This window comes from Diplotaxodon limnothrissa, linkage group LG19, assembly GCF_057381915.1.
Source record: "Diplotaxodon limnothrissa isolate DT_005_m linkage group LG19, D_limnothrissa_male_GT1.1, whole genome shotgun sequence".
NCBI lineage: Eukaryota > Metazoa > Chordata > Actinopteri > Cichliformes > Cichlidae > Diplotaxodon > Diplotaxodon limnothrissa.
In genome coordinates, this window is record NC_140614.1 from 9,245,539 (window position 1) to 9,353,645 (window position 108,107).

At 40.9% G+C, this 108,107-nt stretch overlaps 6 protein-coding genes and 1 pseudogene across 7 annotated transcripts; 4 read left to right on the forward strand and 3 right to left on the reverse strand.

Annotated features, from left to right (window-relative positions):
• Positions 1-2,043: 2,043 nt before the first annotated feature.
• On the forward strand, positions 2,044-3,198 carry LOC146611670 (G protein-coupled receptor 151). The gene has a single exon (XM_085379229.1). The coding sequence runs from the start codon at positions 2,065-2,067 to the stop codon at positions 3,196-3,198; it is 1,134 nt and encodes a 377-aa protein (XP_085235355.1). The 5' UTR covers positions 2,044-2,064.
• Positions 3,199-21,529: 18,331 nt separating this feature from the next.
• mavs (mitochondrial antiviral signaling protein) lies at positions 21,530-30,385 on the forward strand. Its single transcript, XM_085342392.1, has 5 exons — positions 21,530-21,607; positions 24,207-24,329; positions 24,857-25,037; positions 26,109-26,842; positions 27,836-30,385. The coding sequence occupies exons 2-5, from the start codon at positions 24,207-24,209 to the stop codon at positions 28,454-28,456; spliced, it is 1,659 nt and encodes a 552-aa protein (XP_085198518.1). The 5' UTR covers positions 21,530-21,607; the 3' UTR covers positions 28,457-30,385.
• A 1,105-nt stretch (positions 30,386-31,490) lies between these two features.
• Positions 31,491-37,441, forward strand: pank2 (pantothenate kinase 2). Its single transcript, XM_085342579.1, has 7 exons — positions 31,491-31,847; positions 32,377-32,729; positions 33,272-33,525; positions 34,322-34,498; positions 34,852-34,975; positions 35,555-35,680; positions 35,776-37,441. Exons 1-7 carry the CDS (start codon positions 31,631-31,633, stop codon positions 35,824-35,826), a joined length of 1,302 nt encoding a protein of 433 aa, XP_085198705.1. The 5' UTR covers positions 31,491-31,630; the 3' UTR covers positions 35,827-37,441.
• Positions 37,442-39,184: 1,743 nt separating this feature from the next.
• Positions 39,185-71,415, forward strand: loxl3b (lysyl oxidase-like 3b). Of its 2 annotated transcripts, XM_085342455.1 has the most exons (15): positions 39,185-39,358; positions 45,550-45,900; positions 46,653-46,816; positions 47,990-48,207; positions 53,312-53,377; positions 56,924-57,131; positions 57,211-57,391; positions 63,810-63,964; positions 64,707-64,877; positions 67,252-67,411; positions 67,655-67,898; positions 68,934-69,049; positions 69,187-69,323; positions 70,444-70,555; positions 70,662-71,415. In XM_085342455.1, exons 2-15 carry the CDS (start codon positions 45,558-45,560, stop codon positions 70,733-70,735), a joined length of 2,349 nt encoding a protein of 782 aa, XP_085198581.1. In that variant the 5' UTR covers positions 39,185-39,358; positions 45,550-45,557; the 3' UTR covers positions 70,736-71,415. The 2 variants fall into 2 exon arrangements, with proteins under 2 accessions (XP_085198581.1, XP_085198582.1); XM_085342456.1 differs by lacking the exon at positions 53,312-53,377.
• Positions 71,416-74,064: 2,649 nt separating this feature from the next.
• Positions 74,065-75,743, reverse strand: mrps26 (mitochondrial ribosomal protein S26). The gene is made up of 4 exons (XM_085343214.1): positions 75,388-75,743; positions 74,969-75,115; positions 74,732-74,855; positions 74,065-74,646 (listed from the first exon to the last, which is right to left on the reverse strand). The coding sequence occupies exons 1-4, from the start codon at positions 75,606-75,608 to the stop codon at positions 74,515-74,517; spliced, it is 624 nt and encodes a 207-aa protein (XP_085199340.1). The 5' UTR covers positions 75,609-75,743; the 3' UTR covers positions 74,065-74,514.
• Positions 75,744-78,362: 2,619 nt separating this feature from the next.
• On the reverse strand, positions 78,363-80,179 carry neff2 (neuronal intermediate filament family member 2). Its single transcript, XM_085343536.1, has 3 exons — positions 79,172-80,179; positions 78,579-78,703; positions 78,363-78,423 (listed from the first exon to the last, which is right to left on the reverse strand). The coding sequence occupies exons 1-3, from the start codon at positions 80,177-80,179 to the stop codon at positions 78,363-78,365; spliced, it is 1,194 nt and encodes a 397-aa protein (XP_085199662.1).
• A 5,266-nt stretch (positions 80,180-85,445) lies between these two features.
• On the reverse strand, positions 85,446-86,169 carry LOC146611676 (nanos homolog 1 pseudogene; annotated as a pseudogene).
• Positions 86,170-108,107: the final 21,938 nt, after the last annotated feature.

Here is a 108,107-nt window from a genome sequence, read left to right on the forward strand (position 1 = left end):
CAGAGGAGGTGACAGCATTTGAGTGGGCACCCTCACCTCTACACATTCACCCCCCGCTCCTCCCCTCCAACACCTCCAACACCCTCTCCCTTCTCTCCACCAACCGGATGCTCTTCAAGTCAAGTAAACAGACCTCACTCTGTGGCGCAGTGTGCCGAGTGCACTTGTGCATGAAGTTCACCGTATTAGAATGATAACATCACTGAATAATGAGTTCAATGCTACACTTCCATTCATAGTTGGATCATTGAACCACCACATGGGTGCCTCTGGTTAAACAGGACATAATATATTTGACTCTATTTGCTTTAAAGGCGGTTGTGTTTTTATCTATATATACAGTAGACTGCTACTTAATAACTTATTAATACTTCTTGAATGATTTATTAACACTTGAATGGGTTACAAAAAAATAAATCAGGTGTGATGTTTACCCTTTCTTTTAGGGATGCTTAAATATCACAGGCTAGACTATAAGTGGGCCTGACACTAACCTTATCTAATGAGTTAGGCAAGCGTATGGGCCATGATGATCATTAAATACAGTAAATGTCACACAGTCACTGATAGGAGTTTTTAGCATAACTAAGGACATCAATAAAACTGCTCAGTTATAAGGAGGGATTTAAGTTAGAAAGAGTGACATGTGATTGGTTTCAGGAACAGCTAATTAAATAAGAGATTCTTACTGGATTCTTACTTTCAAATGATTCACCAAGCAAATGTACAAATGTTCAAACTCTACTGTGTTAAAAGTTGATGTTATGGACTTTGCATGTAGAAACAGCTGATTGGAGAACGCTGCGTTTATGTGAACTAAACAGATCTAAAGTGACAATAATGCAGATGGACTTTCCATGATGTGCCAGCTACACCGCAGAGATTTAGACAATTATTGATATTTTAAAGTTTGAACAGTGTGATGACAATAAAACTAGCCATCTTTTAGGTTGGCAAAATCTTTTACCTAAAGGTGGATTTATTATGCTGTGAGGGACGACAGTGAAGTGGGTATTTGATGGGTATGAGAACAATATGAGCCAAAACTCAGTTGGATCCGCACAAGAGCTTTTGGGCTGTTATGTTAGACAGTGAACTCTGCTACCATCATGAATCACCATGAACCAAGATGGGTTGGTGGATTCACAGAGCCCTGGCGTTCATTTGGATAGTGTCCATGATGTTTCCCATCTCTCAGATGCTGTTTGCCTCCAAGCTGTTGTGATGGGATGTCAGAATGTAAAAACTTTCTTTCTTTGATTTCATGCTGTTTTTCTTAAATACTTCTTAGATAGATAGATAGATAGATAGATAGATAGATAGATAGATAGATAGATAGATAGATAGATAGATAGATAGATAGATAGGGTTCATACATTATAAATGCATTAGTGGAAGAAGAATTTACAATTTTAAAGTTGGCATTTTTGGTCACTATGAGCAACGGTTCACAGATGCCTTAGCCCTGCCTTCACTATGTGATTTGATGTCAAAAGTCACACAATCTTGCTTTTACTTATTTTTATTATTATTGTAATCTTACCTTTACACTAAATAAACTATAACATTAAAATGTGACACTATATATAATTTTAAAGTCCTAAAATTGCGAATTTGGTCCCCACGTTGACCCAAGTTTCCCTCCCCTAAAACTGAACTATATTTATATCACTTGGCAAAATTCGAAAATTTGAGGCATATATTGGTGGATTTACGGTAGCGCAGGCTTATTATGGCACGATTACTCTTGCATGACTACGTTTGTGAGGTTGTGGATGTAAACCATGTCCCGCTGCGCTCACATTTTGGGTTGGCTGCAGCCTGGAGCGACACTGTTAAAGTGACGTGAGTGCTTGACGATACCAAATGGAAGCATTTGGTATCTGCCTGCCCGCTCACCCACTCGCTGATGCGCTCACGACCCCGTCAGAAGCGCTTCAGCACTGCGTTGCCCCGGACAGCTCCTCCGACTGCTCTGCTTCCAGGATTTGCGTCTGCGGGACAGTTTGCTGAATACGTTTTGTTACTTTAACGAAGGCAAACTTTCAAGTCACGGTGGGAGAGATGAATACTGAAAGACCATCAAATGTCTCCTTTTTTGATTTCATTGGAGGAGTCCAACTTCTTCAAGGCGAGAACACCCGGACAGCCATGCCTGTCCTCTTGATCGGTGTCTGCGTGTCCGGAGCGGTTGGGAATTTGCTCGTTTTGCTCATTTTCATCCGTGACTTCAGGAACGGAAAGGGCTCTGAGGTAAAAGCACTTCTCGCTTCTTTAGCTTCTACGGATTTGGTGATCCTGTTATTGTGCGCGCCCGTGCGCGCCATCACCTACTATAAGCAGACCTGGACCTTGGGGAGTTTTGTGTGCAGCACCACAGACTGGTTCCAGCACTCGTGTGTGGTTGCAAAAACTTTAATCCTCGCATTCACCACCAGAGCCAAACACACTTTGATTCCCAGCAACGCCACGGGGGGTCTGCACAACCCGACGTGGATTCACGGAGCCCTGGCGTTCATTTGGATAGTGTCCATGATGTTTCCCATCCCTCAGATGCTGTTTGCCTCCATGCTGCCGTATGGCCGCGACAATATTTGCGTCTCCGAAATGCCAGCGTGCGCGTCTGACTTCATGAGTTTGTTCTACAAAATTTATCCGACTGCAACCTTTGTTGTGCCAGTCATCTACACAGTGGCCTACTACACTAAAACGCTGCACACTGCGGTGAACCACGCACCGAGACCGCAGCACCAGAGCAAAGTTATCCTGGTTTTGTTGTGTCTGAGCGGCGCCCTCGGGCTCATGCTGCTGCCGGAGTGGGGGACATTCACCTGGATCAGACTCGGCTACTCCAGGCCTCCCATGGGTTTAATGATGTTCGCGCAAGTCCTCCTTTACGCATGCAGCTCTTTGTCCCCGGTCATCTTGATGACCATGTACGACGATGTGCGTCAGGGACTGATCAGCATCTGGTTCATCGGGACCTGCAGAAGCAAGAAGCGCGTGCCCCGAAAAAAATGTCCAAAAACGGAGGGGAACGGAGCAGAGGTCGCGGCAAACGCCGTCACCAACGCGATCTCGCCAGGGAACGAGAAGACGTTCCCAGATGTGGAGCACTTTTGGACAGGGCGCAGAAACACACACGTGGAAGAGGACCAGGACCCGGTTCCATGGGAGAGAGAAGAGAAAATGTTGTAATCAGAAGTATCTTTTTTTTCCTTTTAGCAGAATATTTCTGCTTGTTCTGGACTGGTTGCTAGTTTTTTGACCCACAACGCAGACCCTGGCTGAAAGTCTGTAGTGGCCTGTTTGCTATCGTAAGCTTGACTAGATGTAAAATAAACTCAAACAGTATGTTTCGGTGTTACGCATATTTCTGTTCTTTTGATCTGAATATTTATTTTATTTGCCCGCAGTTTTGATACGCTGTCACTTAGGACATGTTTACAGTTTTTCTCAAATGTTAAAACACAAAAGCCAATCCTGTAACCCAAATGACCAGTAGTCTAAACACATTTACTAAATGTAGCCACCATATTCCAGTACCATAAACACATGTCACATGAAGACACAATTCACAAAACACAACCCTCTGTACTCATAAATCTAAACACATTTTTCCTTGCTAAAACACATGTTGCAAAACAACTCTGCTCATATCCTCAAATGAAAGCCCATGTGATGCAAAATGCTTGCCACAGTCACCAATCTTTGAACACAGGGAACACACCTGGCGTCATTCACTACACACAATGACTCAAAATTGAAGACACTTGTTGCTAATGCTGTACCCACATGTAAAAGCAAGTTCAGAGTGCACAGTATGCTGAAGGTTCCAAACAAACACAATGGATGAAGGCAGAGTCAGGGGAAGAGGAATCTGATGCAGAGGAGGGAGAAGAGCTGGCCCTGGAAGAAGAGGAGCAGGCCAATGAGGAAGAGGAGTTCAAATGAGAGGAGGAAGAGGAGCGACCAACGAGGAAGAGGAGAAGGCCAACATGGGAGAGGAGAAGGTCCAGGAGGGAGAGCAAGACAACCTCGCACCATCATTACGGACGAGATGCGAGCAACAGCTCAGCGACATGATGCCGCACAGTGATTGTGGTGTGTGTGTGGTGTGAATACAGTTTTTCTCAAATGCTAAAACACATGTCACAAACGTTACCACCAGGTCCCCCAATGTCCAAACACAACACCCTTCTCTAAAGCTACATAAACACAACCACACCTTCCCACTGCAAAACTCAAACTCCCACACCAAGAGAGCAGCTCGAAGCTGTCAAAACTGTAAACACTATACACAGCATTACACACTACAGCAAAACAATTGAAAACACAATGCTCAATTTGTGAGAAGGTTCTTTGTTTCATAACTGCCAATGCATATTTTAGAAACTATACAGTAACGGATCGTCGTAGATCTCTGCAGAGGATTAGGCATTTAGATTTGTGAGTTTCATATGAGTAGTATAAATCTATAGAAAATCCTGCATGTATGTACACTACTGTAACACAACTCAATGCAAAAACAGAATCTATTGCACACAACAGTAATCTTGAAAACATGAACAGGGTGTGAAGTTTTTTTATTTACGTTATTCACACCACACACACACCACAATCACTGTGCGGCATCATGTCGCTGAGCTGTTGCTCGCATCTCGTCCGTAATGATGGTGCGAGGTTGTCTTGCTCTCCCTCCTGGACCTTCTCCTCTCCCATGTTGGCCTTCTCCTCTTCCTCGTTGGTCGCTCCTCTTCCTCCTCTCATTTGAACTCCTCTTCCTCATTGGCCTGCTCCTCTTCTTCCAGGGCCAGCTCTTCTCCCTCCTCTGCATCAAATTCCTCTTCCCCTGACTCTGCCTTCATCCATTGTGTTTGTTTGGAACCTTCAGCATACTGTGCACTCTGAACTTGCTTTTACATGTGGGTACAGCATTAGCAACAAGTGTCTTCAATTTTGAGTCATTGTGTGTAGTGAATGACGCCAGGTGTGTTCCCTGTGTTCAAAGATTGGTGACTGTGGCAAGCATTTTGCATCACATGGGCTTTCATTTGAGGATATGAGCAGAGTTGTTTTGCAACATGTGTTTTAGCAAGGAAAAATGTGTTTAGATTTATGAGTACAGAGGGTTGTGTTTTGTGAATTGTGTCTTCATGTGACATGTGTTTATGGTACTGGAATATGGTGGCTACATTTAGTAAATGTGTTTAGACTACTGGTCATTTGGGTTACAGGATTGGCTTTTGTGTTTTAACATTTGAGAAAAACTGTATACTACTCATATGAAACTCACAAATCTAAATGCCTAATCCTCTGCAGAGATCTACGACGATCCGTTACTGTATAGCTTCTAAAATATGCATTGGCAGTTATGAAACAAAGAACCTTCTCACAAATTGAGCATTGTGTTTTCAATTGTTTTGCTGTAGTGTGTAATGCTGTGTATAGTGTTTACAGTTTTGACAGCTTCGAGCTGCTCTCTTGGTGTGGGAGTTTGAGTTTTGCAGTGGGAAGGTGTGGTTGTGTTTATGTAGCTTTAGAGAAGGGTGTTGTGTTTGGACATTGGGGGACCTGGTGGTAACGTTTGTGAAATGTGTTTTAGCATTTGAGAAAAACTGTCATATGTAGCAGATATTTGTACAGACATGAAGCCAGTGTAAATACTCAGAACATTCAAATTGTGATTGTGTACATGTGATGCATATCATCGATATTAAAACCTTCTCAAATACGAATCACTCTGTTTCGTTTTTCCCCCTGAAACACCCACCCGACCTTAATCACTGATAAAATACAATTCGACCATCAAATCGCTCCATTTAATTCAAAAGGTTTTGACATGCCATGCTCTGTACAAATAGATCATTCCTCCATATTAAATTCACAACTAATCCAGCTGCATAATTTGGGTCAAGTGAATAATGATATTTCACTGAAAGCAGCATTCACTTTTAGAAAGTAGTAGTGCATAAGCTGGACACTCAATGACCCTTTTTTCATCTTTATGAATCAACAAAGTGATAAAGAAAAAATGCAATAATCCCCCGTTTGAGTGTAAAGTAGCTAAAAATGGCTGATCACATAAATAAATATATGTCAAAATTATACCCAACTCTTTTTTTTTTTTTTTTACATTTATTCTAAAAGGGAAAAAAAATCAAACAAGCACATTTTAAATGAAAGGAAAGCCAACATGAAGCATCGCTGTAAGGTCTTCTGGCACTACATACCAGAACAGGTTCAGTGTACTTTGGTAGTGATACTCCAAGTCTCTGGAACTCTACAGTGGGAACGAAGCACCATTCTTACAAAATATGTTCCCTCATTTTGTGTTTTGATGAGCCTGTTAAAGTTGAACTTTTTGTAAGGTGTGTTTGAAAGTACCACAGCATTTTAGGAAAGGAGCATCATACTAACAGTAAAATATGATGGTGGTAGTGTGATACTCTTTGTTTGTTTTACTGCCTCAGGACCTGATAGACTTGCTGTGGCACATGGAACCATGAATTCTGCATCTACTAAAACATGAAGGAGAATTTGCGCGGCCTCAAGCTAAAGCACACTTGGGTTCTGCAGCAGGACAATGATCCAAAACATACGAGCAAGTCCACCTCTGAATGGCTTAAGAAAAACAAAATGAAGACTTTGGAGTGGCTTAGTCAAAGGCTCCTGACCTGAATCTGATTGAGATGCTGTGGCATGACCTCAATACAGCAGTACTCTCCGATGTGGATGAATTACAACAATTCTGCAAAGATGAGGGTGACAAAATTCCTCCACACAGTTGAAAAAACTTCATTGCCAGTTATCACAAAAGCTTGATTGCAGTTGTTGCAGCTAAGTGTGGACCAACATGTTATTAGGTTTAGGGACAATCACTTTTTCACACAGGGCCATGTATTTTCCCCCTTGATAATAAACATCTACATGTAGAAACTGCATTTTATGTTTACTTGTGTTATTTAAATTTGTTTGATCATTTGAAACATTCTAGTGTGACAAACATACAAAAAAAACCCAGGAAATCAGAAACACTTTTTCACACTGATTTCTACTCCATTTTTGCAGCTCTGATTCTTGGTTATCACAAAGAAACTACCACACATAGTCATTACACTTCTTGAATCCTGCTTTAATAAGTCATTTACAGGTTATGTGTTTACATCTAAAAGGTGACTAAATAAATATTGGTAGGTTGATTATTATCAGATTTTTTTTAACCTCTGAAATACGATTCCTGACATCGGTCACTATGGACCTATTTAATTCTTTTGTTCTAATTTGCAACCTTTTGCATAAGTGGCCTGAAAATATTGTAAAAGTACTGACAAGTGTGACACATGCATAGGATGAATAATTCACCTGCAGCTCCGGGGCCATTGTGCATGTTTTATTTTTTCCCTGTGGCTCAGTGAACTAGCCAATCTGTCACAGGAAAGCATGGATGTCAGCACCCGTGCCTGATACGCTATTCATATGTCCAATTCTATTTGGTTGAAAATTATAGGCTTGAACAGCAAACGTAACAATCTGGGAGTAAACAGCAATGACACAGACAGTGTCATTAGTGTCATTAACAATTATTTTCAACCCAGTTTAAAATACAATTGGGTGCATTATTTGTCATTTTGCCTCTGCACTTCAATCCCATCTTCAATGATTTTATATTATTCAAGATGGGATTGAAGGGCAGACTTTGTGCTTTTATTTAAGGGGTTTAACCACAGTATTGCATTTGGAATTGATACATAGTGCCCCATTTTCAGATGTTAAAAAATAACTGGACAAAGTAACACAGTATCTTGAGATGCTCTGCTAGGTCTTAACTGCAGACACCATCAGTTGCTGCTTGTTTGAACACCTAGAACAGGATAACCTGAGTGGAGTGCCCACTCAAGATGAGACTAAACAAACCAACATCAAACCTTTTTCCTGCCCTCTGATCTAGATATCTTTGCCTCTGCTGAATTATTTTTATATCCCCAGTGGGGGGGAAATTATTCGCTCCACTAAATGTTTTTTTAGCATCATGCTTCAGAGTTGTGATGCTGTGAGAAAGCATGGTTATGCAGGACATCTCAGGAAAAAAATGTTATTGTTTTTGTGCTATTGGCTTGCAACTGATGGCACAGCTGCTATGATGGGCTGATACAGAGGACCAAGCACACTCAGTGATGCAGCAGGTGAACACTGCACAGAGAAGCAATAGTAAGAGGGAGCAGTCTAACACAAAACAGACTATTTTCTTAGTATAACAAGTTGGAATATCCCTTTAAAGCAGGGGTGGGCAATTCCAGGTCTCGAGGGCCGGTGTCCTGCAGGTTTTAGAGCTCACCTTGGGTCAACACACCTGAATCACATGATTAGTTCTTTACCAGGCCTCTGGTGAACTTCAGGACATGTTGAGGAGCTAATTTAGCCATTTAAATCAGCTGTGTTGGTTCAAGGACACATCTAAAACCTGCAGGGACACCGGCTCTCGAGGCCTGGAGTTGCCCACCCCTGCTTTAAAGCCTGAACTATGAAATAATTGAAATACATTTGTTTTAAAGTGTAGTATTTATTGAAACTTCTGACAAATTACAAAAAGTAAAAAATAAGAATTTGTATATAAGAGACTGAATGAGTTTTATAAAAGAAGGATTAATTGACATAATAATAAAGTAATAATAAAGTGTTGCTTGCTACTTTGCTAAATATTCTTAAGGTAATGTAGCTTTAGTGACATTTGAAATGTACATTAATTCCAAAAATACCAAACTAGACCTGATGTGATGTGTTTTGAATGTGCACACTGTTTAGCAGCATCTTGGCAAAATGCATCTAAATGACTGAAGTCTAATTTTCCTTTTGTACAGGATCATGTCCAGAAATTTGTTTACAGAGTTGCTGCCTGGCACCTGTTGTGAAAGTTCCAGTTATGCTGGAAGCACTGCTGTGTGTGGCTTTATAGTATCATCCAGAGGCACACGATGTTTCTGCAGCAACTGTGTCGACATGACTGTCATGAGAGAGCGTTACTTGAGGCCCCGCTCTGATGACCTGTTGGCTAAGATCTGTGGCAGAATTTCACGGTTAGACAGCAACTACAGTCTCAGCTGCAGAGCACCTGTCCATCTGTCTCTGGCAAGTGTCAGTTTCATAATTGTTGTGTCAAGTGTGATCAGGGTGCCTGTCACAAACAGACACATCCGTAAAAATCCTCTTGGTAACAAGATGATGAAATGTTCAACAATGTTATGTGTCTCAAAGAAAATTTGTCATATTTAATTATTTAAAAAACTGTCATTTTATTGTATTTATGCTTTTTGCTTTACTTTTTTTTTTCATTATCTGAGAGCTCAAATGCTCTGCCACCTAAGAAAACACCAGCAAATAAAAAAGAAAAAAACAGTGCAAAAGCACACAAAACACAAGAGAAGTTGAATAAAACACAAAGGATGTAGAAAGTACACAATACAAATTTCCTAATGACTGGTGTTTTGACCTCTCAAGGCGACTGTAGGATAGTCCATGGATAGTACACATATTGTTCTCAAAGCTCCTATACTCTGGTTTCCACAGTGATTCTACATTAACAAGGACTTTTTCACTTTAGTTCTCCTGGTAATGATGGTCAAATCCAGAATAGCAATTCAGCTTTTAGCCTTTCAGTCAACCTCAGTACAATTGCTTGCTCATCTTCCATACCATGAGCTTCTTCTAACTACCAAGGAACCTAGCTTAACATCTTTGTTTCTGATGGAGCATTTCCACTTTGGAAAGACACACAACAAGGTGTAGATTTCCCTTTGCTGTTATGCCCAGGGAATGGCTTCCTGGGTGGAAAGTCTCCATTTGTAACAGGTGACCCTGAGACATCAAGTGCACTGCAACTTTGGAAATGCTAGCAAATAGACAAATGCTTCAACAGCACACAAAACACAGTGGAAGTTTAATAACAATAGAACAGAAAAATAAAAAAACTGCAAAAGCTCAAAAAATGCCTCATAAAACACAATAACATGACGAACCACCAGCAAAGCAACAAGCTAACTGTAAATGGCTAATAGCTAACACAAATCTACAGTTTTATAAGAGTCATTGGATTAAAACACACATTACCTTGCATCTTTTTTTCTCTTAGATGAATCCTTCGCTTCTTTTGAGCGTGCCTCATAGCAATTCTTCGCAGGCTTTGGTTTCTGTCACTACTGCAGTGGCTCCATAGTCAATTGACTTGAACATTTGGCTCCATATTGTAGTGGTTTACACATGCAAAAGGTCCCTGGATAGAGATCAGGAGGAGATATAAATCCCTGTGTGCTTGTATCAGGAAGGTCAAGATAACCTGCTAAATCAAATATGCAGCGCTACCAGCAATGGCAACCCTTTGTGAGTAAAGGAGGATCTGGAAGTAGCTTCTATATACCTGATGTAACATCAAGGTTAACTGGGAAGTTTTACCTTTGAAGTAAAACCCACTCATTCTCAGTTTAGGTGGGTTTAGGAATCAGTTTGAAGCAAATTCTTTACATATGGTGGTTTGTTCCGGGCTAGAATATACTTTGTTTGCATTTCTCCTCTATCCTTATTGTTTGGAGAAAAAATATGTGTACAGCCTTGTATAATGATATGATTGTATTTTTAATTTGTTGTCTGAACACATTTTAATGAGATAAATTCATTAAAGAGTCCACAAGCTGATTTTCACTTTCTGCCTGAGATCAGAAAGCAGATGGATATTCCTGTCTTCCAGCTGTGCAGTGTCCTTCTGAGCTTTGTCCAACTCTGCTTCCACAGCCAAGACACGAGCTCCCAGCCAACACAGAACAGCCACCAATTAACTACCTGCTATGAGCGCCACGACACCATGGCGACCATAGATCTATCATTAAGTTCTGTTTGTCCTGTTTATTTCTTTAAAGGGCAAAGCCTTCCTCCTCTTGTTTCCCACTCATCTGCCGCTTCCTGCTGCAGACTCACAGCATAAGCAGAATGTTAGACATTTTTCTCTGAAAGTGTCCCATTTTTATCCAACAGCTGCTTCTAAATGAGTTCAATCAGAGAAACGCTGCAGACACAATAACATGCCATCATATTTTGTGCATTTAAAAAAAAATAAAAATGGAAGTCTTGGAAATGGCTGTACAGGTCTGCCAACCTTGGATACCAGGCTTTGGTATTTCGTAAATGAAAGCCTTGAGTAAGGTGAAGATACAGATTAAATCCTCCAGTACAGAAAAGGCATGGTTCCAGCCCTCCAGCTGGGAACATAAAGGACACCTCCTGAAGAAGACACTTGTATTGAGCTTCCTCTCTTATCTTTTGAGTATAAACTGAAGATAAAAAGCCCCTCTATAAAAAAATAAGTTGGTTAGAGCAGCTGTTTCTTAGCATTTGCCACTTCTTCTAAAGTGCATTAACCAAAAATTTCCATTTTACTCGTCCTAAATGGTTTCCTCTGGAACTGTTTGGCATAGATGACTAACCACAGGTTTGTCTTGTTTAGGAGCAGGTGGGCAAACAGCTAATGGATATTTTTATTTTCTTTACAAAACCTGGTCAACCACCAGTGGTCACGACAACACTTTTCTTACCTTCTTCATTGAAGATGCATTATGAGTAATCAGCTTTTAAATGGTGAAGTAAACCAAAGGGTGAAACCACGTCTCAAAATGGGGCTAAGTGTTACAGGCCACTGATTTATTTATAGATAGCTTAATTGTTCTTGATGGAAATTAATTCTAGTGTCATAGTAAGTTGTGTGAGGCAAGCAGAGTGAGGACCCAAGGTGCAGGACTCTGAGACAAGACTAACCTTAAAACACAAAGAACTGAAATACAAAGACTGTACTGAGAAGATTGTTGGAAACACTAACCAAGAAAATAAAGCAGAAACTTCCAAACCAACAGGAGACACAGAGGGAGATCACGACAATGGACAATAGGAGACTGAGACATATATACACTGTAGGGTGATAAGAGTGGAAACAGCTGGGGAACACAGAAGGAACAAATTAGGCTTGACAAGAAAGACGAAGCAAAATTGAGCTTAATGCAGACGAGACTGAGACTAACAAAACAGAAGCGACAAACACGAACACTACAACATACACACATAGACACAGATGAGACAGGGACAGACTGGACATGAAAGGGAACTAACTAAATCAGACAAAGAACTAAGAGCTAGAGACATGGATAACTAAACTAAGGCGCACAGGGAAATAATACCAGGTTAAAATGTCAGAAATACATCATAAACCCATACAAACTCAATGCACTGGGTTAATGACCCAGGCACCATGACATCTAGACCATATGACCGACGTCAGATTTAGACTCATCATCAAATACTACATTATGTCTTAAAAAACAGCAAACCATGTGCTTACCTAATACTATCATCTCAGGATCATGCAGAAAGTCTTAGGCAAAGCATCTGTAAACAACGATGCAGCGAACAGCGATGCAGGAATGACATTTTCTTCTCTCATCCCAAAAAGCTGTACAAATATACTGTAAACTCATGTGTTACAGTTCTGTCACCATTAAGGAATTTTAAGAAGTAGGTTAATATTTCTCACAAGAATGAACTGGCAGTGTTTTGAGTTTTGTATCATTATTGAATTTGATTTTGTCACAGTTTATCTTTTCTAGTCTTTTGGTTTCTGTTTCTGTTCCATGGTCGCTGTCTCCCCTGTCAGCTGTATCCCCTAGTCAAGTCTGCCTCTGTTCTGTTTCCTGTTTTACTTTGAAAGTCTGTGTCCTATCAGTAGTAAAAAATTGTAAGTTTTGCTTCCTCTTGGTCTTGTCAGATTACTCTCAGGTGTGCTCTCCTTCTGTCTCATTCCCCCCGTTATCCCTCAGTGTATTTAAGTCCCGTGTTTCTCTTTGTCAGTGTTGCGTCGTCTGTGTTCCACCCTTCATGTAATGTCAGGTTTCAAGACTATGCAGGTCATGTTCATGTTGCTTGTTCTTGTATGTGTTTCATAGTTCTTTCATGTTCTAGCACAGTCTTGTTCATAGTCGTCACAGTTTTTAGTTTCCCCAGTTTAGGTTCCAGTTTAAGTTTCGCCCCTGTCCTTACTGCCTTGCTTTCTTTTCTGTTATTCAGCCATAATAAAAGGCTCGCCCTTGTTTAAAGTTATTTCCGTCTCCTTGCCTGTGTCCACGCCTGGGTCCACACACACCTTCACTCGGTCTCCGCAGACCGTGACACTCCCTCATGGACTGCAGGTCAGCTCTGCTATGTTGTATTAAAGGTTTACATTTTCAGTCAGACAAAGTTTAATGGCCTCTTTGCAAATCAAGCGGGAATGAAGCATTTTGCTATTTTTTGGGTACAATTGTCTTGTGCTTTATTTCATGTGCATACATGCTGAGAACTGTGTGATGTTCCTAATGTGTTTTGTAGTACAGAAGTATCAGAGAAAGACTCGAGCAATAAACACCTGCTTCAAAGAACCGACCTGTATCTGTGCTGTTGTGGAGAGAGCTGTAGAACACATTTAGAATGGATTATAGTGGAGACTGTGAATCACGTCTTCTCATCCAATATCAGTCTCTGTCCTCACAAATGCATTTCTGGAAGAACGGTCAAACATAAACGCTCCTTAGCCTTGTGGAAAGCCTTTCCAAAAGAGCTGAAGCCTTTATAGCTGCAAATGTTTGACCAACATCACATTAAACCCTATGGATTAAAAACGGAGGGTCGGTCAAGTTCATTAGGGTGTAAATCCTTTTGGCTACAAAGTAGTTTCTGGTTATTCAATGAAATGGTGACTATTAGGGGGTATGAGAAGAGATCTAAATGTAGAGGCACAAATTACTCAGCAATCGTCAGGCCAGAGAAATAATCAGACGGAACTTCTGTCACATCTTTTGAGGTCTCTGCTCTTCTCCTGTAGTATCCCCTGAAGCAGTAATTATGGTAGCGGAGGAGTATCATGGACCTGAGCTGTATCAGTTCAAGCTCTTAGACCAAGAGTTGGTACTGCCTGATGCCAGAGCTCCCTCTCTCTCCCCATTTTGCTACCATCCTACCATCTGCCACTGATGCTGAGCCATATGAGCATCTGAAGGGAAAGAAGACAGTCTGGGCTTGCAGCTGTCCAACACAAAAATTTAAACCCTTGTGCCAAAACTAAATAAGACTAAATAGAGAATTGCAAAAGATAAAGAACAAATAAATAAAAATGTGGCACAATAAAAACAGTTTCAAAACTCAAATGCAAGGATGTATATATATGCTTTTTATATTTAAATAATAATTAGAATTTCTTGACAGATTATTACAGCTTAGTAGAGATGGATGTGGATAGTCAGGTGGTCACCAGCACCACCATTAACCCACATCAGTTGCGTCAACAGTCTAACCTTTGAGTGGTTGTGAAAAGAAACCTGCTTTTAGTCATCTGTGTGTTTACCAGTAAAGCAGAGGCCGCCTGTGGCTCCAACACCCCGGCAAATTTGACATTTTAGTCTGCCTGAGTGAAAAGAAAGGTTACAGGTTGAAGAGGAAAAAAATGAGCCTCTAAAGCTCTTCAGTATGCTTGTGCTCTTGCACATAATTTATTCATTGGCAGTAGACCATGTCTCCTAATGTCTGCCCCTGGGTCATTTGGTTTTATATTCACTTTATTTTTAGGGGTTTTCAACATCCTAGGATACTAAACCAAATAACAGACCTTTTTTGTCAGTCAGTCAGTTTTGATAGAGATATGTGCAGCATTATTCCCTCATTTTATGTAAATTCTTTTTTCTCCTGTGTTAATTAAAGGGTGTATGTTTTATAAGATTTTACTAATTAACTACTGCTTAAACCTATGTAAACTACTTAATCTAATGCACTCAAAGTAATCATTATTGTAAAATATGGGACCTTTTCATAGAGTAAATGTTGTTCATGCTTGAGTGTTACAAATGAGATGTAAGTCTGGGCTCTGGCAGGGCGCTCACAGAGTGCTCCCCAAACCACTCTTTTGTTATCTTGACTGTGTGCTTGGGGTTGTTGTCCCGTTGAAGTCCTGGAGCACGTTATCATATAGGATGTCTCTGTACATTGCTGCATTACTTTTCCCCCCAGTATAATGCTGCCCTCACCATGCTTCACTGTAGTGATGCCAGGTTATGAGCACTGGCTGGTTTACTCCAGATGTGACACTTGGCATTCAAGCAAAAAAACGTAAATCTTTGTTTCATCACCCCAGAGAATTTTGTTTCCCGTAGTCTCAGAGGCTTTCAGGTGTCCTTTGCCCACCCGCTTCAGATGTTATCAATCCATACAAAGGGCATTATTAGCAGAAATTCAAAGCGGGTTCCTTTGTCAAACATGTGGCTGGCTGTCGTATGCCTTTTATTGAGGACTGGCCACTATACCAAACAAGCCCGATTGGTGGATTGATTGAAGCCTGATTCTACCCTGATTCCTCAGGTTGCCCAGGCTGCCACGTAAGAGTCCAGGTGGTTGTAAATGTCTTCCATTTGCAGATCATGGAGGCCAACGAGGTCATTATTGGGATCCTCAGTGCAGCAGAAGTTTTCCCCCAGATCTGTTTCTCAGTGCATTCCTGTCTCTGAGGTCTAAAGAGCATTCCTTGGACCTCATGGCTGGGTTTGTGCTCTAACACGCATTGTCAACTATGGTGCCTTATATAGACATGTGAGTGCTTTTGCAAATCATGTCCAATCACTCTAGTCAGTTTAATTTTAATACATTTTTGAGAATTTCAAGTAAACATTTTGCACTTTGTTATTATGGGGTACTGTGTATAGAATGTTTAGGTGAAAAATGAATTTAATACAAAAAGGCTGTGACATGACAAAATATGGAACAAGTACAATGCTGTGAATAGTTACAGGATGCACTGTTCATTACAGTTTTCCTACATGATAAAGAATTGAAATTGTAAGTAATAAATGTGTATGATTACAGAAAAACATGTGATTTCTTACTGGCCAGAAACTTCTTTTCTAATTCACAGAAAGTTTCTTGCTTGCTTTCCTTCTTTTCTTTTTCCTTTTTTTTTTTTGACCTATGTTTTTTTTATCATTTAACCAATTATTTATTACTAAATTCATATGAATATGATTGGACAGGTCTTTTTTAGTAGGAAAAGCTGCAAAACCTATGAAAATACAGTTGAAAGTCCAAAGTCCCCTTATCATATTTTGAACCAGTTGGGCTGGATTGGAGTATTTGCCGAACCAGTTCCGGCCCCCGGGCCTTAGGTTTGACACCCTTGATTTATCTATCAATCTGAAAAAGAGAAGGAGAGAGAGCCTTATCAGCCTTATCAGTGGCTTTACAGAACTTTTTTAAAACGAGGCTAGTGTTGCATCACATCTGGCAGGCAGTTCCAACATCTCTGAGGGTAATAGCAGATTTTCATTTAATCCTAGAATAAAAACACTGCCCAGGACATTTATATTTTAGTAAACAAGCAGCAGGGTGGTAAAGTTCACTGTAATGCTCCCCAGACCCTAAGAAATGAAAAAACAACAACAATTTTTTTCATTACAGCTACGATTTATGGCTCATTATTTGGGCCAACAGGAGTAATTTAGAAAACAGTTTGTAAAGGGACAAAAAAGAAGAACATGAAAATTAGAGTTTATTTGACAGTTTTTACATTTACTTTTATATTCCTTCATGCTTGTTTGATTAAACATTTCAGTTGTGATTGCAGCGCTCCCTACAGTCAGCAGAACTCAACCTAACGATCCAGGTAATGACGATTTTAGTCCGCTGACTCATAGCCAATCATTTCATGCAGGGCTACAGTTTGGCCTTTACAACATTACATTTATCTAATGCTTACAAATCTGCTGATCGCATTATGCTCCTTTTTTTTTCCTATTGTTGATTTGGCTAGGATTTAATGTCCATGTGGCTTTATTAAGGGGGATCAGTTTTTCACCGGGGCATTTTCTGCCCCAACTAACTGCATAACCATTTTTGTTTATGTAACAATTTGCCTTTATGTCTCTCTTTTATAGCAGAGATCCAACTTATGACCCTGGTGATGTAAGTGCATGTCTGAGCTTTTCAGGATGCAGATCAGAAGCACATACGGTTAAGGCATTCATAATCTCTAACCACTTAGTGGATAATCAGGTTGGAGTTCTCAGCAAAAAGCCACGTCTGCCTCCTTCCTGTTTCCTTGTCCCCTCTGAAGGATGCAGCTGTATTTGAACAAAAAAGAAACCGTAGTCATTAACCTGGTTCACAGATTTCTTGGCTCTTTTCCATGTGGGGCTAATCCTGCAGTTGTCTAATTATGGCTCCACAGAGCCACAAGGGTTCACCCCAGGTTCATCATCTCCAAGGCTTAGGAAGTCAGGAATGGTCCTTAAAGGTTAATTCTGTGAAACCTTTAACGTTATGACTTGAATTTTTGTCTTCTTGGGCTTTTTTGTGGGGGGTATATTGCCCCCATTTTTTTTTTTTTTTTTTTTTTTTACATGGAATCATATATTTCATGTAAAATGGACAGAGCCACTGTGATTTCACCCTCTGGTCTCTGATGACACATTTTGAACCTTCATTGTTGACATGCTGGAGCAGTAAGTTGTCATTTGCAGCTTCATTCGCTTTAGCTTCATTTTTCAGTCTCAATGACTGAAGTCTGACATAGCCATTCTTTTCAACATGCCTGTCATGCAAGATGCTGTACTTTGTGTTTGTTTTTTTTTAACAGCCAAGGGGCTGTGACAAGAGTACAGTCCTTCTCTTTTATTTAGATGTACATGTTGCCCCCCCTATTCAACTGTGATGGGCTGGTGATGTTGCCTTGGGCTCATACTGTGGCTTTATTTACCTTTCTGTGTCCTCCTCCTGCTACGGAGGGTTTGTCCAATAAAACAGTAAATTTCTTACAGTAAATACCAGATTTTTCACAATTATAATCCTACATGTTACCAAACAGTTAGGCTTTTAAGGAGGTGATTTTCACTACTTTAGATTATTTGTGAGTCATTAACAGAGGATTAAAAGGATTACAAAGGAATGAAACATCCAATTTGCTTTCATAGATATTTTTCATGCTAAACCATGCTCTCTAGGCCCAAAGTGAGGAGGAGTATTGTCTAATTATAATAATAACCTGTCTCAATTTCATACAACACATCTGGATTTCTTCATGCTCCAGCTGATTGAACACAACTGTGTTTCAGCCTCTCTTTGTCTCTCCTGGGATTGCCTGGCTGTGACCTGTTTTTTCATTCACAGTCCAGTAGTTCAAAACGAACACTTTAAATAGCGATGAACAGACAAAGAACGCCACCACATTTGCAGAAACATCTAAAAGGAATGTACTGAAAGACATCACAGGCTGGCTCCACCCACTGATGCTACACAAATCATACAGTGATTAGTACAAAGTAAGAATCTCATCTTCTGGAGTCAAATGTGAGGCCATGCAACAGGACAGTGATCCCACGAACATCTGCAAATGTTTCTGCAAAAGAAAAATAATAATTGCTTTCTCAGCTGGACTTTCCAAAACTGTAATTTTATATTTTCTGCTTGGAATGAATGATCTGTACATTTGACTTGGATTTGACTTATTGAATATTTCCACCCATAACCCTGGGTTATATATAGTGTAAATGAGGAGGAAGAAACAACAGAAGGAAATCCATTTTCTAATGATAATGTGAAATGTGTCATTGCAGCTTCAAGGTTCTTTATACACACATTTCTCATTCTTCTGATTGTAACAAGCAGATATTTTCAGTCTTTTTCTTGTCTCGTGTTCACAGTTTATTTCGACTGCCCCCGAGTGGATACAAAAACAACAACAAAAAACTGTTATTCCAGGTTTTAAAATAAATGTGTGACCTCCGACCCCATGCTGAGAGAAATTACATTTGTGACTCCAGACTTGACAAAGTTCCCCTGAGAGTAGTGGAAGACAATAGAATAGTGTTTCACTGGCAGAGTAATGATTCCCCCTGTGGAGAGAAAACTAATCGTAATGTGTGAAATTAGAAAGCTGGAGTTCCTGTAGTTGCAGTTTAATAAGGAAAACTGAAAAAAAGTTAATATATATTTGCAGGAAATGAATGTGCCAAGACAACGAAACGTTTTTTTTCCTCACGTACTTTGAGAGATATCAACTCAAAGCTGCGAGCACAGTTACAATGAAGCATCATCTGTGGAATGTACTTTCACTTACTGCAGTTTTAAAACATTTATACTATAAAACCTTTGTTGTAGTGCAGTAAGTGTCTTATAAACTAGTTAATGTTACAAATGTTCAAATTCCTCCGGTAATTTGTATCACTTTTAATGTTTTTAACACAGAGAAACATGTTCATGACACGATACTGTCACGCTAAGGGCGACCTTATCTTTATACACATCCCTCGGGACCTTAAATAAGCAGTAAGCCTCTGAGAGTGAGCAACTAGCTCCACCTTCTGGTTTAAAATAAGCATATGCCAAGATTTAAGTTTGACTTGCTTTGATTTTGCTTCTTCTGTGCTAAAACTGTTTTATTTTTTATGACTCTAACAAACCTGTTTGCTGCTTTCACTTTCTTATTATCCTTTGACAAACTTAAGTTTGGTGTGAAAATAGTGTGAGAACTACAGTTTATTTAGCTGAGATATAACTATAAAAGTGCAGGTATAGGTGCAACAATGGACTTCAAACTCACTCAAGAAAATGGATTATTGCAACTGCAGCTCTTTCAGCAGTTCATTGCCCTGCATGTAGCAAAACAAGTGAAAGCTTTCTCTCCGCTTTAGCTTTAGCCTCTAGAAAAATAGGACAAAAGCAGAGTTTGTGCAATTCTAACGAGCTTGAGTGTTTAGAAATGTTTCTCCGGGCTTCTTAAAGGGCATTCAAAGCTCTTCATTGGATTTTGGCTGCTTTTGTTCTGTTCTCTATCAAGAGGATCCTACACTGCTTCAGTAATGCTGAGGTTCATGCTCTTGTGTTTTTATTGTATCGTATGCTTTTATTAAATTGTTGCCAGTTGGATGTTTTCAAGATAGTATTGTATGTGGATCCAAATCCAGTGGTAATTAAATGCCATTAATTTTGGCAAGATCCCCAACACCACTGACTAAAATACCGCCCCAAACTATAACAGAGTCGCCAGCATGTTTTACATGGTATAACGCTGACTGTTGTACCACTCTCCAACCTCCTGCATACACACTGACAATGATTTGAATTTTAAAAAATCCAATATTGATTCATTCCATAAATCTGTTGCCACTGAATTTCAGTCCAGTTCTTGTGTAATTTGTAATAACTCTGCCTCTCCCTGTTTTCTTACCTTAAAATGGCTTTTTGAAGGCCACCCTTCCACTGAGACCATTTCTGATATGTACAGTGGCTTGCAAAAGTATTCGGCCCCCTTGAGCTTTTCCACATTTTGTCACATTACAGCCACAAACATGAATCAATGTTATTGGAATTCCACGTGAAAGACCAACACAAAGTGGTGCACACGTGAGAAGTGGAACGAAAATCATACATGATCCCAAACTTTTTTTTTACAAATAAATAACTGCAAAGTGGAGTGTGCGTAATTATTCAGCCCCCTTAGTCAATACTTTGTAGAACCACCTTTTGCTGCAGTTACAGCTGCCAGTCTTTTAGTGTATGTCTCTACCAGCTTTGCACATCTACAGACTGAAATCTTTGCCCATTCTTCTTTGCAAAACAGCTCCAGCTCAGTCAGATTAGATGGACAGCGTTTGTGAACAGCAGTTTTCAGATCTTGCCACAGATTCTCGATTGGATTTAGATCTGGACTTTGACTGGGCCAGTCTAACACATGGATATGTTTTGTTTTAAACCATTCCATTGTTGCCCTGGCTTTATGTTTAGGGTCGTTGTCCTGCTGGAAGGTGAACCTCCGCCCCAGTCTCAAGTCTTTTGCAGACTCCAAGAGGTTTTCTTCCAAGACTGCCCTGTATTTGGCTCCATCCATCTTCCCATCAACTCTGACCAGCTTCCCTGTCCCTGCTGAAGAGAAGCACCCCGAGAGCATGATGCTGCCACCACCATATTTGACAGTGGGGATGGTGTGTTCAGAGTGATGTGCAGTGTTAGTTTTCTGCCACACATAGCATTTGCATTATGGCCAAAAAGTTCCATTTTGGTCTCGTCTGACCAGAGCAGCTTCTTCCACATGGCTTATGGCATACTGCAAACGGGGCTTCTTATGGTTTTCTGTTAACAATGGCTTTCTCCTTGCCACACGCTGGACCCTATTCAGCAGCAGCTTTAAAATGCTATTGAAAACAGCAGCGTGTGTGTGTGAGTGAGTGCACAGATTAGGATCAAGGATTAGGGACAGATGTAAACCAGAAATCGAGATCCAATGTAATACGGCTGCCGTCCATCACAGCAGAAGAAAGGTCAGGGTTAGGGTCAAGTATAAGCAAGCCACGCCTTCATTACATCTTCATTGCAGTTTCTATTGGCCCAATATTTGATTGATGGCGCTGTTTTCCAATAGGAGAGCAGGAGGGAGCCCTCGTGGGGGGGAACCGCTGAGCAGATGTGTGTGTGAGAAGACGAAGAGGACGCAGGTTTTTACTGAGTGCAGGAATCGCTGTAGAAAGGGAGTGACGAGCTGCAGGGACACGAAAAAGTAAAGGTGAGCACTACATTATGTAACATTACGATTTATGAAGCTAAATTAATCGTGCTGCTCAACACGATGTTTTAGCTCTAATGTTAGCAATTCATTTTAGCTGGAGAGTGTCGTGTCTATCTAATTTCTTGTTGGCAGCAGTTGACTGTTATTTCCATTTAGTTAGCACATACTCGGTTATTTCAGACAGGTTTCGATCATTTACAGGCAGGTGTCAGTCCTTTCTGTGTGATGTGGCTGTGTAGCCTTTTTAGATTTATTTGCAAACTTCGTGTCGCGAATTGTTTGACCCCCAAAGTAGATTTGAAAGTGTAACGTGATATTGCAGTAGCTGACACGCGGTCGTACGTGTAGTTTGTGTGCACCCTATTTCCTCCTTCCTGACCTTCTTTGGGTGTTTTCCTCCAAAACGGGTTGGAGCAGTTATTACCCAACAAACGTCTCAATGTCTTTCTTTCTTTCTTGTGACCTCTTTTTGTCTTGAGAGTTTTTATTGGACTAAAATAGCTGCGGTGGTAATATCTTACTGGACCAGAACTGTCTATGAAACTTGATCCTGAGACTTGGATATTGGCAAGAAATGACCTGCCACATTAGAGGTCATTCATTGGGCTCAGCTGTTCAGAATCTGTCCTTGTGTCAAGGTGCATTTTTGTGTCCTTCCTTGTCTTGTTAATCTACAATCTTTCCTCGCTTTATACTTAGACGCCAGCTTGGAAATAATGCACACTCTCAAAACTTCTTCCTGTTTAATCTTAAGGTTCAACACTTTGTCTACCTGTCAGGTAAACTATGTCCTCTGTGGGCTATTAAGACAGCCAGGAAGACTTTGCTCTTTGTTTGCTCCCCCTGACATCACTTCCGTTTTGAGCCACAGGCAGACTGCTTTTGCTGATGTCCCACATTTATTCAGAACTTTAGAGTCCCATATCTTTTTTTTTTTTTTTTTAAAGCTAGCAGTGACCAGTGTTGGTCAAGTTACTTGAAAAAAGTAATCAGTAACTAATTACTGATTACTTCCACAAAAAGTAATCCCGTTACTTTACTGATTACTTATTTTCAAAAGTAATTAATTACTTAGTTACTTCTTAAAAACACGATTTACAACCTGAATAGGTGATAAAGCGATAGATCTTTCAGCCCAATTCTACTTTTTCTACATAATCCATCATACAAAATGTAATCAAATAGAAAAATCTCTTTTTAAAACTTGTTTTATCAGTTTTAATCTTTTAACTTTATGCATCAAGCAAAAATTTAATTATATGCAACATTCTCTGACTTGAATAAATTAGTTTAACATATAAACCTATTTTCTGCACATTCCAGCACATAAAATAAAATATTTCTTGTGTTTACACTCAGTCTTTCAAATAGATGCAAGTAAAACACAGCAGAAAATAAATAAAGTCAAAGACTCAGTGGTCCTGTTGCTCTATTTTCACCTGCAAAGCAGGACTGCTGTAGGCGGAGGTTTACCCTGGTGCAGGTGTGCCGCGGTCAGTTGAAGAATCCGCGAGTTTCTCTGTGAGTTTCCCATTACGTCGTTGCGCACTCGGTGCCTGCTTGGAAGTTTAGGGTTTTTTTTCGCTGTAAAAAGAAGTTTTCTTCTCACGCACTATGGACACTAATGTTTTTGTCACTTTTTATGGAATCAAACTCAAAGTAAGGTCAGTACTTCCACGCTTTAAACGCTGCACGCTCATACTCTCTCCCACAATCGATATGTGATCCATTGTTGATCTGCACACAGCTGCTGTCACTAACGGTGCACTCGCTTACGTCACTGTCATGAGACATTCTCGCAAAAAATCACGGTTTTAGTAACGCAGTAACGCAGCGTTCCTACGGGAAAGTAACGGTAATCTAATTACCGTTTTTGCAATAGTAATCCCTTACTTTACTCGTTACTCGAAAAAAGTAATCAGATTACAGTAACGCGTTACTGCCCATCTCTGGCAGTGACACTGATATTCTGTGAAAATGACTCCCCCCTCATAGCAGATGCTAATCTAGCTGTTTAGGTAAAAACAAATGAAAGGGCTTAAAGTGTATTCAACACAAATAAGTGATCCCAAGCCTTCATTTGACCCTAAAAATATGCAACCGTGTTTTAGAACAGGGGCTTAATACTGCACATTGGAAAGTCAGGTATTAAATCCTGCAGATGATTAATCAGTGATTAGTGGAGCCTGCTTTCTTTCTTCTTACTCCAGGCGGCTGCAACCTTGATACTACGAGTGTATTATTCCCTTTGGGAGGTGATTTTTGGCTTTGTCAAGACTAAAAGGAAAAAAGAGGTTTCTAAATGAAAGAAAAGCAATTTCCCTCCTTTGCTGCCCTTTGCTTGCATTTTCTCTTTCACTTTCACTTTCATTGGAAAAGAATCCCCTCACTGTGCTTTTCAATCCGGTTTCATGGTTTCACTTTTAGGGTACTTTCACACATCATTTGTAGTGAGGCTAAAAAAATAAAATATAAAATGGTGTTATCTGACATTTTGAAATGTAGTAAAGTGTTTATCTGGGTGTGCAGCTGTAGAATCTGAGAGTTGATAACAAAAGTAAACATTTGTAATATTTTTGCCCTTTGACTTTTCCAGATGTCGTTCGCCAGTGACAAACTGTACGATGGATACATACGGCGGAATATGGCAATCATCGTTTCCAAGGTGAAACCGAGAGAAATAATGATGCATCTGCCTTGCCTGACTGCTTACGACAGGGTATGTTTCAGAAAGCTCTCAGACTAAGAATTTTGTTGTTCTGTTTAGATGCACCCCAAGTATACTCAGTCTGATACCTTCTTTTCTGTATATTACCATGTTGTATAGCTACATGTGAACTGTGTTTAAATACAGTAGCCTGCATTTCTTTATTTAAATCAGAAAGTGTTCATTTAAACCAACCTATTATTTGCTGTCTTTAATGACTATTTAATGCTCCTATGGAAACACATCGAGCAGTACAAGCCTTGTTAGTTAGGCAACCCCAAAAAAGGCCTCAAACTATTTTGCTATTCCTTGCACGACTCTCACTGTAAAAATTACATTTGTTGTTTTGGTAAACACACTAGTGTCACTGATTAAATTAGCTTTGTGGTTGATTGGTTGGTTGTTTATTGATAACCGAACAGTAAAGGGCATTAGCACTGGTAAAGGCATATTTTAAAGACTAAACTACTGATGATTTGTCTGTTATCTATTAAACTGAGTTTGTTTTCTCACTTGATCTATTTTTTAACAAATCTTAGGACGTCATTGAGGCAAAAACTGAGACAAGTGGGAATTATCAAGGCATGATGCTTCTTTTGGACTGCCTGAAAAGAAGAGAAAACTGGCCCGAGCAGTTCATTGAGGCGCTTGAGGCATGTGAGAAGAGAACCATTGCAGCGGACATCAGAGCAGAATACAACGCTCTAACAGATGTTAACAGTAAGTTGCCAAATAATTTACCCAGCACCGTACATGATAGTGTTGAAGTTTATGCAAGCAGTAACGGATACAGTCTTGGTACACACTTTTGACATGACAAAGCACACTTGTCAGTATTTATATAACAAAAACTAAGCTATAGAGCAGAGGTAATGTGTGAATTACTAAGTAGCAAGTGTGAAAACCTCTACAAAAGCAGTTGATAAAGGCCATTTTTAAATCTGAAGCATTCAGGTATGTAACCAGTTCCCCAGAGGAAAGACATCAGCAATGATCCTGTTCCTGTCCAACAGTATGGGAACGGTTCAAAGTCATTTCTGAAGTTCTTCAGTGAAAACACCTATTGACAAGTAGAAAACTGAAAAGTTGAATGCCTGCAAACCGCAGTAAACTGAAGTGACGCTGTGAAGAAGGGTGGAAGAACAATGTGAGAGACTGATAGTCATACAGAAAGTAATAGAAGTTATTTCTGCAAAATGTTTTCACAAGCAATTTCTCCATTGTTGGCACCATTTTTATCAAATAAGTAATGACATGCTGTAATACATCCTGTGTTTTTGCTAATCTAGACCAGATTATTATTATTTTTATGTCCTGGTTTGTTGGATTACTCAGCGTACTGGAAATGACAGTTTGAACTCAACCTTCTCCGAAACATAAACAGCTTGTGCAGATAATGCAAATATGTTTCAACCCAAACATGTTTACAGTCGCTCAGAAAAGTGATTATATATACATTATTATACAACAAACATTACTCTGTTTGTTTAGATCCAAGACTAAAGTATATTGGATTCATCATTTGTAAACACTGCTTGGAAAACTGTTACAATTTAAATGGATTCCTTTTTGAAGAACACTATGCAGAGCGTGTTGCATATAGAATAAATATATACATTTTCATTTTTAAAATGAAAATGTATATATATGTGTATATGCAGCATCGCAGAGTTCATGACAAATTCATTTCTGTATAGTTTCACATTTAGGTAGTCCTTCAGGATTTCACAGAGATTTACTGATAGGATGTCATGAGAGATTTAAATAGCAGAACTGTTTCCTTTGCCCTAGATTCCAACCCCAGCTCCTCTCCAACGTCTGTTGTCACGGCACACGTCCACCCGGCACCATCTGCCGGTCATCTGCCCATTCCAGAGAGTGGTGATAACAGTCGGGATGCTCTAGCTCTGCCAGCTGTAGCTCCTGCAGCTCCTTCAGCTCCTCCAGCTCCCCCAGAGCCAGCTATCCAGGCCCCACCCTCTCCGAAAATTCCAACACTGCCACAAACCCCCCAGAGTGCTGCAGACCCAGGTCCCAAAGTTGTTTCCCCACCTGAGCCTGTCCCTGAGCCTCCAAAGTCAACACAGATTGAAGTGGCACATCCTCCATCAACACCTCCTGCTTCCCCCAAGACCACACACATTCGGGTGACATCCACAGAGAGAGGAATTAATTTTCGCAAGGAGCCAGAGGAAAACTCTGAATCAGATATCCAAAATATTGCTGCTGGAGCTCAGGTGGGCTCTGGAGATGGTGCCATTACTGTCAACAGGGAAACCACTCCTCCACCACCACATCCAACTGAACACCATGAAGCCGATCCTCTCAGAAGCAGGATTACCAAAAAGAACAAGGAGCCAGAGAGTCCACCTGAAGCCCAGATCAACTCTGATGTGACTGATGGACCCTCTTTCTACACAAGGACCCCAGAGAAGCCTCCGGTCCAGGACAGCACTCCTCCATTGAACAAAAATCCTGATGCTGTCTCACAGCCTGAAGAGATTTCTGGGCCTCCTTCTACACAGGTGAATACTAAAATATGATCATTTTAAGACTTGAATAATGGCACCTCCTGCAACAGTGCTGTCTGATATTCACTTAACTTAGCTTGGTGCTTAAACCACCTTAGGCAGCATTTCGTTCAAAATGAGAAGCTTTACCTCTGTGGTTTCTTTGGGTGGTATACTCGGCATTTTTTTTCTCTCTTTTCTAGAGAAATTTCATTTCTATAAATATAAAGTTACATTAAATTAATTATACTAAGAACAGTAATCTGTGGACAGAGAACATGCAAAGGGTTGCTACAATTGTTTCCAAATATATACAAAAATAACCTTTGCTAATAGTATTGCAGTACGATTGTAGCCTTTTCTTCTTTTTGTAAGTAAGTAACTTTTTTTAATGATCCAACTACTGTATATTGTGTATATCCTTGAACCCTAAAAAGTATGTTGAAAAATGTGTAATTTTTTAAAGGGCCTTGCTAGTTCGACCTTTGTTGGGACATTACTGTATTTTCTGGCGAGTAAAAGTCTCCAGCTGACAGTCACTGGAAGGGCATAACACCACTGGACGTGTGCCATTAAGCCACATGCTCACATTACTGCAGGGTATACAAAAAAACTGGAAGGCACACACACAAAAACAATTTCTAGCAGTCTTATAGGCCTAATCTTTCACAAGGCATCTTTTCATAAAACCCATCCTGCACATTTATTTGTAAACTTTTGGTAATGATGAGTTCATTCAAAATGTCAGAGAGGAAAATATTCTAGAATACAATTAAACGTGTACAAGTGAGAAAATCCGGTATAAAAGTTCTCCTGTATGACATGTAATATATTTAATGGAAACTTAAGTTAGCATTTTTGACAGTAGTATGTATTAGTGTTATTACCAGACCTCCATATAGGTGCTTTTAACGAACCTATAAGCTTTTACACATACCTGAAAGTTAGGACATTGAAAAATTGCAGTTTGGCAATAAAATTGACCTCTGTTATGAATTTCCCCCCCAGATTGTTGAAACTGCAGCTGAAGCCTCCCCCAGGCCTGGTACTCCAGTGATGGAGGCCTCTCTTAATGATGATGTTTGTCTGAGCAAGCCAGGGCAACTCGTCAGCATCCAACCGCAAAATCAACCCAGTCCTACCATCCTCGCGTCCAGCTCAGAGCCGCAGCCCTACTCGGGCAACACTGAGCGTCTGGAAATAAGTGAAGCTCCACCGGATGACGTGTCCTCTTTCGACTCCACAGTTACTACAGTCACGCCACTGCCATGCCAGGAGACCGGCTTCGCTAATCTCAACCATAACGAACCTGAGGAGAACCAGTTTGAGTCGCCGTGTCAAAGCTTTGAAACACAGGAGCTGGTGATACATGTGTCCGGTGAGCCATCTATCCCTAACCTAGACGTCAATGGTGAAACGGCCAAAGAAATCTCCTCGGCACCACCGTCATTCCCACATGCTGCTGCTGATTCTGGGAGTTTAAACACCACCTTCAAAGCAGGAGAAGAGCTAGCAGATACTTCAGCTCCGTGGACCTGTCTCAGCCAATCACCTAACGCAAAGTACATTCTGGCCGCTGCAGGAGTGGGTGCCTGTGCAATGCTGATGGTGTGGAGGTTTAACAAATAAGGGGATATAATACCTGGAATGAAAGAGAAGATTAGACTTTAAGGCTTTTGAAAAGGATTTTAGGTGCCTTAATGAAATCACTGCCATGGGTTGGCATGAGGCAGCAGTTTAATAATTACCTACAGTAATTACAGCTGGCTCTGCAGACCTTTGATCACGTCACTAATGACCATTCTGCTCTTAAGTTTGACATTTTATGTCTTTATTATTGAGTGAGGTTGACTATAGGGAACAAAAACTAAGTCTACCCTTACTATTCTAGTCGGGTCACTTCATAGAACTGGGTTACAATCTCAGGTTATTTATGCACTTGTGCGATGCAAATGTGTGTTTTTTTAAAGGCGTGTATTAATCATTGTTTGCATGTTCTCTGACAAGCTAGATAAGACTGTTGGCTGTCATCCAGCATGAGTTAATGAATCAAGGACCTGAGTTTGGCTTGCTGGGGACTGTGGAGGCAGGAGTACCAGTAGTTCACCACAGTGTAAATTCTTTGTTTTCCCCTATTCATAGTGGGGAAATATGGCTTTAAATGTATTTATTTGTAAATATTTATATATATATATATGTGCTATATAGATACCATCCATCTTCATCCGCTTTATCCGAGGCCGGGTCGCGGGGGCAGCAGCCTAAGCAGAGAGGCCCAGACCTCCCTCTCCCCAGCCACCTCCTCCAGTTTATCCGGGGGAACACCAAGGCGTTCCCAGGCCAGCCGAGAGATATAATCTCTCCAGTGTGTCCTGGGTCTGCCCCGGGGCCTCCTCCCAGTGGGACATGCCTGGAACACCTCACCCAGGAGGCATCCTTGTCAGATGCCCGAACCACCTCAGCTGGCTCCTTTCGATGTGGAGGAGCAGCGGCTCTACTCTGAGCCCCTCCTGGATGGCCGAACTTCTCACCCTATCTCTAAGGGAGAGGCCAGCCACCCTTCGGAGGAAGCTCATTTCTGCCGCTTGTATCCGCGATCTCGTTCTTTCGGTCACTACCCACAGCTCGTGGCCATAGGTGAGGGTAGGGACGTAGATTGACCGGTAAATTGAGAGCTTCGCTTTTACACTCAGCTCCCTCTTCACCACGACGGACCGGTGCAGCGCCCGCATCACTGCAGCCGCAGCACCAATCCGTCTGTCGATCTCCGGCTCCCTTCTCCCATCACTCGCGAACAAGACCCCGAGATACTTGAACTCCTCCACTTGGGGCAGGAACTCGTCCCCGACCCGGAGTGGGCACTCCACCCTTTTCCGGCTGAGAACCATGGCCTCAGATTTGGCGGTGCTGATCCTCATTCCCGCTGCTTCACACTCGGCTGCGAACCGTTCCAGTGCGAGCTGTAGGCCCTCACCCGATGAAGCCAACAGAACCACATCATCTGCGAAGAGCAGAGATGAGATTCTGAGGCCACCAAAGTGAAAGCCCTCCGCCACTTGGCTGCGCCTAGAAATCCTGTCCATAAAAATGATGAACAAAATCGGTGACAAAGGGCAGCCCTGGCGGAGCCCATCACCCACCGGGAACGAGTCAGACTTACTGCTGGCATTGCGAACCAAGCTCCTGCAACGGTTGTACAGGGATCGAATGGCCCGTAGCAATGGGCCAGACACCCCATACTCCCGCAGTACCTCCCACAGGACACCCCGAGGGACACGGTCGAATGCCTTCTCCAAGTCCTATATAGATACCTAATTACTTATTTTAAGAAAGATTGATGTGCTGTTAACATAAAAAAAACAAACACTCAGCAATCAAGCAGTCAGTCAGCTAATCCCTGCATAATTTTTTTTTTTTTTTTTTTTAAACAGCAGGTAAGTGTTTTCGTATCATGGCAGTGATAGTTGTATCATAACCTGGGTGTTTGTCTATGGCGTTTGACACGTGTCCTCTTCTGCTTTCATGTATCTAAATGTGTTTAAATTTAATCAATGTTATTTTACGGTTAGAAAATGTCAATAACTATATTTTGCAACTGGCACCTACTTTTGCAACAATTGGCACAATTTAAGCCTAAGGTTGTCTTATATGGTGCAAATGTTTGATTCAACATTTAAGTCGTCAATAGATGATTTTTCTCCTTTAAATAAAAACCTGTTTAGGTTTGTTCTGTAAGTTGAGAGGTTTTATTGTACATAGTTATGTCAATAATGAAATTTTAAGGAAAATCTTTTGCACTTTTTAAGAGCCTTTTTGAGCTGCTGAGGTGATGACATAATTACAGTTCATGTGGTTATGTAATCTGTAAAAATGTAAAAGTTCCTAAAAATTTATATGCACTGATTTGGCTTTGCACTTCATCATTCACATCAATAAACTTGAATTTCTGAAAAGATGTATGTTTTTGTTTTGTTTTATTTTTTGTTTTTTAAACTGTAACCACTGAATTCCTTTAGGAAATAGTTGCATATAATCAGGCATAATAGGCCATGAAATAAAATTCAGATTGTCTCATTATATTTACTGTATTTCATGAAATTGTGTTACTAGTAATGCCTCTAAAACTATGCTTCTGTCTATCTGTCAATGTGTCTGTAATATAAGATAGTTATGTAATTTGTAATTTTTTCCCTTTCGTTTTGACTTTGTTTTTATTTCATCTTAGTTTCAGTTGGTTTGCTTTTTTCAGTCTGTTGTTTAAATGTTTTAGTTTATTTTTTTATTAGTTTCGTCTTAGTTTTATATTTTATATTTTAGAATATAACTGAATACTAAAACTACGGTTATTTGTTCTATATATTACTTTAGTTTTCAAAGTTCAAGTTTATTTTTTCCTATTTTTTTTTATTTGCGCTATTTAAATAAGAGTTTTGAATAAGAGACAACAGAACAATACAAAGTTTGACTTGTGTATATTTAACCTATTTTCTACTCCCAGACATCACGTTTTTCATACTATGAAGAAAAAAAGTGACATCAGCCTCTTTTTATAAACCGTTTTCCCGACTGTCAATGTCGCCGTTTGATTGGTCGTTGCGTCCTTCACTAACACGTTAGCCCCGCCCACCTCTGTCTTGACAGCGAACACAAAAAGGACATGTAGCCCAGCCTTTTCAAAGGACTGTTAGCTACTTAGCTACCTAATTAGCTACCTCGTTGAGCTTCAAAATTCATTGTCCTCATAAATCATTTGGTTTCATTTGACCGAGCAGTCAGCCTATATGTAGCTAATTAGTCATTTCAATGGCGTTCAATGGCCACCAGCGAGACGACGATGATATTATTGACGAAAACGAAACGCCCTCGAAGCAGCCGCGGTCCGACAAGGAGATGCCCGTTCATTTCAGAAACGAGCCCAACAGTGAGAGTGCCACTACCGCAGGAAGGGCCACATCCGACCGGCGGACTTCCCAGTCGGCGACGAGGCATCGACACGACTCTGTGAAGAAAACGAGGCCGCGTATGTGTTAATGTTGGCAGCGTGGGCTTCGTGTATTTACTGGGAAAAGGGGGCTGCTGTATGTCTACAATAATAAATAAAAAAAAATCAGAGGCGTTCCCCATTAAAGACAGTCGCTGTTGATAATATAGGTTTGGCAAGAAAACCCCGCAGTTGGTCACATAAATTAAAAAAATGTATATTTGCACTGGCCTTCCACTGTACTTGGTTTATAGCAAATGTGTGACTAATTTGGCATCCGATGTATTTATTATTGGTGGGCTGTAGTGGCAGCACATAGCCAGAATCTTTTTTTTTTCCTTTTTGCAACAAGATGGCGTTAGCGGTACACACTGTGCTGTTGCATCTATGGATGAAGCAGCTTTGCCATCATCTGGGTGAACGCTGAAAACTCAGCTTTATATGTGCCATTTACCATAAATATTTTATATTTGTAGATGTATGTATTTTTCATCAATGTGCAAAATATTTTTATTTACAAAAACGAGGGTGAACATCAGTTTTGCATGTGTTATCTCACATAATGTAGCATTCCCCTGGTTTGGGATGGACATCGGAGGCACTCTGGTGAAGCTCGTTTACTTTGAGCCCAAAGACATCACAGCGGAAGAGGAGCAAGAAGAGGTGGAGAATCTGAAGAGCATCCGGCGCTACCTGACCTCCAACACCGCCTATGGCAAGACTGGCATCAGGGACGTTCACCTGGAGCTGCAGGACCTGACGCTGTGCGGCAGGAAGGGCAACCTGCACTTTATTCGCTTTCCCACGCACGACCTCCCAGCCTTCCTGCAGATGGGCCGCGACAAGCACTTCTCCAGCCTTCACACCACCCTGTGCGCCACCGGAGGGGGGGCGTACAAGTTTGAGTCTGATTTCCGTATGGTGGGTCTGCTGTTGTGCTCTGTTTTGGGGGGTGGGGGGTTATCTTGTAGGGCGTTGGGTATAGATTGGAATAAAAGCTATTTGCCTTGGTCGATCAGGAGGGGTGGGGGGCAGGCAAATGAGATGAGCATAGAGACGGCGCAAACAATATCCATTGGAAACACTGGAGAGATTGGTGAGACCGAGAACATGCTACTTCTGCTGGGTGGGGCTGGCAGTCTAGGGTCAGTAAAGATCATGAGATGAGCCATGAATTGTAGCACTGTTTTTGGCTTCATCTAAGCACAAATGTGTTGGAAGTTGAGCAAACATGTACACACACACATACTCACTTTCCAATGAACTGATTTAATTGGACAAATTAAATTATTTTTATTATATTATAATAAAAATGCCTGCTCACTGATCTTTGTCCCTATCCCCTCCCCATCATCCACTTTCCTGCTTCTGTATTCTCCAGACCACATCACTTTTCTGATGTTATCTCTGCTCCTTCTCCCACTTCTTTTTTTTCCCTCTCTCCTTTCGGGGGAAAAACAAAGATGGCTGACCTGGAGCTTCACAAGCTGGATGAGCTGGACTGTTTGATTCGGGGGGTGCTGTACCTCGACTCGGTGATGTCTAGCGGTCCCTCAGAGTGTTACTACTTTGAAAATCCTGCAGACCCAGACCACTGTGTCCAGAAGCCATGTACACTGGAGAATCCTTATCCTCTGCTGCTGGTCAATATAGGGTCTGGGGTCAGTATCCTGGCAGTCTACTCTGAGAACAACTACAAACGAGTCACTGGGACCAGGTAATGATGAGCTGGATGGCAGATGAGATGCTTAACAGGTTCTGTGCTATTGGGAAGTGAGTAGGAGTGAAGTGGAAAATAGCATTCGCCTACATTTAGTAACCTTAAAGCGAACTTGTGTATTAAATGTAATTTGATAATCTTGGGTTACGTTTGGATATTACAGGTTAGGTGAAGTGCAACTTTTGAGGTCTAAAAGGCCATGACTAGCATGGGCACCGGCTGGGTTTTCCTACGTTTCATCCTTCTTTTTTTTTTAGTTTCAGCCCTTGGTCCTAAGAGAGGAAGATGAATTAGAGAAGAGCATTGTGACACTAGCAAAGGGTAAACTACGTGACACCAGACTAATGTGATTCAGGAAGGTGCAGTCCAGTCGAGTCGGTGCCTTTGTGTGACGTTCCCGTTACCTTCCACTTTCATTACAAACTGCTTTCTTGACAAAAAATAATTCATTCGTTCTGGATTTAGTCCGTACATTTAAAATGGTCAATTATAGTCTTTTTTTTTTTCTTTAGGTAGAGGGAGAAAAAAATCCTTTGTAGTCTGCCCTCTAGTTTGTTTTCACATGTGGTTTTTCTGTCTGCTGGCTTTGAAAGGGACTCATGAATGCTTGTTTCTTTCTCCACATAATGGCCCTCTGTCCTCTGTACTGGGAAAGAACTCATGTATTTGAATGAGCAGTCTCTAATGCATAGACGTGTCTTTCCCCTGTAATTTCAGAACCTAAACACTTTATTTTACTCTAAGATGTCTTGATTTACATACGCCTTACATGTCACTTTGCATGTGTTCACAGCCTTGGTGGTGGGACCTTCCTTGGCCTGTGTTGCCTGCTGACCGGCTGCTCTACATTTGAGGAAGCCTTAGAAATGGCTTCTCAGGGGGAGAGCACGCGTGTGGACAAGCTGGTGCGAGACATCTATGGAGGGGACTATGAGAGGTTTGGGCTGCCAGGCTGGGCTGTGGCCTCAAGGTGCGTTTTAAAGCTGCTGCCTTTGTTCATTCTTTATATCACAACCCTGTTTGTGATATGTTCCAGCATAAGTAGATGATTCAAGGAACCAGGACTGTGCTAAGTTTACTTAATTTTGAATCTCACAATTGAAATTTAGTAAAAAAGTAAGCTCTAAATTACAGATCCATCACTGCAGCTTTCAATGTTTAGCTATATCTGTCTTAAAAACGAATGTACTTTGACGTATTCTGTCCGCTTTGGTGTTGTTTATAAGATGTTCAGTATTGCTGTACGTCAAAGGCAGAATTATAATTGCTCAGCTTCTAAAATTGAGCGACCTTCCAAACATAAATCTTGCCTTGCTTTGGCAGTTTCGGCAACATGATGTCTAAAGATAAGAGGGAGTCTGTTTCTAAAGAGGACCTGGCCAGGGCAACACTGGTCACCATCACCAATAACATCGGCTCCATCACCAGAATGTGTGCTCTGAATGAGGTTAGTAGTGATGACAATGTAACAGCCACACCTTAAGTGTGCATTTGTTGCACTGTGAGTCTTAATGCCGCGATTGCAGATATATATGATGTAAAACTGTCAGGTGAGCCACCTAGATGGATGGAGGATGCTGTGTAGCCTCTAAATGATCAAATCAGCTACACTTACAGAGTATATATGCTACCATCTACCTCATTGTTCATTCAGAGACTGCAAGGAATTAGGATTTGTGTTCCCAGTTGCACAACTATAAAAAGGTTTGAGGAGGTTTTTTTGTCTTCCTCTGTTGAACAGTCTGCCCCCTGCAGTTCCTACTGTCTGTTTCCTCTTTGCGTTCAGCCTCTTTACGGTGCTGCCTTGTGCCGTCTTGATCAAGCAGCATTGTACAGGGCTATGAAGGCGTAGAGGAGGTAAACTGCATTGTGGATCTTCTTTCCTTGAGCTATGAATGAGTTACATTATTTCCCTTGTTTTTCTAGTGTGATATCAGTTATTCTAAAACTCTGGTGTCTCTCATCAGTTGTTTAGGCACTAATAGTTTACATTCCTATTCTTGTTTTTTTTTTTTTTTTTGTAAAGAACATCGAGACTGTGTTGTTTGTTGGGAACTTCCTAAGAGTGAACACCCTCTCTATGAAGCTGTTGGCTTATGCCATGGACTACTGGTCTAAAGGTCAGCTCAAGGCACTCTTCCTTCGCCATGAGGTTAGTAAGTTTACCCCTTACTCCCATCAAAGACCACATGTATAGTATCTTCTAACTTCTAACTGCCACCTTGTGCCATTTGTTGCTGTTTTTAGGGTTACTTTGGTGCAGTTGGAGCCCTGTTAGAGCTTCTGCATCCGTCCTAATCCACCCAAAGAAGTACCTGTCAATCTGCTGCAAAGACCATTAGCACTTTAGACTGTTACCAGTTAGTTCCAGTGTGAGATGTTATTCCAGCCACCAACCAGTTGGTGGTAAATCTTGTAAAGTTTGTTAAGTGGTGAAATTCACTTCTAGGTTTTTCTACACATCTGCTATTTTGGTCAGTAGATGAAATAAACCGGTTTCCTGCCATGAAGTTGTACACAGCAAAGCTGACAGTTATTGTATGCAGGACTCTGCAGAAATGAGCCACGTTTAGTCTGAAGCACCTCAAAGAAATTCACCGGGGTTGCCTGAAACACTTCATTTAAAAAGTACTTTTCAGCAGGCAGTCCTGTCATGTTGACTTTCTTTACCCCTCAGTGGGTATCAGGTTCTTGTCCAAATATTTGCTATCATTTTTAACTGTATGTTACCCAAGGTGGGACCAGGTGGATGGAAGAAGTAATGAAAGTATAATTCGTCAGTGTGATGTGGCTTAAATTTTAGAAAATGACTATAAAATCACCAACTTAATTTCAGACACAATGTATTTTAAATGCTTTCTCTGGCATTAGAAAAATTGAGCTTTTTTACAGTTTTGAATGGAAACAACTGCTGGTTATTCTTAGAAAAAGAAAGTATCAGCTTTACCTTAGGAGTTAGTAACTGCTCTCTAAAACTGTAATGTAATAAATGATGAATTCATAATGAATTGAGTTTAGTGTTTCTGTTATTAACCTGATGGAACTCCCATCCACCTGGTGGCCTTGATAAGCTTTAACACTGCAAAAAATTACAACCATTTACTTTTTGTTTTTTCTTTTCTGTCTGTTTTATTATGTAACATTTCAATGTCACTGTTGGATTTGAAATGAAAATATTTAACAGAAAAGAAAAATACATTTCAGGCCACTATTTTAAGCAGATCTGTTACTGTTATAGATTATATAACATTTCTATATGATTTCTGCCTCAGTGAAGAGTGATATAGCACTCTTAAAATGCTCTTCCCAGTTGAGATTTCAGTGCTGGTAATCAAAAACGGTGTTGTGTATTAGGATATCTGCACTGCTGGGTGTCAGCTGTTCTTGAACCAGTCTATTCCTACAGAGAAATCAGAGCAATTGATTAGACAAATATTGATGAATGAGCATGTGAAGTACAGGTAATAGTCGTGGCATCATTCACATAAATAAAACGGGCATTTTAAAGCAGAAACTTGATTGATTCCCAACAACAGAGGTGTTTAAACGCTGTGATCCCAGTTTAGGTTTTTCCTATTCAGTAAGCACTCAAATATTGAGTGAATGTACTACTTGCTGTGACGATCGTTCATTATTAAGATTATATCAAAGTTGAACTGAGAAAACTGAAACACTGTTAGAATTTCATTATCTGTCCGGTTTTATTGTTTTCTGTTTAGTAACGAGTCCATCCATCGATTATGGGTCAATAAAATTAATCTAAGCAGTGAAGAGACGACTTGGTAAATAGCTGCAGACACGGTTTTTCAGGTGTCAGTTATTAGAGATCTATGAGCAAGTTGTAGATACACTAAGCTGATTTTAAATGAAGTGCCTCACATGTTTTTGTACCAAATACAGTACAGTATTCAGCCATGCGATTTTTAAAATTAAAACTTGTGTTTTTCAAGCTCTCTCTCCTTTTGCTTATACAAAGAAAACTTTGTACTTTTTTTGTAATAGAATAATGTCACGTTTCTTATTGAATTTCCCTAATTAAATACCAACTTGGCAAACTCTTCATGTTTCTAACTACACGTGGACATATCATTTGGGGATATTTAAATGACAAGTTGTTCGTTTTTAAAATGTATTTTTACTTGGAGATGGCTGAGTTTGTAGCTAAGCTAAAAGGTTCAACCAGCCACTTCAGAATAATGAAAATCAGGTTACTTTAAGGAAATTATGTGCTTACAGATTCAGATTAGCTTGGCTACTAAACAGCTACTCTTTAAAATGGCACTTGTTATACTGCAGTATAGTGTGCTATAGTGTGTTGCACAGCTTAAAAACTAATGAGGTTGTGGGTAAATTTCATGCTTGGCCATAGCCAGGTTTTTGCTTTCTACTGTTCATGCTAAGCTAACAATAAGCTACATCTAGTTGCTCTATAAGCTAGTTGGTCTTCTAGCTGTTTCTGGGACTTTGCATAAGTTGCGTTTGTGGGATGTTTTGTTTTTCTATTACTTAACCTGACAAGTGCCAAATAGTGGGATACAATAAGTGTAGAAAATTTTAAAGAGTCACTGGCGTGGCACTAAGGAACAACTTCGCCTCAGGTAAGTGAATGCATGTTTTATAGAGCTGGGCAGATCGATCAAAAATATTGATAGAATCAATACCAGTGATGTTATTGGTATGGGATTGCTAATAAAAATGCACCTCAAACAAGCACTTTGAAAAATGTCTGAACATTTGTTGTCTTGACTGTCACGGCTATTTTATGTATATCTTATAGCACATTTAACCAACTTTCCAGGTCTCCAAAGATGCCAGGTTCAAAATACATGAAAAGCTGAAAGCTGTGTAAAAATAAAAAGAATCACAGTGATAAATTTGTGGTCATTAAAATGTGTCCAAAATGTGTGAATTTATGCTGATTCATCATATAAATCATGACTTACTAATCTCTACTACATACGCTGTTTTTAAAGGTTAAAACTATCAGTGTTGGTATCAGCAATACTGGGGATCGATACCAAAATTTCCAACAGAACAAATTCCAGTATTTTAGTGATTTACCACTGAAAATATTTAATACATAATTTATTTTGTTTATTTATTTATTTTTGTCTTGGCTGGTTTAAACCTACCAAAACGCACCCGCCTCCTTTAACTTGACAGAAATGTCTGTCTCATCTTGGTTGATATAAAATCTTAAAGTGTATCTTTATTCCATTTGGCACAGACAGTCTATGCAGTTTGGTCAGTTTCTTTTCAAGATATAATCGGAGGAGGATTTAATGTACCAAGTACTACTTGGCCAGCACTACTGGTAACATCAAGTGGATTGCAAAAACCATTAGCAGAGGCATTACAGCTGGAACTGTCGATGTGGTCGCACATTTTTAACCCCGGTTGTAAATCTGCAGCTGACACGTTGTGCGCTTTAACAGACACGTAGGCTCTGAGTGAAATTGGCGAAGTGATTTTTTTTCTTTTCTTTTTTTTTTTTGAAGTTACGAAAGGCAAGACAGTCTGTTACAGAACCATCCATGAAAGAGTCTGTGTCTTTCCAGGGGGAAAAAAAAAATCCAGCCCCCTTCAGTCCCGTACCCTCCTCCTCCTCCTCCTCCTCCTCGGGTGAGGGCAGCTGCCAATTTACGGACAACGTTTGAAGAAGGTGGACCACTGCCCTACAAATGAAACCTGTGTCTGATGGAGGGGGCGATTTAGCACAAGAACTGGGATTTTATGCTTCCTCTGACTTTGGATTCAGTTAATAAACTTCAGGACACATCTCCCTCTCTCCAATAGACCCGCTGTAACCTTTCCGCCGTGGCATTATAAGGTAAGACTACTTCATGATTAGTCAGATTATTTGATGCAATTTTTTACACAAGTCATAGTCTGGATTTAAAACAAAAACTATACTGTATTATTTGAAAGCCGTGAAGCTGCCTTACCGTCTGCGCCGTAGGTATGGTCTCCCAGTACGCAGAGTGGTAAAACAGGCTGTTTCTCTGAGCAGTTTTTTGGGATGCAGAATCAAACATGTGAGGAATGTTGCGACAGGAAAGACAAACAGTGACTTCGGAAAAATCCGTCTGTCCATTCACAAGAAACTTCCTGCGTGGTGTGAGGTGCTGATGTGGATCTGGATTTGAAGAACCATTTACTGAGATTTAAAAATAATAATAATAATAATAATAATACTGTAAATCCTTTTTATATTAAGATATTGATAAATTGATTTGTGCTCAGATGCTTTTAACAGCCAGTTAATCATCCAGATTAAATAGTCCAACTCCTTGCTTAGCACTTAGATGAACCAGAATGCCAACATACTTAAACTGCACTGTGTCAAAATGTCCAGGAAATGTTTAGCCACCACAGATTTCCATGTTGTGCTGCTTTATTGAAACGGGCTTATACCATACCATACCAACTTTATTTCTAAAGCACTTTAACATAAAACCAGAGTTTCACAAAGTGCTGTACATGTTAATAGCATACGTAAAGAAAATTAAAATGGGTCAGTTTTGTCCTCCATCCATCCAACTCCTTGTGGCTCATCTGGACTATTCTTAGTATAAAGTTTCACAAAGTACCCCAAAAGTCAATAGCATGTTGCAAAAAGGCAGGGAAATCTTTTTTTAGCCCATAGAGCTCAAAATGCTAGTTTATTTTCAGTCTGTGAAAGTACAGCACAGTACAGATTTCTGCAAGTATTTAGAGATTAAGAATGAGATATGTGTGGCTTTTGGTGGGAATGTGGGCATGATGTTGTGCAGGGTAAGACTTTATAATGGCCAAGAGTGTTGTGTATGTGGGTGAGTCAGAGCTGTGCTGATTTGGTGAACTGCTGCCCGGTTGATTTGAGCCTTTCACAAGACATGATCCATGAGCACATTGGTATGGAGAGTGGCTGCTTTGATGATAGAAATAGAAACATTAGGATGAGAAAATGGGTGATTGGATCAGAAACATCAGATTCAGACTTTGTATCGAGGTTCTTTTTTAACAAAGGCTACAGAAACCAGAAAATAACTAGTTATTGTTTGTACTCCACTAGTTCTTCAGGCTTTCTGGAGGTCTTCCACCCAGCTCAATGGATGAATCTATTTTGTGTCTATACATGACAGACAGTTTACCAAATAACTGGTTTTAAATGGTATCTTTAGATATTTTCTTGCTGTTGCAAAAACACATAATTTGTTTATTTCTCAAAGATAACACAGTTTGGCTGGCATAAAATAGTATCTTTGCACAGTCTGGGTACTTCCCAAATAGCTGTTGGCTGAAAACGTGGCATGGTGTGCAGTGTGTTCTTTAAAAAATTGAGGAAAGTGGAGGACAAACGCAAAAGTGGCCTAAAATAAAGCTATCTAGAGTAGATGACCAGTAGCTACGTTTTGCATCCTTAATCAATAACAGAAAAGGTTAAGGTATACCAAATTATACGAAAACTACACTGAAAATCAGAGACAAATCAGTAATATGAAGTCAGGAATCCAAGTTGGAAATGTTTGGTTCAAACCACTGTCAACATGTACAGAGGTGATCAGGAAAGAAGTACAACAGTGTTTTACAGCCATCTGTAAAACACAGTGGAGGCTCTGTCATGGTTTGGGGCTGGAATTCAGCCAGTGGAGTTGGAGGTCTCATCGAAACTGATGGAATTATAAACAGAAAAACATCATCAGATCTGATCTTCCATGTGGTAAAATCTGGAAAGCATCTGATTGGCAACTGCTTAATTTATCTCCATGACAATGATCCCAAAGACACTGTCAACCCACTAAAACATACCTGAATAGAAAAAGATTGGCTTCCCCCGAGTGCAGACCTCAGCGTTACTGAAGCAGTGTGGGATCATCTTTGACAGGGAACACAACAAAAGGCAGCCAACATCCAAAGTGCTTTGAATGGCCTTTGAGAAGCCCGGAGAACTATTCCTGGAGACTACTTAAGGAAAGCCTGTCTAAGAGAGTTCAGGCTAAGTTGTAGACAGACAAATATTGCTTTTCAGGCTTGTTATAATTGTACAAAGTCTTTGTTTGCCTTATATATTATGTTTGTATTTATCTTTACACAGCTTTTAATAAGTCCCAGCACCTAGTTCTCATTTTCCTTCAAAGACATAAAGAAATTAAGGGTGGCCTAATACCTTTGCATGGTTCTGTATCCTTGCTTCCATATGGGGATGATTCTATGTCACGTAACCTGGAGGTCATTATTTTTGTTGGGTGTCATGTCTGTCAATTATGATAACTCTATACTGACCAAAGTACTGCCTGACATCTGAAAACATGGTGATTTTTGCAATAGTAAAGGCAAAGACACACAGCGGGTTGTAAATGGTTTAAACTACTGACAAAAGTTAGCACATTTGAAATGGTGATAATAATAGGTCTTTACACACAAAAATTATGTGTATGTCTAAAAACAGGAAGCTGTCTGTAAACTCTGATGGATGTTTACAACAGAGTTAAAATGTTAGTGTTGGTCTGCCACATATTTTAGCAAAACTTACCTTGTTTACAACCTTTACTCTATAATAATCTGCAAAAGAAACCCAAAAAAAAACAGGGAACAAAATACAATGAAGCAAATCATTTAATGCAAAATGCAAAAAGTAGTTCAAAAATGTGTCCTATGTTGAAACTATGTGAAACTGTGTGATGCTAACTAAAGAAACTAACACGCTAACAATGAAGTTGATTAGAATCAGGCCAGTAAAATGGTTGGGGAGAGGGGGGGAAGCATTCCAGAGATCCTGAGTTCTCCAAAGTCATAGTCAGGATGGGAAAATGGTTCAAAAATATTTCTTAGCTTGAAATTACAGAGAATTTAGGGCTTCCTGTATACAACTGACATGGGCAAAAGATTCTCAGCTCTCATGTCTGCTCTATGATAAGAAAATGAAAATCTGTAAATAGTTGATACCACATCCTCTGGTGCTGAAGAGCATCTGGCTTGTTAGCACCTCATATTTCAAAAGCCAGCATCCATGAACCTTTAACAGTTCATTACCTCACAAGGCGTGAATAACTTGTGCATCTGTGAAGACATCATTAATGCTAAAGGACATATAATATAAACAAATACTTCCACCTAAATAGCATCCATTCCAAGGAAGGCCATGCTCAACCTATATGCACATATTATAACAGCATCATTCTGCAGTAAAGGAGACAATTATGTAGTCCAAGTTTGTCACCCACTAAAAATATTTAATGAAAATATGCAAAGAGTCAGTAACTCTTCTGGCTTTGATGTGTCTCATCAAACTCATTCATTGTAGCCAAACTCATGAATCAAACTCGTTCAGTCCTTCTTAGTTTCCAGCTTCCATCTGCTCAGCACACACATCCTTACAAGCCTCACTGGGTCTCACAGACCATAGTCAAGAAGCGAAACAACTTTCAAGTTGTGTGTCTGACAGAATAAGAAGACAAATTCTAAAACAACAAATGTCTGCAAGGAAGTGTGTAAACGTCAGTTTATTATTCTGTAAGGGAAACATTTGCAGCTATATGCTCTGCTAACTACCCGAATGTAAGGAAACAGTGTTTTCATTTGATTTTCTTCTTAAAAAATATTTTTGAGAACGATTCAAGACACAGAACACACAAATAAGCAGCTTCAGACGTGCTGGCTATGCCGTTAAAAGCCTCTTCTGACCAACTGTGAATGTGTGTGTCCTTCCATTCGGCGTGAAATTGGACTCAGACGATGTACTCAGCCTTAGATCATGTTTTGGAAAGGTTAACTTAAGTTTGTGGTTTCTGTACAAACACACCACACTGCTGCATTTGTGTCTCTGGAGGGACAGACGTCCACTCGCTGAAAGCTCAAAAGGAGCGTGGCTGTCAGGTTATCAATAGCAGGCCTATGCCGAAAAGAGCAGAATGAGGTTTTCTGAGAAAAATCAGACTTTTGGTATTTCATAGAAAAAAACATTTATTAATAATTTATGAATTATTAACCCAGAGTACTGTCTGTTCGGCATTGTGAAACATTAGCACGCACAAATTGAAAAAGGTTGAACAGAAAGCTACAAGGACACTTTAATTAATTTAATAGATATAAACATTCATGTGGCCTTTAAATTCAGCCAGATCATGGGGTCATTAAAGCCTGTGCTTTTTAAAAGATCTCCTCCCACCCCCACACACATCAGAATCAAGTATTAACCAGCTGGTTTGAATCAGACTGCTGGAGCAACTCTACACCCTCAACATCAATCCTTCCATGTGTTGAGCATATTTGAGGCGCTTTTTTCAGCAGCAGTTGCAGCTATTTAGAAAATACACTGAGGGCGAGCAGTTTGTGTGTTGTGCGCGATGTGCTGAAAATACTGTTGCAGTTACTGTATTTGCGCCCCTTCTGATTTCCTAATTTTTTTGCATGTTTGTCAAACTTGCGCGTTTCAGCTCATCAAACAAATTTAATGTTAGACAGAAATAACCTGAGTAAATACAGAATATAGTTGTGAAAATCAGGATTTCATTTATTTTAAAGTTATTTAAAAGTTATATATATGACCTATGTGGCCCTATGCAAAAGGGGTAAATGACCATTAACCATAATAGCTCGTTGTGTCACTTTTTCCAGCAAGAAGTGCAATCATGCATTTCTTATATCTAGTCACGATCTTTTAAGTTGCTATGGGGGAATATTTGGTTTTCGAGCATGAACGGCCCGTGTAAGGTCACACAAGCTAGAATCTCAATCTGGTTTAATCTGGACTTTTCCAAAACCTTCATTTTGTTTTGTTTTTTGAGCCAATCAGAGGTGGACTTGCTGGTATCAAGTGTGCTTGAGCTTCAGGGCAGGAAGTCATTGCCAAAAATTCTCCTTCATTATTTTCTGTTTGACAGTAGAATTCATTGTCCCATCAATTACAGCAAGTCCACGTCCTGAAGCAACAGAGCAGCAAAGCAGCCCCAGACCATCACACTACCACCACCATGTTTGGCTGTTTTTATGAAATACTGCGTTCGTTTTATGTCAGATGTAGCAGGACTCAAACCTTCCAAAATGATCAACTTCTTTTTCATCAGTCCACAGAATACCTCCCCAAAAGTCTTTGAGATCATCAAGATGTTTTTTGGGGAAATGTGAGACGAGCCTTTGTGTTCTTTTTGGTCAGCAGTGGTTTTTGTATTGGACGCCATTTTCGCCCAGTTTCTTTCATATTGTTGAACCATGAGCACTGATCTTAACGGAGTAAAGGCCTGCAGTTCTTTAGATGTCGTTCTGGGTTCTTTTGTGAACTTCTCCTGAAAGAGTCGTTGATGTGCTTTTGGAGTAAAGTTGTAAGGCCAGCCACTCCTGGGGAGGTTCACCACTTTTCCAAGTTTTCTCAATTTGTAAATAAGGACTCTCACTGTGGTTTCTCAAAGGATTTGAAATTGTTTTGTAACCCTTTCCACTGATTAACAGATGTCAATGACTCGGTTTCTCAGCTGTTTCTTCAGTTCGTGGCATAATGTTTTGCTTTTTTTGAGATCTTTTAAGCTACATCACTTTGTCAGACAAGTTCTTTTCAGGGAGTTTTGGATTCATCAGGTCTGGTAAAGAGACCAGTGTGAGGATAGTGGTTACTCTCAGTTAAATCATGATTTAAAAAGGGGTGAAAATGTGAGAAATATGGAAAAAGAACTAAGAAATCCTGGAGAGGGTTAGTACTTTTTCATTACACTGCATTGGGGCACCCAGAGACTCTTCAAGGAATCAGGGTTAAAATTCTGGGGTCACCTTTTTATACCAGTCAATGAAACCATATTAGAGTGGGAGCTGATCTAACTAAGAAAGAGGGGTCGACTTTTTCAAAAAAATACTTCAAAGAGTTAAATCTCTGTCTGAATTGACATAAAGGAATATTTGGTAATTACAGCACAAACAGACTTTTTTCCCAGTGAAAAACGAGTTGTAGAAATCAGTACAACTCTGATATCTGTGTTGTGTTTTCTCTCTGTGTTTTCTTAAATGTGAAGTATATAATAACTTTCTTGCACCTTCCTTTATATGCAGCTGAAATAATGGATAAATCAAGATGCAAGCAGCAGTTAGCGTTCAGCCTCCTGCTTGGGTTGTGGTTGCCTCACTGTTTAACTCAAACTACACCGTCAAACACCGCCACGTCAAAGCCCACAACGACACCGACACCATCCCCATCCCCCCGGCCCGAAAGACTAAAGGTCAGACTGTCTGGATATCCTCGAAAACACAACGAGGGCCGGATAGAGCTGTTCTACAAGGGAGAGTGGGGAACCATCTGTGATGACGACTTCACGATAGCTAACGCCCACGTACTTTGCCACCATCTGGGCTTCGTCTCAGCCACAGGATGGACCCACAGTGCTAAATATGGCAAAGGCCAAGGTAAGGGTGGCTTCAGCCATGAGTGTGTCTAATTTCAGCATTCAGTTAAATATACAGTGTGATCATCCATTTGTGTTTTACATGATGTAACACACATAAGGGTGTTCAGAAAAGTAGTTGTTTCCAACAACATTATGTGCCAACATAAAATCTAGTTTGTCTAGACTCCCCAGTGTGTAATGTGTTGAAAATGATTGAGTAGAATCGTTTTTATTACCATTTGCACGGCTTCCCAACTTTTTTTGAATTGGGGCTGTATTTTTGTTCACCTCAGTATACTACCTAAATTGTAGTAACTGTGAAACGCCTTTACTTTTTAGGAAGTGCATTAGGACAATTTTTTGTGGTCCTACACAATAAAAAAACAGTATGTTTCCAGATGTTTATGAATAAATATTTGTAAAATAATAACATTCCCATCACCTCTAGCTGTACTTAGGTTTTTGGAACTAATTAAGTTGCCATGCTAACATTCCATGAACATGTTAGCATTGCCTTTGTGTGTAAGTAACGACGTCAATGTTAGCATTTAGATCGACCTTAGAAAGCCGCCGTGTCTAGCCTTAAAAAGTCTTGTAGAGTCTTGTAGTGATTTTAATAAAACTATAACCACCGAAATCGTAAGTGCAGCTGCAAACGTTTTTTCCTAGCCACCAGTGTTGCAAACAAGTGCTACTTCCAGGTTTGGGTTTATTGCTTTCTCCCTCCTGGGAGTGTGGTGGAGTTTCCCTAACAGTCTGTCGCCTGCGTAGGAAAAATCTGGCTGGACAACGTGCAGTGTCACGGAGGTGAGAAGAGCATCGACTTCTGCAAGTCCCGTGGCTGGGGCAACAGCGACTGCACTCACGATGAAGATGCCGGAGTTGTCTGCAAAGATGAGAGGATACCCGGCTTCGTGGACTCGAATGTTATTGATGTAAGTTGCCGAAACATATTTAAGAGAGATTAAGTTAGAGCCGATTAAGAAGCCGTCACTTGTTTATAAACAATCCTTTTTCTTCACAGTTTATAGACTTGATATATAAGGACTACACACATGGAAGAAATCTAACACCTCTGTGCAGCTCCACCTGTGGCTAGTGCACATGGTGCTGATTAGCTCTTTTTCTATAACGTGTCTAACCTGCTGAAAGCAAAAGCTTCTCCAAGTGTAAACTCCTGAGGTAAAATTGTAATAAACTTAGCAGCTACAGTCAGTTATAGCCGGGCAAAACACTTGTTTTGTTGTTGATCCAGTAAATTCCTGGCTATGATGCTTTCGTAGGCTTGAAGGTAAAGTAGTTTAATTTGACCATTCATCTAGGTCTCTGTAGTTTTGTAGTTTTAAAAGTGTTTTGTACCAATTGCCAGTGAAACTCATGTGCATTTTGAAAAAATGGATGTCACCAGTTCATTTATGAGTTTCTGTACTTGAGGCAGGACTTCTGCGTCTAACACCTCGGCTTACGTTATGCAGAATACATGAATGTCAAGCTCAAAGTTAAACCATGCCCTCATTTAATAAATAAAGATGTGTAACTCAGAGCCTCTCAGGACACACACATAGGTGGGTTGCTGGCTGAGATTTTTTTCCAGTCGGTCTCTGTCTTTGATGTTGTTTGCATAACTGAATGGTCCCAGGTGAACAAGGTTATTCTGGTGACTCGTCTTCACAGACTGAATGAGCAGATGACACAGGAAGATTGCATTAAATACAAAAAGCTTCATAGGAATAAGTGAGTGGATTTTCAGATACATGACCATCTTCCCTCTTTTTCTTTGTTGCTGTGAGTGAGGGTTGCTTAAATGTGGCATCCAGACTTTAATCTACGACCAGAGCCAGATTTTTCTTTTCCAAACAAACAGCAGCGGAAGTGAGTCAGTGCATCGCTGGCAATCGGAGTCACGTTTACCACTCGTGAGCTGTTAGTGAGAGCACGAGACCTGAAAAATACTGTCCGGTACAGACGTGAGTCAGTGTGTAGTCTGGTCCTCTCATGCAGGACAAGTTTCATAAATAGTTTAGCTTTCATCCATATAATTTAGCTCCAAGAGCAACTTGTGATCCTGTATAAATAAATATATTTGTTATTTATTCCTGTTCTGCAAGGCACAAGTTGATGAGAACAAAGTCGAGGAGGTGCGACTCAGGCCAGTGGTTGGCGTGGCCAAAAAGAAGCTGCCCATCACGGAAGGTGTGGTAGAGGTGAAATACAAAGATGGCTGGGCACAGATCTGCGATGTAGGCTGGACAGCCAAAAACACCCACGTGGTCTGTGGCATGCTGGGGTTCCCTCATGAGAGGAAGGTCAACAAAAACTTCTACAGGTAAGTGAATTGCATCAGGTTATGAGGCTGTTTGTGTATATCGTTTCAGCAAGAGAGACCCCACACTACTTTAAAAGGGAAAGCATGTTTGTGTTTTTCTTTTGGTTGCTTTTGGAACCTTTATTTAGCAAGAAAGTGAAACTCTGGAGACAAAGGGTGTCTTTTGAGAGAGAGAGTCTTAGGCCAAGATAGGCCATTTTAAACTAGCATGTTTTTTAATAGTGGGAGAAACCCAAGATCCTGAGAAAAACCAGCGAAAACACAAGCAAATCCCCCATTTATTGATAATAATCTTCAACTAATCTCGAGAAAGACATTTGTTTTGTTGCCAAGACTCAGATGAGACGATCACATGTCTGTATAGTAAATGTGAAGCTTGACCTAGACGCTTGTTTCAGTTCTTCCACCTTTGTTACTTTCATCTACTTTCGGTCTTTATGTTAAAGGCTGCTGGCAGTAGCTTCATGTTTAAGACCAAGACAGAGTAGGGGAAATAATTGTTTGATTTTCTGCTGAATTTGTAAGTTTGCTCACTACCAATGAAATGAACAGGCTCTATTTTGATGGTATTTTCATTTTAACAGAGAGAGGCAGGATATCAACCACAAATCCAGAAAAAATACATTACATAAAAGTCATACATGTTTAGGTTAATGAGAGAAATAAGTATTTGATCCTCTTCAAGCAGCCAAAATTCTTTCTCTCATAGATTGTCTTTGTGCCCATGCAGCACATAGATTTCAATCAATCAATCATTGAATTACAGATCTGAACTTGGCATATGTATGAAGCACCTGTCCATCAGTTCCTTCAATTCCAACCTCTTCACCACCAAGAGAGGAGGCATTGGTGTTCTCACAGTCACTGAGAACACCATTGGTAACACGCTGTGCTGTAATAATTGAAATCTTGGCCTGACCGCAAGGTTCACCTGCTCAAGAAGGCACATGCAGAGGCCTATCTTAAGCTTGCCAGAGAACATCTAAATGGTTCAGACAAGGCTTGGGAGAAAGTGCTGCTAACAGAAGAAAACAAAACTGATCCCTTGGGCAACAAATCAGCCTTCCATGTTTGGAGGAAGAGAAATGCCGAGTATAACCCAAAGAACACCATCCTCACAGTCAAGCACGGAGGTGCAAACATGCTTTTGGGGTTGATTCAGGATTACTTCAGTGCATTGAGGGATCAGTGGATGGAGATATGTACTGTAATATCTTGGATGAGAACCTCCTTCCCTCAGCCAGAACCCTAAAGATAGGTAGCGGATGGGTTTTCCAGCATGACGGTGACCCAAAAAGTATCACTAAGTGAACAAAGGAGTGGATAAAGAAGAACCACATTAAGGTCATAGAATGTCTCAAGACCTCAGTCCTATAGAAAATCTGTGGAGTCATGAATCCTAAAGGATTTAGAGGGTTTCTGTGAAAAGGACTGGGACAAAATCCCTCATGAGATTGCTGTTCTTACCAACAAAGGCTACCCCACCATGTACTAAGTGATGTTTTGCTTGGGAATCAAATTCTTGTTTCAAATCATTTTACGACCTTTATTTAATGTGTTTTTTCTGGACTTTTGGTTGATATTCTGCCTCTCTCCATTAAAAGGAAACTACCATAAAAATGAGAAATTGCTCATTTTCAAGTGAACAATGTCACAAATTCAACAGGGGATCAAAAAATTATTTCCCCCACTGTATGAATCTCAAACCCCCTAAAATAAGAAGATGTATACTTCTTAAAATACCAAACTCTTCTTTTAAATTGATAGGAAAGAGAAACCAATTGCACAGCCTATAAAAATGTATTCAGTTTAGGGCTGCCACGATTTGTCGACTAGTCACGATTACGTCGACTATCAAAATCGTCGACGACTGATTTAATAGTCGACGCGTCGTTTGAAACTTTGTACGATCACAAAAGACGCAGGAATAAGTGGCAGGATTTAAGAGTGTAATAACGGACTGAAACAGAAGATGGCAGCATTGCATGTACAAGGATGTCAGCTACCGTTAAACCCCGAAGAAGAAGAAGAAGAAGAAGAAGCAGCTGTGTCCCAGAATTCATAGCGCGGCCCAGCGCAGTTTCCAACAATGGCGGCAGCTAGTTAGTTTTAATGTTACTCTTATTATTCTTTCTGGGTCACAAAATAAACGTTTAACATATTTTCAGGCGAGAATGTAGCTGTGTAAACCTCAAATATCTGCTCAGTTTATCAGGACACCACATATTTTCAAAAGCGCTCCGACGTTTTCGGAGACATCTGTTACCCACTAGCTCGTTAGCGAGCCGGGGGCTAGGCTCACTAGCGCCGTGAGAACACCGGACTCCCCGCAAATCGTTTTCAAACCCACCGCCGTCTTTCGCTACTCAGGTTAAATATATATGAGTCACTTAGATAACTTAAAATGTTATTGTTTGGCTTTTTTTTTAGTATTTTATTTGTTCCTGAGTAAATCAGTTTGTCTGAGATTAAAGTTATAGTTTTTACACAGCTGAATAAACGTCAAGCAGACAGCTGATTATCAGAAGTGTGAGATGCTCCAGAATATACTCCAGTGTCCTGTTATATTTTAGATAGCAAGGAGTTTATTAAACTTCACCGAAACAATCTGCAAATTTCATTAAAATTTAATAAACTATCATCTTGTCTTTATTTTTAGTTAGCACAGACCTTAAACACTTAAAGCTGTAAGCTAATGATAGTTATATAAGAGCAGATGCTGCTGGTGCAATAAGCTGTAGTTTTACGTCTAATGGATGATGATCTGATTAGTCGACTAATCGCAAAAATAATCGGTGACTAGTCGACTATCAAAATAATTGTTTGTGGCAGCCCTAATTCAGTTATAGCGGACTTTCTTTTTCCAAGTTTATTTCTCAGTGCCAGCAGTGGGAATCCGGCTGCTTGTAAACAGCGGCTCTAACTTGCTCTTTCCCTCATTCACTTGGGATATTTGCTGCAGCCTCTCTGACATTATTCCCACACTTTTAGTGTGTAAACCAAAGTGGCAACAGTTTGACCAAACCTCAAGCGAGATCTTAATCTGTGTACAGTAAAGAGCAGACATTATAGTGACTGCTGTTTACTGTGGCTGTGACAGGGAATGCGTGTAGACTTCGCCTGCCAACGCTGCATGTGCTGTCTGCAGCACAGCTCGTGTGAGGAAAGCTTCAGCATTTTGTACGAGCGTCTGATTGTTCTCTTCTGGTTCCTATTTCTTCATTCAGAGGATGTTTTTGTTGTTCTTTGGATAGACTGCAAAGCTGAAAAACTTCTTGGGCTGTACTCAGTACTTTGCAAAGGAAGTTGACGTGACTGTTAACTGTGTGCATGAATGGAAACCACAGTCCGATTTGTGTTATCACAACAATTACCAGTTAAGATTTTACCTGGAGTGTTGATGTCTTATGATTGCAATAAAAAACATAACCTATCTTGTGATTTTTATGTTTTGCTTCCAACGTCATATATCAAGCCAAATTTCAGGCCTTTCTTTTTGTTTTAAAACTATGTAGACTGGATAGAGCAGACCCTGCTGTGTTATATGAGAACAGTGATTCCCTCCAGAGCGACTGCAGACATTCCTGGCTGCACTCCATTCAAGGACGTTTTATTCGTCCCCTGCAGACGGTTCACAGTAGTACGAGGGGAAATGTGTGTTTTCTCTCAGACACGTGTGAAGGCTGAGGCTTTGGGGGGAGGTTTGGAGTCATAGAAAGGGGGTCTGGGTAAGATAATGAACAGACTACCAGGACATGAAATGAGTCACAATGTTCATCTTTTTGGTGATATTTTATGGAACAAAGAGCTTCCAGTAGTCATACTTCACTACTTAAAAATACCTTGAGTTGTGTGTAGTCATAAACAATGTGGCAACGAAGCTGAGGCGATAAGTGAGCGTTAGATTAGATCAGCAAAGTAAAACTCAGCCTCCGGTCCAAGCTAATAACAGCTGGTCCAACTCACATTAACTGTTGGCTTAGCTACCACCTTTCTACATTTCCAATTGGAAAATCTCAAACTCCTCCTTTCACGCTGACCTAATCAGTGCTACGTGTGATGTCACTGATACCTGATCTGTTTTGCTCAGGCAGTCTGCAAGCTATTCAAGTACCCAGTAGTCTTTATATGCTGTGCAGAGCTTTGCAAACCAGTCTCTATATGTTGCAGCTGTAACTGTAAAAAAACAAACCCTGCTCTTCCCCTTGTGGTGAACTTTGCTGTGACTCCATTTCCTGTTTAAGCCAAATTTTAAACTGATTAGTATTAGACTTGCCACATCACCCTACGCGCTGTTTTGAGGCCCTGCATGCAAGGACATCTCCAAAGCCTCTGCACTGGTTGGTTCCTGGCCATGAGTGTGGAAGCGTGTGGAAGTCAAAATACAGGAGATTACCATCAAATATAAATAACTGCAATCACTAGTAACTAATAAATTCCTTTCTCAGTGGTAATCCTTACTAAAATGGATTTTTGGAGCCGGCGCTGATTTTGATTTATAGGGAGTAAAAAAACCCTAAAAAAACAAACATAAATTACATTATGCAATTCACAAACTCATTTTATTACTTATTGTAAAGCCTCTGCGTTACAGCAGCCACACAGCTGGGATGCATGCTCTGCCACATGTGCTGCACATGGTGCTAAGTATTGCAAAAAGTGCAGTCAGCAACGCTCTGCTGGACAAGCTAAATAACCACAACCTCGAGCTTTTTTTCCCTGCATTATCTTTTCGTACGGTCACATGTAGAGTAACACATCTGTGACAGGCCAAGGCTGTTTTATCACTCAAGCTATGAAATATAACTGCGCTATATTAGTCAATAACCAATACTGTGTTGATAAATGCTTACTGAGGATGTCCATTGCACTAATGAATTCTCAACGGTTAGAGTTGCTTTCAGCTGTTATCACACATGTGCGCATTGTGTATGTATGTGTACTTACAGAATGCTAGAACTGTTACTCACCACTGTCTCTTCACTAGCTTAACTAAATGTGTGTATTGACCAAAGACAGCCTGTGTATGTGTTAGTGTGAATTGTGTGCTTGGATGTCGTTTCTCTCCTGCATGTGATGGAATTTGGCTGTCTCACTGTTACAGACGTCTGAAAAAGCGAGCAGCTGAGAAGGTCTCCAGGCCAAAGGTTAATGTTTCAGCCGGTGGAAGGTACACTGTCATGGGAAAATCCACTGTCCATGTCTGTCTGCACTCTTGTTTACTGTAGTTTTGGTAGTGGGTTTCCAGTTGGAGTAGAAAATAACCACTCAGTGCCTGCTTTTTAGCTAGTTGTCCCTTCCCCTCTCTAATCTCATATTATTATGTTGTGTGGAGCATATGAAGGGGTTGTGGTACATTGTGCTAAGGTACTTTTCTTCCCATTTCTGTCTTTTAACATGTCTGCTGACAGCACAGATTGAGAATGATACCTAAGTCAAAGCATATTACTTAAATTTTATATATTTATATCATCAGCACAAACCCATTCTTACTAAAATTCTTAGCATTCCACAGTATTAATAACAAAACACATAATGAATCTTTTGATGATACAGATGTTGTCAATCTGTGCAGTGTCAGAGGCCTGTTTGTTTTAATGCATTAGTCCTCCTAATCTAATGCAACAGCTGGAAATCCCATTCTTCATTATGGCCTGCTTTTTGGAGGAGGTCAGCAACTTTTCATCCTGGGTTCTTACACTGAAGCAGTCGCAGACATTTGACTGCAGAGTTCATATAACCGAAAGTGACCTGCATCTGGTAGAATCTGCAAATAATTGACAGTGTTTGTTTTATCCAGTTCATCCTGTTTCATCCTGGTATGTGAGTATTAGGAAGTCGCACCACAGATGTTTTTGGATGTGTTACATGATACTTTTTGGTGTCCTGAGGTTAAACTTTTGCTCCTGAGGAAAATGAATTATTACAGTGAATAGCTAAGCTTAACAGATAAATGTGGTGTGAAGGAATATACCTTAAATCAGCAGTCCCCAACCTTTAAGGTGTCGCAGATAAATACAACAAAATAAAACCGGTACCGGTACCAAAAAAAAGAAGATTTACTCATAACACACGGGAAAAGACCCAGGGAAACTGAGTTAATGATAAAAACAATAAAAAAATAACACGAAAAACTGATTAAAAACCCTCGAAACCAAAAATTTCACACCCGAGCCTCAACTCTCGTGGCCCGGAACCAAACAACTCCGTGGCCCGGGCGTTGGGGACCTTAAATGACCATGCTGGTTTTTTTCTTCAAGTCAGCTAATCCCTCAAAACGATCAGAATAAATAAATTTGTCCTTTTCCAGTTTGTGGTTTTCAATGCCAAAGCTTGAAATAGTTTTTTTTTTTCCAGTCATTGTGTTGTAGATTTTTTGGGATTGTTGTCCCAACACATGACCCCGTTTTGGCCAACCTTTAACTGACTTTATAATACGTTGGTATACAGAGGATCTCATGAACCTAATGACTGCTCGGGTCCTGTGGCTGCAAAAAAGTCCAAATCATCACCTTCACCACTGTGCTTGACAGTAGGTATGAGACGCTTGTGCTGATATGCTGTGGTTGGTTTTTGCCAAACATGGCAAACATGGCGCATCGTGGCCAGACATTTCCACTGTGGTCTGATCTGTCCAAAGGACTAGCAACCTGCCCCAGCTTCTGCTTTTATAGAGACTTTTATACTCGCTGACTATCAGTTAATCAAGTACCTTTGATTAGCACCACCTGGAAGCTGCGTACTCTTATTTCACATTGAAGCAGTGAAGGTGCTCTTATTAGTTTGGCAATCGAGCAACATTGAAATACTCTTTTTTTCTGGTTAAAACAATACATTTACAATTTGCAGATTCTATTTGATTCAGTTCTTGACATTTGAAGTTTTTGGGATAAGTAAGAAACTCTTTGACATTTAAAAGAAAAATCCATCAACACAAAGCACAGATCACCCTTACCCACAGACCCTGTATGGACTGTCATGTGACCTTTAACCATTAGACCTGCAGGAAACTGACACATCTGCTTTTTGTTTGCAGCCCATCCACACATAAAGCAATGCCATACCATATATAAAAAAAAAAACCCTTAAAGTTCACACTGACATAAAAGTACATCAATCACAGTAGCTTAGTTTGTACTAACCATGTGTCAGTGATCGTGTTAAACATGTGATACACTTTATGGCCCAAAGCATATGGACATACCAACTGTATCACAATTTATTCTGTTCCTGGCCACCATCGTCACACCAACTGTATACAAAGGAAAGGCGAAATCTGAGTATGCTTTTGTCCATAAAGTGTATCTACTTATGTCAATGCTAATTAAACCTGTCGGGTCTCTGCCCTAATGGCCAACATTGTATGTTGTTGTGTTTTGTTTTCAGTCTATTTTTGTTGAAATTTTGTTGTAATTCACCTAAGAAGGATGTGCTTGGTTCAACTAGCCTGTGGGCTTTTTGTGCATTTTTACTCTGCATTACATCAGTAAAACAGTGTTTTATAACTGTGTAACGACAGTTGCTTAGCCTCTATGTTGAATATGGCACATCCTTTTGAAGAGTGTATCTGTACTAACACATTATAATGCACTACGCAGTCTTTGTTACAATGATTTTTCACTTTGTCACATCACTTTCTTCACCTAACTGTGCACTCTAACCCATCTTTACCTTGCAGGCAGACACCCAAAGCTAAAGCTATCAATAAGTCTAAACAGAGCAGCCCTGGCAAAAGGTAATCTGAGAATGAACAACGAAGTGGGGAAATTCAACCTGTCTGCAAAGACCAACACACATGCTAATAAAGTCAGCCAGATTAGCCTAAAAGCAGCCAAAATATTGAATTTTCCCCTCTTCAAAAATAGAAAAACTGTCTAAACCAGATTCATTCTCTCCAGTATGACAACCTGTCCCATGCATGTGAATACTTATAGAGAATAACTCTGACATACTGACATGAAAAAAAAATGAAGTAGAATCAACAAAATTTTGAATATTGAAATTGTCATAGATGTGTGTGCGTACCGTATATGTGATTGTGTTGTTGAATGTCCAAAGATTTGTTATTATAAAGAGCATTTTAGTGTTGAAAAACTGATGAAATAGCTTTTGTCACATAGAGTCAGGTAGTCTGCGTAGCTTAGCACAAAGACTAAAAAATAGCAGGCTCTGATCTGTTCTCTGTGCTCTGAATCGAGTGAATCAGTAGCAAAATGCAAATGTAAAAACCATTTGCTATTTTATAAAAGGTTACCTGACTTTTTTTCTCAGCCAAGCAGAGACCTTTGCCAAGATTTTATTTAAGTTTGTGCACGTTTAAGTTTCCTGTTGGTGGTCTTTGTTGCTACACTAACCAACTACAGCTATATATTGTATATGGATTATACATCCTCTTGTAAAATGTTCAGCAGGACAGAGTAATGAATATTTTCCAAAATGTGACATCTTTGTTAACCCAAGTGATAATCATAATCTTTATTTGTGTTTAAAACAAACCACACCAACATTTCTTATTATTGCGTGTGTGTGTGTGTGTGTGAGATATATATATATATATATATATATATATATATATATATATATATATATATATATATACACACATACATATACATATATATAATTTTTTTTCTGTGTACCATAAATACAATCAGGGTATTGATTCGCTCAGTATTTCACTCACCACAGTCCCTGCCCGTGCTTCTGCTCCCTCCAGGTTGTATTTGGAACGTCAGAAGAACAACTTCCATCTTCACTCTGTGGCATGTACGGGTACAGAGGTCCATCTGGCCGCCTGTCCGCTGGAATTCAACAAGCCAAACGCCACATCCTCCTGCGCAGGGGGCATGCCGGCTGTCATTAGCTGCATGCCGGGGCCACTGTTCATGCAAAACAGCGGTTTGAAAAAGAAACTGAAAATTTCGGTAAAGTATTTTTTTGTGAAGTGATCACAGATATGTGCTGGCATAGTTGAATAACGTGAAGTGTCTCTTTGTTCTTTAGACCAATGTGAGGCTGAAAGGAGGTGCCAAGGTAGGCGAGGGTCGGGTCGAGGTGCTGAAAGACAACGTGTGGGGGACTGTGTGCGACGACCGCTGGAATCTGCTGTCGGCCAGCGTTGTCTGCAGGGAGCTCGGCTTTGGCAGCGCCAAGGAGGCTCTCACCGGTGCCCGCATGGGTCAAGGTCAGGAATGATTAAAAAGTTTGTACAATGGTGATCTTTGGCTCCTCCAATCTGCATGTCAGAGTATCCTTGAGTGGGATACTGAGACCCAAGCTGCCCCCTATGCATTCATCAGAGTGTGAGTGTGTGAATGTTAGGTTTCAAGTACTTTGGCATAGTAAAAAGTGCCTGTGTGTGTGACTGGGTGAATGAGGCTTGTAGTAAGAAAGTGCTTCAGAGGGCTCAAATTTAATAGAAAAGTACCAGTGCATATCTAAAAGTTACCTGATCTGGTTCCACATATACAGTGGGGCAAAAAAGTATTTAGTCAGCCACCGATTGTGCAAGTTCCCCCACCTAAAATGATGACAGAGGTCAGTAATTTGCACCAGAGGTACACTTCAACTGTGAGAGACAGAATGTGAAAAAAAAATCCATGAATCCACATGGTAGGATTTGTAAAGAATTTATTCGTAAATTAGGGTGGAAAATAAGTATTTGGTCAATAACAAAAATACAACTCAATACTTTGTAACATAACCTTTGTTGGCAATAACAGAGGTCAAACGTTTACTATAGGTCTTTACCAGGTTTGCACACACAGTAGCTGGTATTTTGGCCCATTCCTCCATGCAGATCTTCTCGAGAGCAGTGATGTTTTGGGGCTGTCGCCGAGCAACACGGACTTTCAACTCCCGCCACAGATTTTCTATGGGGTTGAGGTCTGGAGACTGGCTAGGCCACTCCAGGACTTTCAAATGCTTCTTACGGAGCCACTCCTTTGTTGCCCGGGCGGTGTGTTTTGGATCATTGTCATGTTGGAAGACCCAGCCTCGTTTCATCTTCAAAGTTCTCACTGATGGAAGGAGGTTTTGGCTCAAAATCTCACGATACATGGCCCCATTCATTCTGTCCTTAACACGGATCAGTCGTCCTGTCCCCTTGGCAGAAAAACAGCCCCATAGCATGATGTTTCCACCCCCATGCTTCACAGTAGGTATGGTGTTCTTGGGATGCAACTCAGTATTCTTCTTCCTCCAAACACGACGAGTTGAGTTTATACCAAAAAGTTCTACTTTGGTTTCATCTGACCACATGACATTCTCCCAATCCTCTGCTGTATCATCCATGTGCTCTCTGGCAAACTTCAGACGGGCCTGGACATGCACTGGCTTCAGCAGCGGAACACGTCTGGCACTGCGGGATTTGATTCCCTGCCGTTGTAGTGTGTTACTGATGGTGACCTTTGTTACTTTGGTCCCAGCTCTCTGCAGGTCATTCACCAGGTCCCCCCGTGTGGTTCTGGGATCTTTGCTCACCGTTCTCATGATCATTTTGACCCCACGGGATGAGATCTTGCGTGGAGCCCCAGATGGAGGGAGATTATCAGTGGTCTTGTATGTCTTCCATTTTCTGATGATTGCTCCCACAGTTGATTTTTTCACACCAAGCTGCTTGCCTATTGTAGATTCACTCTTCCCAGTCTGGTGCAGGTCTACAATACTTTTCCTGGTGTCCTTCGAAAGCTCTTTGGTCTTGGCCATGGCGGAGTTTGGAGTCTGACTGTTTGAGGCTGTGGACAGGTGTCTTTTATACAGATGATGAGTTCAAACAGGTGCCATTCATACAGGTAACGAGTGGGGGACAGAAAAGCTTCTTACAGAAGACATTACAGGTCTGTGAGAGCCAGAGATTTTCCTTGTTTGAGGTGACCAAATACTTATTTTCCACCCTAATTTATGAATAAATTCTTTACAAATCCTACCATGTGGATTCATGGATTTTTTTTTCACATTCTGTCTCTCACAGTTGAAGTGTACCTCTGGTGCAAATTACTGACCTCAGTCATCATTTTAAGTGGGGGAACTTGCACAATCGGTGGCTGACTAAATACTTTTTTGCCCCATTGTAGATATCTAACTCAACTGAAGAGGTTATTTATAGAGAAATGTTTGTACAGATTCAAAAAAATTATTTTATAAGACTTTGATCATTGAGTGGATTCTGTTTGAGTTTTTTTTTTTTGCATTAAATCTCTTTGAAGCCAGGATGTGTTTATAACTGTCTTCAGAGAGGACTTCAGTCGCCAGCTGTCCGTCTCTGGCCTTCTAATCTCTCAGATCATCGCTTCAACCTGCAGAACTGATAATCTGCCTTTAACATTCCTACACGGATCCTCATTTGAAGCTTTTTGAAAAAGTAAAGGAATGCTACACTTGTAGAAAGATAAAAATGAAGGAATGGAGGACATGAGAGACAGAGCTGTAAATGTATTGTGCATTTTCTGATGAAGTCATTACAATAATGGGCCTTTCATAGTGTGTTTTATCCATTAATTCTCCGACTGAGTGCCCCATTCATTAAATAGCTTTTTTTTTTATGTGTTTGTGATTCCTAAGTGGTGGTCAGGCACTTTTAGAGCAGAAAAGTATTTTTTTTCCAGCTGGGCTATGGATCATTTCATGTGACGACGAGGCAGTCAGTTTTATAAGGCCAGCATGTGTCTGGGCCACCTGGGCTCCACATGAGCAACAAGAATGACTTTTTCTGCCAAGGTGTAGAAGACATTGCATAGAGTCAAAGATGTGTGTACACTGAAGACATATAGAAATGTAATCTATGACAATATATGCATAGATTATGGTGAGTTGTGTTGTTAAATAACAATTGTAATAATTTTTGTAGCTAAACTCCCTGGTCTGCACTTTGTCCATTTCCTTGGCTTGTAGGAAAAATATTAAAGTTGTTGAAATTTGGCTGAAAAGCTGATCTACTTCCAAAAGCCTCACTGAAGGCTTAGAGCAGGCAGGTTGGGAATCCTGAATGAAGCAGTTTTTTGTGTATATGTGTGAAGAAATGCATGTCCTTGTGAACAAATTGCGCCTTTGTTAGGTCGTTTAAGGTGCTGAATTTCGAAGAATTTTCTAAAACCAATCCACACACACACAACAGCTGCACATAGATAATACAATTAGTTTCTTGCAGCTTCATAAAGAACACACCCGTCACACCCGCTCTCAGAAATGCTGGGTGGGGATGTCTGCTGTAGTTTGTGTACATTATGATATCTACCACAGAAGAAGTTGGCCTGGGCTGTCTTCCAGAAAGCAGGTTTAGTCAAAACATTGAATTCATTAACCCTGAGCTGCGATAAACTCTGGATTTTCCATTCCAGACAGAAAAGCAACACAAACTCTGGGTTCATTTCTGAAATCTTGCTCTTCTCACTGGCACGTGTTCATGCCTTGAGTTTAGTTTTCAGCTTTTAAGACACAGGGTGTCCTTTACATGATCAATGTTTATTTGTTTATTTGTTTATTTATAAGGAACCGCATTAGCTTCCACAACATTGGTTGCTAGTCTTCATGGGGCCCAAACCTTCAAATACAATCAAATAAAATATTACACAATAAAGTGGATACCAAATATCCACATAATTTGGCTCTTACATCCACAGTAAGGTTTTACAATTGTGAAAATATAAGCATATAAATATCAATAACACCAAAACAAAATACACAAATTTCCATTACAAATGGCATTGCCCTCTTACAGTATTTACAATGAATTAAAAGCTGCCTAATTAGGCTTTTAAGCGATTTTTAAAATTATGAATAGAAGCCAATTCTCTAATTGCATAAAAAAGTTGCTCTAAATATAACAGAGTTTTTCAAAAAGTTGCTTTTAACTCGAGGAGTTACTAAATTGCGGTTTGTTGAAAATCGTGTACTACGGTTATGTATTTCATCTGGATATTGCAACTGAGCAGAAAAAAAATATGGTGTGTTTACCAGTATTGCTTTCTTTAAAAATACAAGTAAGCCATAGTATAATTTAGCTTGTGCAGAAAGCCAAGAATGTTTATCATGCATTTTATCAATATTTGTATAGTATGAACACCTTAACACTAATCTGGCCACCTTGTTCTGGACTAACTGAAGTCTGTTCAGATCTGTCTTATTAGCTGCTGACCAAATGATTGATCAGTACTCTAGATCAGCGGTCCCCAACCTTTTTTGCGCCACGGACCGGCCTTTAAGGTGTCACGGAAAAATACAACAAAATAAAACTAGTACCGGTACCGAAAAAAAGAAGATTTATTCATAACACACGTGAAAAGACCCAGGAAAACCAAGTTAACGATAAAAACGATAACAAAATAACGCTGAAAACCGATAAAAACCAGTTATCTGTCATATGAATGTGAAGACAAATTGATTTGTTTAAATAACTATTTTTATCTGAACAGCACTCTACCTTTAAAATATTACATGCAGCAGACGTTTTCTCAGTCTGCCTCTGTTGGAGGTGATGTTGGTAGCACCGGCTCTGGAATATTTTAAAGCCTATATTATCAAAAGTATTCACTTACCCATCCAAATCATTGAATTCAGTTGTTTCAAACACTTCCATGGCCACAGGTATGTAAAATCAAGCATGTAGACGTGCAGCTTTGCTACTAAATATTCCACAGTCAGCTGTTGGTAGTATTGTAACAAAGTGGAAGCGATTGGGAACAACAGCAACTCAGGTACAATCAAAGAGCGGATTCAGCAGATGCTGAGGTGCATAGAGTGCAGAGATCACCAACTTTCTGCAGAGTCAATCACTACAGACCTCCAAACTTCATGTGGCCTTCAGATTACCTTAAGAACAGAAGATGGAGAGCTTTATAGAATGGGTTTCCATGGCTGCATCAAGCCTTATATCAGCAAGCAGAATTCAAAGCATCAGATGCAGTGGTGTAAAGCCTGTTGCCACTGGATTCTAGAGCAGCGGAGACATGTTTCTGGACGAATCATGCTTCTCCATCTGGCAACTCAATGTACGAGTCTGTGTTTGGTGGTTGCCAGGAGAACCATACTTGTCTGACTGCACTGTACCAAATATAAAGTTTGGTGGAGGGGGGTTATGGTGTGGGGTTGTTTTTCAGGAGTTGGGCTCAGTCCCTTAGCTCCAGTGAAAGGAACTCTTAATGCTTCACCATACCAAGACATTTTGGACACTTTCATGCTGCCAACTTTGTGGGAACAGTTTGGGGATTGCCCCTTCCTGTTCCAACATAACTGCACACCAGTGCACAAAGCAAGGTCCATAAAGACATGGATGGGAGAATTTATGGAAGAACCTGACTGGCTTGCACAGTCCTGTTCTCAACCCAACAGAACACCTTTGGGATAAACTACAGCAGCAAGCCCTTCTCATCCAAGATCAGTGTCTGGCCTCACAAATGCACTTCTGAAAAAATGTTCAGAAATTCCCATAAACATACTCCTGAACCTCGTGGAAAGCCTCCCCAAAAGAGTCAAAGCTGTTATAGCTGCAAAGGGTCGGCCAACATCATATTTAACCCTATGGATTAAGAATGGAATGTCACTCAAGTTTGAGGCCTTTATAGGCAGACCCACACAACCCTCAGCAGTGGCCTGGCCACTGTGGGGTCCTCGCAAAATTCCCTCTTAGCAAAAAGGCAAAATTGTGATGGGTCAAACACAGGCTGGCCTACTTGGGGTCTATATAGAGGCTTCAAATGGCAAAACTGCTGTGGGATAAGCACCTTCCAAATATATTTTATGCCACTTCTTTCATTAAATTCATTCCGATCAGCTGCTGTGGATCCAGAGCGGGGTTACACTCGGACATTGTCAGTCATGCTTCCTGGAACAGACCTCTGCTGTGTGTTCAGACTCCTGTCCGACCACCACCTGGCTCAGCGAGTCCAAGAAACATTCCTGAACGTCACTGAAGTCGGAAACGAGTGCGGCCGAAGGAATTCCTTTCACAGAAATTACGCATCACAATCACCTCATGGTGCCATGACTTGCAGAGACAGAGTGAGAGTTTAGAGAGTAAATATGAAGCAGGGTGGTGCTGACCGATGTTAAAAAGTGAGCTCGGTATTCGTTTCAGTACTGCATACAGTTTGGAGGCCATGCAAAAAGAGACCTTTTAATTCTGCATATTGTAGCATATCAAGTATATTATAATAACCACCATAAAATCCAAAGACTACAATTTCAGTACTGCTAGTTTGGGGTGCTTCTTCATCTTTATTGGCTGAGCTTCTCAAAACCAGATTGAGCCTTTTGAAAGGTCCAAAAAGCAGTCGTGACCTGGATTGTACTAAATCGGTTTAAACTCCTAATTAACTGCCTTGGGGCTCAGTGATTACTGCAGTTGCCGCCACATACAGCTTAAAGATCTTGTACCATTTAAAACTTTTGTGAAACCCTCAGTTTTTGTCAAAAAATGTTTTCAGATAAGGTTTCCCCATAATTAACTACAACATCCATAACTGAAATCTGTTATGTCAGAAGCTCTAAATGTGTTGTGTTTCCAAGCTCTTAAATACTGTAGGATGTGTCTCATCATTTTGCCTTGAAAGACTATCAAAAGTAACTTCAAAGTTGTCAGTGCATCTGTCTGTCTGCTTGTCCAGGAATGGGTCCGATCTACATGAATGAGGTGAAGTGCCTCGGGCAGGAGAGGTCCATCTGGGACTGCCCCGTTAAAAACATCACATCAGAGAACTGCCAGCACTCAGAGGACGCTGCTGTTCGCTGCAACGTGCCTTACATGGGCCTCGAGACCTCGGTCAGACCTGAACTTACTCACTAAAATGTTTCATTTAAAAGTTGTTAATTTGAGAAATTCTTGTTGTTTTATATGGAATTCATAGCAAATAGACTTACTTTTCTAAACAGGCTGAATGATTCGAATGTTTAGATTGTTTCTATCTTCTACAGGGGGGATAGGAAAGAAGTTAAATATTGTCTTATTTCACACTGTTTATTTTAATATCTTTTCTGGCCTTCAGTAGAAGCTGCTTTAGTCGTCTTTGTGCACAAAAATGTGAGATTTAGAGCTAACAGTAAGAACAATCTCACATCTGTTCTCAACCAATAATCCTTCGGTACTGTTGTCACAAAAAAGCTCATTGGCCAAATCCTCAGTTTGAGTTTCACATTTGTCTGCTTTGAATGAGTTTCCTTGTTGAGTTGCTGAAAAAGCAAATCAAAATGTTTTAAAAAAATCTAAAGCTTTTTCTGACAGCAGTGACCTCTTCTGAAACCCGAGTATTTCTGGTTACACTTCTCCTTGTGTAGATACACACAGACGGCGGGCTAAAACCTCCTGAAATTAGATACTATCATCAAAATAAACCTTCAGAAAATGTAATCTCATTAATTATCATCTGTAGTAAAACATGTATTGATTTTTCATGAAGTAGCCTGTAATATTTTAGACATAATTAGAGGTTGTTCACAAGAGAAAACCCGTCTCTTTGTGCATCTACACTTTGCTTTGTGGTTCCTAACCCCTTGGTCCCGCACAGATCCGAATCACAGGAGGACGAACCCGCTATGAGGGCCGTGTCGAGGTGCTGACCTCGGACCCTAATGGGACACAGAGCTGGGGTCTGATCTGTGGTGAAAACTGGAGCACCAAGGAGGCCATGGTGGCCTGTAGGCAACTGGGCTTGGGCTACGCTAACCAGGGCCTGCAAGTAGGTTATTAACACCGCCAAGGACAACATTCTGCAACAGAGTAAACTGTTGTCTTTTTTGGTACATATAAATCATATGGAAATATAATATACTGTCATGTACACCCAATGGCCTTTCATTTTAGTTTGTTTTTAAGGCTTCAGTGTTGTTAAAAGTGAAGAAACTCCTTGTTTAGACGACTGTATCTGCAGTTGACTGTATTCAAGGCAACAGTGTACTCAAATAGACAGAATCTAAGACTGGGGAGTGTTCACGCCATAGATTTTGCCTCACATGAGCCTGGTGCATTTAAAATGTGGTCTGCAATGGTGGATTCTGTGGTAGCAGATTTAGATTTGAAATCATACAATCAGTCTTCTAATGGACTACTGATCTATGGTTGCTGTCATTTAAGTACTAGTCCATTATTTTTGTAATTGTATCACCAAAATCATCCTTAACTGCTTGAATCTGTCAGGATGGATACATAGAAAAAATCCTGTTTCTTCTCATGTGGTAGTTTTCCATTGCCTTCTTACGTTCTGATGAAACTCGAAGTTTTAGCTGTGTAGGTCATGTTGCCTAAGAGGACAGGAGACTTTCCATTTTCTTCCGGGCACCAATACTCTGTCGCCTTAAAGACAGTAGTGTAGTAAACTCCAGATGCCGACATCCTCAAAAAAGTTGCAGCTGTTTTTCTGTTTCTGAGATGCTGAATCCAGCTTCTCTGGCAGTAGCTGCAGGGGCATGTTTACCGGCACGTAATCATGAAGCACTCAGCTCATCACAGGCACACGCACCACAGAGTGCAATAAATGAAACGGCCACTGAGTGTGCAGCTTTTTTTTCTTTTGGTGCATAAATGCTCAAATATATAACATTTGTAGTAATGACTAACGTAGACTTAAATTGTTGCAGTATATGTTTTAAGAATATATTTGAGCATGCATTCATGAACATGTGACAGCATATTATAATTTACATATGGGTAGATGTTTCTTTCTCTGTCTGGGGAAAAAAACAAAACAAACACTTTCGTGCAAGTGAAGCTTCTAATCTGACCCAAAACCGCTCGCCACCAAAGTGATGTGGTGACCTCATGTGGAAACCATGTCGATGTTTTCATCGCCTAGAAAAGACTAACCAAACTGCTGCTTCGACAACACACTTTCTACTGTGGGAGGACTGGATATGAACATTGACAGGTTTAGCTTAGACAGTTCAGAGACAGGACAGGAAGTGTGTCCCCTCACTGACTCCCAGCAGGAAAACTCTGCAGATCCGGATAGTGGGCGGCCGGAGCAGTTATGAGGGCCGGGTGGAGGTTCAGGTTGGGTCCAAGTGGGGCACAGTGTGCAGCACAGGCTGGACCACAAAGGAAGCCATGGTGGTTTGCAGGCAGCTAGGGCTCGGCTACTCCATGCATGCCATCACTGTAAGTAGGAATGAAGACTTAAATCACACATGAACAAAACATGCACACAAGTAATGATAGCACAGACTGTGATATTGCTGATGTGATATTCAGGATTGCAGTAGAAGCACTATGAAGTTGAAGAAACATAGATTTGAATTACAAGTATGTTGTGTTTTACATTTCTTACTATAAACTTTTGTCTTTCTTTCTGTAAAAACTGAGGAAAGCTCACAGGAAAACTGACCAAAAAACCCCCCCAAATTGCTGAATTTAACTGACAGCATTTAGAAAATTCTAAAAGCTAGTGAAGCTCTTCAGACCCTCATATTTGTCACAGTGACTGATATAAAGTGAACAATTCAAACCTACAAAAAGCTATTTGTAAGAAATATGTAGAAGTTCAAAATTGAACTTTGCAGAATCCAATTTTTGTAAACAATATTGCTTAAAAATGTTATTCTAGGTAGATCATAGTTATTGGTGCAACAGAATTTGAATCCCAGTTCACTGCTGATATTTTGAAGCCAAGCAGAAAACCAAGCAAAATGTGCAGATGTGCAACTTCACTGGCTAAAGTATAAAAAATGGGTAGAACGGACAAGGATGTGCACAATTACAAGGATGTGCTATTGAATTTTCCACTACAGCTAATGAGGCAGATTTCTACTTTGATCACTAGAGAGTGACTGTTGCACGTTATATTTAAAGGTTCGATTAGGCTATTGTTGCGTGAGGTTGAGAAGCCTTGCAGAAAGACTATTGAGTCTCTTAGCATCTGAACAAAGTGGTCATAAAGTCAGCATTACACTGTGTCCTCATTCAGGGGCCAAAAATGAGTCATGAACATCTGTTTTTCAGAACGTAATAGCGCACTGAACTCTGCAGCAGTCTGCGAATGATTTTGTCCTGATCGACGCACCGTGTTTTTTGTTTTTTTTGTCTTTGCACGTGTGCCTGTTTTGTTATATCTCTTTAAGGAAACCTGGTATTGGGACAGCAGTAATGTGACAGACATGGTGATGAGCGGTGTGAAGTGCATGGGAAATGAGATGGCTCTGAGTCAGTGCCAGTACCACAAAACTGTCAGCTGCCAGAGAGCGGCAGCAAAGTTTGCAGCGGGAGTAATCTGCTCAGAGAGTGAGTGACACGGAGACAAACAAAAGCTTTGATTGTTCATATTTATGTAAATCTGCAGCAAGATTAAACTTCTGCTGACCTCATGAAACTCAGTAGCCTTAATGCAATCATCAAACTGCAGAGAAAAGAAAGAATAACTCTTTAAAATTAAGAGAAAGACTTTGATGTGCTTTAAAGACCACATGTATTACCACAAAAAGAATGAGGACCATATCTCAATCCTAACCCTCCTTCTCTATCCAGCGGCCTCTGACCTCGTCCTGAATGCCTCTCTGGTTGAGCAGACAGTTTATATCGAGGATCGCCCTCTGCACATGCTCTACTGCGCTGCAGAGGAGGACTGCCTGTCTAAATCAGCTGCGAAGGCCAACTGGCCATACGGACACCGCCGCTTGCTCCGCTTCTCCTCTCAGATCCACAACATCGGCCGCGCTGACTTCAAGCCAAAAGCTGGACGGCACTCGTGGGTGTGGCACGCCTGTCACGGGTAAGAAACCAGGTCTATTATGAAAACAATAACCTCAATATGTGATTAAAGAATTAAAGGTTAAACCCCGAATAGTGATTTGCATTTCAATCAAAATAAGTTTGTGGAAGTTTAATTTTTTTTATTATAGCAAAAATTTCAGAAGGTCTCTGACTCTCAAAGTCTCAGTGGAAAGACAAAGGAAGAAACTTTTGTTTAGGTTCACGTTGTTAAGGTCTCATCCTGTTAAAAGGGAGTTCTTCCTCCTCACAGTCGCCAATTTCTCACTCATATGAGATCATGTGTTGTTGGGGTTTTCCCTACTTGTTTTAAGGTCTGGGATTAAAGTCAAATTGCTTAAGTTGATCTGGATTTATTTGAAAAAGGAAAAGAAAAATATTTATAACACGTTAGGTGATCCACACATACTGGTAAATCAGTTTTGGGAGTATCTTCCTGTTCCCAAAATCGTGTTAAAACAAAATTCACCATTGAAGCAGAAAAGTAGGTATGAATAAACTGACCAAATGAACATAGGAGATAACTATGTTTATTATTATTTCATTTAAAAAGGACTAGAGTCTAGTATAACTCCAGTCTATGTGTTTTTGTTTAGTCTGTGAGAAACAAAAAATGTGCTCAGACTGGCGGAAAGAAGGTAGGAAGGGTGCTTATGTCTGCTATTCAGATAACAGCAGAGGACCAATTGTGTTTATCCAGTAACATGACTGGTATGAACTGACTGAGTGTTTAGACTTTGGGGATAAGTGTTCACAGGTCATATATTTGAGGCGTTAGTATATCTATTAAAAACATCTCCTAGTATTGCATTGTTAGAATGAGCATCAACCTAATGCACTTCCTGTGTTATCTTTGGTTTTTATCATTTTGCCAAATATACAACATGTCAGAAATTCCTGTAAAGTCATCCTGTTATCACCATGTAGATTCCAGATATAAGCAAATACCATAACGGACATCAGTGTGTGGTCAGTCATCAAAAGAGAAATACAGGATATAAAAGATAACATTTACTTCTTTTTATATTAAATACAGCCACTACCACAGTATGGATATATTTACCCACTATGATTTGCTGAATGCCAACGGTACCAAAGTGGCAGAGGGACACAAAGCCAGTTTCTGTCTGGAGGACACAGACTGTCAAGAAGGTCAGAATGATGATTTCCTTTTAATGAATTTATTATCAAATAAACATGACCAGAAAATTCCCTAACGACCTTTTTGCATTGCTGCTAGTCTTTCAAACATATCTCACTGAATCTGTCTCTTCTTCTGGGACATTAAGGCATTTCTAAACGATACGAGTGCGCCAATTTTGGCGATCAGGGCATCACCGTGGGCTGCTGGGATTTGTACCGTCATGACATTGACTGCCAGTGGATTGACATCACAGACATCAAACCTGGAAATTACATTATGCAGGTGAGACTGTGGGACTCAGTGTGTAGAAACCTATTTGAGAGAGTTATAATGGAAATTCAAAGCACAGAACCGCAAAAATGGTGACGTTCAGATTGGTTTTACCCACATGAGGCCAGTTTCAGAGCTCTTTGGCAGATTCATATATATATTTCAGTGCTAGTAAAGGCAAACAAGGATAGATGATGCTTTGATTGATTGTACTTCAGCTGCCGTCTTTCAGTTTATCGTGCTAATACTGGAGCTTCAGTAAGCCAGCAGATCTATTACCACTGCACTTATACCTGTTAGAAACAAATTGCCATAATCAACAACAAAACATTGCCATGGCAACACGGCTATGTCGTCTTCAGAATTTAATTGTAGTACAAAGAGTTGATTGAACAAAGTGTGACAATCTCTATAAATGGAGATGTTTTGACTCTTTGCCTATCTTGAGCCAAATGTGAGGCCATCTGTTCAACAACTTAACACTTGGCCAAAACTGAGTCATGGAACAATGATCGCAAGCACAGCAGCAAATCTACAGCAGAATGGTTGACAAAGAAAAGAAGTCAACACTTCAACCTGACTGAGATGCTGTGGTGTCACCTTAAGAGTGCTGTGCATGCGATTCAATAAACCGAAACAATGCTGCAGAGAAGAGTGGGCCAAAATTCCTCCACGACGACGTGAGAGGCTGATAAAGTCACAGATTATTGCTTCATGTTATTGTTGCTAAATGGTTTCTACAAGCTACTGAATCATGGGGTATACTTAGCTTCTTACCTTTGTTTTTCGCAGGACTGAATCTCAGTGTTTCTCTGCAGGAAATAAAAAAGTACTTAATTTTTTAAAGAGCTCCACACATAATAACACCTACAGGGCAGATTAAGAAAGTTGATCTCCATAGTTTTCTTTTTTTATTTCTTTGAAAGTCCTGTTTTCAGGTCCAGGGAATAAAGTACAGCTTCATCGCTCTTTTTCTATGGGGAACTCTTCTCTTTAACTTCTCTTATACTCAATTCTGCATATATTCTGCATTTTCGTGTGCTTAGTATACTTAGTTTTGGGTCACACAGCTTGTCTGACCATAAAACCAACAGAGTAAGAATAGTTTATCTAATACTTCTCCTCTGTTCAGGTTGTAATCAATCCAAACTATGAAGTGGCTGAGAGCGACTTCACCAACAACGCCATGAAGTGCAACTGCAAGTACGACGGACATCGGATCTGGTTCCACAACTGCCACATTGGTAAGCAGTGGAAAGCAGTGAGACTACCAGATAATGATAATGATAATAAAATGTACTCTTATTGGCATCTCTGACCACCTTTACTGATTATTTGATCTCCCTGCAGGGGATGCATTGAGCGAGGAGGCAGAGAGGAGATTTGAGAAATATCCCGGACAGCTGAATAACAAGATTTCTTAATCGCCAGTAACTTCCCAGCAACTTAGAAACCAAAGCGGGAATAAAGATACACCTCACTAACTCAGAAAGAAAGACACAAACCTTTTGTCTTCAGGTGCTAAAACGGATCCCCGCCACATATCTCTAGATTTGTAGTCACTGAAGCAGCGAGCGTGTGCTCTACGTGTGAATTATTTTACTTGAATATTCAAGTGGTAATTTTTCGTGTAGTCTGAGGTGAGTGCGTGCTATATTTTTACTGCAAATTAAAATTTTATAAAGTCAGTGAGACAGTCTCCTGTGTATGATCGACCTTTTATATTCTGTTCTGTTTATGAGTTATGACTGGGTTTTTTACATTTTTTTAAATCACCATAAAGAGAAAAGCTTCAATGTTTTGCAGATATATATATATACAGAGATGCTTTTAAACCGCTTGTTTAAGTAATAACATCTGCCTTTGTGTTTACAGTATTTTGTGAATGTATTTATTGCCAACATGGAGGCACTAAAGAATCATTCTGGGTCAACAGCAGTATTTGGACCAGTTTGAAGCCATCGTTAGCTTTAGTGCACACACGTACTTTAATAATCTTTGAGAGATTAATGGGCAAAGGCCAAAGAAAGCTACAGTTACAGTTAGATTTGTTGTATTTACTCTGATGTAATCACATCTGCTGCACCAAATAAAACAGAGAAAAACCTCCTGAGACTCGTTTGACCGGGAATGATTCACTGCAACAATACTGAAGCTGTAAAGCAGCTGTTTTCAGTGCCTGTAAACACAGTCTGCTACAGATATACCAGCCACACCGGTGGAAAAAAAGCAGCATACTTTGGTGTTACAAAAAAAATGGTCTCTGGTATTGTATCATGCTGGTATTTTACTTTTCCCGCAATTATTTTGTGGTCATGTGGACCACTGCTCCAACGGTATGCTCCAACAGAACAATAGCACTTTTGTTTTGGTTCCTCGCACTGAGCCAGCAGCTGACTGCACAAATCCAACAATGACCTACTGCAGCAGTAAAGAGTCAGATTATGGTCAAAGATCATTTTGATTTAAAGTATGATAGATATATGAGTTTTTCAAAAGATGATCTGTTAACCTAAGCCTATTTTATAAAGACAGGCAGGAATCCTCCAACCCATCTGGCAGATAGACAAAGAGGTCTGCAGGGCTGATTGCTCAGTTAAATTAAAAGAAAATCAGGTGGGCTGACTAAGACAGAGCTCTCAAACCAGTTGTCAGCTGTGTGCTTCTAAGCCCAGAGTTCAAATCAATCCACTGTTAATCTCAGTCTTCACTGCCCGCGGTGGAACAATCCCGTTAACCTCCCTTACTAATCACATCAACCGTGTGCACAACATTGCAGCGGCTCAGCAGCAGAGCTGGTATGCACCTGTTTGTAAGATCTGAATGTGATTATTAATCACTTAATTGTGTCTATAGTGTAAGAAAACACACAAAAAAAAGGCCATCGCAGCTTCCTAACACTTTGAAATTGCTTAATAACAGAAATGTTTAATGTACAGTGATACATAATATATGAAACAAAAATGTACGGGATCCACTGAAGAAGGTGGAACCATAGAAAGTTTCTGCTTACATATTAGAGCAGGTTAATATGTATGATATCATGGAAACGTGGTTTAAAAATGAAGCTATTTGGGAATAACAGGATAAATGCAGAATTTCCTAATCATTTTGTGCACTCTATCAATGCAGCATGAGGACCAAAAATGAAAAGAAATAACAAGGAAAATCCTCCAGGTTTACTAAACAATAAAGGAACACTCTGTGTTTATATGTAATGTTATTGGTGGCCTTTTCTTGCTTCAGCTGCTGCTGGCTGCTTGGGTTTCTCTTGAGGTTTTTGCCTGTCATCATCATCTCATCAGCCTGCACACCTGGCCTAACAGAAGAGGATTACGCCGCTTCAGCAGAGCGGTGTCACACACATAAGCTGGCTAATGTTCTACTGAGTAATCAGACAGGCCCATGCAGAGAGATGGGCGCCACCCAGAGGGCTGCAGCTAAAAGTGCATCCACTCCAAGTGGATGCCTCAATCTCTTTCCCCCCTCTAAGGTTTACTAGGGTAGCTCTACATCATTCACAGTTCAAACTAATCCTTATTGGAGCAGCCCCTCGGTCTGTCATCTATCTGAAACAAGCCATACTAGCTCATCTCTCTCTTTAAGGGTAAACAGCAGGTAGGTGAGGCTGCTGTGTTTGAGAAGAGAGGATATGGACTCTCACTGACATCACAAGGAGCCAAAAGCAGGAAAAAGGAAGCTGAAAAGCTGAAAGGGAGCCTTTAAAAAGCAGCCTGAAGCCTGAGCGTCACTGGGGATACTTTTACACACCTCCCCATCTGAAAATTTGTTCAGATTTAACATTTAGAGGTGGGACTCGCCAGATACCTCACAATATATTATTGCAAATTTCAACATTTTGCAATATGCTGAGTATTGCAATAAATATATTATGATTTATCACCTTAATTTCAACTTTAAATTATGTCCTCGGTTAAATTTAGTCAGAATCTGTTTTATCCAGTGACATAACGTTATCTCACTTCAGTTTTGGGGGGTTTATTTTGGATGGCAAATAAGATTGTCACCAAAACTGCCATGAATGTTGTTGTAAGATGGAATCAAGCTTCTATTGGCAAACAATTTGGCAATTACATGCAATCTGTTTGTGATAGTAAAGCAAATAACTGTGAAAAATTATCGAAAATCCAATATTTTTGATGTCTGCATAGACAGAAATTCACATGTAACGATTACTTTTCCACTCAGCAACCTTCCTCTTGTATAGGAACATAACCAGAATACAATCAGCTGGTAGCCAGTTGAGTCGAAACCCCTGGAGTTGCTGTCACTGACAGAGGCTCAGTCGGATCATGAACAAACATTTAGTCACCGCAAGCCACTAATGTATTCATTTATAGTTTGTGTAGCTACATGGAAGCTGCTGTCCTATTTTTACTTGTGCGACTGAGCTTTACTTTTGAGCCGATTTAATCTAAGTTCTCTCAGGTAACATTATCTCAGAATGGCGGTACATGGGATGAGACCTCTTGCTCAGTGTTACCAGAGGATGCATGCATGTATATAATACGACTCAATATCCTACTCAGCATGCAGAATGCACCATTGTTGAGTCGTGCTAATTATTTCACTGGACTATAATCCCTGACACAGGAAATGTAGAGCTAACATTGAACCTCAGATTGTACTTGCACAGATTGGGGTTTTGAACCTTTAGGGAGAGACCCGCCTAAGTTTTGTGCATATTGAAATCAGATTAAATTTCATGTGCAATCAAGGTAAGAAAATGCATTTTAATACCATGGTTCAACATAAAGACCAGTTATCATCATGAAGTCAATATAAACAGATCCTGACCATGTAGGTGTGTAATGGTCCTTAGCCTCCAAAATGAAGCAGAAAAATGAAGTCCCGTTCTTCAGCAGCCGTTTCAATGCTGTTTACATTAATTTACCCTAAAACTCATGACAAATGCCAGCAATGATTACATGTTGTGGTGACGCATGACTTAAATAAGGGACCATATGAAGCAGACACATGGGGAAAATAAAGGCTGTGTGACCTTGAGGTGAAACTACTAGGTCCAGCTGTGAGCGGATGATGCCACGCCGGAAATGTTTTTTAAAAGAAGATTTTTTTTCCAGCTTAAAGGTGTTGAAATGCTCCTCCAGAGGGAGTTGGATCACTGAACTGCCGGATTAGTCCGGACCACAACAGAGTCATGTCTGTGCATCCAGTCGTTTCACTGCAGGACTGTCTGTTTGATGACTTTCCCTTCTTTGTTAACGGCAAAGTTGTAATTCTTTGGATTGTCCAGTGCCTCCTCGATTCGTTGATCCAAGTTCTCCGTGGTGATGAAGTTCTTTACTTCCTCCTGAAAGAAAATGAAAGTTTTGTCAGTTTATCACTATGTTCCCTTTGCTCTACTTGCATAGTTTGGATGCAGAAACAACCCCTACCTGCAGCTGCAAAATCTCCCTCTCTTTTTCTTTGATGAATTCTTGCTGTTCCTGTTCCCGCTGAATGGCAGCTTCAATCTTCTTGCGCTCAGCTTCCTCTGCTTCTTTCTGGACCCTCAGAATTCTGAAATGATTTCCCCCCCAAAAAAACATCACTTTTAGAATGAGACAGTTTCCATTCTGCAAGTGGAAGAAAGACACAAAGAGTGTATTCATGTCATCATCTTTTCTGCTCACCTGGCTTTCAGCATGCGCAGGTTCTCCTCGTTGTTCCAGCCCATCAGGGCTCGGTGCTCCTCCGCCTCCTGCCTCGCCCTCTCCTCCGCCTGGGAGCCCGTCTCCTCCTCGTACTTCTTTCGTAGCACCTCCTCCTTAAACTCCAAACTGACACACATAAAGAAAACTAAATACTCCAATCACACTGTCTTTACTCCAAATCTTAAAGTACACCAAGCATGTATCGTTTCATGTTTCTGAGACACTCTTAGTCACAGATTTGTGTGTAAGAGGTTCGAGAAATTGTTTACGAAGTCGTGTTCGAGTTCAGCTTTTTTAAAGCAACACAGAATATCTTTAAGACTGACGGGGAGCTCACTAAGTTGGAGTGACTATTTGTCACGGGAAACTGATTTTGACATACTGTCATTTAAACGTACCGGAGCGCCCTCATGATCAGCTTGTATTCCGTGTATCTCTCTTTGAGAACTACCATCTCCACCGGATCGACGGGGGGAGGCACTTTGATTCGCCCTTCTTTGGACTTGGCTACCGGGTCGGTGCGAGACTTTCGGCCCCGGACAGCTTCCACGAGCACGGCACTCCTGGGCGCTAAGAGCCGCGCCACCTGCACGCTCCTCCCGCCGATTACCTGGAACATGTCAGCGTCTAAATATGGGAACAGGTGCCGATTCCTAGATGCTAAATGTAACGCTTAATGAGAGCATTTGAGTTTGAAATCTGCGGTCTAGGTTAACATTAGGGCACAAATGTTATCGACCTAACACGGCAGCCATTTTGCTGCCCTCTGACCAGCGGAAGTGATTAGCAACGAACGAGCTGCGCATGCTTGACTGCCTCCTGGAGGTTAGCAAAGGTTAGTTAGGTACAGAATAAGCTATCAATAGTTATCAAGATAACAAACTAGGTTAAACAGCGTAATACACGCTGTTTTCTAAATATATTAAACGTGAGACACAAGAGTAAAGCCATTTCTACGAAAAATATTTTATATTATTTTATTGATATCTCTCGGATTGACATTTTCAGTGGGATAATAATTTCACGTTTGTGGAGTATTTCAATTAAGAATTGTGAATAATTATAAGTCAGAGGGGGTGTCAAATGGACAAAAAGGGTCCAGTCCGGCCCGTGGATAGCTTTGTGGAAAATGTGGAACTTTCAGAGGAGGAGGCCATTTATGGTGAACCTTAAACTGTATTTTAAATTTTTGGTTTTAGTGTTTTTACTGAAGAAGAGATAACTTATGACCTGTCATACACCAGAGTAAGTAGACTTCTGGATGAAGGTTAATTACAGGAAAATTAGTTTTTCTGTTCGTGGTATTCATTTTAATAACAGAAACGTTCCTTCCTGTTCACTATTTACAATAAAAATTCCTAGTTGTTAAAAAGTAATGGAATTGTTTCTGTGAATTCACAAATAATTGTCCTACATTTCTTTATTTCCTTTAAAGTGTGAACCCAGCTGACATGTTCCTTTAATTTACTGCAGGAAGTATTATTGAAATTACACCTTTAAAAAGATCTGAGAGATTAAATGTGTAGTTAAGCTTCTTTACATTGAAAGAAACAAATTTTGATGTGTATTTTGAAAGCTTTTTAGGCAATAGCTTCATTAGTTCAGCCCACTTAAGAGGAAATATAGCTGTATGTATACATTTGTTGTCTTCGTGATTCTTCTTCTTTCTTTCAAGGTTGAGCAGCTTGACGCCTGATGTCAGACCGGTGACTGATGATCCTGCTGAGGCAATATATCAACACATTACAGGTAGAGACGCCTTACCAGCAGCATGGAATGATGGGAAATGGTGCAGTGCCGCTGTGTGTCGGTCGGTGACATTGAGCGCTGTAAGTAAAAAGAAACTGTGTGGGAATGCAATCTTAAACAGCAAAATGGCACCATTGTTACTGTTATATGGGATTTTCAAGTAGGATATTTACAGCAGCCTTAAACACAAATAAAAAAACCAAACCTGGTCTCAGGTATCAAATGGTAGTTGCAATTATTTTATCATTCCCGCACATTTTATTTTCTAATTTCCCAGAATGTCTTTAATATTTGACAAAACCCCAAATATGATTGAATGAGACATTATTTTGGACACATTTGTGTTACTAAGGAATGATGTTGAGCTTTGTAAATTGGTGATTAAAAGTTTTTTTACCTTTAATATGTATTTTGGACATTAGAAGGTGTCATTCAACTGCTAATGCCTAACAGGTAAGTTTATTAACTTGCATCTGGAGCTAAAATTAGGCTGCATTGATGTCAGGGTGTGTGCTTTAGCTTTTTGTCTCCTAAACATCTTTAAAGGTGTGAAATGAAACTAAAAAATATGACACATGCTGCAGGTGAGTTATATGTTTATTCAGCTTGTTGCCGGCTGTTACAGGTACACCAGTTACAGGTGCAGACTTTGTATTACTTTCACAGATGTAAAGCACCACATAGATCTACGATCAGCAGACAAACAACAAGGAGCTCCTGCAGTTATCTTTCGGCTTCACTGGTTAGCTGGGAATGAACTTACAGGACAAAACAAATCTAGTGTAGTTAGACTCAAAGACACAGTACGTGATCATAAGGTGGAACCAGTAACAATTAGTCTTCTGCAGCATTTAAATGTCCAGATTGGTTTTTGCTGAAAAGTAGGAAGGCCCAAATTCACTCTGATTTGTTGCTTACAGCTTTTGTGTAGACGTCAATGCAGAGGAAGACAAACTAAAAAGGACACAAATGACTCGATAACATAATGAAAAGAAAATTTTAAGGTTACTGGTTCACTGACTACTAATACAACTACTACTACTACAAAACCAGGGATGCAGGACATTCATTGATTGGAAGAGTTCCTTGAGGAAAATCAGCTCAAACACATATAAAATCCAAGCACTGAGAGTTATAGGTTGGGTTTTTTACATCCTCGTTAACAAACAATTGGTCAGGTGTTTGCACAACGAGGGTTCGGAAAGGTCAGATGGTTTACTCTACTGTTGTCTTGAATGTCATACGTGTCTGACTGAGAGGAACTCCACCAAAACAACGCTGCTGTCCAACGCAGACGTGTAACTAATGCAGTGCAGCCACTCTGCCCTTCGCAGTTTGCCTTCTACTTGATGTGTAGTGTCAGAATGTGTGTAGAAGAAGGGGGACTTCTGGTGGACCTCTTGTTTAGCACAAGGGCACAGCGGTCTTGAGAAAGGTGAGCTTTGATTTGTAGTTTGGGATTTTTTGGGTAAAGATGAAATAAATTTTGCAGGGAAAGCGAAGGGAAGAGCATGAAAGAGGGAGAGAGGTCATGTTAGGGAGGAATTCTCAGGATGTTCAGCTTAAAGATGAACGGGTAAGAAGATATACTCGATTTATGCCAGGGTCGGTGGCATTTAGGGTTTTAATTTAGAGCAGGAAGGGAAGGGTACGCCAGACGAATCTCCTCCCCCTCCAGGAGTTTCCTGTGAAAGTAAAGGAAAACAGATTGTTTGCTGTTTATGTCTTTATATATAGCTGAAGTAAGACAAATTAAGATAAAGTAAGAAAAAAGATCATGAAACTTTACTGAAAACAAACACTGTCGGTGTAGATGAGCAGGAAGAAGGGTGTGTGTCACCTGTATGCTGCTATTTCAATGTCAAGGGCCATCTTCACATTGAGAAGGTCTTGGTACTCTCTCAGGTAGCGCGCCATCTCCTGCTTAGCTTCAGCAATATTGCGCTCCAGCTCACTTATCCTCATCTGTAAAAGTAAAAAACCACTTCAGCTCAGTTTAAGTGTCACAGTTAGCAACAGTCTGCTTCAAGCAGGGCAATGGTAAGCGAGAGTAGCTGCTTTGGTGTGCTCTCCCAGTTTGTTTCGACTTTAACTTTGCAGACGTTCACCTGCACTGTGAGCCTGTCATTATTTCCTGCTGTGCAGTAGAGCACAGGGAGGGTTAGCTGCTGCAGAGAATATATCTACATGTCATCCTGTAGATGAAAGAAACATCATTTCTTCTTGCTGCTTTCTGAGCTTCCTTTTTAGCTGTGCTGGTTAACCATGTAAACACCACCTTTTCAGTTCTCTGCAGCACTATTTCAGAAGAAAGACTCTAAAAATAGCCAAAGGAAGAAGGCTGTAAGTCTGAAAATAAAATGCATGTTGGAGAATAAGGCTGAGCTCCATTCTCCCTATGCAGGCTCTAATTTCCCTGGTTCTTTGCCTCACCTGGTACTTTTCCACCTCCTTCGCCTGTGTTTCTTCCAGATCTTCCAGTTGCTTATTCAGGGAGTCGATGACATTCCGGAGTGCCTCGATCTCCGAGGAGCGGGACTGGAGCAGTCTCCGGTACTCCATGGTCTCCTCCCGGATGGCGTGCACGGCCTCGTTGTTTTTGCTGGCCATCTCTGCCACGCTTGCAAACTTGCTCTGGTACCACTCCTCGGCGGCCTGCATGTTCTTGTGCGCCAGCCGCTCGTACTGAGCCCTGATGTCTCGCAGCGCGGTGGACAGATCAGGCCGGGACACCTCCATGTCTATGCTGATGTTGGCCACCTGCAGCTGGGCCTGCAGCTCTGCTTGCTCCTCTGCAAAGACTTTCTTCAGGAACACCATCTCATCGCACAGGGAGGCCACAGTGGCTTCTGCATCACAGTTGTAGACCACGGCCCTGCTCGCCTCCTCTTTGGCCCTCTGCAGGGCCTCCTCGGCATCCATGCGCCGCTGTGCCTCCTCCTCATAGCGCTCCTTCATCTGCTCATACACATCGCGCAGGTAGTCCTTCTCTGCCTCCATCCTCATCTTCTCCCCATTCTCTGAGTCAATCATGGCCCTCAAACTCCGTGCCTCACCTTCATAGAGCGCCTGCAGACGGGACGGATCGTTCTGCCGCCTCTTCAGCGCATCTAGTTCAGCCAGTAGGGCTCGGTTCTGCAGCTCGAGGTGCCTCACCTTCTCAATGTAGGTGGCGAATCGATCATTCAGGTCCACAAGCTGTGCCCTCTCCTGGGAGCGCAGGCCCAGCAGCTCTGTGTTTAGAGAGCTGGCTTGAGCCAGGTTCATCCTCTGAGATCCATCTGGAAAGGAAGAGGAGGAGGTCCTTAGGATCCTCTTACCAGATGGAGGAGCTCGTGAAGAAGGGTAGAGAGATGAAGACACGGAGGATTTGGTGGTGGTTCGGGAGCCTTTGTAGCTGTCCCAAGGGCGGCGGGTGGAGAAGAAGGAATCGTAGCTCATGATGAAGTTTTGTTGTGGATTTTTTTGTTTGTTTGTTTAAGAAAAGGAAATGTATGTTTCAGAAGGTTTTTTTTTTTTATGTCCCCCTTGTTCTGCACACCATCGGTGTGGATGAGTGAGCGCTTTTGCACTGCACCAGTTCAGTGATGCTGCAGATCCTGAGCTTTTATAGAGTCACGTTGCTCCCCCCCTCCAACACAGAGAAACATCAGCGCTGTCAGCATTCACCAGGCCAATAGCAGGCTGCTGCAGTGAAGCGAGAGCAGCTTGGTTTGGAGATTCACTTTCAGCCACAGCAGGCAGTGAATGTGCAGTAGGGCAGATTTTTATTTAATGTGCTCCAAAATAGCATTGAAATCAATCATTGTTATCCCTCTATAAATTCCCAAAGGTGGTATTTTACTTTATACGCTCAGCACAGGCTCAATTGCATTATCAAGCAGGGTACTTGCTTAGATTAAATATAAAAGAAACCTGGGATAGAACATATGAAAATGACTTGAAACAAAGACTTCTCCCCAACCCAGTCAGAGAAAATCAATAGTACTAGTAATAGAGAGAATAAGGGCATATACCATAAGGAACAGACAGTTATTTAAAGCATTTAATGCTCCAGGGAACAATATTTAATAATTACTACAGAGATGAATACATAGATGACATCAGATGGATTTGTGGTGGACGTGTACTACATTTAAAAAAAATAATAATAATAGGAACTGAACACATGGTTCATTGTTGGTTATTGCTTTTTGAGATATTTAACAAACAATTACTTATTCACGTTTCCTCTAGATTGTCGTCTTTCTTAACTGCCATCTGTGCTGTTGCTGTGAAAGATCTTTGTAGATATACACCCTCCTACAATTACCCTTATACTACTTTTATTTCCAGAGTGTCTGTAGACATATCTGTTTGATCTAATTAATGCAAACTGATGAGTCAGGGATGTTCTTCAGCTGTCCTGACTCTGACAGTGTGTGTGGGAGACACCACTGAAGAAGAAAGTGCTACAGTATCTGTATGTGCTGACACACAGAAACCCTCCGGCTGTTTAACACTCAGAGATGAGTCAGAGTTTATGCCTAATCAGCCTTAGTATTTACTTAAAAAGAGGCATCAGGCTGATCTAGCGAATGGTTACAATTCCTGCTCATGTTTATTGGCCATTAAAGAAAACACTTTACTCTGTTTTTCACAGCAAATGTTTCTACAGATGTCAGCAAGGTCTGCAAAACATTTAAAAAAAGACAACTCTGTTACAACTTTGAGAATCCATCCAGCATCCTGTGAAAGGCAAGATACTCACAAAACATTTTGAGAATGAAGTGCCATGCTTTATTGCTTATATTAACCACTGGGGTGGCACTCATCCACTGGGGTGGATTACTGCTCAGCTTTTAACACCATCCTTCCACACAAACTGGTGGCCAAGCTACAAGACCTGGGGCTTCCATACAGCACCTGCATGTGGATCAATAGCTTCCTCTCGGGCCGTAGACAGAGAGTCAGAGTTGGCCATCACACATCCTCAGCCCTGAGTCTCAGCACTGGCTCACCCCAGGGCTGTGTGCTCAGTCCACTGCTCTACTCTCTCTACACACACGACTGCACTCCTCGCCACCACAGCAACATCTTTGTGAAATTTGCAGATGACACCACAGTGGTGGGGCTCATTTCCAAGGGAGACGAGTCTACGTACAGAGACGAGGTGGAGCAGCTGACGTCATGGTGTAAGGCCAATAACCTCCTCCTCAACACTTCAAAAACCAAAGAACTCATAATAGACTTCAGAAGGAAAAAGGCAGAGATCCAACCACTATTCATAAATGGGGACTGTGTAGAAAGGGTGGCAAGCTTCCGCTTCCTGGGAGTCAATATAGAGGAGAACCTTTCCTGGAGTGTGAACACCTCCGAGCTGCTGAAAAAGGCCCAACAGAGACTGTACTTCCTGAGAATTCTCAGGAGGAATAACATCACACAGAGACTGCTGGTGTCCTTCTACAGAGCCACCATTGAGAGTGTTCTAACTTACTGCATATGCATCTGGTACACTAGCTGCACAGGGGCTCAGAGGAAAGCACTCCAAGGGATCATTAACACCGCCCAAAAGATCACTGGCTGCCCTCTCCCCACACTGGAAGTTCTACACAACGCCCACTGTTTTAAAAAGGCCCAAAACATCATAAAAGACACCTCACATCCTGGCCACTCCCTGTTCGAACTGTTGCCCTCAGGCAGACGGTACAGGGCAATCAGAGCAAGGACTAATAGACTCAAACACAGCTGTTATCCAACTGCAATAACACATCTGAATACTACAAAAAAATGTCCATCACGCCACTCTTGTGTTAATCTATGCACGGTCTGAAGCATGTGTGTGGGAATGTATGTGAATGTTTTACTGTTATATCTTATTAGTATTTTAAGTATTCTATCTATTTTATTTATTGAATTTTATTGTTTTATTTATATTTTGATATTGCTAGGGATGATGCAATGATCGGGGACCATTCTTAATTTCGTTGTTCTCATGACAATGACAATAAAGTTTCTGATTCTGATTCTGATAAAGGTTTTTTTTTATTAGGCGGGAAAACTATTTTTTTTTTGGTGCTTTTATGAGTATTTTAAACGTCACATTTTAACTTAAACCTTAAAAAACACTGATAAGCTACACGGTGCCACTAGGTGGCAGCATTCGGCCTTTATACCGCATGGAAGTAACATTATTGGTAACGTTGTAGTTTACTGTAGTCCCCAATAGAGGCTATTGGATTGTTGTTTTACATATTTCTGTGTGAAATGCATAAGTGTTATTATATTAGAGAGAAGCAAAATGTGTTAAATTTCTAAGTCTCTGCTGTGGTCAGTGCGTTAGCTCAATTCAAATTGATTTGTAAAAACAACATTATATATCAAAAATGTTACTGCCAATATCTTTCATAAAATATGTGACAGTTATTACAGAAATCTATAGACTTTTACTGCACAAGTTTTATTTAGGAGTTTCTGCCAAATACCAGCTGTAATTCTTTGCAATGAAAATGCTCTCGGCTAAAAGGGTCTGTGAATAATCCTGAACAAAATATAGTCTTGATTTAGAAGAAAACATAAGGCTTTAAAATGTAAACCATTTAATAACAGACTCCTTATGCTGCTTTTGTTTCCGTGTCCTGTCATGTCTCACTGAGATGTTTGAACACAGCCATTAATGATATTATATAATTCAGTTGTCACAACAACAGTCGCCTCTAAGTGTTTTTGTAAGTTAAAGAGCTAGAAAGAAGAAAACATAATAATCAAACGAGCAAGCACCTGGCAACAGTGGGAAGGAAAATCTCTTATTTAACAGGAAGACACCTCAAGCAGAACCAGGCTCAGGGACGTCCAACCATCTGCCGTGACCAGTGGAGGGTGAAGTGATATTATCTGCTTCCTCAACCATGACATGATATCACATGCGCCCCCCCGAAAGATTTTTTGGGAAATCTTTCATGGTTCAGGTGTGGAAGGGTGAATTCCATATTTAAAGTACCATATTCACTTAAGCAATAAAGACCAGTCCTAGAGTGCATTCCTCCACACCACACATGAACTTAGATCCAGTCCTTATTCAGTAGGATATCTGGATCCAGATGAGCTGGGAATATTTTCTTGAGAACATCAAGACAACGTCTTTCAGTTTTTTGGGTTTTTTTAATTTAATGTATTTGTGACGATATTACATGTACATATAAGATAATATATGATTTTACCTCATCTCATGACGATAATAAATCCCTTAAAAAATTCCTGGATCAAAACTTGAAACTCCGATTTTATTTTTTATTTTATTCTTTTGTTTTTTGTTTCTTTTACAAATTCTATGAATAAAAAGATGCTTAGGCAGAAAACTGAGCCGGTCACATGACCTACTTGGCGGATGTGAAAACAATAACATACTCATCTGAATGAAGATTTTAGGGGGTTTCTGTAATAAGATCAGCGCTTAAAAAATGTTATCAACCAGAGCGGACTTTAAAAGAGACACATAGACCCTAAATTTAAAAAATAAAAAGAGAAAGAATGACTTAAAGTTTTGTCTAAAGACGTTTTTAGTGATATCTGCATTCAAGCGTTCAAGGCTTTGAGCACTAGGTGGCGCAGTTGCACTGCATGTCAGTGTGGCAGCTGTAGATGGTTCCAGATGAAATAGTTTTGTGAATAAATGTATTTCCCCACTTACCTTTGACAGCATACGCTCAACTTAAGATGCTGTCATCACCTGCTGCAGGCTCTGCCTACAGCTACCATAATCATGATCGTGTCAGCGAGTCTCGTACAGTCAAAGAAATCTGCAAATCCCATGTTTATTCAGAGGTCATTTACAGCGAATATATTTCCCAGTGGTACATAAGGTAAAAATAAGTACATAAAACATTTTAGTTGACAGATAGACTTTGGAATGTCAGGCTTTTCATTGCTAAAATCGTTTGTACGTTTACAAGAATTGCAGGTGCACATTTCCACGTTTAAAGAAACAAAACAAAAACAAGTCAGTGTGTGTACTTGAACTATATGACAGAAATGAAAGTCAGATCTCACCTCCAGTGTTTTACATTCACTTGAAATGTGTAAGATACCTATTTACACGAAATCACATAAAGAATATCAGACATGAGCGACGTATAAACTACAGAAATTTACCTTTAGGCTAAGTTGCAATACAAAAAGTGTATTCCTTTGGTAGAAAACATAGATCTCAAGGAAGGGAGAAAAAACATGTGCAGGACATAAAGAAGTAGATCTTGCATCTCTTGCACGGCCTGTCACACTTCTTACATCCATGGGGCCAATGGGTTGTGGGACTAAACATTCACCTCATATCAGGAGTGCTGCATATTCATTTATGTTGGCAAGAGCAGCCCGCTGACTGCTGGGCTGTTTGCACTGGCACTGCGTTACTTGAAACACAGCAACTTCTGATTATAGCATGAAGGCGATCATTCACAGGTCGATCTGTACAGTACTTTGGTTCATTTTTTTAATCACCAAGTCTTTAAAGAGTGCTGGGGGTTATATTACGCGCAGTGCGTCCAAGTGTAAACTATGTGCCCACAGTTACAGTATAGACAGAAACATTGGAAATGAAGCTGTTACATGTACAAAAAGAAAAAAAAAGAATAGAAATCGTATTTCTTCAGATCGTTTCTTTTTTTTTTCCAGACTTGTCTTGTGCGTCAAATGGAGCGATTTTACTGCCACAGACATTAGTAATTTCAGACAGTGCCACTCAAACGTCATTAACTTCATCTGCTCGCTCAGAAGATTTTCAGCCGTTTGCCAATCGCTCTGCCCCCCTTTGCCACTCTCTGGCTCGGCTGGTCTTTAGAAAGCGGGCAGTACTTGATGGTGTGCGCATTGTCACCGTTGGCACTGCAGAGGGGGCAGGTGTACGCCCGGAGGATGGGGCAAAGCACTCTGCCGTCCACTGTCTTCAGGATATGGGTGCCGTAAACTTCCTCTGGTGCGCCGTTATTCCGACAGAAGACGCACACTTTGGGCTCCGGTTTGCCCCTCTGAGCCTGTTTGCGTCTTCGGTCCATGGCGAGCAGGTCGAAGCCAGAGAAGCTTCCCTTGTACGAGGGGGCATCTCTGTCCCCCAGCTGCGAATCACTAGCGAGGTGTTCGTATGGCCTGAGAAGCGAGATGCGCTCTTTGAGATCATAGATAGAGATTGGCGGGGAGCTCGGGGCCGCGCAGTAGCAGTCCAAGGGTCCGTCGTTGGTGTCCCTGCCGTGCCCAATTACGCAGGAGCAAACCGGGGAATCGTCCTCCAGTCCCAAAGTCGCTTTAAGAGACTCGGTTATAGAGTTAGGGCTGAAGGGCGGACTGTTGATCTTATTTTTGGCGACAAGTGTCGACAGCCCGAGGTAGTCGTTCCAAAAATTAAAGGTGTAATCATAAGGAGACCGCGCGTCCAGGTAACCGCGGTCTAAGAAATCCATCCTGTCAGAGCCGCACAGTTTAACGTCCACACTAGTGAATAGGCGTTTTGGATTGGATGGCTGTCAGCATGAGGATCCAGTGGAGGGTTCCTCTCTCTGCTCCTGCTGGGTCTACTTTGCAGAACATTGAGCATGCAGGCGCTGTTAAGTTGCCCAGAATAAAACACGGGGGCGTGGTTTGGTTCAAGTTGATTTTCTCTGTGGCCCCATAGGAGGGTCTACAGAGCAGGGAGTGACTGAGCTAGGAAATCATTTCCCCTCCCATAATATGACGATTAGCACCGAAATCTCTTTGTGTTAAAAGAAAGTAAGCTACCCTGTTGGTTGGGTTTGAAAGAAATCAGCTGTTACTCTGTTGAACTCAAGATGTGACTGGTTTTATGACATATTGTCAATTTACTTTTTAGTATAGATAGATAGATAGATAGATAGATAGATAGATCAGAGTGGATTTGACCTGTCTTCCAGTGTATTTTTTGTTTCCACAACTTTTTCTAAGCTGCTTTTTAAAATTTTACGTGATAGAGGGTCAAAGGAGTTCTTAAAAAGTCATTCTGCTCTGCAGAATTCTGTATCATCCTCCCGATGGTAACAGTTCACACCGAGAGTACAGATTGTGGTTCTAAACAGTGTGAATGATCTTTCTGACCAAAGATTTACAGTGCAGCCTGGTGAAGTTGTTATCCATGCAGATATTGTGATATTTGTCAAACTGGATTTGTGTAGTTGGTTGGTTTTTAATAACAGTGCTGCTCAGACCAGCATCATATTTAACCCTTGTGTTGTCCTCGGGTCAGAAATGACCCCTAGGTGAATGGCAAACAAATATATGGGAATCCCGAGGACAACACAAGAGTCATAAGAATAATCTCGCCTTGTTTGTGTCACACCAATCGACAAACCGCCTTACATTTGAATGATACATGCTTATATTTTCATTCTTAAAGACTCAATTCAGCACAGCAGACTTGACTTATTTTCTCAGATTTGTCTCCACAGCCACAGAATCGTGGCAGGAGGGTTGAATTTTCCATCTGCGCTCTATTGCACTTTTGATGACATTAAATAAGATATTTGTTTAGCTTCTTTTTTAATCTTCATCTTGTGAATCGAGGCTTGTTAATATCAATATAACATAGCCTGAAAAGCAAAAGTCACAAAGATGCCAAAACTGTCACAAGGTGTCACAAGTAGGAACTCTTTGATTTAGGGAGGGAGGGAGGTCACAAGCCCTGAACAATAGATTATGATGTGTCTTAAAGAATAGGTCATATTAGACTTTGTCCTACCATATCTCATACTGGAATCACATTATGAATGAGTCTTATAACCAATATGGATAGAGGAATCGCTACAGCAACCAAAACCTCTTTTGTGCATATGGGCATATGGGAATTGATCTAATGCTTGTTCCTTAGACTAAAAGTCCCAAAAGTTTGTTTTTTGCAATGCCTTATACAACTTTAATGACAATAACTTTCTAGTTTGAATGAGTTGGGGATACATCAGTAGCTGAAGAGACAAAAAATCAAAGAGTGCCACATAGTGGAACTAGGAAAATTCAAAAAGTGTAGGACATAGTCATGTAACGCCTCAAGAAGCAGTGACCTTTAAGCGCGCACACACAAAAAACATCTTGTGCTTGACCACTGTAGCAGATTCCATCCTTCACCGATGATGAACCTGTCACTTCTGCATGAAGCTGCACATGTTCTGCTTCCCCTGAGCCCACGGCTTGGTGCTCACAACCAGTCCTCCTCTGCTCCATTGTCTCGTCCCTGTAGCAGGCCGTTTAACTTCATTAATATGCATTAAAAAGGAGTGTGCCACATCTGTGTGTGTGTGTGTGTGCACGCGTGTGTGTGTGTGTGTCAGTCAAAGCCCTGTAAGGAGGGCGCCCAAAAAAAGAGCTTGATAACTGGCCCGACTGCTGGGACAATGACAGTGTTACTATTTTTGTCACACCCTCAAGTGAAATATTAAGGACAGTGAAAATTGAGACAGAAGTCATTTGCATGTCTTATATTTTCAAATTGGAGCTCAGATTAATTTTCTGACTGTGGTTTTCATTGATGAAATAAAACCCGTAACGGTCTGCTGCAGATTAAGACTTAGTCTGTGGATATGATTCTGCGATTCGTTTACAGGAAAACAGAAACGGCGTCGTTTTGTAAGCCACTTTGGTGCGCCTTATAAATGTGCTTGTTTATAGGTTCATGTTCAGCTGCTGGGTATATATATTGTGGAATAAGACCTGTATTTGGGTCACAAAGGGGGGGGGGGTGAGTTTCATTCTAAATCATGCCAAAATCTTCAAGAAAATATGCGTGCATCCAAAATTTGCACGGGCCTATAAATCCTGGGAAGGCTTCTTTTAAAAGCGATTACATTCGCTGCTGCTGCAAAAGTTTCCAGTGAGTGTAAGATGGCGCAAAAGCATGAAGAAAATCATGTTAGCGAGACAGTTTCTTGTATGTGAGAATAAATTATCATCAGAATACACCACATGGTCTCTTTTCAAGGTCACCTCCAGCTCTGCATGCACAAAGGAAATCATGAGAGAGCATTTAAAAGATGAATGGCTGCCATATCACAATGGATAAATTGCGCGGGGGCCAATATGACATGTGGCTCTGCTGCTTTGGGCCTACCCTTTATTATTCTTAATGCAAAACGTGTTTGGCAGCAACAAAGGAAGTATTGATAATGAATATGAAATTTATTTATTTTTACATTAGAAGATTTCATTTCAGACTCACACTATAGCAGGGCAACAGCAGAAAGGTTTCTGGCATGAGAGGAGAATAGGCAAGTTCATTTATAAAAAGCCTTTTAAAAGACAGGTCAGCTCACAGGTGCTTCACACAATAAAGCAGTAAAGAAGAGAAATGTTTGATTAGTTAGTAAGTCATGGTGCAGTTAACTGCATCCATTTTCTTAGCTTAAGCTTACGGGGCTGCCAGAATCTATCCCAGCTGTCATGGGGCCAACACAGAAAGTGAGACAAGCACACACACTCACATCCAAACCTACGGCCAGTTTGAAATCACCAATTAACCACAGAGCATGTCTTTTACTGTGGGAGGAAGCAGCTTCACTAGCAGGCACAGTGAAGCCATGCAAACCCCACACAGCAAGACAAAAGAAAACAAGGTGGCTCTTATTGTGGATTTAAATGTTACGTCTTTAAGAGAAGCTAACATATTTTAAATCACTGGTAGTCATCTACTGCAGCTTTAATATAGTTGCAGCCCAGTGCTGGTCTGCTCTCTGAAAGATGGAATAAACCTACGGTACTTGATTTATGTTTTTTGGAACGTGAGTGTAAAGTGTAACGTCAGAGCAGAAGTAATACGATCAAACGCTATCGTCACCTCTGATATATCCTATCGTATTAACGAACATTGTGCACATGTGATTTTCTTACATTCAATATGCTCCTAAGGAAAACACAAAGGGGCGTTGCCTTTGTTACTGCTATATTTTGCGTTTAAATGGACGTCATTGATAAGAAATATGCTGTGGTAAATTACTAGGTTTCAATGTGTCATTTACATTTTAAGCAATAAGAGTCACTTGAAAACAATGAATGATAAGCTTAAACTGGTAACTGGCCAAGATAACAATAAGTAATCACTACTTCCATTGTAGCCAACCAGCAGTAACAAATGTTGCTTTGTTCACATAAAATGTGGCCATTGTTTAACTGTGTTTACTTCACAGCCCTGTCTGGCCTCCACACAGGCTCATTGCGGAGTGCGAGCCACAGCTAGTGTTTTTTCTTCTTTGTTTTACACAGATAAAGCTACAATAAATGCAGGGACTCTGGCTTGCAATGGGTTAAAAAAAATCTTCATGCATAAATACGGCTCCAGAGTGAGATGATGGTACCCAGAGGCCTCCCAGGCAGCTCTGTCTGCTCTACAGCCGAGGCAGAGATGGGCAGCCGCTGCATCCCCATTCATCACTGTCAAGTTGAATAGAAAATTAACAAATCCGTTAATTAAAAGACCTCTCTAGACTCTAGTGTGTTTGTGTGTGTGTGTGTGTGTGTGTGTGAATCTTGTGCCAGCTGCACTGCTTCATTGTGCAAGCTACAGCAGCCTGGCACAAGAGACACACACAACACTCCCTTCAATGCTAACATACACATGCACACAAACACCCACCGCTCCTGCCGACCCCTGCCATTCCTGCCGCTGCATTAATTACATAAACTGCATAATGTGGCCAGCCTGAGCTTCATTTCATTCCCAATCTCTGTCTGTCCCCAGACACAGACTAGGGTAGGGAATCAGTTGGGGCTTTGATCCCTGACCTCTGCCTCCTCTCGTGGGAATATAAGCCTGCGCCCCTAACGGTCATCCATCTGCACACACCCCCAAGACCCCCAGCTCCTAGATTCAGCCCAACCCCAGACACGTGTCAATGTCACCAGCAGCAATAGGGAGCGCTAAACAAGCCAAGGTCAGCCTGAAATTAGGGGGTGTCTTTCGCCCTGTCAAGTGCTTTGTCACGACCACCAACTCGCTGAATGCCGCCTGCTATTACTTACCCCAAGACTCCACCCATTCCCCTCAACAGCACGCATTCACGCATTCACACACATGTACTTAATACCCTCTCAACATGGCTGAAGTGGTATGACTGAAAGCACTGTTCATCTGCATGTACACCTTGAGATTGGTGGACATTTTTTTTTTATTTAAAGCTGATTCCACGATACACTTTTTAAAATCCATTCCTTAAAATTGAGAGCTGGACTAATTAATCAGCAGTTCCATGTATTGTGTTTTAAAATTAACGATATCTCTGGCATACACCTCAAACCTACGACGGTTCCACCTTATCCCAATGGAGTTTGGCAGTTTCTTTGTTTTATATACAGATATTGCAAAATGATTCATTGATAAATTATAAAACAGTCAGCAGATCAGCAAATTTTCTTCTTTTTTTACTTTACACATCTTCAAAGAAAGGCTGGGATTATTGCTAATTCCAGGTCATTTCTGTAGATGGCCGCCTCTTTCTGAGCCTGGTTCTGCTGGAGTTTTCTTCCTATTAAAGGGGACTTTTTCCTTCCCACTGACGCCAAAGTGCTTGCTCATAGGGGGGGGGGGGGGTCATATGATTGTTAGGTTTTTCTCTGTATGTATCATTGTTGGGTCTACCTTACAATATAAAGCACCTTGTTGTTGGGATTTGACGGTGTATAAATGAAACTGAATTGAAATTGAATTGAAATTAAGGGTTTGTTTGGCAACAAATCATAGCTTGCTTAACCCTATTGTGTAGCCTACAGTTGGCTAATTTTGTCTGACCAAAAGCCAAAAGTGTGTTACTATGTCACCACATAAAAAACAAAGGCAGATGAAGTAAAAACAACAATATGATATAAAATGGCAGATGAAGCTTTTTCATTTTGTGCCTGCTTTGCAAAGTACCTTCCATGATGGGGCGATGGTGGCTCAAGAGTTGGCAGTTTGTCTTGTAATCAGAAGGTTGCCAGTTCGAGCCCTGGCTTGGACAGTCTCGGTTGTTGTGTCCTTGGGCAAGACACTTCACCAGTTGCCTACTGGTGGTGGTCAGAGGGCAAGGTGGCGCCAGTGTCTGGCAGCCTCTGTCGGTGTGCCCCAGGGCAGCTGTGTTTGCCATCACCTGTATGTGAATGTAGCGTAAAGTGCTTTGGGGTCCATAGGGACTAAGTAAAGTGCTATACAGGCCATTTACCATTTTAAAGTTGCCTAAATATATATATATATAAAAATAAATAAATAAGGGACCATTGCTGAGGTCACTGGCTGTAACTAAACATGACACCACAAGGAGAGCAGAGGAAGAGAAGAAGGGACGTTGTGGGGCATGGATCAGAAACTTGTTTAACTCACCCAAATCTGCAGATTAGAGCGGGAAGTGGTCAAAGGGCTTAGAGTGTATCGGTACAATGGGGCAGAGGGGATTAGAAGTGGATTCACTGAGCCCCTGTGATGCCCTTCATCTCTGAGGGTCCAGCCAGAGCACCTTTGTTGGGTTAACTAACGGCACTTCCATGGACGCAGTGAGCAGGCCAATCCCTTTTTAATGATGCAGGGAAAATTCCATTGGCCCTGATTTTCACAATGCATTCGAGAGCCACCATTGTCCCACACATCGTGTCAAGCTTTTAAACTATGCAGCCAGGCGAGTGGGCTGCGTGGTGATTGAAGTCCGTTTGTAGCGTTTTAGCCAGGCTAGAAAGAGCCTCCGCTAAAACAATGCTGATATTTACATCTATTTTATGGTTGGAGCATAATGCCTGGGCTTTAATTGCCATTGTGGCCACCGATGCTTTAAATAAATGCAGCCGTCTTGAGTTTAATGGTTTGTAACAAAGCACTATAAGATGGTGAGACTGTAAAGGTAAAAGGTTTAATATCCTGTGGTTCCAGTGCTGTGGAGATTGAAGTCTTAGTAATGAATTTCTCAGTTGCAGAGGTGATCTGCAGAGAAATTGTCAGCGCAATTGACCTAAAACTTAAAAAGTAGCTGCACAGATATTGGTTTCACACTTTTCTCATAGATTAATTTTCAGAAAAAGCTTTTAAAACAGTCATGATAATAAAAAAATGAATAACTGATGCCTCAGAAAGAGTTGAACTAGAGTCAATAATAAGTCTTGTCTGTGTTGCACTTTCCTTGCTGATGATGGTTGACACCTAAGTGTTTACACACCAATCTGCATTTAATCATTAATTATTATTAATCTCTGTCTCTCTTCCATGGCATGTGTTTTGCCCTGTTTCCCTCACCTCACCCCCAACCGGTCACAGAGATAACAGATAACTGCCCCCTGTTTTTTCCCCACTGTCGCCAAGTGCTTGGTCACAAGGGGTGGTCTGATTGTTGAGGTTTTCAAGGGTCTTTACCTTACAGTACAAAGCACTTGAGGTAACTCATGTTGTGGGTGGTGTTATATAAATTAAACTGAAAAATTGAATTGAATTGGTGTACTGGCCAGTGGCAAAAGCAGTTGGTTAGCCAAGTCTATCATTTTGGTTCAGGCTAGAAACCCTCAGGAGCTTTTGCATAGCTTAACGTGAAATTTCATACAAACTTTCATCATAGTCTGCAGCGTATTGCTGTTAATATGATAGCAATTTCCCTACCTAGGACAACTAGCAGGTCAGAGTTTTCCTTTACCAGTTTCAAAATCTTGACATATGGTGAACACAGACTGTTTCAAGCTGCCCACTCAGTGTAGTGAACTGACAGCTGGGGGGTGATATACAAAACTATTTCAGGCATTTAGCGCTATCATTCTGTTTAGCTAGTCCAGTATTTTGGTGATATTCCCATTACATCTGGAAGCTAACTGATTAAGCACATAAATTTGGTTACACCGCTAACAATGCCATATGCATGCATCTACAGTGTAAAGTAAAAGTGAGTTCAGTGCACTGTGTATGAAGTTGTGAGATTATCTGCTTATTGCAAGTTAAGTGTTGTCCTTTGTTTGCTCCGTGCTTAAACCCTTTAGTTTAGCTCTAAAATGCAGTGAACTCAATCCCTCCTACCTCCAGACCATTAGATCTCTGAGGCAGATGTGTCTTGGCCCTATCAGCACACGCTTGGCTGTCTCTTGTGATCTTTCAGCTATGCAGCTGCTGTCATGTCAGTGCTCTCTTTCTCTCTCATCTTGCATTTGGTTTCCTGAAACTGAATTACAAAGAAACTGTAAACTTAAAGGGAACAGCTTTGGGTTCATTTGGGTTTGTGGCTTAAATAGCTGAATGGGAAAGTCATTCTCGGTTTGTACATCTATCATGTGATACTTCTTAGTCACATTTGATCTAGCTTTTATATTGAGGTGGAGGTTTGGGACTTTACTAAAGTTTGCTTATCTCAGTAGTTAAAGAGGTACAAACCCCTTGTTTAACTCAACTCAAATAAAATGTGAAAACAGTTATTCATGGTATGGAAATATACCACAACATTAAATCCACCTGTCTGTAGGTACATCTACAGAATCATCCATCCGGGCGTGGTGTTGTTGTGGTGTCAGGTACACAGACATTTTAGGGTTCTTTGGGTTGTGGGAGCTTGTAATTTGTAATCTTGAATACTTTCTCGTGTTCTTCAAACCTATGGCAGGCTGGACTTTCTGCATGTACCTTTAAATGTTTTAGTGACCTTAATGCTAGTTCGAGGTTCAAATTTACCCATTTCATTTCGCTGTTCTTTTCCTCTTCTTCTTCTGCTGTACTTATCAAACCTCAGGTTAAAACAATCACTAAGAGCAATTTGCTGTTGTTAGTTTACCTACGATCCCATCTGCAGCTCACATGTATATGCAGACTGGTGGACCCATGTGCAGATGAGAACAGGCCTGGTGGTGTTGTGGTCGATACCACACAGGACCACAGATGGGTCCCTGCACAGTAGAGCCGGTGGCTGGCGCCGAGGCTTGGGCGCTGGCCAGATGGGCCACCCTGAGAGAGGCTCAGCCTGTCAGGCCCAAACAGGCTGATCTTATTACTCTGGGCCAAGACTGGAGTGTGGTGCTGCAAACACACCCACACATACTTCATCAGGGGAATCGACATTATCATGACTGACTATCACAGGCTGGCTTCATTGTGGTTTGTGTGTGTGTTTTCACCTGTGGTTTCATTCCTGTTTTAACTGGAAATATCAGACTTCATGTTGGTTTCCCATGTTTATCTGAGAAAATCGTTTTCTCATCTCAGGACAATGGTTCCTCCCTGCTTTTTCACAATGGGCGAATACTCCCTGTGCAAGTTGGTGCATCATACAGCCCATATTTTCAGATGTGTTTTTCAAGGCTAGTAGTGAATATTATTTATAAAGTGAGTTTTGATGACATAGCGTCATATCTGGAAACTCATATTCAGTCTAAACTAATTTCCAGTCTTATATTAAATACAATTTAAAATCATGCATAATCCTGATGAGGCTACTTAGAATGCAAATCCTTTTTTTATGAGATCTTAAAACGTTAATAGAGATAGCAGCTCAAAAACTGAATTTGCTCTTCAAGCTTTTCAGATCAAGGTTGCAGTCAGGCTCCCCAAATATGGATGAGTGCAGCTGAATGTGAGGCAGGGTGTTAGAGAAATCATACTCAGTATGCTCTCCAAAAGATCTCCCAGGATAAATAAATGTTTAAAAAGCTGATTTTTTTTTTTTTTAGGTCTGACAGCGGTGCTACATTCCTGCCAATGTGGAGTGCTGGGGTAACAAGAAAATGATCGCCCACCATATGGAGTCCTATCTGCTTTCACCTAATGGCTGAACTCCATGTGTAGCTGGTGTGTAGTTATTTTCTCTTTTCTGCATCATCTGTTGTAGTGTTTCTGGTCACAGGAGTGTCAGGTTCAGACTGATATACAGTCAGTATTTCTTAGACCTGGACTTTTAGTGACTTTAGTCCCATACAAAATGCTGTATAAATACATGGGGAGTGAAAAGTGGTGAGTGGAGAAGAAGTGCTAAAATATCACAGTGTATCAGTGTAAGTCCTGTGGTATGACAATTTGCAATGAGGCTTTGATGTAGCAGGCAGTTCAGATGAATCTCTTGGTTTTTACTGGATGTTTTCCTGTTTCTTAAGTGCATGACTTTCAGATGCTGTTCATCTGCTGTAGATTGCTTTTTGGAGCTGAGACGACTTCTTTTGTTTGTGCAGAGAACCTGGAGAACTGCTGCTCAAGATTGTTTGTTTTTACATTTAATTGGAAGAAATATTGAAATGAGATTTGGCTCAAGACTTTTGCACAGTACTGTAAATGAAAGCAGTAACTAAAAATGGCAAAACAACTAGAACTAAAGCAGTTTTCCTGTACGTGTTTTCTGATGCCACATTTAAAAAAAATGTTCATTTAGGAATATGTGAGAGGATGGCGTAAAATGAATGTTTTAATCTGTTCAATTATTCGAAACAGTGGTGACTTAGCTTGTAATTATAGTGTATAGAAGCTCGACTGGGCAATTTATGATGAAAAATGTGAGCGGCTGTAATCAATGTTTTATTTTGCCGGTGCCAAATCAGCTGCATTGAGCTGTCATTTACTCCAACCTTTAATTTTCGAGCTGCCAAATGATGTTTCTACATTAACAATGATAGACTCGCATCTGTGGAGCAGAGCTTAATGTTGCACGCTGCCAAAAAGAAATGAATTTCTATTGCCTTAGCATCATCCACAGTAATATAAACCATCCTGGTTTTTGTTCTCAAGCTGACAGCCCTGAAACAGGATGAATGAAAAACCATCTCCCAAGGTCAAGGTCATGGTTTGGACTGATTTAGGCTCCAAGGCCCTTCTTATTGTCTGAAAGCATCTCCATTTGAAATTCACTCGAAATAAAGTCAGGTTTGACTGGCAGTGCGAACGGGGCACGTGGGGGTTGTAATAACCACAGAAGCGGAGCTCGATGGATGGGTAGGTTTTCTTACCGCACATTGATTTCCACATTTGGGTGATTAAGTTTATTATTTGGCCTGCGGCTACATTAGCATGTAATTATCCAGGGTATCCTACAGAGAGAAGAATATTTAACTTTTGAGAACAAAGGGAGGATCACGGCGGTCACCTGAGTCTCTTTCAGAGAGGAGGAAGGAAAAACAACATGGAAGCGTTCGGCTTGGTTGCTTTGGCCTGGGACCGTGTTTAGCTCCGAGGTTCCTCGCTGTCTGCCTCCTTCCCTCTTTTCTCCCCTTTTCTTTCCTTCCCCTAGCAAACATTTCTACCCGACTCTTTTGTTTGCCAAGATCCAGGTTACCATGGCTACCAACTGGCGCTTTATGAGCACCTCATCCCTCATCTAAATATTCCTAGTTATCTATGGTAATGAAATGCACACACCATTATCTGGCTTAATGAAATACACTCTATTGTCTATGATTAGAAGGGGAAGGCTTTATGTCTCAGCAGCGTTGTGCTGCAGTGTTTTCTGCCTGTGATAACTGCAGAGCTACTGGAGCTACGAGCTCTTTCTGCGGCTCTGTTCAGTGCTGTTGTGAGCGACGCACAATAAAGAAACTATGTCCAGTTTCTCTGAGCAGCTCCGCTATCCAGCCTGCTCTGCGAGCTCCAGTGGCTGTTTGATTGCACTAATTGGCTTGTCTCCACTCTTTTTTGCCTCGTGATGGACTCACTGCTGCTGTGAGCTTCACTTTCAAACTAATGCGGCCTATTAAAAAAAGACAGATTACGACAATAAAATCTTTACATGCACCCTGTTTTGACAAGGCTACCGCATAATAGGCTGCAGAAGAGCTGCACCGAGCAGAAATAGAACATCATTATCTAACAGTATTCAAAATCCTTCCCTCTTTTGTGCTTTCTTTTCATGAAGAAGAAGAAAAAGATAGCACTGCTTATCTCTTTTGTAGTTTTCCATGGTTTTTGAAATCCCCTTGAAACATCAACAACACCATAAAACAGCTATAGCAGGAAAATGTGCATCTGATATCACTTGTTCCTCCTCGGCGATTAAAAAAAAAAACAAAGAAAGAAAGAGAAACTGAGCCAGTGTGTATTTCTCTAAGAGCGCATCTGTGCAAGCGTGTCGGTGTCTATTTCCAATCGAGGCCAGGGTAATATCTGCAGATTGCATGGTTAAGCCACTGCATTTCATGAGCCAGTCCTGTCACTAACAGTTATCTCCTCACTGCCCTCTGAGGAGTTGTCTAGGTGAAATGATTCTCTGAAGCTCTGAATAATGCATGAAATTACGTAATGCAAATGGAGGCTTTATTTCCCCTGCCTCTCGGAGACGCCGGGGCCCAGGCCACTGCATTAGAGCAGCAAAAGGAGAAACAGTGGGAGTCCCCAGAGTAAAGGAACTACAGCAGAGAGCGAGAAAGGTCAACAGTAAAACCCGAGGCTTCTCCTCACGCGCAGCTTCATCAAGCGCGAGTCGGAGTTATTGCACACTGCATGGCAGAATTGCAGAGCCGAGCGGGACCTTATTCACGGGGCTATCATGGGAGGCTTATTGTGTGGAGGCAGTGAAATATTCATTAAGCAACAGCCTGGCTGACTTCCACGCTGCTTCACTGTAAACAGAAGCCCCAATCAAATATAAATAAAAACAGGAGAGAGGAGAGGGGAGCGGAATTCGATCAGATCATGAAACTTCCCTTGCCTTCCTTCGTATGCAGCGAATTAGGCTAGGCTAAACTGTTGTCAAGTTCCTGCTTCAACAAGTAGATGAGCTTTCCCACCCTCTTCCTCGCTCTCTCTCTCCCTCTGCGTGTAGACCTGAATGGCATTAATTGCCCCCTAAGATGACGGGCAGATGAAAGCGAGGCGGTGGTTTGCTGTGGGACATGGGGGCCAGTTACAAAGAGGAGCTGAGGACGGGCTGGCAGGTCTCACCGACTTCAAAAGCAGATAAAGGGCCTTTTTACACAAAAGATTCCCCCCTTTTTTCCCCTCTTAATCTTCAGATTTGGGGTTTATTCGTGCCAGCCTCTTCGCCTTTGTCCACTTTGTGTCAGGTTTTAACGGCGGAGGATTAAATTGCTGTTGCGGAAATCATTGTTTGTGTTTTCTTCCAACCCGCTGCCTCCCATTGTCATGTGACATAATCGAGCGCTCTCTAACAATAATGAGAGGTTCATCTGCTTCCTCTGGTGAGAAATGAACAGCGGATGGATCGAGTCACCTTGTTTGTCTGAGCCGACAGTGGGACAATATGTTGTTTTGTTTAGGGAGAGTGCTCTTAAATCTTAAGTAGCGTTAAAAGGAGAAAAAAAGAAAGCGAGGACGAGGACGAGGAGGTCTTACTTGGAGGAGCCAAGTAAAACACTGACCTGCCACTTAATGTAAAAGAGGTGAGGTTGTTTGTCTTGTCTCTGCAAACAAAAGAGGACTTAGTGGAGAAAATCGGAGAGAGAACACGTCAGTCTGAAGGAATATTTCAAACATATTAAGCACTGGGAAAAGGACCTCTTGCGTACACAGAGAAAAATAACAGTGGAAATAGCAATGTGAGGAGGAAATAAAAAGCAAACAAGAGCAGCTTCCTGCTGTTTATTCTTCCTTTATCAGGTCCTTTAAAGTCTGCCCGGATCTTCACCTACAGGCCAGATTCCTGTCATTCTCCAGTGAAGGCATTGGTCTCCAGCCGCACAGCCAGCCCTCCATCTGCCTATGAATAGGACCAGTCACATTTCTGATAGCATTTAATGAAAAATCCACCCAGGCTTTGGAGGGGAGAGAGGGGAGGGGTTGAAGGGTGGAAATGGAGGGATGGTTGTGTGAGTGTGTGTGTGCGTGGGGGTGCTCAACAAAGAGTGCCTTTCACTGGAGTGGAAAGCCTAGATTGCTCCCTCTCCCTACTCGTTCGCTCATTTTGTCTTTTTTTTTTTTTGATTCAACATCAAAAATGTGCCAAATGACTGGGCAGAAACCCCCATAGGTTTCAGTGGATATGTGTGCACACCGTGTGTGTGTGTGTAAAGTGCCACACAAAGGGACAGGTGTCTCGCGGTTGTAGGCGGCAGGGGCGAGGACACAAAAGTAAACAGCCGGCGAGGCCTCACTGAGAAAGGTGTTATCTTAACTTGTCCTTCCTGTAACGTTCAACCCTGAAATCTGTCAAAGAAGCTGAAACAGCGTTACATAATCATCGCTCTAACTAATAGCAAAGATAATGTCTTTATTCTATGTTATTCTTATTCTATATACTTCACACTTTTACTGATATGGGCTCGTGTTATTCCTTATCATTCCCGCTGAATAAATCCCACAAAACATCCAAAAGCAGGAAGCCCCATAAGAGTTTTTTAAACCAAGTTTAGGAATGGGGCACAAATATGGTGTCCAGTTATTTACTGTGTTGCTCATACAGAATTAAACACTTTATTGGGAACATTTTGAAACTCTGGAATAGTGACTTATAATGAATTTAGTAAGCTCATAAGGGTGGAGAGCAGGGTGTCAAACAAAAGGCCCGGGGGCTGGAATTAGCCCAGCAAAGACTCCAATCCTGCTCACATAGACAGATTTGGAGTGCATAGATTTTAAACTTCTCATTTTATTTTCAAAAGTGTTGCATGTTTTCCTATTGATAAAGACATACCACTAATTACCACAGTAATTAAGTAATAGTTAAACAATTAAATGACACTATCGACCTATAGAAATTAGATTTTGCAGTGAGTTCACTACACAGACACACAGTAATTCTCATTTGTGAAGAAGAGTGTGAATGGTTATCATGGATGGATATCATGTAGTTTCACTGGTCCGGCACACTTTAGATCAAAAATGTGTTTGACATCCCTGGTGGAGAGGAAATGAAAGAGCATGTCATTTAGTGCAGTGGGTAGTTGGATACCGCTAGCATTCATAGTCTGACACATTAATCTGGCTATGACTAAATGCTGAATAGCTGAAAGACTTCATGAAGACTTTTGTTTGCAAGCACAAGGGGGGAAATGTTTAAGCCAAATTGTTATTCTGATATAATCGGTGCATCTCGAGTATCAGTATCTTTGTACCTGGCTAAGAGCCATTTCTTTGGCTTTTTACTGTTATGAACAAGAAGGTTTAAAGGGACAGTGGCTGATATCAAACAGAGTTTGGACTCAGCACCTAGGCAAAAAAGATGTTTAGAATACTTACCTTTCAATGGCATTGTCTGCCAAATTGTTGTCCTTCTGCGTTATCTGATCTGACACGGATCCAACAAGGTTTTTGGCTCTATGGGAGAGACACACACTGTTAGGAAATCTTCAGCGTCTTCCTCCTTTGCATACGCTACACAGAACCCAACAGGTGTGAAACAGCCCTGACAAAAGCTTTTTTCCCCCGTCTCCTTTGACATCTTATAACGGGACCCTGCCCTCTTTCATTTCTCATTTCCAGCAGACGGGACCTGAATGTCCTCAGCCTACTTTGTGATCATTGTAATCTTGAACGGGTGGGGTTGGTATTTTTGCTTGTTGTTTCTTTGGGGTTTTATTTTTTTGCTCATATGTTTGTTTACTTTTTAAAAACATTTTCAATCAAGCAAAGCAAACAACATCACCGTCTTCTTTGAATTAGTCTAGGCTTGTTTTTGTTCCCTTGAAGGAGGTCAGCCAGTCTATAGAACAATCTCATTCTGCTGCTGAAGCCTTTTAATCGCCAAGTTTATCTTCATTCAAATTTCAAACAACAAACCATTTGGGGCATGTTTTACTGGCAGAACAGCACACACTGCTTCTCTTCTTAGCTCACATCTAAAATGTTAATCAATACCGTGAGAGTTTGTGGCTGCTCTTTAGAGGAATATGTGACAGTGAGCTGATAAAGATTCTTCAGAGGGTTTTTTTAAGCCTTTGAATGGATATTCTTTTGGGAATGAGCACCATATGAAGTGTTTTTTTGTTGTTGTAAAATAATAAAATAGTAACCTTTTGTAAAAGTGCAACACTTACTTGTAGAAAATGACTCACAGCAGCACAGGAAACCTATTATGTTGTTTTGTGATGTGATGAATGAATCTTTCATCATCAAGATCAAGTCGCATAAACAGGATTAATGATTTAAATTTCAACCACGATATTTCAGGTTGGAAGTGAAAACATTTAAGCAACCAAACAATTAGACCATGACCCAAAGATGTTTCTAATAATGGCCAAGTGTATGATCAAATACCAAAGTGTTGGACAAATTTTGATGTGATGATCATCATAGTCATCAGAGAAACTGATAACATATCCTGGGTTTGAATCCAATGGCCAGCTGGATTATGTGCAAATCAGCTTTTTGAGTAATATACATATCAGCCTCCCACCCTACATAAAAGCACATTTTATCTACCACGGTTCTTGCAGTTTTCAGAGACAGCGATAATGTTGAGTGATGAAGTCGTCTGCACGTCCTTCGGCTGCAGGAAGCCAAAATACAGATGGCCTCTTTCTGCTTGTTGCTCCTGAAAAATCATCCTTCTTGTAATCTGTCCATTAATCACAATCACAAACGGCAGGTGAACAGTAGGCTTCGTGCAGCAGTGACAGCTGGGTAGCGTATATGTTTGAGGTGGGGGGTGGGAAAGCGGAGATTGGGATGTTTAGTGTTGCGCAAAGCCAAATCTTACTGGACACAATTATCAAAACTCTGGCGATTTGGTTACAGAAGGAGCTGAGATGCAGGGTTACAGTTAGAGGTAAACAACGGAGCGAGGGGGAGGGTGACACGTGCTCCTTCGCTGAGTCCGCTGAGGATCCCATGGTCCATGTGCACGTCTGAATGATGATTAACTGTAATTACCTAAGCAGTACCTGGCCTGCATGCCAGGAGGCAGCCCAAGATTAATGGGGCTCTGCTGAAAACGGAACAAAAGCTCACATTTCCAAGGTAATGAATCGCTCTGGTACTAAGACGTCTTCACATGGTGTGCCCGGGGCCCCCAGGGAGGTTCATTACAACGGGAGAAATAGATGGAACCTCTGCAGCATTTTCAACCAGGCAAAGCGAGCAGGCGGGCAGGAGGAAGTCTTAAATCGTCCCAGACATCCTGGTTGCTACACAGGCTCTACAACCAAAAGAGAGATAAACAAGCCTCCTCAGTGCTTCTTAACTGGGCGGTAAACATTACACAGCAAATTGCCTTGTTTGACTTTCCTTGCTCGCACAAGGTGTTTAAACAATAAAGCTTAGTGTGGTGGCGGGATAGGTTTGGCTAGATTGATGTCTTAGAGGAATGAGTGAGAAAAACATCAGAAGGAAATTACTGTTCTGTGCAGGTTTTATAAACACCAGCTCTCGTTAATGAAAGCCTTTAACTGATCTGACATGCCACTCAGGATTATCTATATTAAAGGAAACAGGTTTCATTTGCACAGGATGCATGCAGTTTGGTTAAAAAAAAGAAAAAATAGGAACCTGGAGGGCTACATTTTATTACAAGTGTCTCCTGTTATAAATCACTATCCAAGGAATAACCCGCAAATGAATGGTGACGTTATTTTGCTCGCCGTTGTACACGTTAATCTCTGGTTTTTGACAAAAAACAGGAGACAGCCACTGGACGAGGTCCGTGTGAGACTTGAAGCGTTCGTGTTTTACAGGTCTGAGAACTGGTGATGTATGGAAGTGGGCATCAATTATTGGCAGTCAAACTCCTTCAGGCCACAATGGGAGGATTTACAGGCCGTGACATTTTTCATGGCCTTGAACATGCTACCTCCGGATATGCAGGTCGATTGCTGGATGAAATACAACCCGACTGCATGTTTGAATGATTCCACAGAAGCCACATATTTCTGCCCCTGTTAAGTCACGTAAATACTTGAAGGGAACGCAGGTGAAGGCATGCCCGGCTTTACATCACGCTGTGAGCGGCGGGGCCTTGAAAAACCCAGCGGCCTTCTTTGTTTACAAGCCTCTAATCGTATTAATGCCGCCCCGCTCCCCATACCTGCCATCTCTCAATCGATCACATCGACAAAGACCAAAACACAGTGACGAGCTCAGAATTTGTGCCTGCGCACGTCTGGAAGGGATGAGAGAGATGTGAGATTCAACCTTTAAACTGTCATTTATCAGCAGGGGACAACAAAGGAAGTCAGTGGCATTATCCTCCCCGGCAGCCTGTAGTCTGCATGTGTGTGTGTGTGTGTGTAAACATACAGATTATGCACATATACACAAAGAAGCCTGCACACTTGAATAATTTATTTAGATGAATAAAACAGGAGTGGGCATTACAGATGTGAATGCAGAAACATAAAAACTTGGGTGCTATAAAAGCCATGTCACAGTTTTTTTTTTTATATTACCCATTATCAGCATGCGTTAGAAGCTCTATATTACTGGATATCATTTAGAGACATTAAAGACACTGTTAGAGGCTTTTTCTAACAATCCAGGCAATTCCTGAAAAAAAGGAATTCCAATTAGTTTTTATTCAGATAGAACAAACTCATTACAACGTGCTTAGCACTGTTGCCTCATAGCAAGAAGGGCTCACAACGACAGTCACATCAAGGTGTTTTACATTGGAAGGTAAAGACTACAGTATTAGAGAGAAAACCTCCAGAATCACATGTTCCCCCCCATAAGTGAGCGCTTGGCACCCCTCTATCAAGAGCCCTCCGGTAGCACCAGACTTGGGTGGGGTGGTGAGGGGAAAAAGAAGAGAAAAAAGGAAACCAAAGATGGACAAAACAAAGTATGGGAGGGAGAGAAGACAAAGGTTAGTAAGATATAAACACATTGAGAGTGAAAAGAGGAAGAGGGGAAGTCGTCAGTGTATCATGGGGAGACTCCCAGGATCCTGAGCGTGTCATAGCATAACTGAGGGATTGTTACAATTCCCCGATTCATCTCTAACTGTATCAAAAAGGTTTGAAGTCTCACTTTAAAAGTAAAAAAGGTGCTAAAGGGTCTGTCTCCTATTCAACTTTTTGAACCTCTGGGAACCACAAACAAGCCTACAGATAATATGCACATGATGTCAGATAAGGTTTAAATTTCTCTTATGGTGAAGAGTTCCCATGAAAAAGCCAAAAAGCAACAGTTGTCTCTATAACATTCAGCTCCACTGGTGTCCAAAACCTAAAGAGTCAGCCACCTTTACTACAACAGTAACCTACCACAGGGCAAAGCTCTATAGTTTATTTTGATTCAGTCCAACATAGACTTACCTGCTGTAGCTATTAATACTAACAGGGTACTCAATGTGCATTGAGCCACAGCAAAACAAACAAATGCATTCTTTACTTTTGTGTGTGCAAGTGTAAAATCTACAGTGGCCCTGCTGCTTTAGGAAATAGCTGCCTTTTTTAAATTAAAGCCTTGTCCAAAGGTTTACATAATTTATGGGAGCTAATGGGCTAGAAGCCGAGTGCAAAAGACAGACAAAAGAAGTAGAAGAGAGTGGAAAAAATGGACGAATGTGTTGTTTTTGTGGCAGAAAGAAAGGGTTCTCTTTAAGCCTCTGCTACTTATAAACCTCTTTTGAATAGTCTTGTGATTAATGGTTGTGGATAAGCTTTTAAAACAATCACAAAGGCTCATATTGTCCTTTAAATGATCCATCAAATTGTCCCAACATTAAAACTTGTGAGGACCTTCAGGCTTCAGCAGGTCTTTCCTTCTTTTGGTGTTTAACTGAAGATTATCACCGATGAGTTTGTCAAGGGGAGACAAAAGACTTTCCCCCCTGCTCATTTCTTAGCAATAAATAGTTCTCAAGCAGCAACGACAGTGTGGACAAAAGACCAGGCATTAATTTATCTTCCCTATATGACCCTGATGCAAATGAGGGAAATGAAAGCAAGCAATCAATTCCCTAATTGGGTTTGCACTATTTCAACTTGTTAAGGGGGCCTCTGTCTAGATTAAAGGGAAGGTCAATTTCTCATTGTGGCAGTTACTGTATTCATTTCACAGGAATCCACCAAGGGTTGGAAAAAGACTGCACTCAACCAGATGGCTCTCCACGGTGTGCAGCTACCATCACAACATTATGTTGATCTCAGGAATCATGTTTATTAAGGAGTGAAACAATGGCTTTGTCCAACATAATTGGTCCAAATGCACGTGTTGTCATTGTTTTGATTAAAGCATGTTAAGCGTCTTCTTTTTTAAAATAACAAGTCATTTTAGTATTTTCTTAAAATGCTTTTCAGTGTTTTGAAATGTCTTACTATGACATAAAGGTATAGAGGTAAGACAAAAACGTCTGTCTCTATAACAGTATGCACTCACCGGACACGTTTTTAGCCTTGCTAGCCTCCTTTTGACTTCAGAACCTTAATTCTTTGTAGCATAGATTCAAGAAGGTGCTGGAAGCATGCCTCAGATTTTGACATGATAGCATCACTCTATTGCTGCAGATTTGTTAGCTGCACATCAGTAATGCAACTCTCCCTTTCCACCACATCTGTGGTGTTCGGTATTAAAGCTGGTATTGGTTCAATGCTAGAACAATACGATTGATACTTTGTTTCTGTCCTCTAAGTTCAGTATGTAGCCCACTCAGTTGAGATAATAAATTATTTTGGAAATGACAAAAATGCCTGAACCTCTTTATGTTGACTGTGAAGTCAATTTTATTTCTAGTCTTTGTCACATTAAGGCTGCCTCTAAAGTGCTTTAGAGGCAGGAACATTTCCATTTCAGGTCTCCATAAAACTCAGTTTCAAAGTACATGAAAAGCTGAAAGATTGAGGATATCCTAATGACTTACCTCAGAAGATGAATACTGTCTTTATTCTGCTCTTTTCTCCACTTGGATTCACCTAATATTGTGGAAAGTAAAAATCACAGTGATGTAGAGGTCATTAAAATGTGTAAGGAAGTTGCCAATTGATGATGATTCAACTCATAAATCACAACACAGTGCTCTTCCCTACATATGCTGCTTTTATAAGTTAAAACTATCTGTAAAAGTAATGGTATCAGCATCACTGTATTTACTTGGTATCAGATTGATACCAAGTAAATAAGTATTGCACTAATTATTTGAGATGATTTGAGAAAAGACAGACAGTTTTGTGACATTGTCCATTATCAGAAGCCATCAGAAGACTGTTAAACTGTGGTTATAAAGGGATGGTCGAAAGCAACTCTCAGGTATGCTGCAGCATTTGAACGATGCTCTGGTGGCAGTAAGGCGCCTGCAGGCTGAAACGTTGATGCAAGGCACGATGGATCCATACCTTCTTCTTCTCTATCTGAAATTCTGACACCACCTTCTAAATGTTGCTGGAAAAACTTCTTTCCAATATTTTATTTCACCAGTTTTGGTGGAACCATGTAAGTGTTTCCTGTTCTTGCGTAGTGTTTTGCTGGAGCCCATCTACTTCAAAGTTTAATGTGTTGTGCATTCATCTACATACCTTGGTTGTACTACATACCTCCTGTAGACATCTTTACATAGAGAACTGCTGCTCACTGGATACTTTCTCTTTTTTGTCCATTCTCTGTTGTGTGCAAAAATCCCTGCAGATCAGCGGTTTTTGAAATGCACAGACCAGCCTGTCTGGCACCAACAACCACGCCACGTTCAGAGTCACTTATGTGAACTTTCTTCCTGTTCCAATGCTCGGTTTAAACTTCAGCAGGTCATCTTGACTATGTCTGAATACCTGAGTTGCTGCCATGTGATTAGCTGATTAGCTATTTGCTTTAATGAGCAGCTGAACAGGTGTAACATAGTGGAAATCTTGCTAAACCAATGAAAAGGAACCGTTCGTAATCTTTTTTAGGACTGTGTGGGCGTATTGTGTTAACACTTGGCAGCATGTAGTTTAACCCCTTCAACTGTCAGAGTTTAATTCATATTGTTGCAAAGTCTTGGTTGTTGCACAGACATGCAAGGCATTTCCAACAGAGCCTTAAGCCAGTGAAAGGAGCATAAAGAAAGAAGTAAATCAAGAAACTTATGCAAAAACATAAAAATCTATATTTTGTGGCACTGTAGCTTCTTATTGCCGGTGCAGTAAGAGGCTGACTGAGCTAACTGCAAGAATTTGATGTGAAAAATGCAGTGAGGAAAAGTAGGATTTGGACTTTGGTGGGTTGCTCCAAAGTCCACACACTGATGTGTTTGTAGTGTCGCTCCTTTAAAGAGGACAAGCACACAGCAGCAGCAGCCCTGCTGGGAAGGTTACAAGGTTCAAGCAGAGGTTGGTAAACCGGCTGGCTGCAATGCTGCATTGGAGCATTTATTCTGGGTGCCTGTGAAGCAAATCACACCATTGATACAAAAGATGAGTCATCTCCTTCTGCATGTCACATCAATAGTTTATTTACAAGCAGCAAGAAACCACAGAATTAGAATAAAAATTAGATTTTGTGTCCCTATGCTAAAAGCAGTGCATTCAATTAGTGCAACTGAAACCTCTCCTGAGGGGGAGTGAGGAAGAATTTTTACTGCATAGCCATATATCAAAAAGTAGAGTAGAGGGAGAGCAGCGTGTCGTGTCTGCTGGT

Excerpts from the sequence above, each read along its gene's own strand:
- LOC146611670 (XM_085379229.1), top strand. The coding sequence starts at position 2,065 with ATGAATACTGAAAGACCATCAAATGTCTCCTTTTTTGATTTCATTGGA.
- mavs (XM_085342392.1), top strand. The coding sequence starts at position 24,207 with ATGTCGTTCGCCAGTGACAAACTGTACGATGGATACATACGGCGGAAT. Across the intron at positions 24,330-24,856 it reads GCCTGACTGCTTACGACAGG|GACGTCATTGAGGCAAAAAC; the intron begins GTATGTTTCAGA and ends AACAAATCTTAG. Across the intron at positions 25,038-26,108 it reads CGCTCTAACAGATGTTAACA|ATTCCAACCCCAGCTCCTCT; the intron begins GTAAGTTGCCAA and ends CCTTTGCCCTAG.
- pank2 (XM_085342579.1), top strand. The coding sequence starts at position 31,631 with ATGGCGTTCAATGGCCACCAGCGAGACGACGATGATATTATTGACGAA. Across the intron at positions 31,848-32,376 it reads TGTGAAGAAAACGAGGCCGC|CATTCCCCTGGTTTGGGATG; the intron begins GTATGTGTTAAT and ends CACATAATGTAG. Across the intron at positions 35,681-35,775 it reads CACTCTTCCTTCGCCATGAG|GGTTACTTTGGTGCAGTTGG; the intron begins GTTAGTAAGTTT and ends TGCTGTTTTTAG.
- loxl3b (XM_085342455.1), top strand. The coding sequence starts at position 45,558 with ATGGATAAATCAAGATGCAAGCAGCAGTTAGCGTTCAGCCTCCTGCTT. Across the intron at positions 48,208-53,311 it reads GTCAACAAAAACTTCTACAG|ACGTCTGAAAAAGCGAGCAG; the intron begins GTAAGTGAATTG and ends TCACTGTTACAG. Across the intron at positions 53,378-56,923 it reads AATGTTTCAGCCGGTGGAAG|GTTGTATTTGGAACGTCAGA; the intron begins GTACACTGTCAT and ends TGCTCCCTCCAG.
- mrps26 (XM_085343214.1), bottom strand. The coding sequence starts at position 75,608 with ATGTTCCAGGTAATCGGCGGGAGGAGCGTGCAGGTGGCGCGGCTCTTA. Across the intron at positions 75,116-75,387 it reads CTGATCATGAGGGCGCTCCG|TTTGGAGTTTAAGGAGGAGG; the intron begins GTACGTTTAAAT and ends TATGTGTGTCAG. Across the intron at positions 74,856-74,968 it reads CTGCGCATGCTGAAAGCCAG|AATTCTGAGGGTCCAGAAAG; the intron begins GTGAGCAGAAAA and ends AAATCATTTCAG.
- neff2 (XM_085343536.1), bottom strand. The coding sequence starts at position 80,179 with ATGAGCTACGATTCCTTCTTCTCCACCCGCCGCCCTTGGGACAGCTAC. Across the intron at positions 78,704-79,171 it reads AGGAGGTGGAAAAGTACCAG|ATGAGGATAAGTGAGCTGGA; the intron begins GTGAGGCAAAGA and ends TTACTTTTACAG. Across the intron at positions 78,424-78,578 it reads ATTGAAATAGCAGCATACAG|GAAACTCCTGGAGGGGGAGG; the intron begins GTGACACACACC and ends TTACTTTCACAG.